Source organism: Natator depressus, chromosome 6 (genome assembly GCF_965152275.1).
Source record: "Natator depressus isolate rNatDep1 chromosome 6, rNatDep2.hap1, whole genome shotgun sequence".
Classification (NCBI taxonomy): domain Eukaryota; kingdom Metazoa; phylum Chordata; order Testudines; family Cheloniidae; genus Natator; species Natator depressus.
Genome location: NC_134239.1, coordinates 47756859 through 47901037, shown reverse-complemented (window position 1 = coordinate 47901037; position 144179 = coordinate 47756859). Strand labels below are relative to the sequence as shown.

Here is a 144179-nt window from a genome sequence, read left to right as displayed (position 1 = left end):
TCTACTGTATATTTATTATGCATAACAAAGAGATTATATCCCTGGTTTAAGTGAAAACCTTAGTTGCGGAGCTGTGTTCTTAGAATTAGTAATAGTAATAATGCAATTGCAATATTTAAATGATCCTGTTGAAACTCTCTTGGATCTTGAAGTTGGGCAGTAAATATTGTGTTCTTGGGCCCCAATTCTGCAAAGATTGACAACTGTGCTTAATTTTGCATGGTATGAGTAGTCCCATTGAAATCAATGGGACCATTCATAGTGTGTAAGGTCAAATGGGTGAGTAAATCTTTGCAGGGTCGGAGCTTGGAGTGTACAGATTAACTCTTGTGACACAATAGGAAGAGGTCCTTTCCTAACTCAGTGTTCTACAGCAGCATATGTAGTCACTTTATTTAATGTTAAGAAATGTGATCTGAGCATTTTCACTTTTTGGCTTTAAATTACATTGATTTTGCCATAAGTGGCAGTCTCCTGGAGGCAAGCAAACACCCCCTATGCCCCAGAGCTCGTGATAGAGGTGGAGTGGCTGGTGGTATCCTGGTAGCCTAGTCTCAGCTCACTCTCACTGAATCAACAGGCCAGAAGTTGCTTTGCCCTAGAAGATGATCACTCAGGTTTCTAGGCAACCGAGCCCATTTTCATTCCACCCCATTGAGAGAGAAGAGCTGACTCCTTGTGCAGAGAGGTGAGGAGGAGGAGATGATGATGATGATGGATTTCAGCAGCCTCTAATTTGAGCTGAAAATTAAACTTAGCCCCTGACTGGAAGGCCAAGTCCGCTTAAACACATAGCGTTGGAAGTGATCAGAAGCAAATTTCTCCTGCTAATTAAGCAGAGGCACGAAGGAGCTGTGATGACAGATGCCCATCTCAGGTGTGCAGAAAAGCGTGTTCCAGTGTTCATGAACCCTGCTGCATGCTCCGTTATGTCCTACTGCAGGTATCAAAGGCAAATTGAAAGGGGAAGTATTCTCCCAATGTTTAATGCTCTGCATTTATATATATATATATATATATATATATATATATATAAAAATAAAAATTGGTAGGATATTTCCCCTAATATATATTAAATGTACCTTAACCACACACAAATAAGACTTTCTCCCTGGAGAAGGTTTTGCTGGTACTTCCACTGTCAGAGTTCATTCTAGACTGGTTTTTCTTTCCTCTGAAATGCTCTGGCTACCACAGGGCTCCCAAAAGCTCCCCTGCTGCTCAATCACTCCATGCCAAGTGAAAACTGCAGATACCGACCCATGACTGTTACAATGTTGCAGAGTGAACTAAAGGTGGATATAAATGCACCTATATCTGTGGGGGCATCGGGTAAAAGTGGCCTGTTCATAGACTAGAGCCAGAGGGACGTGATGCTAGGGAAGGGAACCTGGGAAGTGGCAGCTTTAATTGGAGAACCATGAAGAAGAGTGTGAGCAGTGGAGTGAAAAGTGGTTCAAGCAGCTGGTGGGTTTACTATTTGGACCACCAGACTCAACAGTTTCCCTTTATTAGGGGGATTCCACTGATTTATAGGCAAAATGATAATTAATGATCCTGGAATAGCTGCCAATTTTATTTTAGTGGGCAGGGAAGGGCACTTGAGTAATGGTTAATTTGATGAATAATAATAAGTTTGAATTTCCGTATTCTTGGCCCAGTGCTGAGCACCCTCAGCTCCCATCAGTGAGCTTTTTATGTTTGAAAACTGAGAAGCCGGGAAAGGACTAAAGTTCTCATTCTGTGTTTGTCCTTTGATTATTTGGCCTGATCTGAACTTGTTCCACTTAAACCTTGATTGACCAAATGAAGGAAAACCTGTTTAACAGGGCCCCTCTTCTTATAGAGCAATAGCCTCTTGCTAAATAAATAAATAAATAAAATGAACTAAAACCAGTAGCTACATATATTTAATTAATGTTCTGCATATTTTATAAATCCTCTTAACAGAGAATTATTTTATCTGTGCCAACTGCTGTGTAATACAGCTGCAGTGATGACAGATATTGGCTTGGTGCTAGCAGACAGATTTTAAAGAGCAATGACCTGCAGGGCCACTATGTTGGGATAGCAGATGAGCTGGGTGCCGCAGGTGCTCGAGTGTTCTTGCTGATTTAACTCTTTACAGGCTACTTAAGCCTGCAGATGAAAGAATTTTGATTCCATGCACTTCTGCAATCTGAGAGACAAAGAGCAGTATTGGGGGGGGGGGGAGGTTTTTGTCATTATATCTGGGCTTGTGTTTGTCCTCGTTTATTGACATATTGGTATTCATTTACTGTCTTATAGGCTCTATATTGAGGGTAAGGGGTTAAATGTTGTAGCTGTGTTCCAGTATTCATCACCCTTCTGAGACATACATCCTTGTTTTATTCCTCTGAATCACTTCTAATAAAAAATCCTTTTGTTTATTTACCTTCATTTGAAAATTGTACTTTGGGCGATTTTCCAAATACATGTTTTCTGTTTTGAAACCAAACGAAGAAAAAAATGTAGCCGGGAGTGGAATATAACACTGCGCTGCAGTTGTCATTGATGTGTGGTGTTCATAAGGCTAAGGCATTACAGCTTCCTTCAGATCTGCGCTTAAAGGGATCTACTCATGTAATCTTGTGAACCTGAATGCATACTGACTTTAGTATTGCAGGAAACATGTATACCTTGAGCCTGATTCTACATCATCTTCCATGCACTCACCCACATGCTATCCTTTGTACTTTTCTAAGTAGAGCCAAGAGAAGAGGCTAATTGTCTGTTGATGATCTATAAACAGCGTTTCTGCCAGGGCATTTGGCCATTCTTGTGATATGAGCTTAATGGTAGTGAACCAACCACCCAGATTTTACTATGACTCCAATTTGGACTACATTTCAAGTCCGAGTGATACAAAACTTATATCCGCTAATCAGAGCATTCTTTGTTTGCTCATCAAATATGATATTTGACACAGTTTTCTTCTTTCCTGATATTGGTCTCAGTCTCCTCCTTTTTTTTTCTTTTTTTATGAAATTTGAAAATTGCCTCCTGGGTAATTTTGGCTTTTCAAAGATCACATTGAATTAACAAAGTGAAAAGAAGTGTGCTTGATACAGGAATTGTATTGAAATGAAGCCTTTCTGTTAGCAGAGTTGGGGAATCTAGTCTCTCTTTAAATTACCACAGCAGGGGGTTAGAAAATGGGTTGCGCAGAAGGAAGTAGTAGTCAAAATTGGGCAGTTAGACACTATACATGTGGGAATTGGTTGTTATGTGGTTCTCTGACAAGCTCATATTTTATGCAGTTCAAAAACAGAAAAAAGAAATGCAGTGACCATCAGCATTGTGGTAGTTCAATAATATCTTAAATTCATAAGATCTGACCTGACCTGTTTAAAAAAATAAGTAAAATAGAAAGTCCTGAATAAGGAGTAATGTTCTGTAGGAATATCAAGGTTTTGAGGAGTAAAATGTTGTTGGAAAATATCCTAACAGTATTCTCATTTAAGTGCCCAAAGGATCATCGCTATCAAGAATCTAATTATCTAGAAACATTTAACTAGTTTTATTCCAGTTTAGTGGGGGTTGTATCCCACTTACGCTTTTGTCTCAAGTGTGTGCTGGGCTGCTAATGTTGAATGAACTCAGTGCTTTCTATTGCTATTTTACTAACCTCTATAGTAGGAATGCCCCAAATGTGGCTTTTCAAGTGCCAAAATGCAATTCATGGCCCCCAGTCCTTAAATATGGAGATTCTGATTGCAGGCTACTGTTTCCAGGATCTAGTGCTCCCTCTTGTACCAAGCACAGACTAGTCAGATAAAAGCGGAGCACTGGAAACCAGAACATAATTAGAAAAAAATTTCGACTAAACATTTTGGTCAGAATTTGCTGATTCATCAGGCTACATGTTATGCAGAGAGGAAGTTGCAAGAAAACATGCCAAGTTACCTGCCAGGCTCCTCCGCAGTTTGTCTGGTGAGCTGGCAAGGAGTCAAGAGCCTTAATGCCTCACTTGCTGCTCTTTGGCAGCCTGGGCTACTGTGGCTTCCTGGATTCTCGGCAGCCTGCCTGGTAGATTGATAGGAAGCCAGAAGGCTTGGGAGTCCCAGCTCCCAGGCTCATGCTCCTTGGCAGCCCAGGTGATCAGAATCCATGACACTGGGGCAGCCTGCCAGGTAGACTGCCCTGCAGAAAGGGCTTGATTCCCTTTCAAAGAGAATTGCAAACTTTTTGGTTTTCATTCCAAATTTGGTACAAAACCAGACTTCAAAATATCTAAATTCTCTACAAAACACTCCCCAGCTTTATGTAAAATCCTTGTAGGGCACACCTCCCTATTCAAGATGAGGACTATTGCAGTTTGGTCTTTCATGCTGATCAGGCACAACCCTTGTGATCTTGGCAAGTTGGCAACATGTCTCTGATGCAGGCAAAATTTGTCGTATTAGAAAAATAATAAGCCTGTGTGCAGAAATTTGTACCAGATAAAATATAGCTTTCTTTATTGTAGTCTGACACACTTCTGCAGCATTTGTATCCACATGCCTTAGAGACAAGCACAAGCGAGTGTGAGAGGTAAACTAGATCAGCAGTGATAAGGATAAACTGATATGCTGCTTGATCCCACTAAACAGGTTGAATAATGCAAGAATTGGATACACAGTGATATTCTGTCAGTAATTCAGCAGGTGAAAGTAAATGGCAGGTAGTATTTAAAATGATCATTACATAGTCTATACCAGGAAGGGGGGAAAGCTGTCTATGACCCACACTCTACTGTGCAAGGTCTACACCAGTGGTTCCGAAACTTGTTCCGCTGTTTGTGCAGGGAAAGCCCCTGGCGGGCTGGGCTGGTTTGTTTACCCACCGCGTCCGCAGGTTCGGCCGATCGCGGCTCCCAGTGGCCACGGTTCACTGCTCCAGGCCAATGGGAGCTGCTGGAAGTGGCGCGGGCCGAGGGACATACTGGCCGCCGCTTCTAGCAGCTCCCATTGGCCTGGAGCAGCGAACCGAAGCCACTGGGAGCCGTGATCGGCCGAACCTGCGGACGCGGCGGGTAAACAAACCAGCCCGGCCCTCCAGGAGCTTTCCCTGCACAAGCGGCGGAATAAGTTTGGGAACCACTGGGTTAGACAGTATCTGGCCATTATGTTGTAAAGTCTTTGGGGCATGGCCCATGTACTGTTTATACTGTGAGGTGCCTATAAAATGCTCTTGGGTCCTGAAATTAATCATAAAGAATCTGCAATATTCACCATTACCATGTATTTTTAATATATTGTGACTTGTTAAATAACCAACCCAAGAGCGATAGCCTGCAAACTCCTAATAGAAAGTCACAGTACTCCATTCTACCAGCTGGAAGAGAGGATGTCAGAGCTGCTAGAGGAGGATTGCAACACTATAAGTGGCCTGTCCAGTTAAGGGCCTGGGACCAGCCAGCACTATTAACTAATCTGATCCAGCTGAGAAGGCAACAGATGTTCCCTATAAAGAGCTGCAAGAAGGGGGCTAAGGACTGGAACTGTAGAGAGAGATGCTGCTGGATGGGACAGTCTACTGCACAGTATCTGTGAGGAAGGAAGACTCCACCTGGGAAGCCCTGGGAGTTGTGGCTAGGCAGAAAGCCCCAGCTGGAAGTTTTGCTTTTCTTTTGTGGGAGTATTGGTTATTTGGGCAATAAACTGCCCCAATGCAAGGGTTAAAGACTAATTTGGGTGTGGATAACGATTCCCCAGGCTGGTGAGGAAGGTTGTCAAGGTTACAAGGATGCTGGCAAAACCAAATTAAAAGTCAGGAATTGTACCATTCCAATCCCTCACCTCTCTGCTGACATTGCTAACATGGATAACAGTTAGAGTTGGTTGGTAAACAGAAATATTTTTGAAAATTTCCACACAATTTTTTCATTGATCATCATATTTTACGTGGCAGTGCCCAGGGGCTGACTGAGAATGGGACCCCCCTTGTGCTATTCACAAACCCAGGGTATAGGTAGTCTTTGCCTGAAGAGCTTACAATCTAAATAGACTAGTCGGACACAGGGTGAGGGAAGCAGAGTGAACAATGGAATGGCGGCAATCATCATGTTAGTTCCACACTTTTTCCTCCTTGTGGAGGAGTTTAGTTAGGAGGAGATTAACTAAACAAAATGAACAGGAAAAAGACAGGACGCTGAAGGGAAGAGGCTAGGGGGATCAGGCAGAGCAGGAGGAGGGTAAGAGGTGTTGAGTGAAGCTGAGGTGAAGAGATTGAGGCAAACAGTCAATCAAAGTGAGCCAGAGACAGTCCAGTCTAAACACTAGAAAGCTCCCTGACGCCACCAGTGTCCAAAGATCCCTGCTTTGGCAGCTTCTGTGTTTGCTCCCTCATTTGGTGTCTGTCTGGCTCCTCCTCCCTGCAGTTTCCCCCCAAGGTCATGGGGCAGGTGGAAGGAGACGTGCTTCTGAGTTCTGCTGCCCCCATGGCTGGGGGTCTCCCCTAGACAGTTTTGGGTCTCCAGCATGCTGGAGGAGAGGAGTGGCTCTGGTGGGGCTCTATTTTACCTTTTCCCCCCAGCACAACAGTCCCTGCTAAGGTTGTTTCTACCAGCTGGAGTATTTTTTGTTTAAATTTCTAAGTGTCTGAACTGTCAGTTGAGATGGTGGCTTTTGTGTGTGGACATCTGTTCATTTAGAAATGTATTGAGACCAATTCAGGTAAACTCGCAAATGGCCATTCCATGGTTCCAACTTTTAGACCTTAGCATAGTTTCACACTGACAAGCCAGATATGAAAGGTCCTGTAACCTGTTAACAATTCCCTGTGCCATTAGCATCCTGGAACTCTCATTTGGACATGAAATGCTCCTGTGTTCCTTCATATATTTCTGTACTAGTTTTTACTTCTTGTAAGCATACTTCCCAATTTTTACTGTGCTTTAGTTATTTTCCACCATGAATGATGTAAAAATAAATGTTTCAGTTGAAGCAGGTACAGAGTTAATGTAGATCTGTAGCACCTGTGTTTTACAATACCACTAATAATAACTAAGAGTGAAAAAGAGATTTTCAAAAGTGACTGATTCTGAGTCTCATTTCATGGGCTCTGCACTTCCTGCAAATCAGACTCTTTTTAAGGCATCTCAAGTGGGGTTATCTATTGTGGATACATCGGTTTATAACTAGTCACTTTTGAAAATCTGGCTTGAATATATATATAACATATATATTTTAAAAAAAGTCTAGTAAACGAACACCATGCATCAGCCTCACTTGTATTTATAAACTGGGAAATGTAGATTCTTTTAGTAATTGCTAGGCTCTGGTTGTAATTTGCTTAAAAATTGAAAAATTAATGTACTGGAACAACTTTGAAAGGCCCATAAATAAAGAGCTGAGGACCAAAAGCTTGAAATGTATCTGAGGTTATGTTAATTATGATTAATTACTTCTCCTAAAGGTTTGTTAGAAGCCTGTTTGCAACCATGAACGATAATAGTATAAAATAGCTGATAGTGTAAGGTCCTAGATGCTCTGTAAGCCATTGCAATTTATTTGTATTACAATGGGCAGCCAGGTCTGCTATAGTTAAGGTATAGATCACCTTTCTGTTTAAAGCTTGACTCTAAGTGCTCTAAAATCCACATGGTTACTCAGATTGCCTTGAAATTTGATGTTAAGTTACCTAGTTGTGGTTCTGAGTCAGTTCCTTAATGCATCTGATCTGAAAAAAAAATCAAATGCTGGTGCTAGATATTTTGCCCAAACAATTTAAAACCATTTCTACAGCAGAGTGATATTACAGCAGAATACCAACTCAGGAAAGGGACCTAGGCATCATTGTACACAGCTCCATGAAGTCCTCTGCTCAATGAGCAGCTGTGGTGAAAACCATAAACAAGATGTTAGGATGCATAATGGGATGGTGACTAATATGGTGAATATTATAATGGCTTTATATAAATCAGTGGTGCCAATGAACTTATCTGAAAAACAATGTGCATTACTGATCACTGTGACGCTTCCTGGGGATACCCAGTGTTTACAGGTACCTCTCTTCTGTCTGCCCTTAGCATCAGAAAGCCTTGACTCATGGTAGGTGCAGACCACTCCCCAACTCCTCTGGCCATGGTTAAACAAGCACTCCCCTCTAGGCCTGTGCTGGCCCCGCTCTCTCAATAAGTTAGTGACAGGGACATTTCAACCCTGAAGCTCTCTGAGAGACTCCCTGGCGTGTTTGGCCCCTGTTCTATGGACACTCGCAGTATTCACAGATGTGCAGCTTCCAAACGAGCAGTACGCCTCATCTTACTAGTTACACCTCAAATCACCACTCCGCTTGACACCCAGTGGTGATTTTTGGAAAACAAGTAGACGTTTATTTAACAAAGTATAGAAATTCACGGGATAGCAAGTAGAAATATTGGAAATAAACGATTATACATAAAACAAAATCATAACACACATTCTAGAACCTAGGCTTACTTAACTAGATCTTTTGTGTCGTAGAAGAATGCTCACCAAAGTCCTTCCAGAGTTTGTCAGGCTTGACTGTGATCTTCCAGTCATGAGGCAAGCCACACTGTCAGCTTGCCTCCTTGGTGAAAGATGCCAGTTGTCTCTTGGTACCGTTAGATTTATCAGGATAGGCCTTTGTTCTTTTTCATAACCAGGACACCCCTTGCTGATTTTTTTTCTCTGGCTTTCCTCTCTTGTTGATTTTGCAATCTTTTGATTAGCATCAATATGCAAATAGACCACCAATGTGGAGTGGACAATACACAACGAGATAAGCATCTGTTATCCCCTGCCCAAAAGGAACCTGAGACATGTCACCTCCTGGTTACCTGCCGTAAGAACATAATTTGCAGTACAGTATATACCCAACTCCTTAAATATCATTAGTATATACATTTTGCAATGATTATGATGACCAGTGGGGCAACTGGCTCTAGTTAGAGACCACACATGTCACCCTTTGGTGAATTATTATGGATATGTCTGACCCTGGGGATCCCTCTAAAATTCTATGTACTCCCTGTGCCCCCTGCCAGTTGGCACCAAGAAGTCCCTGGGTCACAATCACCAGTCTCAAAAAGGATATTGCTGACCTAGAGGGGGTTCAGAGAAAGGAGCAAGAATGGTTGGATCTCCCACTATGGCAATTCCTGCGTACCCAAATTAGAACAGAACAGGTACTTCTTTGTGGGTACCTTTTTCTATTAATGTAAAATCACACACTGAGTGTATGAATTTCATGATTAAAACTGGCTGCAACAAATGAGTTCAGGACATTACCTATATACAAATTGCTCACTCATCTCTCTCTCTTTAAGAGCAAAATACTGCAGGAAAAATAGATTTGACAGCTCAGAAAGAAGTAGAAAAAAATTACTTAATGCAAATGAAACCGGAAAATGTGACTTCATGAATAAGAAATAAGCAGAAGCTTTAACTTCCCATAGGCAGTATCATGCACTTTGAAATTAATTGCACTATTCACAGCAACAAAATTACTCCTTTGTCAGGAACATCATGTATAAATATAAAACTTTTCCCTCGATTAATTGGGGTGATGAGGAGAGAGGGGAAACGTTTCAATTTTATTTTGGCTGTATGTTTAAAATGAAGAGTCAGTATTACTTGCAAAGATGCTGTATTCTAAAGAAGCACAGTCACAACGTTTAGGATTACTAGGCCTAGCAGTAAGAATTTAAAAGACAATATGGAATGCACAGTATTATAACAGTTGGCACTTGTAGTGTCATTAGAGGGAGTTTCAGAGTAGCAGCCATATTAGTCTGTATTCGCAAAAAGAAAAGGTGTACTAGTGGCACCTTAGAGACTAACCAATTTATTTGAGCAGAAGCTTTCGTGAGGTACAGCTCACTTCATTGGATGCATCCGATGAAGTGAGCTGTAGCTCATGAAAGCTTATGCTCAAATAAATTAGTTAGTCTCTAAGGTGCCACTAGTACACCTTTTCTTTTTATTAAAGGGAGTGTGTGTAGTATTAAGAGTGGGTAGCTGGGCGTCAGGACTTGTGGTTTCTGTTCTTGGTTCTGCTATAGAATTTGCACAAGTCATTTAACTTCCGTGACTCAAATATACCCATTTGTGAAAATGGGTATATTTATCTGTGTATTTATTACAATTATAGATGCCCGCCCAACATATCTAATCTTCAGATATGTCATGTTACCATGATATGAGTGATATTTTAAATGAAATGACTAGTGTATTCACATATCTCTGTTGGATTGAATCAGAAATAAAGTGTACATCATACCAGAATGAAAATATGTGTGCCATCCTCCTATACTACTAATGGAGATTTTCCTTTTCACACAACTAGTAGATGGCTGTGCTTCAAGAGAGAAGGATCTGAGGTCTATCTATGCTTTTGTCATGAAGGAGCCACATGCCCATGGGGTACAGTATAGTGAGTAATAATTGTGCTACAATACCTCCTCAAAGGGGTATTGTAAGGATGAATGAATAAATGTTAATGAATTACTTTGATATATTGAGATGAAAGGTGCTCTGTAAAAGCAAATTGTGTATATTTGTGTGCAGAAGGCAAATGTTCTGTTCAGATCCCCAGATAACACTGCTGGCATCCTGATGAGAAATGAAGACCTATGTGCCAAACTGTTCAGCTCCCAAAAATCTCCTTTCTGATCATTTTAGTGAAAAAAATATGTAAATTGTCTCAACTGAATCTGGGTCCTATCCTGAAACGTTGAAGTCAATGGCAAAACTCCAGTTTTTGCTTGGAAAATGTTGTGCCTTTGAAAGGCTTATTTTTAGGGGATTATTCTCCCATTCAGATTTGAGGGTGTTCCTAATGTAGCTCCCATTAGTGTTAATGGGACTTATTAACATGGGTCAATGTGAGGCTACAGCGTAAGGCTAGATCCCCTCGTCACTAGTCTGTGATATGATGGGGTTTCTGCCATTTATCGTTAGCTGCAAACACCTATAGTATTTCACAGTCTGTGCACATTGATGCACCAAACAATGACTGCATTGCCCCTTGAGGGGTTTCTAGTTTGGGGGCATAGGAGAAAGCAGATGCAAGTAAAACTTGCATTTTTGGTCCTTATTGGATTAATAGCTGGACTGGAAACATGATTATATTGCACGGTGAGCAGTGATGGTATTACTGACTGGCAGTGCCGTGAGGCAACTTAGACAAATCTAGAGGAGGAGAAGGAAGAGGAATGGGGGAAAAAGAAACCCCTGCAATATCTGAGAACACAAGAGAGAATCTCGGATCACTATCCCACAGACCTTTATTTTTTGCCAATTTAGCACAAATTGCACAATGGTCTAGAATACCGGGGGGATTATTTGATTTTTTTTCCATGTCAACATCATTCACCATGATGCCAAGCTATACTAGAGTTAGTCTGGCAAAAGTAGGAGAGGGGAGAAAGCATATTATAATTGGAATAAAAATTCCTTAAACTGTGTTACAAGCAATGTTATCAACACCTGTGTGTGTGTATGTATATGTACATATATTGTGATAAACTCAGGACAGACAGCTGCAACGGGTGGGGGGTAGAAAACAGTCCCTGAAAGTTAAAAGGCCCTCCTCCCTATCAACTGAGGAGGGGTAACTACAGGGCAATCCGGTTCAGCTGAGAAGGGAGTTACCCGAGATCAGTTAGGATCAAGCTAAGGGCTGCCTGAGACCTTTTTTAAACCCTCCCTTGTTGGGAGAAGGGGTGGGGGAGAAGTCAAGCTGCCAGTAGGTGAGGAGCAGCAAGACTTACCAGGACTGGAGGCTGCATTCCCTCCCATAAGGGAGAAAAACCAACCTCAAAGACTGGCTGAGAGAAGGAGCGGACTGCTCCTGTGCAGACAAGAGGGACTGTTTTACCCTAAGCCCATCTCACCAAGGCCGAAAACAGCCGAGTCTGGTGAGACCAAGTAGGTGCCTTGCCACTATATATATTTTGTTGACTGGTTACAGTCATAGTAGTGTTGCTATGGTGACTGAAAGTGACAGCTGTTGTCTTGTGTTCCCCAGAGGGACTGTATGGTAACAATGGTCATTCCTCTTGAGGGATTGGCTGGTATTAAAAACCTGAAAATAGATGAACAGGTAGTATGTAAAATTCCTTTCTGATTAGCAGTAATTCACCAGGTCTTATAGAATTTTAATGGGAAATGGCCAATTTTGTATGAAAATGTATCCTTGTACACATTGCGTACAAGGGCATTGTAAGTCCCCTCATTCAGAGCTTGGTTCCACATTCTGTGGTCTCTTTGGGGGCCCCTCCGGTCCTCCAGACTGTAGTCACCCCTTGCTTTCTGCTAACTTGCAGGCTATCTTCCTTCTTGTACTGCTGCTACTTCTGGACCCCAGGCAGTCCAAGACTGCTTCCCAGATTGGCTCCTGCCCTGTGTAGACCTAACCTCTCATGCCAGATCCCAAGTGGCTGCTTCCAGCCTTCTTTTCCACCCTTATCCTCCAGCTCTCTTTGAGTTGGATGTATCCCTTCTGCCTTCAGCATGCCACTTCCTTTTCCATTAGGCAAAATGGAGCCCGCTACTGGCTAGCTACTGAAATGGGTAACACAGTGCTCTCTATTTCCTGCCAGATCATTCTAAGGGGGAGGGAGGAATACTTAGTAATGAGCAATCCAACTTAATTACAATATTAAATCTAGGTTGGTAAATAGATTTTTAGATTTAAATCTTCAAATTGGAAATAGGTAGGGTGACCAGACAGTAAATGTGAAAAATCGGGACATGGGTGGGAGGTAATAGGAGCCTACATAAGAAAAAGACCCAAAAATCGGGACTGTCCCTATAAAATTGGGACATCTGGTGACCCTATAAATAGGGGACCTGATCCTGCAAATGCTTGCTACATTGACTTTTGTGTGACTACTCATGAGTAAAGATACTCGGTGTATACGTTTTTGAAGGATCAAGACCATAATACTGATCCTTTAACTTCTTCAATCAAATGTATAGTTGGCGGTGAAGGAAAGATAATGGCTAACCTCAGTTACTGTATGTATCTGTCTTCTGCATACTTGTGTGTGCAGTCTTTCAGCTGTCTCTTACTGGGCTGGGGCTGTTGTGGGGCTGCAAGGTGACATAAAAGTTCAAAGTATCCTTTTCCTCTCTGAGACTTTCTGATTCCTATAGAAGAGTAAAATGAGTAATAGGGATGTTAAGTGACTTGTCCAAGGTCACACAACTAAACAGTGAGATAGTTTTGGGAATAGAGTTCTGAAGTCCTCTCTCCTAATCCCTTGTTTTAATCACTTCACTACATCTCCTTTATATTCGTGATTGATCTAGTTTACTGTAACTGTTTCCCTAATTTCCTTGTATTTATGATCATCTGATATGAAATCTCAGGTAACTGTTCTGTGGGTTTGTCTCTATTTTCCTTTGTTTAGATCCTGAAGCTTTCCAGTCTCTGGGCCATTTGTACCTTTTTCATTTTGCTGCAGTAGAGAACATCATTTTTCATTAGATGTAACTGAAACCTGCACTGTGAATTCTCTCATTTAAAAAGCTGACAAGCAAATGTGGCTATGATTTAATTATCTGTTGAAAGTGTATAAGTAAGAGCTCTGGGGAATCATTTGAAACCAAGAGGGAATTGCTGTAAGTAGGTGCAAACTGAACAATAATCATAGGTAAAAACAATCAAAGGATGTGATCATTGAGGATAGCATTGGAGGGATAATGCTTCACTTTGGTAACAATTTAAACTAATATTCTAAACACAGAATGATACACCAAATTAAAGTCTAGGTAGCTGAATAATGAACCATCGGTTTTAAGTTATCAAAGCATATTTTTTCCTGTTACTGTTGTGAGAATTTTTGAGATCAATTATAGAAGATCCCAAAAAATTAAAATACATTTTTTGCTGTGACTGCAAACATACAGCTTCTAGCCTTCTTAGGAATCTCCACTTCGTTGCAGCTGTAGTTTCTGCCTAAGAAAGTGCTGGCCCTTAGGAGAACTGGGGGCATTATTAGATTATGGTAAACTGAACAGAATCTCTGAGCCATTTGTTAACCTCTTAGTGATTTTGTTCAGGGATTTCACAGATCAGCTAAAAGCTGTCACAATTCTCATTCTTCATAATGTTTAGACAATTGAAACATTTTGTCTGCTTCGTGGTGCCTTTCTCAAATGGTATCTCTGTTCAGACATGATACTATCCTGTAAAGGCTTCTTATCAGATATAAACCAAAACTGATGATAAAGTAGCAGCTGCTGTTCTTTGGTTATTGGAAATGAAATTTGCCATTAAAACTTAGGTCTTTTAAGAATGAAAATTTGTATACTTATTGCAGAGGAATGGTGTACAGTGGATAGCTTTGTCTGAAGCTTTGGGGCTAGAAACTCAGTTGGTGTAAATCAGCATATGTAAATCAAGTTATTTCAATGGAATGACAGTGATTTACATCAGCTGAAATTCTGGTCCCTAAAGTCCGGAATGTGATAGTGCAAGTCCCTACCCCTATCCGGTCGATGTACTTTAACCCTGACCACATGGGATCCTGCATGGGTGAGAGGGACAGTTCAGTCTTGACGTCCATTCTGTTTTTAACATTTAAAATTGGGTTTTTTATAAAGCCCACGCTCCCCTGCAAAATCTCCTAGGGTTCTTCCAAAACAATCACAATACAATACAGCTAAAAGATTAACACAGTAAAAGTTTGTTTGTTTTTTCTCAGTTGATGATGTGGTGGTTGAAAGAGGGGGGGGAAAGAGTAATGGGACCTCTTCTGAGATTCTATGTATGAGCAGCTGCTCACACATCTGAGTAAGGGGTTCACAGTCTGGCTCTCTGAGAATTGTCTATACTCCTTGGGTGAGATTGTGCATTGAGCCTCTAAAAGGCACAGCACAGAACTTTTAGCTCAGAGGGAGGAGGGGTTAAGGTGGCTGTAAGACTGATCCTGGGCTGCTTCAGGGACAGGAGTGATCCCTGGTGTAATTTAGACAGCGCTGGGGAGGTAAATTATGGCAGCCTCCACAGGCTGTTCTGTGGGCTGCAGAGACCCCAAGTCTGCTCCTGGTTTGCCCCTGTTGCTGGGTTTGAAGGTGGGGTCCTCAAAGACAGCCTTATGGCTGTCTTCCTCTGTTCCTGCTCCAGGAGAATGAAAATCCCAACTCTGCTCAGGGAATCAGAGCTCCTTTATGCCACTGCTGCCCTTTTACATGGTGTAAATAGGATGTAAGGGGGGTGATAATCTTACCCATTGTATTTTAGTATTATGCTTCCTGTGCTAACTGGAACCAGAAAGGTTGGTGGAACCTGAAATGAAAATAAATAGTTTACTGTGCTCTTTTTGAACCTCAGGATTTAGGTTTAGTTCATCTCAGCTCAAGGGATGAGTGAAGGTTTATTTGATCAAAACCACACCACCCATAACTAGTTTCATGATGGCTTTCAGAGACTTTATGATATAGAAAGCAGGATTAGAGATTTAAATCTGAACAGGAATTGGTATGCCAAATCCAATTTTCTGTGTAGTAGAAAAATCTAAGGGAAAAGGGAGTTCAGCAGAACTGTCATTTTCTCAGACACATGATATTTAGGCACAACAGCAAGCCATCCACTGTGAAGAAAAGAGAGCCTGTGGCCAATTTGGCTGCATCAGGAGCTCTTTAATGATCTGAAAATCAAAAAGGAATCCTATAAAAAGTGGAAACATGGACAAATTGCTAATGAGGAAAACAGAAGACTAGCAAAAACATAGGGACAAATTTATAAAGGCTAAGACACCAAATGAGTTACATCTATAGCAAGAGACATAAAAGGCAATAAGAAGTTCTATAAATGCATTAGGAACAAGACCATGAATAGGGAAAGTATAGGTCCAGTACTTAGTGGTGAAGGAAAGCTAATAATGGACAACACCAAGAAGGCGAGGTGTTTAATGCTTATTTTGCTTCAGTCTTCATTAAAAAGTTTAATTGTGACCAGATGCTTTACACAATATTGATGACATAGGGCAAGAACAGAAGCTGGAATAGGGAAAGAACAGGAGGAAGAACATTTAGATAAATCAGATGTATTCAGATTGGCAGAGAGTGACAAGGTTACTTAAGGAACTAGTTGAAGCAATCTTGAAACCATAGCAATTATTTTTGAGTACTCCTGGAGGATGCATGAGGTCTCAGGATTGAAAAAGGGAAAATATAGTACCTGTCTTTTAAAAGAAGAACAGAAAGGATCTGGGGAATTATAGACCAGTCAGCCTAACTTCGATTACTTGGAAAGATACTGGAACAAATTATTAAACAATCAGTTTGTAAGCACCTAGAGGATAATAGGGTGATAAATACTATCCAGCATGGATTTATCAAGAACTAAAATCATGCCAAACCAATCTAATTTCCTTCTGTGTTAGGGTTAACTGGCCTAATGGATAAGGGGAAAGCAGGACACGTGATTTATTTTGATTTTAGTACAGCTTGTGACAGTCCCATGTGACAATCTCATAAGCAAACTACGGAAATATGGTGATGAAATTACTATAACATGGGTGCACAGCTGCTTGAAAGATCATACTCAGAGTAGTTACCAATGGTTTGCTCTCAGACTGTGGGAGGACTTATCTATTGGTGACCTACAGGGGTCTGTCCATTATTATTCAATATTTTCATTAATGACTTGGATAATGGGGTGAAGAGCATGCTTATAAAATTTGCAGATGACAGGCTCGGAGGGGTTGCAGACAGTTTTGAGGAGATGATTAGAATTCAAAAGACCTTGATAAATTGGAGATTTGGAACAAAATAAACAATGAAATTCAATAAAGACAATTGAAAAGTAGTGTCAATAGTTGTTATAAAGAGGAGAGTGATCAGTCATTCTCCATGTCCACTAAAGGCAGAACAAGAAGTAATGCGCTTAATCTACAGCAAGTGAGATTTAGGTTATATATTAGGAAAAACTTTCTAAATATAAGGATAGTGAAGCTCTGGAATAGGCTTCCAAGGGAGATTGTGGAATCCCTGTCATTGGAGGTTTTTACCAGCAGGTTGGACAGGTTGGTCCTGCCTCAAGGCAGGAGGATGGACTAGATGACTTCTTGGTGGCTTCTCTGATTCTATGATTATGTAGTAAAGATGGGCTCAAGCGAGAACTCAAATCCATATTGCAGGGTGTTCATATCTTGGGTGTTGGTTCAGTTGTATGGGGAAATAGTTCTGAAAAGCAGTCATGTTCTATGCCAGCATTTCTCAAACTGGGGTTTCTACCCAAAAGGGGGTTGCAAGGCTATTGTAGGGGGTTGAGAAATCACAGAAAATATTCTGGGTGGAAGAGTGGGAGGGGAGATACAGCAGCTGCCTCTCTGTCCACCCAGTTATGAAGGCAGCACCACTGCCAGCAGCAGCACAGAAGTAAGGGTGGCAATACCTATGTACAGAGTAATTTACGATTGCTTTTTGTGGGTGGGTGGGTGGAGTCATCGCAGCCTGAAATATTTTCAAAGGGGAGCCCAACAAAAAAGTTTGAGAACCCCTGTTCTATGCAATTCATTGCTTATCTAGTGCAATGTGATATATAATTTTATATACTCCTGATTATTGAGACAATGGAAATGTGTGTTTGACCTTTGCTTCAGCCTTTCTCTATTTGGTTATCTAAAACTAGCTGCTCTCATATACTTATGTTTCTTTTTGGATTGACTACTGATAACATTTGTTGCACCAGGATCCTATAAAGCATGGAGATTGTCATTTTCACTATTATAAACAGTTGTAACGACCCAGGTACTGTGTGTACTACTCCCTTCCCCTGGATGGAATCAAAATACTCACCTATCTGTCACTGGCCCTAACTGGATAACAGCCAATGGAAATTCTTTTAGTAGGAGTCTATCACATGGTGCGAGGGGAGAGAGGAAGACCCACTGTTATATAAAAGTTTCTAAAGCCATGGTGTATGCAGCGTAGTGACAATGTGAAGTCTTAGTTGGTCATGGATTTGTCTATCTTATCTCTAGGTTTTCATGTTTAGCTTTTTAAAAAAAAGACTGAGATGACATTAGTGTATAAGTACCTTTGTGGGAAGAAAATACCAGGTTTAAAGGGCTCTTTAATCTAATGGAAAAAGGCATAACAAGAACCTATTGCTGGACGATGAAGGGAGACTAATTTTGACTAGAAATTAGACACAAACTTTCAACTATAGAAGCTTAGGACTGGAAGGGACCTCGAGAGGTCATCTAGTTCAGTCCCCTGCACTCATGGCAGGGCTAAGTATTATCTAGAACATCCCTGACAGGTGTTTGTCTAATCTGCTCTTAAAGATGTCCAATGAGGGAGATTCCACAACCTCCCTAGGCAATTTATTCCAGTGCTTAACAGTTAGGAAGTTTTTCCTAATGTCCAGCCTAAACCTGCCTTGCTGCAATTTAAGCTTTTTGCTTCTTGTCCTATCCTCGGAGTTTAAGGAGAACAGTTTTTCTCCCTCCTCTTTGTAACAGCCTTTTATGCACTTGAAAACTGTTGTCATGTTCCCTTTCAGTCATCTCTTCTCCAGACTAAACAAAGTCAGTTTTTTCAATATTCTCTCAGAGGTCATGTCTTCTAGACCTTTAATCATTTTTGTTGCTCTTCTATGGACTTTCTCCAATTTGTCCATATCTTTCCTGAAATGTGGCACTTAGAACTGGACACGCTACTCCAGTTGAGGCCTAATCAGTGCAGAGTAGAGCGGAAGAATTACTTCTCGTGTCTTGCTTACAACACTCCTGCTAATACATCCCAGAATAATGTTAAGGTGAAGCGATTTAACCATTGGAACAAGCTACTAAGGAAAGTGGTGGATTCTTCATCTCTTGATGTCTTCAGGTCACGATTGGATGCCTTTCTGGAAGGTATGTTTTAGCTAAATACAAGTTATCAGGCTCAATATAGGGGTAAGTGAGTAAAATTGAATGACCTGTGATATATAGGAGGTCAGCCTACATGATCCAATGGTCACCTCTTGCCTTAAATGCTATGAATTTATTAATACTGTGCCCATCACCCTGATATTAAGCACTATATTCTAAAGGGGCAATGACTTGCCATAGCTGGAAGCTCACCATTTTTTAGTCTGAGCAGGGACTTCGGGACTTTGCTCACACTTCCATTCTGGACAGACATTTTTTTTCCAGTATCCCTTTCTTTCTGCTACCATTGTTCGTCAGAAACACGACCTTCCCAGAACCATTCCTACCTCCTAGCCTTCTCTTGTTCCTGAGAGATTGAGCAGAACTTCTTGATATGATGATCTTAGTACTCTGGAACCTGAGGAGCAAGAATGCTGTTGAATGGTCAGTGAACTGCTCACATTAAGTCACTGGTTTGACAACATGTAGAAAAATAAGCAGTCTGTATGTTTGCTTGTAAGTGGGATGAGAAATACTTGGGTAAATTGCCTACTAAGGAAAACTATAATTAAATATATGAGAATAAGCAGAATAATTATGCTATATATGTTTATACCAAAATGTGAGTCGGGGGAGGAGTTCTTGACTACTTGTGGGATGCAACTGCTTGCACTTGGTGATGTGCTTTTGATAATTCAGCCACATCCTGACCCTTGTTAATTAAGGCTGTTTGTTTTCTGCTGTTTAAAGTATATTTGTTTAAGTGAGGTGGATGACCTTTAATAATTGTTTAAAGGAATTTTTGATTAATATTTGAAACATTATTTTACAGACAGGCAGCAATGCAGTCTTACTGTGCCTCTTTTTGGGAAGGTAGATGTACAGGTAATATCAGGTACAGAGTCATTTTTTGATTTATGGATCTGGTGCATTTTATAACTGTTAACTGTTGGTGTCATTATGGATGAATGTCTATCAAAGTTTTATTTGCTAGTAAACCTCTATTTTGAAAGGCTGTAAAGTTCCTGGATGAAACCTGCCATATAGGAGCTCTGCTCACAATCCTAGTATCTGTTTCTTCAGTTCGTGATAGTTGCCCAGTTGAGTTTAGACCTCTAAGGCAGTGATTTTTCAAACTTTTTTAACATTTCGGTTGGTGGTGCTGACCCCATAGCAAGATGACCCAGTGCCTTACATGCCATGACCCAGTACTGGGTCGCAATCCATTGTTTGAAAAACAATGATTTAGAGCCATTAGGGCCTGAACCAAAGCTCACTGAAAATAATTGGAGTCTTTCAGTGCACTTCAGTGGGCTTTGGAACAGGCCCGATCTCCAGAAGATGTTCAGCATGGGCAGTGGCAGCTCTCCCCATGCTGGATGTTCAACATGTTTCTCTTCCAAATTAGAGGGTGATAGGGGAGACATGAACCTAAATGTTGTACTTTAACTACATACCAGTGCCCCCTTTAAAACTCTTGTATTATTTTCCCTAAAAATACTTGTAACCTGTTTCACATGCTGATAATTTAAGGTACCAGAGACCGCCCAGTTTAGTGGATAAATGGCCCAATTCAGTGGAAATCTAGGCACATTGTTCTTAAGGCAGAAATCCATTCAGAAGGTAGAGGGATTAAATTGGCCGGAAGCAGCTGTCTGTGAAGGGAAGTGGGGAGCCAGTAGGGTTAGCACAATCAAAGTGTAACCAGCACTGTTTCGTAAAGCAACTTGGTTGAATGATGTGTTGATTTGTTGTGTTGAGCATGATATAGATGTCTGGGTTAGATAGACTGATTCAGCATGGCCTCTTGGCAGTCTCAGCAGTGGGCTGCACTCCTGGTAAACCCTTGGCAGAAGTTAAAGCAGTCTCTCCCCAAGACAAACTGAAGGATATTTTGTAGAAACAGTGCCTGCCTTCCCAAGAGCTGAACCTCTGCTGAAGTGCAGTGGTAGCAGGATGACACAATGAGGTGTCAGTCACGTTTCCTTGCCTTAGCATGAGTGAATCTGGCCAAAAGGAACACACTTACTTCAGAGATGATGAGTTGAAATCCTGATTTTTTATCTTTAATCTAACATTGGCAGTGGGATAGACAAGGTGATCTAATAGATCTTTTCACTGGGCTTCTGTTTTTGTAGGCTACTGTATTTGGATTGAAATTAGAATCTTTCTTTTACTTGTGCATTTGCAAAGTGGTACATAGCCATATAAATCCTGTTACATAAGTAGGAGCAGCGGTGAAAGTAACTTAAAGGACTTACTGGTACACAGGGAGGCCAGGGTCTTGGGCGGGGAGAGGGCGTGGCTCAAGGCCCCCAGAAGGGGTGGGGCCTTGGGTGGAAGGGGTGGGGCTGGGGCCAGACTCCCCCAGCTAGCCCTTTAGTGCTGCCTGGCCCGCACCACCCAGGGCTCCGGCAATGATTTAAAGGGCCCGGGGCTCTGGCCGCTGCTGGGAGCTCTGGCTCCTTTTAAATCGCCAAGCCTCCCCCCCACGCCCCCGCATCAGCAGTTGGCTGTGTAACAGCAGCCACTTTATTACTGGCACGCCATATCAGCTTATTTTCACCTCTGAGTGGGAGCTGCATAGTTAAATCTCATGGCTCTTTGTTGAGAGGTCGATCTTGTTTGAAGTTTTAACTTTAACATATACATGTATGTGAAATCACCTTGTACCCAATGTCACCCCTGTTAAACTTGAAAAGTTTCAGGTGCTCACATCTTCTTTGGTGGGAGAAAAATCTTTTTGAGCAGAAACTTTCCACAGTAGTTCTCAGCCAAAAGAGTGATTTCTTTTTGTGTGTGTGTCTGAGTTAAATTAAATCTGCTATTTTAGAAATATGCAGGAGTGTAGAAAAAAAATTCTTAATTTTTTCCCATTCCTATAACTCTAAAACATCTAAGCTATGAACTTGACATGACCATTTCCTTCACTGAAGGGGGGAAATCAAGCCATATTTGAAGAAAAACAGCATTGTGTTTTTAAAGTTATGAATGATTAAATATTACAGGCTTGAGTATATATACAAAAAGAAATCAGTTCTCTTTAAGGCACCCTAATTTAAAACTCTGGCTCACATTTTAGATTAAGGAACCTCTTCAGTGCTAAATGATTGTGTACTTATTTTTAAAGAATAACAAATAGGGAAATTAAATCAATAGAAAGTGCATTAATGAAACATTAAAGTTGAGAAATTAGACCTGCAGTAGAGAGGAAATTTGAAAGTTAAGATTCCAGCACCAACATTAACTTGGCAATGTTGGACATACACTATGTAGTGCTTTCTATTCCTGTTTTCTTTTTGAATGTGTAGCATGAAATACAAAGTGTGTGCAACATGGTTGAGTTACAGTTGCTGTGGAAACTTATATTTCCAGGTCTTCACTTTTGTGTGACTAATTTCTTATCCTTAATATTAAATGAGTATAATTTTTTGTATATCAGTTGCTATACCTGCATAGATATGTAGTGGTGGGTGTGTGTCTCTATCTGTTTTTAAAATGTGCTCATTAAAGTCCAGGTGTTAAAGGCTGAATGTTGTTGTTTATATTTTATTGGTTTTTAAATGATTAAAAATCTATTGCTGGGAGAAAATAAACTTGGATTCGTACCCCATTTACTGATGTGGTAAGAGCATTCGTTTGGAACTGAATACTTCACCATCCGCTCAGAGAATTATGACTAGGATTTTCAAAGGGCCCTAAGAATGTTGTGCAGTTGTAAAGGATGTTTTTGTTGCTTTCAGAAAATGAGTAAGTGTATTTGTTGGGAATATGCTGACTGGCTGTTATAATAAGATGCCTAATACCCCCTCACTTTCAATAGGAGTTTAGTGCCTGCCTCCCTTAGTACTGCTTGAAGAGTCCAGTCTAAATCTTTTTGACCCTCTTACTGCTGTGCTACAGACACAGTACTAAAATCTATTGCTAGCAAAAGCTGCAATTTCTAGTAAATATATTTAACAACAAAGGGTCTGATCTTGCAAATGCTTATTAGGGAGTGTAGTAGAAGCTTCTACGCCTACGAGTCAGTGTTTGCAGGATCAGTCTCTAACGTTGTTAGGTTTTTTGTTTTTTGTTTGTTCTGTATTTATTGAGGCCCTTCCCCCATTTTTTTTTTTTTTTAAAGAAATCACCCAACTGACTAGGAAATGGACAAAGGATGAGGATGGAGTGCATGAATTAATTAATGATCCTTATAAAGCTGGTAACCAAGAGTGTTGACTTGCTGTAGAGTGGAAGCTGACAGCAGTGTGTCACTGGTGTTTCATTACTCATCTGTTAATTGTGGCAAATAGCAATTTTATAGATCCCATGGTGCTCATTCTATGTAATGTCTACACTTGGAGGAAAAATGGAAGTGTTGATTTTTAATACCTCCTATTCTGAACAGAGAAATAGGTGCAATTCAAGTTTGTTAAAATAAGTCCTTTCCCCGCTTGGTTTAAATGAGTCCTAAATTCTGTTTTCTGTGGTTTTCAGCACCTTACTCCATGATCAGCAATTGTTGTGTGCTCTTTGACCAGGCAGGTGGCAAATGGCACAAAAAATAGGCTGAAATGCTGAACAGAACTGGGCTGGATTATGTTGCTCTAATACAAAGAGAAAGGTTATGGGATTGGTTTTAAAACAACAGGGAGTTATTTTCAAGCAGCATTTGAGATACATATTGTGGGGAGTGGGAACAATGCCTAATTCTTTTTTAATAGAGAGAAAATGTCCACAGGAACCCTGTTTCTATGGTTACAGGATTGTGTCCTCTCGTGGACTGTAATGCTGGTGATAAATGGATAAGATGATCCTGTACTACACCGCAGATGCTTACAAAAACACGAACATTTTCATGTGCTGAAGAAACCTGTCTAGTTTATTGCCTTCTCAGGAGAATATTTATAACTCCTTTGTTACTCAATTATAGTATAATATGAGTTTGTTTTCGTAAATGTTAATGACTAGAAAAAATTGCAAGTAAATATAAAAAGCTAATAATGTGTCCTTTTCCAAAATGTCACATTTTAGGTAATTAGACTAGAAATGAAAAGTTCCCCATTCTGAATGAATAGAAGCTCTGTTTTGTGATTGTTGCTTTGTTTCAGCTCTGGTTTTTGTACCTGAAATGAAAAAACTTCACCAAAGAAATAAAGAAAAATTAAGTCAAAATAAATCTGAAAATATTCTGTGTATGACTCCTACTTCAATTTCATTGCTATTTTAATTGTTAATAATGATTCTGTAACCCTCCAAACACTAATGCATTGGTTACAGTCTAATTAATGACTTTATCAAGTATAGTGGTAACAGAAAGTGTGCAGTTGTAAAGGATGTTTGGCTTGTGTTCAGTGACTGAATGCATCTTATACTAATGTATGGTTCTACTAATTAACGCTGCATAAAATATTACAGTTCATTTTCATGCCTGAAATTCAAATCTTATTCATTAGACTTGCAATTAATGCAACCATGTTGTTGCAGACTGTAGAGGTCACTGCTTGAATATATTCCTTTCCATTTGGCTTGAAATAACGACTGGGCTAGTGTTAAATATTTGCATACTATGTCTCAGATCCTCAGCTGGTTTAAATCAGTGTAGCTTCATTAACATCAGAGTGGAGCATTGCTGTTTTACACCAGCCGAGGATCTGGACCTCTGAACGCATTAGGTTTTACATACAAACGTGTTTGACCTTGGAAGACTCTGTGTAAAGACAATTTGGAAGATTCCACTGTATTGACTAGCCTATGAAAATTTTAGTATGTTAGTGGCTAGTTTGAGAGGATTTGGGTCTATATCAAAAAAACACAGTGCAGTTTAACACCAGTGTCCAGAAGGGTTCTAGTTAGCATTGTGTGTTTCAGGACAGGTTTGAGGAGGTACATCCTTAGAAATGTGTGGAGAGGATGCGTTCTCAGCAAATGGTCATAAAATACCTTATTCAAGCCATTCTATTGTTTTCCCACATTAGAGGAAACCATTCAAAATAAGTCACCAAACACTGCCAATATCATAAAAATATAGATATTTCTTGCAGTCAGCTTAATTGCTTAGCAAGAGGGCAACCACTAGAATCTTTGGGTTGTGATTATTGCTTAGAGCAGTGATTCTCAATCAGGGGTATAAAGAGGTCTTCCGGGGTGGGGGGTAGATCAACTCATCTAGGTAGTTGCCTAGTTTACAGCAGGCTACATGAAAAAGCACTGGCAAAGTCAGTATAAACTAAAATTTCATACAGACAATGACTTGTGAATGCTGCTCTATGTACTATACACTGAAATGTAAGTACAATATTTATATTCCACTTGATTTATTTTGTAATTACATGGCAAAAATGAGAAAGCAAGCAATTTTTCAGTAATAGTGTGCTGCGACACTTTTGTATTTTTATGTCTAATTTTGTAAGCAAGAAGTTTTTACGTGAGGTGTAACTTAGGGATACGCATGATAAATCAGACTCCTGAAAGGGGTACAGTAGTCTGGAAAGGTTGAGAGCCACTGGCATATAGTATTTTATTTCTGTAGTTTATGAAAATAGTAGTTGAAAAAACTTAATTCACTACAAAAAGAAACTTTATTACATAAATTTGAGTTTTGGTAAAGGATCTTTACAGTTGACGCCACTGATAATTTTACTCAACTGCTGGTTTGCGTTCTGGTTTAGTACACTGAATCTGATTACTTGTTAAGTTACTGAAATGTGGTCTATGCTAAAAACAAATTATACTGTATATACATTGCATTTTAAGCCCTAGAATACTGCAGTTAAATCCATTTAATTTTCCCTCTGAACCTCAGTGAAATAAAGATGTGTAGAAAATGGGATCTGTCTTTCTAAGGTGGTTATGCCAACTGAAGATGAATCCTGAACAAAGCTGGGTCAAGGGTAGGAATTACTGCATCTCTGGAAGTGGAAAGTGGTGATGCTCTTTTACTAGAATGAAATATTACAGGGTTACAGTGTTGACAGAGAGCTGACATGATACTACAGAGGTTGATTGGATTATAAAGGGATTAAGTAATAAAGGGATAGGAAGATACTCCTTCAATGAAAAAGCGTCTGTAGAGGATTTTTAAAGGAAGGTTTATAGGGTCGAACAAGTTCAGTGCTGTGGTCATAGTCCTGTCCCTAATCAATTGACTTCAGGGAGGTTTGGCTGTGTCCAGCAGAACACTCAGAAATTTGAAAGTCTGAGAAATAGAATACACAAGTTAAAGCAACATCTAAAGACTACATGATGGGTTGTATAATTACCTTAATAGGCACGTTGTCCTGTGCTGTACATGCTAAGAAAAGTAAGCACAAAAGTAAAAGAAAAGTATGCACAAATGATTGTGCGTGTTTAACTAAGGTAAGGATTATTAGAGACTGTACAAAAAAACCAAGGCGTACTTGTGGCACCTTAGAGACTAACACATTTATTTGGGCATAAGCTTTTGTAGGCTAAAACCCACTTCATCAGATGCATGCAACTGATACATCCAGTGAAGTGGGTTTTAGCCCACGAAAGCTTATGCCCAAATAAATGTGTTAGTCTCTAAGGTGCCACAAGTCCTCCTCTTTTTTCTTTTTTTTTTTCCTGATACAGACTAACACAGCTACCACTCTAGCGACTGTACAGTAGCACATTCTAAAGTGTGTGCATACTAGTATTCTTATTGGTGTTAGTGACTTCATTATTTATAAATACTTATAATGATAAAATACATTATAAAGTGCCCATTACTATGATATGTCTAGACCCAATTTACCTCAGCTTAAAAAAAATGGGAGCACATACCCTGCAACTCTCTGTAGCAGATCAATAAATTTATCCGAAGGGGGGATTATTTCCAAAAGCAAGGGCCTGGCACAGTAAATGCTCTATACATAGCACCCTTGAGCTGTATAATAGTCAAAGCATCCCTTCTGTATCAAGCCAAAGCATCCCTTCTGAACCCATTTGTGTTATGGGACATAGAGGCAGTCTGTTAGACTGGTGAGGTGGTTAATTAAGGGGGTTCCTAGATCATGAACAACCCTTGAATTTCATCCAGAAGTGACTTGGTGGGTGGTGTTAGAGAGTTTGCATCTCCTATGTATGATATACTCTTATGGGTCTATCCTACCAAAAAGAGAGGCTGCTGCTGCTTCCCCGTGGCCTTTGATGGTAAGGTGTGCATCTTGGAGGAATAGTCATAATCTTCTGGCCAGCTGGAGATCAAAGAAGGCATTTCTAAACCTTTCTGCTGTGTGGCCATCCAGGAGCGCAATCAGGCATCCAATAACAACTGGAGAACATGAACCACTTTGACAATTGGTGGGCATATGCCCTCAGCTGAGGGAGCAGTTGTTTTTGCTAGTTCTTCAAAGTACTTCCTTCTTCTGACCAAAATCACTGCTATCTTATATGAGTTGAGTCTGAACCAGATGGCTCTCGTGTGGGTCCTTTCCTCTGTCAAGCACTGGATGAGCAGGAATACATTTCAGTCAGGAGCTGCAAGAAAGGAGATTAGTGATGAGTGAGAGCTGAGTGATGTCAACATGTTGATGACACCGTAGCCTGTTCCTCCTCACAACCTCCATAAGGTTGTCACTTTCTGAACAACTGTTGCCAGAAAAGACAGGTTAGAAGTTGGTCAGTAGCTGGTGACATTGTTGCTCTCCATTGTTACCACACTGTATGTTAAACATTACTGGCCATTTTCCCTCCCTCGGGGTGGTTTTCCAGCTTCTGTTTTCTTTAAGTAATCAAGAATGGTGATAATCTTACAAGTAGTTCACCCCTTGCCTCTGAAACCTCAGATGAAATTCAGACAGTGAAGACAAGGAACCTCTTCTTTCAAGTGTTTCTACTGCTTCTGTGGCTCCAATGAAATTGCTTCAAATTTAATTGATTTTCTACATGAAGTATAATAAGAGCGCCTCACAATGGCAGACCCACCTCACATTTTGGTTGGAGACAGTCTGCGTTAATCAGAATTGCCCACTAGCTAGAAAAATTCTGCTGCCTGGGCCTCCAGTTCACCATATAATAGGACTGCAGCCTCCTCTCTTCCCTCCATGGTTCAGTTGCTTACAGAAGAACCTCAAAAAGAAAAGGAGGACTTGTGGCACCTTAGAGACTGACAAATTTATTTGAGCATAAGCTTTCGTGAGCTCACTTCATCAGATGCATGCAGTGGAAAATACAGTGGGGAGATTTATATACACAGAGAACATGAAACAATGGGTGTTACCATACACACTGTAATGAGAGTGATCAGCTAAGGGGAGCTATTACCAACAGGAGAGAAAAAAAACCCTTTCGTAGTGATAATCAAGGTGGGCCATTTCCAGCAGTTGACAAGAACATGTGAGGAACAGTGGCCGGGGGAGGGGGGAAATAAACATGGGGAAATAGTTTTACTTTGTGTAATGACACATCCACTCCCACTCTTTATTCAAGCCTAAGTTAATGGTGTCCAGTTTGCAAATTAATTCCAATTCAGCAGTCTCTCGTTAGTCTGTTTTGGAAGGTTTTTTTTGTCGAAGAATTGCCACTTTTAGGTCTGTAATGGAGTGACCAGAGAGATTGAAGTGCTCTCTGACTGGTTTTTGAATGTTGTAATTCTTGACGTTTGATTTGTGTCCATTTATTCTTTTACGTAGAGACTGTCCAGTTTGGCCAATGTACATGGCAGAGGGGCATTGCTGGCACATGATGGTATATATCACATTGGTAGATGTGCAGGTGAATGAGCCTCTGATAGTGTGGCTGATGTGATTAGGCCCTATCATGATGTCTCCTGAATAGATGTGTGGACACAGTTGGCAACGGGCTTTGTTGCAAGGATAGGTTCCTGGGTTAGTAGTTCTGTTGTGTGTGGTTGCTGGTGAGTATTTGCTTCAGGTTGGGGGGCTGTCTGTAAGCAAGGACTGGCCTCTGTCCCAAGATCTGTGAGAGTGATGGGTCATCCTTCAGGATAGGTTGTAGATCCTTGATGATGCATTGGAGAGGTTTTAGTTGGGAGCTGAAGGTGATGGCTAGTGGCGTTCTGTTATTTTCTTTGTTTGGCCTGTTCTGTAGTAGGTAACTTCTGGGCACTCTTCTGGCTCTGTCAATCTGTTTCTTTACTTCAGCAGGTGGATATTGTAGTTTTAAGAATGCTTGATAGAGACCTTGTAGGTGTTCGTCTCTGTCTGAGGGGTTGGAGCAAATGCAGTTGTATCGTAGAGCTTGGCTGTAGACAATGGATCGTGTGGTGTGGTCTGGATGAAAGCTGGAGGCATGTAGGTAAGTATAGCGGTCAGTAGGTTTCCGGTATAGGGTGGTGTTTATGTGACCATCGCTTATTAGCACTGTAGTGTCCAGGAAGTGGATCTCTTGTGTGGACTGGTCCAGGCTGAGGTTGATGGTGGGATGGAAATTGTTGAAATCATGGTGGAATACCTCAAGGGCTTCTTTTCCATGGGTCCAGATGATGAAGATGTCATCAATGTAGCGCAAGTAGAGTAGGGGCATTAGGGGATGAGAGCTGAGGAAGCGATGTTCTAAGTCAGCCATAAAAATGTTGGCATACTATGGGGCCATGCGGGTACCCATAGCAGTGCCGCTGATTTGAAGGTATACATGGTCCCCAAATGTGAAATAGTTATGGGTGAGGACAAGGTCACAAAGTTCAGCCACCAGGTTTGCCGTGACATTATCGGGGATACTGTTCCTGACGGCTTGTAGTCCATCTTTGTGTGGAATGTTGGTGTAGAGGGCTTCTACATCCATAGTGGCTAGGATGGCGTTTTCAGGAAGATCACCAATGGATTATAGTTTCCTCAGGAAGTCAGTGGTGTTTCAAAGATAGCTGGGAGTGCTGGTAGCATAGGGCCTGAGGAGGGAGTCTATGTAGCCAGACAAACCTCCTGTCAGGGTGCCAATGCCTGAGATGATGGGATGTCCAGGATTTCTAGGTTTATGGATCTTGGGAAGCAGATAGAATTCTTCAATAAAAAAACTTCCAAAACAGACTCCAATGAGAGACTGCTGAATTGGAATTAATTTGCAAACTGGACACCATTAACAGGCTTGAATAAAGACTGGGAGTGGATGTGTCATTACACAAAGAAAAACTATTTCTCCATGTTTATTTCCACCCCCACCCCCCCGCCACTGTTCCTCACATGTTCTTGTCAACTGCTGGAAATGGCCCACCTTGATTATCACTACAAAAGGTTTTTTTCTCTCCTGCTGGTAATAGCTCACCTAAGCTGATCACTCTCATTACAGTGTGTATGGTAACACCCATTGTTTCATGTTCTCTGTGTATATAAAATCTCCTCACTGTATTTTCCACTGCATGCATCTGATGAAACGAGCTGTAGCTCACGAAAGCTTATGCTCAAATAAATTTGTTAGTCTCTAAGGTGCCACAAGTCCTCCTTTTTTTTCTGCGGATACAGACTAACACGGCTGCTACTCTGAAACCTGTCAGTGGAACCTCAGAGTTATGAACTGACCAGTAAGCCCCACACCTTATTTGGAATTGGAAATATGCAACCAGGCAGCAGCAGCCCAGACCAAAAAAAAAAAAAAAAAAAAGGCAAGTACAGTACTGTGTTAAATGTAAACTACTTAAAAAAGGAAACAAGGTCTGAATGGTAAGGAAACTGATTCTGTACTTGTTTAAATTAAGATGGTTAAAAGCATCGTTTTTCTCATTTTTTCTTCTGCAGAGTAAAATTTCAAAGTTGTATTAAGTCAGTGTTCAGTTGTAAACTTTTCAAAGAACAACTATAATGTTTTGTTCAGAATTACAAACATTTCAGAGTTACGAACAACCTCCATTCCCATGGTGTTCATAAACTCTGAGGTTCTACGGTATATATCCCTGTTGCTTTGTTACCAGAACTTTACAACCCAAGAAACTTGACAAACATAACATAGTTTTTAATAAGATGATCTTCTGCCAAACAGTTTAAGGAATTTTGTCACCACATTAGTCCTACTGGTTTGAACTGATTCATGGATCATTTCCCTTGTGTGAGTCTCTGCGCTCTAGCAAGGGAAATAATTGAAATTATTGCTGTTTTTCCAGGTAATAGATCTTGGGGTCTTAGATGAGAGTAAAATGAACATCTTATATTAATCCCTATCTCTCTAGCTCTGTGGAGAGCACAAACATTTTTTTGTTGTTAACCAATATTCAATTGTGACTTAAAGCATTAATGTAGGAACATAAGAATTGCCATACTGGATCAGACCTCTGGTCCAGTATTCTGTCTTCAGCAGTAACCAGTACCATCTGGCTGAGAGGAGGGAATAAGTTATGGGATAACCTACTTTAGGGAAAATTTCTTTCTACCTCTTTCTCACCCACCCCCACCCCCATTAGTTGCATGTTGGCTTATGCGCTGAAACATGTAGGTTTTATACCTCCCCAAACTCTTTCCCCCCTAATTTTCAGTATTGTAACTGCATATTATGATCCATCTAAAGATCCACTTTGAATCTTGCTAAGCTCTTGATTAAGTGGTATCTTGTGACAATGAGTTCCACAGGCTAATGTGCATTTTATGAAAATGTAGCTGTTTTAACTTCATTATCTGTCAATTTCACACAATTCTTGAAATATGAGAGAGAGCAAATAACAGTGTCCAATCTACCTTCTGTTCCCCATTCATTATTTTGTGTGTCTTCATCATGTCCCTTTTCATTCATTTCCTGTTTTATGTATTCAATTCTATTCTTGCAGGAATATTTAGCCTAATCAGGGCGGTAAGGTGTCATGATGAAGTGTGAAAGTAGAAAATGTCTTAGTCAATGGACGATTTCTTCACCTGTTGGGACCACAGGGTTAAATAGCATTTGTTACTAAAGCATTTGTTTGCAACTAGAGCTGACCAGAGGATGACAATTGTGTTTCACAGAAACTTTCATTGTTTTGAAACTTGTTTGAATGAGAACAAATCCTTTTTGAATATCTTCAGGAAATTGGAATTGTGTTGAAATGTCTGTTTTTAGATCAGACTCTAATCTTTTCCACTGAGGAAGCCTGTTTGGGGGAACTGGTGGGGATGGAGGGCATCAAGGTTCAAGTCTGTGCTCTGTCTGATTCAGAGCAGAGTTTTTCATATCTGATCACTCTGAATCAGGCAGAACAGAGACCGGAACCTCGATATCTCACATCCCCAGGCCAGTACCCTAGCCACCAGGCTTTAGTGTGAGAAATATAGATTCATAGAAATGTAGGGCTGGAAGGGACTTCAAGAGGTCACATAGTCCAGCCCTTCGCTGAGGCAGAGCTAAATATACCTATATACCCTGCCCAGTGTTTGTCTAACCTGTCTTTAAAAACCTCCAGTGATGGGAATTCCACAGCCTCCCTAGATAACCTGTTTCAGTACTTAACTATCCTTAAAGTTAGGTGTTTTTTCCCCTACTATCTCCCCTAAATCTCCCTTGCTGCAGATTAAGCTAATTATTTCTTGTCCTACCAGAGGACATGGAGAATGACTGATAACTGTCCTCTTTAATGACAGGTTTCAGAGTAACAGCCGTGTTAGTCTGTATTCGCAAAAAGAAAAGGAGTACTTGTGGCACCTTAGAGACTAACCAATTTATTTGAGCATAAGCTTTTGGTGAGAATTCCTTTTCTTTTTGTCCTCTTTAAAGCAGCTATTGATATATTTGAAGACTATTATCAGGTCCCCCATCAGGCTTCTGTTCCCAAGACTAAACATACCCAGTTTTTAATCTTTCCTCAGAGGTAAGGATTTCTAAACCTTTTGTCATTCTTTGGACTCTTCCACTCCCTCTCCTCCTTGCAAAATGAAATTTCAAAAATGAAAATGTTCAGCTCCATTCACAACCTGTTTTATACCATGGGCTCATGTTATAATAGAAAAAGTTTCAGGACTCTTCTCCCTTCATTTTGGGACTCCACATCCATCTAAATGTTTAATAAAAAAGGGACGATAGTTTGTTTCCCCTCTCCCCCACCCTGATCTGCTTTTGACACCCTGTGTGTTGCAACCATCAGGTTGATGAACCATCTGCTAAAAAAATACAAATGATCCATGCCTTTTGTGCAGTAACTTTGCTAACATAGGTAAGATCGTGTGGAAAAAATAGTACAGCCTTAAAAAAAAAAAAAGATACTTGTTCAATTATACCATAAATCAAACACTCTTTGGCCAGTGTTTCCTTGTCTTTAAGTGGTCCCTTGGTGGTTTACGGTTTTGTTTCACCTTGGTTTTATAATAAGCTTTTAAACTTTAGCGTTTGCAGCATAGTACAAAATGACACTTAGTTCTTTTTTGGTGTCATGTGTTTTCTTAAAAATCCTTTTTCTGTTCCTGATGAGTTAAATGCTTTCAGGATCACAATTTTGTTATGATTTAGCTAAAAACTTTGAAATACATTTTGTCTTGGTACTAATACCTGATGTGTGGGTAGACAATCAGGAGACATTTGCCACCTTTTTGACAGATTGATGCATGTTTCATATAACCTTTAGGTTGACAGCTTGGAAGTCTAATGAGACTGAATTATTCAGAAGCCGGTTAAGATTAGCTTGATGGTAGTGATATTATGTCCTCCCTTATTGATCTGCGAGTGTATTTTCTGCAATTTTGATCTTCCAAAATAAGACAGACCAAATATTAAACAATTCCTACATGGGCTTTTTACAACAACAAAATGCATTGTGTGTTTGTGTGTGAGCAATGTTGATTGCCTTCTTGCTCAGGTATTTCCGAAATTTCTGTGTTCTTCACTGAAATTTAACCCATTTGCTAAGAAGACTTAGTTGTTTGGGGGAGCGGGGTGTGTGTGTGTGGACTTTCAGTATCAGGGCTTAGTTTATGCTTTGCCAACCATTTCACCTCAAGGCATTTTTGCCAGGAGGGTGCTTGCCCACTCAGCATACTGAACTATTCCACCCCTTTCTCCTGCTCCTTTCTGCAGTTAGCAGCTTTACAGCCTGTAGCATAAAGGGCAAATATCAGCTTGAGTCATATTAGTAGCACTCAGTGAGCTTTGGCTGCTGGAAGGGAAGTGGGAACCATCTGTATGTATCTTTTCCTCCCAAAGCATGGAGATGCCAGCAAGGCCTCAGGAGTGACCCAGTGACAACTCAGGGAACAAATTGCATAACAATTTTCTGATTTTAAATGAAGGAGAAAAGCCTAACGCACCCCACCCCCCTCATCTCTAGGTGTAAATAAAATTAATGAATCTGTTACTGCAGTGGCTAATGATAGAGCATGTCTGACACTATCTTATATCTCTACACAACAAGATGTGTTACATTCAGGCACTTACCAGAGGGTCTTTCAGATCAGATAGACTGTTTATTGAGTTTCCCACTGTGTCATTACAGTTTTAAGGAACTGATTACTCGATACAAGAGGTATAGATGGTAACATGGAATTTACCTCAGTAGAACATAGTGAGAGATGTGGCTGTGTATTGTGGTGGTTCTAAAACGCACAGTGACTGCACCACTGTAACTGCGATTAATGTACTTCACTACCTGACAGAAAAATCCAAGATAGTTCTCCTACAAATTAGTGACAGTGAGAACTGCAAAACTGCAAAAATGGATTTTCAAGTAAGGAAAGTATTTTAAGAAGGCCCAGCCATTAGTTTATAATATTCAAACCCTTAATGAAGGACAATAGTAAAACTGAGTGTTACAAAGGGAATTTTTGAGGCACCACCTGAAACATCCGAAAAGCTGGAGTCATGTGGTTGAAATCCTCTCACTCATCACATTTACAAAAGATTGTTAAATGTTAGAGACCCAAAGAGAGTCTCATTCATATGCAGACACTGTGCTCCCTGGATTAGCATTCCATTCTCAGCACTTCAGCTGCACTAGGATTTCTTTATGGTGGTGTTGCTTTTAGAAGGTAAGTGTAGTTATTTTAAAGTGGTTAGCAGGCGTTCATGCTAATTATATAATCACAGATGCCTTTCCATTAGTTATATTTTATCCTTGTATCATTATCTAGTTCTGAAAATCACAAGCAGTAGTTCTAGCTTTGTGTTCTTGCACATCATCCATATTATGCTTGTGTAAGTTACAAGCTTATGCAAATGTTTTTCATACTACCATTACTCCTAAGGCTGAACATTTAGTTAAGCTTTGGAAATTTTGCTTTGCTATTTTGTGTTGTACATATATGTGTATGCGGGAATTGGCATTTTATTATATACCTGATATATTTGTGCACATAACTAAAAATGGACAAGATGGATAAGATGATGTTTGGGTCTAATAAACAGAGACTTTCCAATATACAAGCTTTTGGGCCAAAAGCTTCTGTATTCTAATTTAAGAAAAAGGTCTTATATTATCCCCGTTGGCCCGTATTTTTCACTGGAACCAATAGGATTACAAACACTGCCTGCATGGATAGAGAGACTGACTGTTGGGAAAGGAGAGATAATACCACTACACCACCTGGGATAAATCCATTGGAGCCAACTCCTATTTGCTTTGAGTCAGTTGGAGTTTTAATTAGGCCCATGGTAGAAGAAACCTGTTATCCCACAAAAATACCCTTGTAGTATGACTAGGTTTAAAAACAAGGTGGCTGCATAATTTTATCTGCAATAGTAACATTTGCGCCCTTGATTTATGGCATGTGCATAAAGCTTTGCAGGATTGTGGCCTAAATTTGGGCATGTCAGGACAAGAGTAATCAAATCTCATGCTGTAGGGAATAAGTTGATGGTTACAGGGCTCATGAAAAAATGCCCTTGCATGTCTTTCCTGTATGCTGCACAATTTTATAATTTTTCCATCTTCTTGTGAAGCATCACATATCAACTTCTACAGGATGTAGGGTACAAGACTTTATAGCGTAATGGTTTGAAACAGAATGCTCTTCTAACGCTATTTTTATATGTTGTGCCATTAAGAAGTAGAAGTGTACAACACCTGTTATGTCCTCCTACTGCAGAATGGGAAATACTGCAGATAGCTCTGTAAATGTGACTGGTGGTGGTGTAATGACAATACCCAGTGTAATGACACCTACATCTATAATGGTATTTATGCATTTTACAAGCAAGTATAAATTTATTATCTGTCTATGTAACTTGGATAAATAAAGTTAGCTTCTGTTAATTAAATTATGAAAGAGCAGAGTTATATTGGACAGTGCAGAAAGGATGCATGCATAGCTTTGGTGACCGTACAGTGAACCATGCTCTTCAGTGATGTGTGTGTTTTACTTAGATTTGCACTGTCAGGGTTCCTTCCCCACTCTGAACTCTGGGGTGTAGATGTGGGGACTCGCATGGAAGACCCCCTAAGCTTATTTTTACCAGCTTAGGTTACAAACTTTCCCAAGGCACAAATTCCACCTTGTCCTTTAACAGTATGCTGCCACCACCAAGTGATTTAGACAAAGAATCAGGGAAAGGACCACTTGGAGTCCTATTTTCCCCAAAATATTCCCCCAAGCCCTACACCCTCTTTCCTGGGGAAGGCTTTAGAATAATATCCTCACCAATTGGTACAGGTGAACACAGACACCCTTGGATCTTAAGAACAATGAAAAATCAATCAGTTTCTTAAAAGAAGAATTTATTTAAAAAAAGATAAAAGAATCACCTCTGTAAAATCAGGATGGAAGATAACTTTACAGGGTAACAAAAAGATTCACAAAACACAGAGGAACCCCCTCTAGCCTTAGTTTCAAAGTTACAACAAAACAGGGATAAATCTCCCTCTAGCAAAGGAAAAATTCACAAGTTGAGAAAACAAAGATAAACTAATACGCCTTGTCTGGCTGAACTTACAATTTCTGTAACATGAGAGACTGGTTCAGAGTGGTTTGGAGGACATGGATTGATGTCTGGTCCCTCTTAGTCCGAAGAGCGAACGAACACAGAAACAAAGAACCCAAAACAAAGCCTCTGTCCGTCCGTCCCCTGTCATAGCCTGGGCTGAATGCCAGTCTTTCCAGTAGGCCACATCACAAGTCATTTATGGCTTTATAGGTCCAACATCTTAAACTGTATCTGGAAGCCAATAATAAGCCAGCGAAGATCATGGAGAACTGGTGTTCTGTGATCATGGCAGTGCCTTCCACCTGATAAGCAGGCCACCACATTCTACACCATCTTCAGTTTCTGAGTTGACTTAAGGTGTAGCCTCACACTTGCATATTGCAGGAGACTGATTTTTGAGGTGACAAAGGTTTGGATCATAGTAGCAAGGCCTGAACATTAAAGAAACAGTTGCATTCCTCTGAGTAGACATAGGTGGAAAAAGTCCATCTTGATCACTGTTGCTGTATGACTGTCTAATAGAATCTGGGAATATAACAGGTTCAGAAGTCTAATAACATATGACAAACACATCTGAAGGGCAGATAGAATTCTTGCTATTTTCTCTGGCTGCCTCCCCTATCCTTACAGCATCACTTCTGTCTTACTCAGGTAGAGCCCTCACTTGAACAACAAGAGTGCCTCTGTACCCATGCTAGATATGGGCCTAACGCCCCACAATCCAAATGTGACTGACTGAATTTCCCCCAGATTTGGGGCTTATTCAGATCTGGGCTTGTTATTCAGCACATTATAGATAGCTATAAACCAGAATTTTAAAAATTTGGATTTGAATTCTTCACCTCCCAGCCACACAAGTTCTGGAGTTCAGATATGAAGATTTGGTTCTGGTCTGTCTCTAGACCAAACTTGATCCAAGAAAATTCAGGTAAAGGAAATAAATATGGAAGCATGGGATCTGATGCTCATACATATGAAATGAGATTTCATCAGTTCCTTGAATATGCCAAGATTTCGTGGCACCTGTAAGTCCATTTCCTGACCATTCAATTAGTTTCCTTCTTTTGCAAAACTTTAGTTAAAATTAGGTAATGGAGGCATACTCTAGCAAGCCCCTTGTTTTAAGGTTCTCATTTTCAGAAGTGCAGAGCACCTGCAACTTCAGATGAAGTCAATGGGAGCCTAACACTTGAGAAAATCTGTCTGATCATTTTCAGTACTCATGCTAGAGCTTCACTGAGCTTGTTTTATTTTAACAACAATTTTTTTTCTGTGAGGAAAATCCTCTAGTCACTGACAATCCCACACCTGTCATTATTGTTGCAGTTGTTAGAACTAGTTAGCCACTTCAGTTCCATTCTCGGCTTTTGCCCTTTTGGAAAATATTTCTTGACCCCTCTTACCTAGGATTTTGTATTGACACTAGAGTGACTGACTAGTTTTGATTGCAATGCAGTTTTCTCCCCCCCCAATTGTGAGCTACAATTTCATGGTAAATTCTCTTTCCCTCCCTTCTCTCCCTCTCTCTTTCTGCCGCTGTAGTCCTTGCAGATGTGGTAAAGTGGACTACCAACCCCCTCTGATGTCCCCTTTGAAACTAAATGGGTCCTGCATACATTTCAGTAACAATGTGTTTCTCACCCTTACCCAAAAATCCAGACTTGGATTTTTTGTTCTTTGTTTTACTAATAAGGGATGTGGAACAAGGATGGTAACTCTGGACTGTTCTAGGTCTGTCAGTTCTATCCTTCTCTCCCTTGTCTATACATCTGAACAGGAGCACTCTAAGTGCGCTGCACTCCAGCTGTCTCCACATGAATAAAATTGAAATAAATCATAAATTCTTTCCTTGAAATTAAACTTCAGAAATAATTTCAGTAACTGGACTGGTTCAATATGGCGCCTGTGTGAAATAGGTTTGTAACCTGATGTGCTTCCTTTTAATATAGAATTAATTCTGTATAGTTCAGAGGGTTGTTTTTTCTTTTTACTGAGCAGTAAGATAATTGCATGTTTGAATCCTGATCTAATCCTGCATAACTTCAGTAGCACTCAAATTCATGTGTCATCTTGTTAACTTCAAGGCCAGCACTTTTATAGTGACATCTATTGCATTTTGTAACCTTCATGATCCCAGTCATCCTCTTTTTAAAATAAGAATTCAATTAAAAAGTTAAAATAAAAGCAACTGTTGTTGTTCCCACTGAACCAAGACATGTTCAAGTTAAAGATTTAAGTGTATCCTTTTGAGATTGGACTCACGTTTCCAGACAGTTTGGCAAATGAGCCAATGCATCCTGATTAACAGAGCATCTGCTGTATAAACTGAGGTGATTTCAGTGCAATAAAAAAGAAACACAGTAGTGGCAAATCCAGTTGTTAACTTTTCCTCCTCTGATTTAATAAAATGTGCTTTATAATGTTGGAGGGAGTCGGCACTTTGCTGAGAGAACACACAAGTCTGGGGACATGCAAGTCTAGCCTGCTAGGCAAGGCTGAGAGCTTCTTAATGAGGCTTTGAATCATAAGCCCTTTAGCACCCATCAACCCTTAACCAGGGGGCGGGGCTACTCAGGAAGACAAGGACTTTAAAAAGACGGCTCCTAAAACAACCAGAGGAGCTAGTGAACAGGAGTGGCTAATGGGGGAGTGTGTGGGTGGGGGCTAGATACACTTAACATTCTTTAAACTTGAAGCCAAAAACATCCCCTGATAAAAACAAAACATCAACAAAGGAATGAGCTGCAGGAGTAAAAAGAGAATGCAGGAGTAAAAAGAGAAGTCCAGCAAGAAAGTGGGGGATATCCAGTTTATTTCACCCAGTGCAGCATGTATAATTACCTGCCCTATGGGCAGGTGGCCTGTGTGATGCGGGGCAAGGAGCTCCTCGTCCTCAGAGACCATTTACGGGCCTTGGAGATCAGAGTGGTGGAACTGGAGGAGCTAAGGGAGACAGAGGTACACAGATTAGACTTCTGGGACAGAGTAGACAGGTCCCACACCTCCTCTATGCTGTTGAGGAGGATGAAAGTCTCAGGGAAGAAAAACATCCAACTGGAGCAGAGGGAAATGATTCCATAGTTGGGACACTCGTTCCAGATGATGATGTGGTGTCTTCTCGCACTGAGGATGCCTCTCCAGAAGAGAGAACTCCAGTTATTAGGAAGAGACAGGTAATAGTTTTGGAGGATTCGATCATTAGAAACATAGATAGCTGGTTTGAAATGACCAGGGGAACCCTATGGTGACTTGCCTGCCTGGTGAGAAGATTGCGGATCTCTTGAGACATCTAGATAGATTTATGTATAGTTCTGGGGAGGAGCCAGTCGTCGTGGCACATGTAGGTACCAACGACACAGGGAAGGATAGGGGAGAGGTCCTGGAAGCCAAATTTAGGCTGCTAGGTAAGAGATTGAAGTCCAGGACCTCCTTGGTAGCATTCTCTGAAATGCTTCCAGTTCCACGCGCAGGGCCAGTGAGACAGGCAGAACTGCAGGGTCTCAATGCGTGGATGAGACAATGGTGTAGGGAGGAAGGGTTTAGATTTATTAGGAACTGGGAAAACTTTTGGGAAAGGAGGAGCCTATACAGGAAGGTTGGGCTCCACCTAAACCAAAATGGAACCAGATTGCTGGCACTTAAAAATAAAAAGGTCATATAGCAGTTTTTAAACTAAGGGCTGGGGGTAAGCCGACAGGTGCAGAGGAGCACATGATTTGAACAGAGGCATCCCTTGGGGAGGATCTATTAATGGAGATTCTCTATGCCCTAGTAAAGGGGAGAGGATGGAAAAGGATAAAATATGGGTAGGATCTAATGAGAAACAGTCACATGAAGAGTTCCGTTCAATTATGTTATGGAATGGCAGACAGATAAAAGGGGCAAGTTTTTAAAGTGCTTATATACCAATGCTAGAAGTCTAAATAATAAGATGGGTGAGCTAGGGTCCCTTGTATTAAATGAGGCTTTTGATTTAATAGGCATCACAGAAACTTGGTGGAATGAGGACAATCAATGGGACACGGTAATACTAGGGTAATAAATATACTGGAAGGACAGAACAGGTTGTGCTGGGTGGGGGAAAGGCACTATAAGTGAAAGAAAGCATAGAATCAAATGAAGTAAAAATCTTAAATGAACTAAACTGTACCATAGAATCTCTATGGATAGTAATTCCATGCTCTAATAATAAGAATATAGCAGTAGGGATATATTATCGACCACCTGACCAGGATGGTAATCGTGACTATGAAATGCTCAGGGAGATTAGAGAGGCTATAAAAAAATAAACTCATTGTGGGATTTCAACTATCCCCATATTGACTGGGTACATGTCACTTCAGGATGGGATGCAGAAATAGTTTTCTGACACCTTAAATGACTGCTTCTTGGAGCAGCTAGTCCTGGAACCCATAAGAGGAGAGGCAATTCTTGATTTAGTCCTAAGTGGAGCATAGGATCTGGTTCAAGAGGTGAATATAGCTGGACCACTTGGTAATAGTGACCATAATATAGTTAAATTTAACATTCCTGTGGCAGAGAAAACACCATAGCAGCCCAACAGTGGAGCATTTAATTTCAGAAAGAGGAACTACACAAAAATGAGGAAGTTAAACAGAAATTAAAAGGTACAGTGCCAAAAGTGAAATCCCTGCAAGCTGCAAAGAAACTTTTTAAAGACACCATAATAGAGGCTCAACTTAAATGCATACCCCTACTTAAAAAACATAGTAAGAGAACTAGAAAAGTGCCACCGCCATTAAACAACAAAGTAAAAGAAGCAGTGAGAGACAAAAAGGCATCCTTTAAAAAGTGGAAGTTAAATCCTAGTGAGGAAAATAGAAAAAAGCATAACTCTCACAAATGAAGTATAAAAATACAATTAGGAAGGCCAGAAAAGAATTTGAAGAACAGTTAGCCAAAGACTCAAAAAGTAATAGCAATTTTTTTTAAGTACATTAGAAGCAGGAAGCCTGCTAAACAACCTGTGGGACCTTTGGATGATTGAGATGCTAAAGGAGCACTCAAGAACGATAAGGCCATTGCGGAAAAACTAAATGAATTCTTTGCATCGGTTGTCACGGCTGAGGATGTGAGGGAAATTCCCAAACTTGAGCCATTTTTTTAGGTGTCAAATCTGAGGAAATGTCACAGATTGAGGTCATTAGAGGAGGTTTTGGAACAAATTAAATTAAACAGTAGTAAGTCACTAGGACCAGATGGTATTCACCCAAGAGTTCTGAAGGAACTCAAATGTGAAATTGCAGAATTACTAACTGTAGTTTGTAACCTATCATTTAAATCAGCTTCTGTACCAAATGACTGGAGGATCGGTAATGTGACACCAGTTTTTAAAAAGGGCTCCAGAGGTGATACCAGCAGTTACAGACCCATAAGTATACTTCAGTACCAGGCAAACTGGTTGAAACTATAGTAAAGAACAAAATTGTCAGACATAGATGAACATAATTTATTGGGGAAGAGTCAATTTATTTTTTGTAAAGGGAAGTCATGCCTCATCAATCTACTAGAATTCTTTGAGGGGTCAACAAGCATGTGGACAAGGGGGATCCAGTGGATATGGTGTGTTTTAGATTTTCAGAAAGCCTTTGACAAGGTCCCTCACCAAAGCTCTTAAGCAAAGTGAGCCATCATGGGATAAGAGGGAAGGTCCTCTCATAGATTCGTAACTGGTTAAAAGATAGGAAACAAAGGATAGGAATAAATGGTCAGTTTTCAGAATGGAGAGAGGTAAATAGTGGTGTCCCCCAGGGGTCTCTACTGGGACCAGTCCTGTTCAACATATTTATAAATGATCTGGAAAAAGGGGTAAACACTGAGGTGGCAAAATTTGCAGATGATTCAAAACTACTCAAGATAGTTAAGTCCCAGGCAGACTGCGAAGAGCTACAAAAGGATCTCACAAAACTGGGTGACTGGGCAACAAAATGACAGATGAAATTCAGTGTTGATAAATGCAAAGTAATGCACATTGGAAAACATAATCCCAACCACACATATAAAATGATGGGGTCTAATCAGCTGTTACCACTCAAGAAAAAGATCTTGGAGTCCTTGTGGATAGTTCTTGGAAAACATCCACTCAATGTGCAGCGGCAGTCAAAAAACAAACCGAATGTTGGGAATCATTAGGAAAGGGTTCGATAATAAGACAGAAAATCACATTGCCTCTATATAAATCCATGGGACGCCCAAATCTTGAATACTGCGTGCAGATGTGATCGCCCCATCTCAAAAAAGATATATTGGAATTGGAACAGGTTCAGAAAAGGGCAACAAAAATGATTAGGGGTATGGAATGGCTTCTGAGGAGAGATTAATAAGACTGTGACTTTTCAGCTTGGAAAAGAGATGACTTGGGGCGGGGAGGCGGGCGATATGACAGGTCTATAAAATCATGAGTGGTGTGGAGAATGTGAATAAGGAAGTGTTATTTACTCCTCATAACACAAGAACTACAGGTCACCAAATGAAATTAATAGGCAGCAGGTTTAAAACAAACAAAAGGAAGTATTTTTCACTTCACTTGCCAGAGGATGTTGTGCAGGCCAAGACTATAACAGGGTTAAAAAAAGAACTAGATAAATTCATGGAGGACAGGTCCATCAATGGCTATTAGCCAGGATGGGCAGGGATGGTGTCCCTAGCCTCTGTTTGCCAGAAGCTGGGAATGAGCAACGGGATGGATCACTGGATGATTACCTGTTCTACCTCTGGGGCACCTGGCATTGGCTACTGTTGGAAGACAGGATACTGGGCTAGATCAACCTTTGGTCTGACCCAGTTTGGCCGTTCTTATGAGTTCCATCTGTAATGAGTTGTTTTCTGGCTGACTTGAAGCCCTTGTCTCCGTCCTGTACTAACAATGAAAGGGACATAGTAAAATAATTCTGGCAACAGATATATCTAGGCCAATAGACCTTGAAGAAACAAAAATCTTAAGAATATTTCCAGATCTTCACTACAGTACAAGACTACTGATAATGTTTAGAAGACTTAAGGCTTGCCTACACTACCACTTAAGTTGATGTAACGTACACAGTTCAAGCGATGTAAATTACATTGACTTAAAGCAACATCCACGCCGCTTTATGTCAGCGGGAAGCATTGTACTGCCGACATAGCTTCCACCTCTCATTGAGGTGGAGTAATTATGCTGATGGGAGAGCACTCTCCCGTCTTCACCAGATGTGCTACAGCAGCACAGCTGCATTGGAAGTGTAGACCTGCTCTTAGTGGGTGAAATCCTGGCCCCTTTGCAGTCAATGGCAAACTTCCATTGACTACAGTGGGGCCATGGTTGAACCCAACATTGTTTTTAATTTATTCTTTCCATAATGAACACTAACCTAAACAACAATATGTTTGAATTCATTGCCCCAGAGAACATGCACATATTATTCAACACCTGCATAAGTTTGGAGGGCAGAAAGGCTTGATTTACTGCCATTTTCTGTTAGAAGTATTTGTAATCTGTTTCTCAGTGGGACTCAGACTTGGACAAGAATAGCTTTAAGTACTTGTCAATTTTGGACTACTTGGATGCATTGTTGAGGATGCAACTTAATGAAAGTGTTATGGTGACTGCAGGCATTTCAGTTCATTTACCACATATTTTTTGCGAAAGCCCTGGGGCTGATTATATTTGAGACCTATTTGAATTGCTTGGTTGTTTGAGGTTTTTGGTTTTTTTTTAAATCTTTCTGTTCCTGTTGATTACAGAGACAACCCATTGCCTCCATGGTAGCACCTCTTAGTGAAAGAAATGTGAAACTGGTGTATGATTGAAATACTTGCCACCTATCTTTCTGTATCTCTGTAGTGGTATAGGTTCCAATTCAGTAAGTTTCTTAGGCTTTAAGAACATGAGTAATCCCAGGGATTTCAGTGAAACTACTCAAGTGTTTCAAATTAGGCATGTGCCTCTGTACCTTGCTGTATTGAGACCTTAGTTGTTGAACAGATTTTTTAAAAATAAATAAATACGTGAGCAGAATGCACATTTTTTTAAAGTTTGCTTTCTTCAGATAAAATATTATGCTGTAATAACTGTAACAGAATGCTAAACTGTGTCATACCGTTCACCCAATGTCTGGGTAAATTACCTTATTTAAGCTAACCTCAGCCGTACCTGGAAGTGCATTAAAGGATCTCAGGATGAGCACATTTGGTGTGTACCAGGCTAAAAAGGAAGCTCTGGAGCTGTTCCATATCTTCTACTGGAACATACATTGAACCGTATTGTCCGTAGCTGTCAACTGGTGTAGCTCTATTGATGTTGCCTCATTTTAACCACTCGAGAAGTCCCATTGAAGCCAGTGGGACTACTCAGCTTCTTAAAGTTAAGTACACATGTAAGAACCTTGTTGGAAAGGGGCTCAAGTCACTAGAGAGGTACAAAAAGACTTAAATGGAGCTATGTTGATTTACACCAGCTGAGGATCTGGTTCGGTCTGTAGAAAATATTTTTCCACATAGTTTTCTATAGCACCTGCTGTCTAAGATAAATCTTTTTGCTATTGTTAGAGCTAAACATTGTTACATCTTTAAAAAAAATTGCAAGATGTGTGACCATAGATAGATATGATAGATAACATCAGTGCCATATGGCTGTGCACACAGGCTGCACTTTGACACAGATGTATAGCTTCACAAATTATTGAGAACGTGGTTTTCTAAGACTTCAGGTTTTTATTGCAGGAGTCGCAATGCAGAAAGGGAAGGATTTTTTAAATTTAATAGAAATACTTTTTCAGCTTCTATTTTTAGGAGCAGAATATAACTCTCTTTTAGCTTCTTAGTCTTTGACCTGATCCTGTGTGGTACTGACTTCTCTCTATATCCATTGAAGTCAGTTAGAGTTAGGGGTGGATACCGAGTACCTCAGAAGATCAGGTTTTTTGTTTGGTGATTTGTGCACAGCATACGTATAAACAGAAAAAGCCTGTGTATGTGGAGTAACCCACTAGCTCTTATATTGAAAAGTATGGGCTTGATGCAAAGAGAAAAGATACAGCATCTTCTCACTAGGACACAGAATCTCTGAATAATCCATTCGGGGAGGGAGGCTTTTGTAGAATGGAATCTGATCAGATTAATTGTGTCAAACTGAGGCGCAATTAGTATTCTTCGTACATGATCCTCAGTTGAACCTCAGTCTTCAGAAATGCCTAATCAGCCATAGTTATTGCTGTATTCTTAGCTTTAGTACTTAGCACCTGACTCGTTGGGTGCAGGTAAATCAAAGATGTGGGCAGTTCTGTACTTCACATGTTAGCTATATTGAGGTTAGTTGTCATGTCATCTGTATTTGGCTATATGTTCTTAATAATTATAATCATTTGAACATCGCTTAAAATTTTACTTTGAGAATTTCCTTCTTGCAAACCCCATTTTATAATTAGTTTATTTGCATTCTCTTTGTCCCTTAATAATAAACCATATTTCAGCAGTTTCAGCCATCTCCTTTGATCACAGTGTCTTGGTAATTTACAAAGTGAGTTTCATTCCCCACTGACATTTAAAATGCAGTGTTGCAGACAAGCACAGATCACTATGGTTTGAAGAATTAGTAATTCTGCTTATTGTAAAATAGCTATGTATTGCTCTCTTTTGCTTACATGTGGATCTTCATCCCTGCACACAGTGTTAGGTGAGGGCCTTGCTTCGTAACTCTTTGTGACCTGACCTCAAGATGGACCTTTGAGAATGGATATAACTGCTATAGCTTCTGTTACCCATTGATTTTAAACCAAAGAAAAAAGACATAACCAAGGAAGAGAAACAAACACTTTAGTTATTTGTTACTGGCAAACTAAATATTGACCAACAGTCCCGTAATGAGGAAAAGAAGGGTGAAGAGGAAAACAAAAGATAATATATAACAAAACTCTTAAGAGCCCAAACACTCTTAGGAAGACGCTTTTGATCACTGTAAAATACTTTGAACTGCACTGAACACTTACTTTCTCTAGGCTTATTTGGTTGACCTCTTGTGGGTAGATTCAACATGTGAATTAACTTGGATTCAGGGCATATCATATTCTAATACAGCTGGCTTGGGCCTGTCTTCTTACCTTAATGCTAATGAGGTGGTACTTATCTCCCCCATTACCTAGGGTCAGATCCTTGGCTGGAGTCAATTGACTTTGTTGGAGCTATGACAGTTTACAGCAGCTGAAGAGCTGCTCCCAAATGACTATGTTCAAGGCTGCAGTCCCGTCCATTTCCTGACAGAGATGCCACTGTTCCTGGCTGAAGCATGCTGTTGCCTCAGCAGAACTAGTGAGCACCAATGAATATTTTCAGTGAAGGGTCTGTTGCTGGCAGGAATAGATTGATTTTTTTCCCCTTGGGATCAAGAAATAGCACCTCTATTTGAGATATTTATACCAACCCACTGTCGCTTATAGTAGTTAAGGCTTGGAAATACTTTAGAGGCTCTTGCTCCTTCACTTATTGGAATATGTTCCATACTTGGTAGGTAATAAACATGCTTTTCTGGTTAAGAACACACATGTTATTGTGGCTCCATGGCACAAGGTGAAGGGTCAGGGATGCTGTGTCCTATTCCCAACTACGCCACTGACTTGCTGTATGCTCTTGGGTATATTGCTTAATCTCTCTCTCCCTTGGTAGTAAAAAGAAAAAATACTTATTGCGCCTAGCTCTCAGGAGTGCTGTGACATTAATTCATGAATATTTGTAACATACTATGAGTCCCATGTTTGGAAAGTATTACAGAAGTGTAAATCTCGGCTTGTTGTTCATTTACTACTGCATTGCATGTGTGAAGGTGAAGTCCTTGATGTAAAAAAAAGGTTCTTTATTCATATGTTAAACATTATGATAAATGCACTGAATTGAAATAAGACAGAGCAAAAGTATGTGAGCTCATCATTGCTCAGTAGTATAAGGAGAGACCAACAGTATGCATTTTGCTGAAAGATTACATTTTTGATCAACAATAGCTTGAGACGACTATGGAGTGAGTGTATACACAACAATAGCTCGCTTTTAATGGTTCATGCAAAAGTTGTCTCCCACAATTACCCAAACCGTAATGTTATCCAATGGCCTGAAAAGCTCTGAATAAAAATGTTTCCCTCATGCAGAGGCAGCATTTCAATGTTTCCACATTTTCCTGTTAGGTTTTGTTCATATATAATGTGGCATACAATTGGAAGAAAGTGCTGTCAAGTGATTGAAACAAAGGACTTAGGAGATGACATTCCAGGGATCTCTTCCTGGTTCTGGCACTGAGTTGCTGTGTGATCTTGGGTGAGTCACATAACCTTTCCTTGTCTTCAGTTTGTTCTTGTAAGTTTGCCTACTTGTAAAAATGGTTCTCATAATACCCCCCACATGCGAATTGTGGGGCTTCATTAGCTGAAATGTTTACATATCTTGAGATCATTGGATGACAGGTGTTGTATATGTGGAAATGCAAATGACTTTCTCTTTTTCGTAGGTAGCTAGGAAGAAAAGAAATACCACAGCTTATTTTAATTTAGTTCAGTGGTTCTCAAATTTTTTTTTTCTGCGGACTACTTGAAAATTGCTGAGTGTCTTAGCGGACCACTTAATGATCTTTCCAAATGTTGTTTGTACCGTTAGCTAACTATTGTAAAGCGCTTTGGATAAAAGCGCTATATATAAAAACACCTTAATAATAAACAACATTTTTTGTTCTACAAATAAAAGCACACAACTCATATTTTAATATCAGTAGTCTTACTTTTCTAATGTGAGGCATGTGCCCTCTCTCCCCTGCCGCGGCAGCCCCTGAGCTGGGGCTGGGAAGGAAGGGGATCTCTCCCTGGCCACAGCAGCTACAGAGCTGAGCCTGGGAAGGAGGGCCACCTCTCCCCAACAGGTGCAGCCCTGGAGCTGGGGAAAGTTGCCTCTTTCTGTGGCCGCTGCAGCCCTGCACATCCCAAATTCCCCCCCCCCCGCTCTTCTCACCCCACTGCCCCCTCCCACCTACCCCCTATTCCTCACAAGGCCACCACCTTACCTTACATGTGCGTCTTCTCCAGGGTCCAGCACCTAGTTAGTGGATCCACATCTGTGTGGCTCCACCAATTAGGTGGGAGGCCCTTCATTCTCTCGTGTGCGGCCGCCCAGGTGCGCACCTTAGAGGGAACTATCCATGGACTACCTGAATGGAGTGGTCCGCGGACCACAGTTTGAGAACCTCTGATCTAGTTGCTTCAGTTTTGCCTACATTTTAAGTGGGTTTGAACAGCCTCATACTGTGTGTCAAAGCCAAAATGAGTAATAGCAGAGCAACCCAAACCTTAAATTTAAATCACTGGAATGATGAATGATCAGTTCATTCTTGCCATTAAACACATTCCCTGTGGGAGGTGCAGCACTTTTGAAATAAACACGTGTTCGTAGAACTGTTACTGAATTCTTGGTGGCTATTTCCATAAAATGTAGTAAGAAATATTCTGTCCCAGAAGCCAAGGAAGCTTGTTTAACTGTGTGCACTGAGAAATTTGCATGTAATTGGAATATTCTTTTCAAACAGTGAAACAAATTTCTATGGTATGTTTTGATTTTGGAATGTAAAATTAAGGAAGATTTCACCATTGTATATCAACTCTGTGTGCTGATTTTGACAGTAGTAGGTTCAGATGCTCTTCAATGGGAATTCAGTAGGATTGCTGTTGTAGTTGGGGATTGGTCCTGCTTTGAGCAGGGGGTTGGACTAGATGACCTCCTGAGGTCTCTTCCAACCCTGATATTCTATGGTTCTGTGGTACTCATTGTGATTAAGAATGACACAATCTGGCTTGCAGCAAGAAAGTGTCCTAGTGTGTGTCACTTGATGAGAAGATGGAAGCAGGTTTCAGTATCTCTTTGATGCCCTGTAGCTTGGGGAGCTCCCCTGCCTTTCTTTCCCCTTACTAGATTTATTTAATTTCTTTATTTAAATATTTTAACACAGGAAAGGGGGAGTGTTTTTCTTCCTCACCTTAATTCAAATCCTAGGTCTGTATTTCTTTGGGAGAATAATCCCATTAGTGTCAATGGTCATTTATGTGCATGTATCAGAGAGAAGAACTGAGCCATTGTGTTGAGCCCGATTACCTCAGTGGTGGTGTCCTAGCACAACTAATCCTGCATCAGATCTGAATTTAGAGGGTACGGAGATCAAGAGGCGCCTATAGTGTTTCCTAGCTTGATCCTCAAAACAGATATCACCTTTGATTACTAGAATGTTAGTTGGACATTATTTGGGGAAACATTAGCTATTTGAATGATAAATTTATTTCAAAATGACACTGAAATACAATTGCACCAGATCTAGACTTTTCTTAAATCAGCGTTTATCGCTTAATTTTCAAGTTGGGGCATAGAATTTGATCCATGCACCTTCCATTAAAGTCAATGGGAACTGCTAACTATATATATATTTAGGAAGCTTTAACAGGTTTGCAGATTTTGGCCATGTAAATATCAGAGACAAAACATTAATCATTACAACTGAGCTTTTGTTTAGAGAAACATTATACAGTAATACAATCATCAGCTCTTTATTGATCAGGGTGTTTCCATATTAGAGTGAGCATCTTTACTCTATTCATGATGTGCTGTTTCTGCTGATTATATTAAATTGAATGAAATCTCTCATTTCACACATTTAACAAGCCAGGCATGTCTATCATGTCTATCAAATTGAACAGGCGTACTGGTTTTTTGCAGATGTGTACTTTGGCTGAGTATTGAATAAACGGTAAACAAATATCTAAGTATGTATTTGTCCTCTGTCTATTTTGCTGGGTAGGTAACTGATTGGTTAATTTTTCACATAACAGCAACCTCCCCTATTTTTGAAGCCATTCCTCTAGGGCTGTGCTATCAGTAGCCGACCAGCTACTTCCAGATGAGAGATTAATTCTTCGTTTCCTTTTGGGTGACTGTTTCCACTAGAAAGCCCCAAGAGGATTACCCAAGGATCATCTGGTAATTAATATCCAACAATTTGTAATATTTGGTTACAAATTGCATCTCGATACACTCTGACTGGACATGTACTCTATAAATGCACAAAATCTCCTGTCTCACTCTACAACTTGAAGTTAAAGATGAATTTTCGACAGGATATTCAGTGATTGCTGGGACACGCTCCCAGTATTCCTGTTGAAACTGTTATACGTAACACTGTACTATTCAATATCAGATATTCCTATAGTGAAGTAATGATAAGCTTCTTTACAACAAGGAGCAGGAGAGAACCATTATTTTCATTATGGCATATAATTGAAGGATTACATTTTTTCCTGGAGTACAATACGGTGGAGATTCTTAAAGGAACAATGGCATTTCAAAGGAATTAAGCACCTAAATGCCTTTTGTGTCTTTAAGAATCTCCCCCTAGAGCAGAAGATAATACAGTGGAGTGGGATTGGGGGGTGGGGGTGGAAGGGGGCGGCTTCATTCACTTCTGTAAGTGGAACTGTAAAGCAGACATGCTCCAATAATAAAAAATAACCTATTAATCATGTAATCTGGCTGGTAAACTACCAAAGATGGTAAAGAGGGAGCATGTAGTATAGTATATGCAGCATGTCCTTACACATGAAACGGTAGGTGCTTAGAGCAGAAACTTATAATTTGTTCAAATTCAGGAATAAGATGACAGGTCTGTACCTGCGTTAACAATCAGAAAGACTTAGAATGCAGAATATGCCAGAAGAAAAGATATATGTTCCTGGGATTTGTAGGGTCCACAGGAACCATTTCCTCAGTGGGTCATTTTCTTTTGTTATTGATCTCTACTGCATGGCACCTGGTGTCCTGTACTACTGCCTGATTCCACAAAACCTTACTCGCTTGAGAAGTCTTATCTGAGTGAGCACTACTCTTGTAAAAGTGTGCAGATTCCACTCCCTGCTGAGACAGGTACTGTATTTTAGTTCAAAAGTATGATTAGTCCTTCTCGTGTTCAGGCAATGGTTAGATGGAACACATTTTGTACCTAAATAAAATGAATTGCATTTCATCTTACAATTTTGATTCAGCAACACTATGACTGTCATAAATATAAAGGGAAGGGTAAACACCTTTAAATCCCTCCTGGCCAGAGGAAAAACCCTTTCACCTGTAAAGGGTTAAGAAGCTAAGACAACCTCACTGGCACCTGATCAAAATGACCAATGAGGAGACAAGATACTTTCAAAGCTGGAGGGGGGTCGGGGGGGGGAGAAACAAAGGTTCTCTCTGTCTGTGTGTTGCTTTTGCCAGGACCAGAGCAGGAATGCCCGTCAGAACTCCTGTAAAGGGTTAATAAGCAATCTAGTTAGATATGTGTTAGATTCTGTTTTGTTTAAATGGCTGATAAAATAAGTTGTGCTGAATGGAATGTATATTCCTGTTTTTGTGTCTTTTTGTAACTTAAGGTTTTGCCTAGAGGGATTCTCTGTGTTTTGAATCTGATTACCCTGTAAGGTATTTACTGTCCTGATTTTACAGAGGTGTTTCTTTTACTTTTTCTTCAATTAAAATTCTTCTTTTAAGAACCTGATTGCTTTTTCATTGTTCTTAAGATCCAAGGGTTTGGGTCTGTGTTCACCTATGCAAATTGGTGAGGATTTTTTTATCAAGCCTTCTCCAGGAAAGGGGGTGTAGGACTTGGGGGGATTTTGGGGGGAAAGATGTTTCCAAGGGGGGTCTTTCCCTGTTATATTTGTTAGACGCTTGGTGGTGGCAGCAATAAAGTCCAGGGGCAAAAGGTAAAATAGTTTATACCTTGGGGAAGTTTTAACCTAAGCTGGTAAAAATAAGCTTAGTGGGTTTTTCATGCAGGTCCCCACATCTGTACCCTAGAGTTCAGAGTGGGGAAGGAACCTTGACAATAGCATCATAATAGTTGGCATCGAAGGCAGGCCCAAATGAAAATCCTGCATCTAAACTCCACAGATATGAAAGCTTGAATCTAGAACAAAATTTGATGGCTCATTCTCTACCTAGCATTTTTATATAGTGTTTTTATCTTCAAAACCGTTTCCAAGCATTAATTAATTAGATCTCAACACTCCTGTGCGATGTATGGCTACAGACAGGCAGGGAACCAGAGGACAAAATTCGAGGCCACCAACAAAAACCTTCTGAAGGTATTTGCAGAAAGTAGTACAGCTGGTGTATTTTCCTGTGAATTAGCACTGAAGCAATGACACAGCTTGGTGCTAGATATTGCTGTGCTTCTTAAAGTGTCATATTTCAGATGAAACAGAAAACTAATAAGCTCACTTGAGCTTTAGTGACTATAAATGACTATGGCCCCTATATGGTCCTTTTCACAAGAGAGGTCAATCTCAAATTCCAGACAGGAAGGACTGGTTAATTCTGATATGGATTAACTCCTAAAGTATGCTTTTTTGGATCTCATGGGCTGGTTAGAAAGCAAGTAGAAATAGAGATATGAGAGAGAGATTTCAAGGCATTCTAGGTTTAATATATTCCTCCTGAGGGCATTCTGCACCAAAAAATTAAAAATTGTGCACAAGGTATTTTAAAATTATGCTAAATTCTGCAATTTTTGTTTGTCAAATAAATGTGGAGCCTCCAGCATGGTATTGCGGAGCACAGGCCACTGACTGCACAGAGGTGGGAGATCACTGTGTAGCCCCCCACTCCCTCCTCCAGGACACAGACTTAGCGGTGACCAGGCTGACACAGTGCCAGGGTGACACAGTGCAAGAAACACCCCAGGGCCCTGCCCGTCAATGCCAGAGCACCAGGTGTGGGCAGGCAGACTCAGCAAGGCAGGATCCAAGTGTGGAGGGGCTTAGTGTGGGGGGATCCAGGTGTGGGTTGAGAGGGTTCTGCGTGGGGCAATCTGGGTGTGGGCGGCTCAGTGGGGGATCCGGGTGTGGGGGGGATCTGAATGCACAGGGGCTTGTAGGGGGTTCTGAGTGCAATGGGTAATAGGATTCTCTGGGGGGTCCAGGTGAAGGTGGTTGGAGCTCACCAGCGGGTCTGGGTGTGGGGGGGGATAGAGCTCAGCAGGGGGGTCTAGGTGTGGGGGGTTCAGATGCTGGGGGAATGGGGCTCACTGCAGTGGGGATTCATTTGCAGCTGGTTGGGGCTTGGTAGGGTGGGGAACGAGGTGTGGGTGGCTCATTTGGGGGGATGTAGGGGGAGAGGGGCTTGTTAGGGTGTTCTGTGTATGAGGAGGTCTGGATGCATGGGGGCTAAGCGGATGGGGGATCAGCTCCCTATACAGTGATCCATCCCCCTGCAGCTGAGGAGCGATGGGTGCAGGAAGTGCCGGCGGGGGTAGTTTGCAGAGCTTCCTGCAGTTGGGGGAGAAATCTAGGGATGGGTCTGATCTGGCCCTGGATGCCATGCAGGGGAAGAGGAAGTCCCATCCTCCCCAGCCGGAACTAGCAGCTGAGCCTGGCGCAGGATAAGAGCCACCAGCTGGGTCTTTCCCAGTCCTGTGCCCTGCCCCACAGTGATTTACATCGCTGCCCTGGGCACCCAAAAACATACTGCTGGAGTGGGTCGTATGATCGCTCTAATGGCTTCCCTTGGCTTCCCCATCAGAAAGTCATTTTTCTGTGGGGAAGCAAAGAAATCTGTGGAGGACACAAATTCTGCGCATGCGCAGTGGTGCAGAATTCCCCCAGAAGTAATATGTTGTCCCTCAAGGATAATAAATTTAAAGAATCACATTTTTGTATTTATTTAGATTTAAATCTAAAAGAAACTTCACACCGAAGAGCATTCATTTAAATCTCCAGGTGTCCTTGATTTATATGTAGAAACACAGCAGGAAAGCTGTTACAGAATGTAAATTCTGTAAAGCAGCAGCATTTCTCCTTCCTCACATCTCACCACATATGACTTAATCACTAGTCATGTGATCTGTGCAATTGAAAACTCCATCACACAGAAATTCCACTCTCAACTGCCACAGCCTCCAATATTTGTGCTTTAAATTGTCCCCAGGAGGTCAACTCATATGGGCTATTTCAGATTTTGTTGGGGCAAGGTAAGTATTCCAAAGGCAAGGGGCCCTTGCAGAGAATGCTTTGCCAGTATATTCCTTTTTATAAAGAGAGGGATCAAACTTACATATGTGATGGTGAGTCTCTTTAAAGCTACAATACAGGTATAATTTCAAAACCCTAATGCTGCTAGTAGGATCAGTAAGTAGTTCATGAACTAGTGCATGAAGCCAGTTATTAGAGCTCTTCCAAAATAGTGTTGGATCTATTTCTGTGGTTCCGTGTCTGGATTTACTTGCCACAAGGCTATACAATGTACGTAGGATAATAACAATAATACCAATTTCTTATATAGCACTTTTCACTGTGAAGCACTACCAATCTTTAATGTATCTATCAACACCACTGGAGGCAGGATTTCCCATTTTAGAGATTGAGAAGTGAGGCACAGAGAGGCTAAGTGATTTTCTCAAGGTCATGGAGGAAGTGTGTGGCAAAGCAGGGAAATGAAAGTAGGTCTCCTAATTCCTGAACTAGTTAGTGCCTTAAACGATTGGATCACATTCAGTTAAATTCCAATGGTAATTGTGTGGCTTAATACTTTGTATCTGGAATGTATTTTGTGTGACTGTTGTTGGATTTTAAAAATAAATTAGATGTTTCTGACCTATGAAAAATTGCAATTATCATACCTGATTAAGTTAATTAACAGGCTGCTGCTACTACACTTACTCATGTCGAGTAATACTTACTCCTTGCCTGAGGAGGTTGTGAAGGCTAGGACTAAAACAGAGTTTAAAAGAGAACTAGATAAATTCATGGAGGTTAAGTCCATTAATGGATATTAGCCAGGATGGGTAAGGAATGGTGTCCCTAGCCTCTGTTTGTCAGAGGGTGGAGATGGATGGCAGGAGAGAGATCACTTGATCATTACCTGTTAGGTTCACTCCCTCTGGGGCACCTGGCATTGGCCACTGTCGGCAGACAGGATACTGGGCTGGATGGACTTTTGGTCTGACCCAGTATGGCCATTATCATGTTCTTACTCACATAAGTAGTCCCAAAATCAGTGGGACTACTAATGTAAGTAAAAGCCACCCAACTGTGAGTAAGGATTGTGAATGTGGAAGGTGTTAAAGGAGCTCTAGCTATAAAAGGATGCTGGTATTGTTGCTATAAATACTGCTGCTTTGTAACTGACCTGTTGAGGACTATGTGGGGAGACAACTAAGACATTCAGGACACACACATTTACGGTGTACATTGACTCTGTCCCCACTGTTCTGATCAAGATGCAGTTTCTTAATTCCAAGTTTATTTCCACTTGGATGGTTGTGATGATTTGAGCTGTCTTCATTTATCATGAATCAGGGGTAGGTTAGATTCTTCAGCCTTTTCTCTTTCCTTTTACCATCACCTCTTTGGCTCTTTACCTCCCCTCTCTTCCTCAATGCGGGAGACTCCTCCTCAGAACATCCTTTGTCCTTTGGACTGACAGGGCTACTGGGTCAATCCTGCAAGCCCCCCAAATCCTGTACACCCATGGAAGGACTTTCAGGATAGAGTCTTGAGAAAGATCTTGTGAAATTATACCGGGGGAGAGGAGGATGTACACGGATTCGGCTTTTCTTTGAGAAGCAATCAATTTTAGGTAATGTAATCCTCCCCCCTGCAAACAAACTACTCCCCCATTTTAATTCAGGTAAAATCTGTGTGAAGTAATCCATTTAATTTTTGTGTACACATCCAACCTCTTATCTTTCTTTATTTTCCCTCTAATGAGTCCCCTCCTCCTCAAGAAAGAACAGGGATGAAGATTACGGGCCTGATTCAACACCCATTGACATCAATGGAATTGGAATAGGAATTGTCCTACTGAATCAGACCCATTGTCCATTTAGACCAGGATCCTATCCCCAATACTGGTCAACACCAGCCACTTCAGAGGAAGATGCAAAAAATTCTGCAATAGGCAGATTTGGGATGATCTGCCTCCATGGAAGCCTGCCTCCTTGCTCCTAAATCCTAATAATTAGAGATTTGTTTAAACCCCTAAAGAATGAGGATTTTAATTCCATCTAAACCTTGTTGCTGTTTTGGATCAGGCCCTATTTTCTTAATTTCAATTTATTCTCAGTGATGCTTTTGTGATTAGCTTCAGCACCTGTACTGGCTCATGCTTCCTTTTTTTTTTTAACAAATGATTTAGTCAGTTTAATCTCACATTGGGGATCATCAGTATTCTAAAGTTCTGGTCAATTTGCCTAATACACACTGGATTAAATTCTTACAGCACAGTGCAGGGTTGGCTGGAAAGCTTTCTTATGGTCTTAGCCTATTAGTCTATATCCCTTTAATAACCACGCTTTTGTGGGAAACCAACAAAAGTGAAATACTAAGTACAAGGAAAATGTCATAATTACTGGATTTTGTTTATATTTAAGATCTACAATCTGTTTATTACTTTATTTTTTGTTAAATACAAAACTAGACAGCAATGGCTAGAATTAGGCATTCTGTCAGTTATTTAAAATGACAGTCCATTTGGAAGAATAACTGCTCAGTGACTTATCAAAAACCCCACGTTAAAGGAATCAGCCATCCAATAATTCAAAATTAAAAGTACAACCAGGTGCCTATAGACCCTTGTGCTGTCTGTACTCTCAGCCTTCCCCAAGTGGCTTAGCAAATAGATGGGCTTTTCAGCATACCCTGCAGGTTAGTTTTCAGACCAGGGTAGAAGGCAAGTTCTAGAAGCCTCCTGGAGAGTGCCCTGAGAATAATCCCCTCTCTTTTAATCTGAGGTGAATCTAATTTGAGCACCTTCACTGATCACAACTGCAGCAGTATTGCCTGGTGAGAGAAGTGCTGCAGCCTCACATGGAGCACACTACCTTAGTTACATCTTGTGATGACAAAGGTGGTGATCACAGGATCAAGGTGCTCATCCATCTCAGTGGATCTCTGATTCATGATTCATTTTATTTTCGTAGGGCCCAATTCCATAAAGGGGTATGAGCCAATTCACTAAGAAATTCTTGATGATGTCTTTAAAAAAAAAAAGAAATTATATGAATCTGTAAGGTAAAAGTAACCTAGCCTTGGTCCTGAGTCAGCACAGAGGGCTGGTCTAGATGTCTCCCGAAGTCCCTTCAAGCCCTACATTCTATAAATCTATGAAGTCAGGGCCCAGAATGATTCCCATAACTTCCAAGAGCAGAGGGGATTGAGATCCAGTAGATCTCTCCTGAGCGACAGGGACAGGAAACATGGGTCTTGGAATCCAGTGAATCCTTCTGGGAATACTTCTGTGAAATATGGATTGTGAGGGAATAGATATTCTGGCTCATTTCCTATTGCGCAGCACCAGCCCTTGCTCAGCACTGAAATTTTCAAGCATCACTACCTCCTGCAGGGCCCCTCCACTGGATCTACTGAGCAGTCTCAGGGAGGTCCAGTGACCACAATGGCACTTGTAACCCTGCTGACAGAAAAGAGTCAGAGCAGAAGCACAAAAGAGCTCACTCAGATGGCTCCTGCTTCTGCAGAGCTGATTAATCCCTTACCTGATCAGCTCCTAGATAGGTAGTGTTGGAATGCCCCTCCCACTGTTAGTCAACCTGCCCCCTCACCTCAAACCCTTTCATATTGTGCTGAAACCACAGCAAGGCAAACATCATGGGATTTTCAGTTCTCTCTAGCCTGTGTTTGTCTATGGGAAGGAGTGATCTGGCCCAAGGTAATGTATCATTTCAATATGTATAGAGAAAAGGAGTACTTGTGGCACCTTAGAGACTAATTTGTTAGTCTCTAAGGGTGCCACAAGTACTCCTTTTCTTTTTACAGATACAGACTAACATGGCTGCTACTCTGAAACTATACGTATAGAGTGCATTCTGCTTGGGCTACAATGACAGACAGGGAAGGATTTCATGTAATGAGATAAATGAAATAAATAAGAACCAAATTCCCAGGAATAAAAATGCCTTGCTTCTACTGTTCTAAAAGATCTTTCTTAAATACATAAAAGAACAACCTTCCTGGATCTATTATCATGTCCTCGAAGGAGGACTATTTATTAGTTTCCACGTAGTACATAGTGTGGAAGAGGCCAAGTTTACGAAAGTCCAGTACTCAAAAGAATGCAGTAAGTAGGTGTTTACAGAAAAATTGGTGGTAATATTATCATTCATGTGTTATGTGTACATTTAAATTAGGTATATCCAAAATGGCAATATTGCATCATAATTTGCTATTGGGTGCTCTGTATTAAAATATGCCAAACTTCCTAAACAAATGGACAGTACGAGAGTTTAGAAATGCTGAACATAAAAGAAAGAGGATCAAATCTGTTTTACGCAGAGACATTGGTTTCTGTTGGCTGAGATAGATATTAAATGAGACATCATATTAAACTACATTACACATTTTAGAAAATGTTTATCAATGAAAAGCTTGATTTTAAAGATTCATAGGCACAAACAGAGGGTTGCTACATAGGGAACTACCCATGGCCCTTACAATTGTGTAGTTACAGAGCCACCGGTGACAAGTCACCAGCTTTATGCTGATCTAAACACCTGTTTAAAATATAGTTCAACTAAAAATAGGATTTGACTGTGAAATGCACTTCCAGAAATGAGGCTAATGTAGTATTTGACTGCCTTTTAGAGCTTGCGGCAAGACCCTAGTTTCATTTATAATGGAAACACTTTATTAAAGGAGGACATAAAAGATGGAGGTGAGAATCCATCCAAGCCTGGCTTGGACAACAACTCTGGAAGAAACTCTTGTGCTAGATGTGAAGAAATACCTATATTAAGATAGTCTGGACATTTCCCTGTGAGGGGAAGCGAACCCCCAAGTCTTTTGCATTCAAGGTTATTTAATTCGTTTGGAGGTAATGCAATTTGAAAACCCATGTAATTTTTTTTTTAACATTCTTGTATGTTGCCAGTTTGTTCCCTGTACAATTCCTATCCAGTTTTAGGTTTCCTGAGGTACTTTACTGCAAAAGCAACATATTCTAGGATTTAGAGATAAGGTGGGTGAGGTAATATCTTTTATCGGACCAACTTCTGTTGGTGGGAGAGTCAGACTTTTGAGCTACACAGAACTCTTGTTCAGGACTGGGGAAGGTACTGAATGTCACAGCGAAAAACAAGATTGAACAGATAGTTTAGCATAAGTGGTTAGCACATATTGTAAGGAGCCATTCAAGGTGAAGTGGCCCATTAACATCCTTGTACGGCCATAGGACGAAAAGGGGGGTTAATGGGTTACAGATTGTTGTAATCCATAAATTCAGTGTTCTTATTATGATCGTGATTTTTAGTCTCACTCATCTTGTCTCTAATATCCTGGGACTGATGTGGTTACAACAATACTGCATATTCTGGGAGTAACAGTTATGGAATAACAGCCAGTGTCTAATTTACAATGGTCTGTCTGGTTACTGTTTGCCCTTCTGGTGGTATACGTAAGTTGTTTAGCAGTACACACAGTGCTGTACATATTTTTTATGAGAGGAAGTGAACAGGCATATCAATTGAAACAGAAAAATGGACTGATGTAGGCTGTATGCAGTTACCCAAATTACCTGGATTAGACAAGATAGCAGAGTTAACAAAAAGTGGAAAAATAGTTGCATGGCAGTGACCTCAACTGATTGAGACCCAGTTCCATGCTTTGATTACATTGAGTCTGGGTTATTCCAACACACGCTTCCTCAGGCTGACCTTGAAGGCCATGTGGAAACTGGTTCAACATACAGTGGCTGTTCCACTAATTGGAGCACATTGTCAGGAGCACAACATCCTGATTCCACACAAGATAGCTTCTTATCTAATATCAGCTCTCTTTTCGATTAATCTGATTAATCTCTTTGCCACCTTAAATAGTCAAGGACCTGAAAGACCTCCTCTTCCTGCCATCCCACCAAAGCAGCTGTATTCAACAGGGATGCTAAGTTCCAACTTGCTGGGAACAGGTCTTTCTCAGTGAAGTGCCCTTGTCTCTGGCATGCACTACCACTGAACATCAGGCTGAGCATCTGTCTTGGGGTTGTAGGAGTGCTATGCAGGACTCCTCTTTCACCGCAACCCTTTTCTTATGGAAATGCCAGTTGGTAGTCATACCCAAGAGCATGATCTAGGAGGTATGTAACCTGGAGTTGACTCCTCTTAATCAGAGGTTTAAAACTGCATGGGTTAGGAGGTCAGAGAGTCCTCTCATTTGAGGAATATATTATTGTTTCTAAATGTATGTAATGAACACGAGATACTATGGTAAAGAGTGGCTTCAAATGGATGTATAATTATCAATTGCATATTTTACAAAAGATGGGACTTCCAGCAAGACAGTGCTTTCTATCACTATTCTGGGATATTCATTTGCTACTGGTTTAGTGGGAAGCATTCCATCTGCTTCATCGGAAACAATACCTTCAGGTCTTTCCAGATCCCATCCAAATACTGACCCAGCCTACTCCTAGATCTGATAAGAACTGCAGGTCATAGCCAGTAGCAAGCTCCAAACCATGTTATCAAGAATTACAACATTCATATTGTCTGCTTAATTTCTGATGGGAATGAGGTAGGTCTCTCTTACCCTCTCACTTTGGTGTCTCACCTCTGACAGTGAACTATAACAATACTGTTTCCTAACTAACCAAATAAAATAAATAAAAATAATTGCTAATTTCCTCCATAGATGTATAGTTCAGTCCATGCATTCTTGTTTGTTGTTTTCCAAAAATTAGAAATCAGTGAAAATAGGAATTAATGAACACCAATTGGTTACAAAAAAATAAGATAAGTAGACATCTTGTTAAAATAGCAACCACAAAAGCAATAGGCTGTGTGAGAATCTTTCACATTTCAAATTCCAAGCATTAAGGCATTCAGAGCAGTAAATTATATTCCAGTAATCTGCTTCACCAAAATATATATTTTAAATTTAGTTTAGACTGACAGCTTGTGACAAGCTATACTCCTAAATATACGTCTGATCCATATTTGATTGCTAGTCTTGATTCCCGTGATGTTTAGTGCCAATTAAACAGTTCTATCTTCCACTAATTTTGTATTTGATTATTCATACCCTTTGCTACTTAGATTCACACTGCAGCTTCCCTGCATTCAAAATCTCAGAGTTTTTCTCATCTCACAACCCTAGCAAAATCTGTTTAGACTCAATGTAGTATTATTAGACCCTTTTCTTTGTCTGAAAAAGCAAGTGGGGAGAGGGTTTGTCTCTTGTATTCATCTGGTAAATTATTAATGAAGCTGCTAAATGGAACCCACATGGTCAGACTGGGTGGGTGGAGTTAGCTTTAGAGGATGATGCACACAGGGGAAGTTGGGGAGCCTTAGGCAGTTGATGCAAAGAGTACAGATGGTAGGGATGCACAGCTAAGTGATCTCAGGATTTGCCCAAGTTGATTTTTTGCCCGAGGACAGGACGAAAGGGTGCTTTCCACCAGCAAAACAAGAAATAAAACAGATGGGTTGAACGTAGGAGAGGAGTGTGTGGCACTGAGAGTTCACAGTTGATAGTCATTGAAAATTCAGGGTTTTTCTTCTACCTTCTCTGATTCAGTTCCCAGAAAATTGATCAAGGTATTATTTGGAATGCCTGTTTACTGAGTTAGCAAATTGGAAGGGAATAGGAAAATGCACAGCACACTTAATTATGTTTGTATACTGTTCAACTGGCTGTGTAATTTATTTTGTTGGTAGATAACATCATATACAGGATTCATGAATACTGTTGAGGTAATCCGGAGACGGATCTCTTTCCACCCAAAAGACATATACACAACCGTTGGCAAAATTTTCAGCTTCCTCATTTGCTACAAAACCCTTGAGGAATCCTGTATATGCATCAAATGCAGCTGCAACAAACTACCAAGCACTCTCCAGATTTTTTGAGAGTATGGATGAATGTGCTTCCTGAATTATTCAGTGTTACAGATTTTACGAGATTATACTTTTTTTCTTTTTCTTTTTGGTGAGCTGTAACAACTCAAGTGCATAAACTGTCAGAATGTTAGAGGATTGTCAGTCCCAAAGCAGTATGGTTCAACGTGCGATTCCCTGGGGCAACAATAATATAAATAGAGGAATTTCCTTTCTAACCATTCTTGTAGGAGATAACATAGAATCACTAGTCACATGCTTATTTGGCTATAGTGTATGAGAAGGAGCAAAATAGCCAGGGGTAAGTGGTGGCGAAGAGGGTTAAACCTCAGGTTTGAATTATTTATACTCCGTGAAACAGTAGCTGCAAATGCCGGGAGGCTTGACTTAGCCCTTCAGCCTTACAAGGTATATTTGAGTACCATAGATCCTTACAGCAGATTATTCTAAGGTGTTCTCAGAGATGTTAAAAATAAGGTTCTGTTTGTTCACCATGGATATTAAAGATCTCCTGGCATGTTTTGCAAGAACAGGATTATGCACTGGAGACATTAGAAATTTTTTTCCAGATCCATGTCTGTTGGGCTGAGAGCCTCTCTCCACCCCAGCAGTGGCTGCATTTCAATGGTGCCATATACATTTAGGGCTCTGTTTCACCCTTTTGTAGTAAAAACCCATAGGAAGGAGACTGGGAACTCTGTGAGCTGAACTTTGTGGAGTTTTGTACAAATGCTTCCTTTTGGGGGAGAGGGTCAGAGTAGAGATGGGATTCACTCTACAAACCCCTAGGAAGTACTAATTCAAGGGAGGGGTTGTCTCCTTGTAGCAATGTCTGCCCTTCTGGGAGAATGGCTCCTGAAGGAGATCCAGAATGGAAATCTCAAACCAAAAGATCTTTCTTTGTAGAATGAACTGATAAACAAAAATCTATCCTGTTATCTCTATCATATACTCATTGACAATTATTTCAGTGATGGTCATGGTTGTAAGCATGTTTAGAGCTGTGTGTAAACAGTGGGGTCAATGCTCACTAGCTTGAGGAGGGTACCATCCAGAACAGAGAGGAAAATATAGTTCAGCCAAGCCTAATAAACTGGATGAAGAGGCCCATATTGTTGAGGGATTGGGGTGTTTGGTTTTGTCATGTCTTCTCAGCATGAATTGTAGAGGTCTGTGGATGCCTCCCTGGACAGGCATGTCTAACTCAACAGAAGCAACTGAGAGAGGAGCAACACACCTCACGCTTTTTCAATATTGATTCTCATCTCTCCTACACTTTCTTCATCTCTCTAACTGGAATATATCTTTCCCAATAAAACATGCAATCAAAACTGCCATGTGTTGAAGGAGCCTTTTCGTGGGATATCTCATTTTAAAAAAAAGACTGGTTCTGGGACCAAAAAATGACATTTTTGTATTAATGCCAAGCTTTGGTTGGCCTTTACTGTGGTGCTTTTTAGGGAATTGTGATGGTTTTGTTTTGGATCGTTTTTTTTCCTCCTTCCAATCTTACTGAACAGAAGGACTTGATGTCCTTTGTATACATTGTCTGCTTATCCAAGTGAAGAAATGAGAGCTAAATCATGTGGGTAACAGCAGCTGTAACACTGGTCTTCTGTTAATCTCAGGCCCAATGATGGGCTCATGAGTATCACCAATTTACCATGTAAAAATAACTAAAATGTATCACTAAATGGGTATTTGGCCGTAGAAAGGAAGATATAATCATTAGCTTAGTTCCAAAGCAACAAAACTCTGGCTAGAGAAATTGCTTAAAGCTTAGAAATGTCTAGGTGTGTATTCCAGTTGTCTGTTTGGCAGGGGCATTTTCTATGTGAATCACAGAGAACAGTACTGTTAAAAGGAGGCTAGTATTGTTCCTCACACTGATTTTCTCATGAATGGCTTAGAAAAGCATAAACTGCCCTCTACTGGGTTTTGCAGGAAATGCCCACAGGTCTAAGGAAATTGCTAAAGGGAAAGCTCAGTTAATGACTTGCTAGTGAATTGCATACCCAACTTTAAACCAATGTTGCAAAACTACCCTGAAAATCTACCAACCTAGGCTCAAGTCTGCTCTCCTGTGCTTTACCATGGTGATAATTACATTTAAAAATTTCTATTTTACAGACTTATCTAAAACAAGCAAACAAAACTATTCACTCTGGGCAGTGTTCAATCAGAATTTTACAAAGTTGTTTGAAACCCATTAAAATGGCTTCAGATGGTTTCATTTTTGAGTACAGGGCTTTAGGGTAAGACAAATTAAGGATCCAAAATAATTGATTCCTTTTTTCTGTTCTTTAATATTATCTCAAATGTTTAAGCACCACCTCACCATTTTATTGCTTTGTTACAAAGGTTCTAATGCCAAATCTGCATCATCTTGTCTGGTCAGTAGCCTAATAATTTATTCTTCTGTCATGTTTCCATGTTGTTTTTCTTTCTCTATCTTTTTATATTTCTTCTGTTACTGATTCTCTCCTCAAAAATATGGGTTAAATTGTCATTGTATATGAGTTGAAAAGGTCAGTGAAAGTATCATTGGGTGGTGAGTTTGTAAAGTGCTCTGGAATTCTTTAGAATGAAAGGTCATAGATGATGATGATACATTGAAAATAGTGAAAAATCTACACAAATTTATGCAGTCCAAAAACATTCAGTAACACTATTTCTCCTTTTAGCCTCAAAGAATGGATAGCCACTATGCAGATCTTTTGCTCTCAGAGAGTTGTTTGCTTGGGAAGTCGTTTGTGTTCAATTTTGTATGCAGCTTGTGGATCTGGTTAGAGCCATTGAATCTAAACAGAGAAATTTAGGAAGTAGCTAAAAGAGGAATCCTGGTCCAGAATTTGGGTAGAAAATATTCATTTTCAGAAAAAGAACCATGAGTAGCTTACACCACTGTGCTGTTAGACTTCCCCTTTCCTACAGATATTGTAATCTATAACACCCATCTCAGTGCTAGTGTTTGTGGGAGACTGGAGTCCCTGCAGTGATGGTTGATGGTATCTCAGGGCTTTTGAAAATAGGTATATCTATCATTTTCTGGCCAGTCTGTGCCACATATCTGAGCTCATTAATGAACCAGCATCTAGAAGCCAGCTTTTAATGTCAGAACCAAGAAATAGCTCAATAGATGATCCATGCAGCTAACCACACGATCTCCATGGTGGAATCCTAAAACCATTAATGATCTTTGGATTCAGCAGTAGGACAGTCCTGTGATAGGGAAATTGACTACTCTCCTTTAGGATAAGACAGACAAATATGACCAGCAATGATCATTTAAAATTAAATGATTTGAAAATCTAGGAAGGGGATGATCACTCCTAGTCTAAAGAGAGAAGCGGGGGCTGCTAGTGGGAGTGGTAATCAATATTGCGTGTCCAGAACCATTTGTACCAATGTGAAGTAGGACTATGCCAGCTTTATTCTATAACCTTAAAATATGGCCTAGCAACAGTAGAATAGATCAAGTTCAACGAAACCTGTCCCATTTATGATAGCATAACCCATATATTCTCCGTCAAGTACAATAGCTCATAAACAGAGACAAAGTGTCTGTCATCTTAGCCTCTCTGGCAGCAGGGACAAACTTAGGAACCTGTGTTAACTGTTCGTTTACTAATGCCTGCCCCATTTAACTTTACAATGAAATAACTAAAAACATCCACATCCATTTATTGTACTTCTCAGCCTTTTGCGAAAGCATTTGGTGTTAATTTAACATTGATGAACAATCTAAACCTGTAAAATAATATAAACCCGAGAAATCAACCCAGGGCTCAATCCTGCAAGGTGCTGACTATCCGGGCCCCAGTCTATCAAAACATGGAAGTACTCACAAGTTGAAAGTTAAGCATTTGCTTAAATGCTTTGGTAAGTTGGGGCTGAAGTGCCTCAGCGCCTTGCAGAACGGAACCTTAACTGTGAAATATCAAAACTGTGAGCTGTATAGGAATCCCAGCGTCAGGTTTTGGGTGATTGAAGGTTCATGAGTAGTAGCCACCTGCTTCTCACTGAAGTCAGTTATAACCGGTCTCTGTTTGTGGTGATGTTGTTCGGTTGAATCTTACAGCCTACAGTGTATCTCACAAAAATGAGCTGCAATAGATCTTTTAAATGACACTTTTATGAAATCCCAGCAGCTGCTACTAAACATTTACTAAACATACTAACACGGCTGTTACTCTGAAAACTAAACATTTTGTTGTTGTTGCTGTCCCATATTGCTCTTTTAGAACTAAAAACAAAAGTCAAAAACATTGCATCTGATTTGTATCCATGGCCAGCCATCTGATTTGGGGGGGTGAAATCCCAACTAGTGTGGAGAGTTCTCTAAAAACATCCACTCAATGTGCAGCAGCCATCAAAAAAGCTAACATCGTTCTTCAAGTAGTGTCCCTAAGGATGCTCCACTTGAAGTGCACACGTGCCTCTTGAGCCCTTGATCAGACTTTTTTTTTTTCTGCGAGCAGTGCCTGTTTGGCCCATACATGCATGTTGTGTCTTCTTGTGCCAGACCCCAAGGCTATATAGGGATGTGCAGGTGAACAGACCTCATTTTCTTTGCTACCCCTTCAGCCTGAGATGGCACTGTAGTGTGCCTCCTTGAGTGTGCCTCAGCTATTTTGTGGTCTTCTATCTGTTTGTTACTATAATTAGTTTTTAGTAGTAGTTATAGTTAGTAAGTCTTAGTGAGTGAATAGAGGGGTTTTATTCCTCTTTTTTGGTGGGGAGCCTTTTCTTCTTGGCAGGGCTCACCAGGCTTCAAACACTGCTTCTCCTGATGAGAGGCTATATCTGTGAGCCACCCACTCTGTGTGTCTATTGTTTGGGGGAGTCCCACATCTGTCAGAAGTGCAATTTCTGCCTCACCCTCAAGGTGAGGACAAGGAAGAACAGGGGGAATAAACTCAGACTGTTAATGATGGAGTGCTCATTTTGACCAGCATTTAAGTGAGGTCAGGAGACCCTTCCTATACATCTGTCTCTGGACAGATCCAGCACCCTTCCACTTGGACTCAGGCTTCCTGTAAGAAGAGGAGGTCTTTTGAGAGGGCTCTCAAAAAGAGGAGTATGGACTTTCGGAGCAGTCGCCTTCAGATGAGAAAGTCCAAGTCCCCTACAATCTCCAAAGCCTTGACCTCTCAGCATGGTACCATTGAGTCAAAGGACTCCTCCTCTGGTACTGGCAGTTGTGAACCTGTCTAAGGGAAATTAGGCTCTGGCTGTCGATGAGTCCAAAAGAAGCCCCTATAAACTGTATCTTCTTTACAGGGGTGTCCTTACAATCTATTGGAGCTCAGGGCTGTCAGGAATGCCTGCTTCCATTTCCTGCCTCTCATTGGGGCAAATCAATCAGTCATGATGGACAACATGTCTTGCATGTTCTGTGTCAAACAGGGAGGACAAGATCCCCCTTGCTCTGCATTGAAGCCATGAAGCTGTGGAACTGGTTCATAGCTCATCACATCCAAATTTCAGCTGGCTACCTCCCAGGCATTCAGAGCACCACAGCTGATGTTCTCAGCAGTCACTTCTTACAGGCCTATGAATGGGAGCTAGACTCTCAAGTCCTCCACAACACATTCCAAAGATGGGGTCTGCAAGGGATAGATCTTTGTCACCTCTAGGAACGAGAAGTGTCCTCTTTTCTGCTCAAGGGAAGGCTGTGCCATCACTGTTTGGGGGATGTCCTGGAAGAAGGCTTTCTTCTGTCCTGGAAGAAGGCTCTGCTCTATGCATTTTCTCCAACACCACTGATACTGAGTGTGATGAACAGAATCAGACAGGACAGGGCTGGAGCTATCCTTTATGGTACCAACCTGTCAAGCTGGGTGCCCTTATTTGCTTCATTTGTGCATCCATCTATCACTCAAGCTCCTGACTACTCATAATGTCCTCTCATATGATGCAAGTTCCGTGCTTCACCCCAGGATAGGGGGTTCCCTTACTTTGGGTGTGGTTCCTTAATGGTTCTCAGTGTTAGACTCTTCCTGCTCTGAGGAAGTGCAACAGGTGTTACTGAGTAGTAGAAAGAAGTCAACCCATACTACTTACCTACAGAAATGGAAGAAATTCTCCCATTGGTGCTGTCATTACCACTTCCTGCCTGGATCTGTGTCTCTTTCAATCACCCTGGTTTATTTGCTGGATCTGAAGAAATCAGGATTATCAGTTTGTTCAGTTAAGATCCATTTGGCCACAGTATCAGCCTTTCATCTGACGATAGAGGGTTTTTTTCATATTTTCTCATTCTGTATTGTCTATTGGAGAATTCCTATCCCCAGACTAGAGATCCCGCTCTGATCTGGGTCCTGAACCTAGTACTCAATTACCTTATGAAACATCCACGTAAACCTGTGGCAACCTGTTCTCTACTCCATTTATCTATGAAGGCAGCCTTTTTAGTCATCATCACATCAGCCCATAGAGTTGGGGAGATTGGTGCCTTGGTGGCAGATCTGCCCTTTATGGTGTTTTTCAAGGATAAGATTTCTTTATGCCCAAATCCTAAATTCTTATCTAAGGTTCTCTTGGAGTTCCACCTTAACCATTCCATTCATCTACCATTATTTTTCCTGAAGCCACATAACTCTGTGGCGGAGTCCTGTTTTCCTATTCTGGATGTTAGAATGGCTCTGGCCTTCTACTTGGATAAGACCAAGCAATTTTGAAGGTCACCCAGGCCATTCATCTCCTTCATGGGTAAATCCAAGGGAGCCATAATTTCTGTTCAGACTATTGAGAAAGATATCTGTATTGTCAATTGTTGCGAGATTGCAGACATTCATCCTCCTAAAAGGGTGATAGCACATCATACCAGATCACAAGCAACATCCACAGCATTGCTTAAGAGTGCACTGGTGTCTCAGAGATGTAGAACTGTTACGTGGGCTTCAGTACATACATTTTTTGAAGCACTATGCTTTTTAATCTATGCTGTCAGATATGATGTGGCTCTGGGTACTGCAGTGTTATCTTCAGTTCTGAAGCTCCCTCCTCCCTCTGTGGAAACTGCTTGGAAGCCAACTGACGCGGAGCACCCATAGAGATGCCACTTGAAGAAGAGGTTACTCACCTAACTGCATTTCTTCAAGATGTGTCCCCCTATTGGTGCTCCACTACCCATCCTTCCTTTCCCCTTCGCTTTGGACTGTTCTCAGTAGAGGCAGGCATTTGGGTAGAGCAGGAATGGAGAGCAGTTTGCCCGCACCTCCCTATATAGTCTTGGTGTCTGGCATGAGGAGGCACAGGGCATATGCCTACACCATACAGGCACCGTTAGCAGAAAAATCTCAGATCAAGGACTTGAGGCCCATGCACACCTGAATTGGAGCACCTATAGAGGGATGGACACATCTCAAATAACTGCTGTTACTGCACAAGGTGAATAACTTCTTCTCAGGGACCATTAGGAAAAGAATAGATAATAAAACAGAAAATATTTTAATGTTGAAATATAAATCCTTGGTACACCCACAACTTGAATATGCCATGCAGTTTTGGTCACCTCCTCTCACAAAAGATATATTAGATTGGAAAAGGTAAAAAGAAGGGCAAAAAAAATGATTGAGAGTAAGTAACAGCTTCTGTATGAGGCGAGATTAAAAAGACTGAGACTGCTTAGCTTAGAAAAGAGACAGCTAAAGTGAGACTATGATAGAAATCTGTCAAATCATGAATGGCATGAAGAAAGTGCATTAGGGAAGTGTTATTTACCTTTTCTCATAACACAAGAACTAAGGCTTACCCGATGAAATTAATAGGCAGTAGGTTGAAAACAAACATAGGTAGTACTTCTTCACACAACGCACAATCAACATGTTGAATTCATTGCCAGGGGATGTTATGAGGGCCAGAAGTATTACTGGGTTAAAAAAAAATTAGATAAGTTCATGGAGGATAGGTTCATTAGTGACTATTAGCCAAACGATCAGTGGGCACAACCCCATGCCCTGGGTGTCACTAAACCTCCAACTACCAGAAGCTTGGACTGGATGAATGGATGGATCCCTTCAGATAGCCTTGTTCTGTTCAATGCCTCTGAAGCATCTTTCACTAGCCACTGTCGGCCCTGGTCTACACTAGGACTTTAGGTCGAATTTAGCAGCATTAAATCGATGTAAACCTGCACCCGTCCACACGATGAAGCCCTTTATTTCGACTTAAAGGGCTCTTAAAATCGATTTCCTTACTCCACCCCTGACAAGCGGATTAGCGCTTAAATCGGCCTTGCCGGGTCGAATTTGGGGTACTGTGGACACAATTCGACGGTATTGGCCTCCGGGAGCTATCCCAGAGTGCTCCATTTTGACCGCTCTGGACAGCACTCTCAACTCAGATGCACTGGCCAGGTAGACAGGAAAAGAACCGCGAACTTTTGAATCTCATTTCCTGTTTGGCCAGCGTGGCAAGCTGCAGGTGACCATGCAGAGCTCATCAGCAGAGGTGACCATGATGGAGTCTCAGAATCGCAAAAGAGCTCCAGCATGGACCGAACGGGAGGTACGGGATCTGATCGCTGTATGGGGAGAGGAATCCGTGCTATCAGAACTCCGTTCCAGTTTTCGAAATGCCAAAACCTTTGTCAAGATCTCCCAGGGCATGAAGGACAGAGGCCATAACAGGGACCCGAAGCAGTGCCGCGTGAAACTGAAGGAGCTGAGGCAAGCCTACCAGAAAACCAGAGAGGCGAACGGCCGCTCCGGGTCAGAGCCCCAAACATGCCGCTTCTATGATGAGCTGCATGCCATTTTAGGGGGTTCAGCCACCACTACCCCAGCCGTGTTGTTTGACTCCTTCAATGGAGATGGAGGCAATACGGAAGCAGGTTTTGGGGACGAAGAAGATGATGATGAGGAGGAGGTTGTAGATAGCTCACAGCAAGCAAGCGGAGAAACCGGTTTTCCCGACAGCCAGGAACTGTTTCTCACCCTGGACCTGGAGCCAGTACCCCCTGAACCCACCCAAGGCTGCCTCCTGGACCCAGCAGGCGGAGAAGGGACCTCCGGTGAGTGTACCTTTTAAAATACTATACATGGTTTAAAAGCAAGCATGTGAAAGGATTACTCTGCCCTGGCATTCGCGGCTCTCCTGGATATACTCCCAAAGCCTTTGCAAAAGGTTTCTGGGGAGGGCAGACTTATTGCGTCCTTCATGGTAGGACACTATACCACTCCAGGCCAGTAACACGTACTCGGGAATCATTGTACAACAAAGCATTGCAGTGTATGTTTGCTGGCGTTCAAGCAACATCCGTTCATGTGTTATCCTCAGGAGAGTGAGATATAATCCATGGTCACCTGGTTGAAATAGGGTGCTTTTCTTCAGAGGACACTCAGAGGAGCCCATTCCTGCTGGGCTGTTTGCCTGCGGCTGAACAGAAATGTTCCCCGCTGTTAGCCACAGGGAGGGGGGAGGGTTGAGGGGGTAGCCACGCGGTGGGGGGAGGCAAAATGCGACCTTGTAACGAAAGCACATGTGCTATGTATGTAATGTTAACAGCAAGGTTTACCCTGAAAGAGTGTAGCCAGTGTTTTATAAAATGTGTCTTTTTAAATACCGCTGTCCCTTTTCTTTTCTCCACCAGCTGCATGTGTTTCAATGATCACAGGATCTTCTCCTTCCCAGAGGCTAGTGAAGATTAGAAAGAAAAAAAAACGCACTCGAGATGAAATGTTCTCCGAGCTCATGCTGTCCTCCCACACTGACAGAGCACAGACGAATGCGTGGAGGCAAATAATGTCAGACTGCAAGAAAGCACAAAATGACCAGGAGGAGAGGTGGCGGGCTGAAGAGAGTAAGTGGCGGGCTGAAGAGAGTAAGTGGCGGGCTGAAGAGAGGGCTGAAGCTCGAATGTGGCGACAGCGTGATGAGAGGAGGCAGGATTCAATGCTGAGGCTGCTGGAGGACCAAACCAGTATGCTCCAGTGTATGGTTGAGCTGCAGCAAAGGCAGCTGGAGCACAGACTGCCACTACAGCCCCTGTGTAACCAACCGCCCTCCTCCCCAAGTTCCATAGCCTCCACACCCAGACGCCCAAGAACGCGGTGGGGGGGCCACCGGCCAACCAGCCACTCCACCACAGAGGATTGCCCCAAAAAAAGAAGGCTGTCATTCAATAAATTTTAAAGTTGTAAACTTTTAAAGTGCTGTGTGGCATTTTCCTTCCCTCCTCCACCACCCCTCCTGGGCTACCTTGGTAGTCATCCCCCTATTTGTGTGATGAATGAATAAAGAATGCATGAATGTGAAGCAACAATGACTTTATTGCCTCTGCAAGAGGTGATCAAAGGGAGGAGGGGAGGTTGGTTAGCTTACAAGGAAGTAGAGTGAACCAAGGGGCGGGGGGTTTCATCAAGGAGAAACAAACAGAACTTTCACACCGTAGCCTGGCCAGTCATGAAAGTGGTTTTCAAAGCCTCTCTGATGCGTACCGCACCCTCCTGTGCTCTTCTAACCGCCCTGGTGTCTGGCTGCGCATAACCAGCAGCCAGGCGATTTGCCTCAACCTCCCACCCCGCCATAAACGTCTCCCCCTTACTCTCACAGATATTGTGGAGCACACAGCAAGCAGTAATAACAGTGGGAATATTGGTTTCGCTGAGGTCTAACCGAGTCAGTAAACTGCGCCAGCGCGCCTTTAAACGTCCAAATGCACATTCTACCACCATTCTGCACTTGCTCAGCCTGTAGTTGAACAGCTCCTGACTGCTGTCCAGGCTGCCTGTGTACGGCTTCATGAGCCATGGCATTAAGGGGTAGGCTGGGTCCCCAAGGATACATATAGGCATTTCAACATCACCAACAGTTATTTTCTGGTCTGGGAATAAAGTCCCTTCTTGAAGCTTTTGAAACAGACCAGAGTTCCTGAAGATGCGAGCGTCATGTACCTTTCCCGGCCATCCCACGTTGATGTTGGTGAAACGTCCCTTGTGATCCACCAGAGCTTGCAGCACTATTGAAAAGTACCCCTTGCGGTTTATGTACTCGCCGGCTTGGTGCTCCGGTGCCAAGATAGGGATATGGGTTCCGTCTATGGCCCCACCACAGTTAGGGAATCCCATTGCAGCAAAGCCATCCACTATGACCTGCACATTTCCCAAGGTCACTACCCTTGATATCAGCAGATCTTTGATTGCGTGGGCTACTTGCATCACAGCAGCCCCCACAGTAGATTTGCCCACTCCAAATTGATTCCCAACTGACCGGTAGCTGTCTGGCGTTGCAAGCTTCCACAGGGCTATCGCCACTCGTTTCTCAACTGTGAGGGCTGCTCTCATCTTGGTATTCATGCGCTTCAGGGCAGGGGAAAGCAAGTCACAAAGTTCCATGAAAGTGCCCTTACGCATGCGAAAGTTTCGCAGCCACTGGGAATCGTCCCAGACCTGCAACACTATGCGGTCCCACCAGTCTGTGCTTGTTTCCCGAGCCCAGAATCGGCGTTCCACAGCATGAACCTGCCCCATTAGCACCATTATGCATGCATTGGCAGGGCCCATGCTTTCAGAGAAATCTGTGTCCATGTCCTGATCACTCACGTGACCGCGCTGACGTCGCCTCCTCGCCCGGTAGCGCTTTGCCAGGTTCTGGTGCTGCATATACTGCTGGATAATGCGTGTGGTGTTTAATGTGCTCCTAATTGCCAAAGTGAGCTGAGCGGACTCCATGCTTGCCTTGGTATGGCGTCCGCACAGAAAAAAGGCGCGGAATGATTGTCTGCCGTTGCTCTGACGGAGGGAGGGGCGACTGACGACACGGCTTACAGGGTTGGCTTCAGGAGGCTAAAATCCACAAAGGGGGTGGCTTTACATCAAGGAGTAGTTCAGGCAGGACTTCACGGAGGGTTCCAATAAGAAATGGTGCACCTAAGTTATTGTTCTTATTGGAACAAGGAGGTTAGCCTGGCCTCTGATTGATACATGGCTAGATCTACCTCGCAGCACCTTCTCTGTGAGTGACTGCAGTGTGACCTAGAGGAATGAGTCCCCTAGACAGGGCAGGAGGCAAATGAGTACAAAACAAATCTGGTCTATTTCTTGTTTTGATCCACTCCATCTATCTTTTACATCTTTGGCTGGCAGCAGACGGTGCAGAAGGACTGCAAGCCATCCACATCTCATGGCTGCTCGGCAGAAGATGGCACAGTACGACTGCTAGCCATCCTCATCTCTTGCCTGCCTGGCAGAAGATGGCACAGTACGATTGCTAGCCATCGTCATCTCTTGCCTGCCCGGCAGAAGATGGTACAATACGATTGCTAGCCATCGTCATCTCTTGCCTGCCCGGCAGAAGATGGTACAATACGACTGCTAGCAATCCGTATTGCCTGCCTGCTCACCATTAGACGGTTCAATACGACTGACTGCAGGACTAAAGAGAATGACCTGGTCAAGTCACCAAAAATTTAGTCCCTGCGCCCATGTCTGCCCAGGCGCTCCCAGCCGACGTGGCCAGGAGCACCTCGGACATGACGAGGACGGGTACCAGTCATACTGCACCGTCTGCTGCCAGAAGGCAATGGGTTGCTGCTACTGTGTAGCAATGCCGTACCGCGTCTGCCAGCACCCAGGAGACATACGGTGACGGTTACCTGAGCGGGCTCCATGCTTGCGGTGGTATGGCGTCCGCACAGGTAACTCAGGAAAAAAGGCGCGAAACAATTGTCTGCCCTTGCCTTCACGGAGGGAGGGAGGGAACGGGGGCCGGACAATATGTACCCAGAACCACCCGTGACAATGTTTTAGCCCAATCAGAGTGCTCCATTGGGCTGCTCTGGACAGCACTCTCAACTCAGATGCACGATTGTTTGCCGTTGCTCTGACGCAGGGAGGGGCGACTGAGGACACGGCTTACAAGGGTAGAGTTCACGGAGGGTTCCAATAAGAAATGGTGCACCTAAGTTATTGTTCTTATTGGAACAAGGAGGTTAGCCTGGCCTCTGATTGATACATGGCTAGATCTACCTCGCTGCACCTTCTCTGTGCGTGACTGCAGTGTGACCTAGAGGAATGAGTCCCCTAGACAGGGGAGAAGGCAAATGAGTACAAAACAAATCTGGTCTATTTCTTGTTTTGATCCACTCCATCTATCTTTTACATCTTTGGCTAGCAGCAGACGGTGCAGAAGGACTGCATGCCATCCACATCTCATGGCTGCTCGGCAGAAGACGGTGCAATAGGACTGCTAGCAATCCATATTGCCTGCCTGCTCACCATAAGACGGTTCAATAGGACTGACTGCCGGACTAAAAAAAATGACCTGGTCAAGTCACTAAAAATTTAGTCCCTGCGCCCATGTCTGCCCAGGCGCTCCTGATCACACAGGCGACCAGGAGTACCTCGGACATGACGAGGACGGCTACCAGTCGTATTGTACCGTCTGCTGCCACAAGGCAATGGGTTGCTGCTACTGTGTAGCAATGCCGTGCCGCGTCTGCCAGCACCCAGGAGACATACGGTGACGGTTACCTGAGCGGGCTCCATGCTTGCGGTGGTATGGCGTCCGCACAGGTAACTCAGGAAAAAAGGCGCGAAACAATTGTCTGCCCTTGCTTTCACGGAGGGAGGGAGGGAAGGGGGGGACTGACGATATGTACCCAGAACCACCCGCGACAATGTTTCAGCCCCATCAGGCATTGGGATCTCAACCCAGAATTCCAATGGGCAGCGGAGACTGCGGGAACTGTGGGATAGCTACCCACAGTGCAACGCTCCAGAAGTCGACTCTAGCCTCGGTACTGTGGAAGCACTCCGCCGAGTTAATGCACTTAATGCACTTCTGTGGGGACACACACACTCGAATATATAAAACCGATTTCTAAAACACCGACTTCTATAAATTCGACCTTATTCCATAGTGTAGACATACCCTCAGAGACAGGGCTAGATGAACCATTGATCTGACCCAATATGGCCGTTCTTATGTTCTTACGTTTTTATGATTTATGTTACTATATGTAAGACTATGACCAAAGACAAGCAGAAATAAGAGCTTTACTTCATGGATAATTACTTAATCTCATATCCTTTCTGAATAGTATTCTCTAGTATTTAATGCTTCCGGTTAAAGCATTCTTGATAAGAAATCTTCTTGTAGCTTTTTGAAACTATGACAGGTTTCAGAGTAGCAGCCGTGTTAAGTCTGTATTCGCAAAAAGAAAAGGAGTACTTGTGGCACCTTAGAGACTAACCAATTTATTTGAGCATAAGCTTCCGTGAGCTACAGCTCACTTCATCGGATGCATTCAGTCACTTCACTGAACGTATCCAATGAAGTGAGCTGTAGCTCACGAAAGCTTATGCTCAAATAAATTTGTTAGCCTCTAAGGTGCCAAAAGTACTCCTGTTCTTTTTTTGAAACTAGTGATTCATGACACCCTCCACCTTCCATTTAGGAAAAAGTGTATGCATACTTTATGTGCAAATACAGATCCTGACTCTGCACTTGCATCCACAAAGTTGAATCCCTTTGCCTACATAAACACCCCCCCATTAAGTTGTAAGACTGGGACCTTATAGCTAGAAGCTCCACAGAATAGATACAGTATTGGGTAGTGACAACGCAGGTTTTTCCTGTGTGTACCTCTAAAGTGACTGCATTAGTGAGTCCAGGAGTTCCTTCCACCAGTTCTGTGCTACTCTCTGAGGAAAAAGTTTAACTCACTGCGAATCATGCTTTTACATGGAATGGTCTGAGTGGAACATGTCAGAAGTGCAGGTGTCTGTCTGGAACCCTGTACAAGCCCAACCTACAGGGTTAAGACTGACAGATGCTTTAGACCAGAAAAGGGGGGCATGGAGGGAAGAAATGTTTTTTTTTCTGTCTTTATTATAAAAAAAAAAAGGGGGCAGTAGAACCCTCCCACATGCCCCCAGCACATTGTTATTCTATGTCTCCTTCTCTGGTGGACACAGTGGAAAAAATCAGTGTCCTTGCCCCAGTAGACAAAGATGTATGTCACTTTTCCAAGTGAGCTGTAGCTCACGAAAGCTTATGCTCAAATAAATTGGTTAGTCTCTAAGGTGCCACAAGTACTCCTTTTCTTTTTGCGAATACAGACTAACACGGCTGCTACTCTGAAACTTTTCCTTCAATTTACTCTAACTATAGTTTGTTTCAGAGGTAGAGACAAGACTGAAGGGTCCTGCCAAGGAAACGCACTGTAGTTACATAGTACTTATATTTTTATAAAAATAAAAAATAAGTATTTTTTCTTTAGTAGAAGATACATCTCCGTATTCTACTGTACTTTCTGTTACCTGTCCAGTCAATAAAGGTAAGCCTTATGGAACCAGTAGGTGGCAGTAGAGAACACACTGCAAAGCTATAAGATTGCCAAAAGGATATTTCCTGTGCTTTCTCTGCTCACTGCAGAAGTGCATGTTACTATTGTGTAGTGAGTGCTCCTTTTTCCCCCTAAGATTTGTTTCCAGAATCTCAGCCTTTTACAAACATTAATCGGATGCCAGCACTAGAATTCAGCTTCCAGGACAAAAGGAGGCCCTGCTTTCATTTAGTGTGACCTCCGTGAAGAGTTGTAGCAGGGAGGCTCCTTCTTGAATTATCAACCCTGCAATAATTCCAACCCTGATGAGGACCCCATCCAGTACACTCAACAAAGGGGTTACATCTGCTCTGCTCTTTTGAGGTTGTTTAATCAAGCACATTCTGTGTTAGTTCCTTGTTACATCTCTCCCACATATCTGAATGGTGGTTCAGCTGTCTGTTCTCTTTCATCTGACTGTGGGAGAATGCAAAGTTTGAGCCTGTACTGTGGCAGAAAATCCAAAGAAGGGAGGGGAAAATCTCTTGACCCATGTATATTGCTAATCAGGTGCAGCTGTTGTGGGATCTACCTGCATCTCCTGTTCAGGACACAAATCAGCCTCTCCTTGGGTGTGACACAAAGTAGCCACAGTTAGGCTCTTAGTTACTGTCACCATCACAGCAACAATAAAGTGCTCTGCTTTCCTATTCGTAGTTTGAGGCTTACTGGCAATGAACCAAGTCACAACAGCTGTCTAGGAAACAGCAGGCTTAAATGTCTTGGGAAGGCCTTAAATTTGGAAATGATCTGTTGTGTGGGGCGTGCATGGGTGTACCACCAAGAAAAGAAAGAAAATACAGTCCTGCTTGGTCTCTTTTAATGAGAAGGTCAAATTTGGGACAGTGTGCAGGAGGGTACTAGTGCATTATGTAACAGAGTTTCAGATGGGGACTTAGCCGCGTTGGGGCTAGTTTTTTAAAGATAAAGATTGTGTCTTTGCTAGTTAGTTCTCAAGCACCTAAGTTTATAGTTTCAGAGTAGCAGCCATGTTAGTCTGTATCTGCAAAAAGAAAAGGAGTACTTGTGGCACCTTAGAGACTAACCAATTTATTTGAGCATGAGCTTTCGTGAGCTACAGCTCGCTTCATCGGATGCATGCAGTGGAAAATACAGTAGGTGGATTTTGTATACACAGAGAACATGAAACAATGGGTGTTACCATGCACACTGTAACGAGAGCAGGGGTCGGCAACCTTTCAGAAGTGGTGTGCCGAGTCTTCATTTATTCACTCTAATTTAAGGTTTCGCGTGCCAGTAATACCCATTAAAGTTTTTAGAAGGTCTTTCTCTATAAGTCTATATTATGTAACTAAACTATTGTTGTATATAAAGTAAACAAGGTTTTAAAAATGTTTAAGAAGCTTCATTTAAAATTAAATTAAAATGCAGATCTTAATCAGTTTAGTGCAGTGGTTCTTAACCTGGCTTGCATGCACCCCGTGGGGGTGCAAGATGCCCTTTCTGAGGGTGCGAGATATGCAATATTTTTTTTTGAAGGTAGATCATCGAAAACACAAATTAAGCACAGGCACATAAGTACAACTACTTTGTTTCATCAAACCTATGTATTTATTTACAGTATACATTTTTAATGATTACTGTAATATACAAAGTTTTTAAGTTTTCAAGTTTTTAAGATAATTGTAGTGTAATTTTTGATAAGGGGTGAGAGAACATATTTTAAGAACTCCAGACCGTCAGCAGGCTGAGCGAGGCTGGATGTAGTGTATTAAATTGCTCCCCTTAGGAATGTGCTACTTATGGTGTACTACTTACGGCTGCCAATCCTGATGCTCTGAGCGGCATGGTAAGGGGACGGGGAACAGGGGTGGTTGGATAGGCGTGGGAGTCCCGGGGGGCCTGTCAGGGGTCGGGGGTGTGGATAGGGGTCGGGGGAGCAGGGGGGCTTGGATGGGGGGGTGAGGTCCCAGGGGGGTGGATGGGGCAGTGGGGTCCTGGGAGGGGACGGTCAGGAGACAAGGAGTATAGGGGGGGTTGGATGGGTGTAGGGTTCTTAGGGGGGCAGTCAGGGGGCAGGCGGTCCCGGGAGGGGGTGGTCAGGGGACAAGGAGCGGGGGGGGGGCAGTCAGGGGGCGGGAAGTGGCTGTTTGGGGAGGCTCCCTGGTGTGGAGTATTACATTTCTCCCCGTAGGAATGTGCTACTTACGGTGTACTACTTACGGCTGCCAGTCCTGGTGCTCCTATGGGGACATTAGCACATTCCTATGGGGAGAAATTTAATACACTACACCAGTGGGCAGAACCCTAGACCTATGGCGGGCTGAGTCACTCAGCCCGCCGCCAGTCTGGGGTTTTGTCCGCTGGCTTCTGCCAGCCGGGGCCCCGCTCAGCCCACTGACAGCCTGGGGTTCCGTTCATCCAGGCCAGCAGCAGGCTGAGCAGGGGCTACGGCCGGGACCCCGGCTGGCAGCAGCATGCCAGTAAAAAATCTGCTAGCATGCTGCCTTTGGCACGCGTGCTGCAGGTTGCCGACTCCTGGACTAGTTCTTTGTATTGCAAAGAACAATGAGATTTGAATTCATATCCTGCATTCTGCCAAGCATTGTGGGATGCCATTGTTCTGTGCTTCCCAAATTTGGCTGCTATGGGCAGTGATTTTATTTTATATTGAGAATGTAGCTTTTGATCAAATTAGAGTGCAGGTCGCACAAGTTCTTTTACTCAAGCGGCTACATCCAAAACATTATTGTTTGGGATTGGAGACATACACTCTCATAGAAATGTGAAAAGTTTACTTAAGATCTAAGCCAATCCAAATGCAAACAATAATGCACAGTAAATGATACAAAGAATAAAGCAATCCCTAGAGTTGACATACAACATTATGAAGGTTGATGAAACAATGACGGAAGTAAATAGTCAGTGAGACCATCAGAAGTGGAAATGACGTCTGAGCTACCACCGTCATTCCTATGATCTGACTCATGAATATTCATACATCGGTTTTTATACCCCTTCTTTTCATACACCTATATATCCTTGTCTGTATTTCATTAGGTTTTAGACCCCTGTCCATATGTGGCTTTCTGAGGATCCATAATTGGGGTTCTGATTGTTGAGATAGCTATTTGCAGCGATATATTTGTCAATATGTCCAACACTCAATGTGGTTAGCCTCAATGGAACATATATCCAATCCCCCACCCCCAAAATTCCATTAGCTTTGTTCTTTTGCATTTAACTTGTCTAGTACAAAGAAATTATTGCTAAATCTTATTACAGTAGGTCAAATACTTATGCTAACATAACTACAAAACAGGCCTTATTAGGCCTTAGGTTATTGTCAAGCCTATCTTAATGTTAATATACTTTTATGTATATTCTCCTACTTGAATTTCAGATGTATTGGCTTTACTCATAACTACTAAAAAAAATGTACACACAGTATATGAATTAAGCTAGCCTAACAACTGGATTAGGTTAGTGGTCACAAGTCAACAAGAACAATTACTGTGACTCACAAGTGCAAGATACACTCCCAGTCCTTTCACCCAGCAGTAAGAAGCCTGGATGGACAGAGTTTTTTGTCGTTTTTCAGTTTGTTTGCACCTTGATCCAGGCAACTTGAGATGTTTTAGAGCTGTGCACAAAGTGGAGGCTTCCAAAGGGTACCTGCCAGCTTCTTGGATTTCAAGCTGCTGTTTCAAAAGCTTTTCTTGGATTGGTCTTTTCAGGTGATCGCAGATGATCTGTGAATTGGGAGTTGCATCACCCTGTTAAAAGTTCCATCTGGAGAGCGTTGTCTATCCTGTTTTGTTTGTTTTTCCTTCCTATAGTTAATTGAGCTTGTCACTTGAAATTTGACAGTCCTGGCAGTCTTTTCATCTGGATCCTGACATCTTGGGACAACACCTCTGTTTTTAAGGCAAGATTTCAGATTTTGTGTTCCTTTAAAAAGAGGAACATTTAAGCTGACAGTGTCTGTACGAGTCTGTTCCTGACTTAACAGAAATAAGAACCATAAGGTTCGAGTAATTATTTCCAGGTATATTAGAGTTTTGTATTCTTGAACCTTATAAGGTTTGAGAAGAAGTAGGTGAATGCTCACATCTCCTGGAACTGTCAGGCCATTCTACCTGGTGCTTGCAGTAGCAGTAGGGTTCTAGAAAAGTACTAAAAGTAAAATAGTGGCTCCATTGAATTCAGTGGTAAAGCTGCATTGATTTCAGTGCAGCCAGGATTTCACCCCAGTAGTTGAATCTTCTGAGGTAAAGGAGGGCATGGAAGGGAAGGAGGATTAGTTCCATGACATAATCTATCCCCCACCCATGTTCCCCATGATCCCACGGAAGACCTTCTACCCAGTCAGGGTTCTATGGCCATACAGGGGGTAGCAGGGTATCGTTGCTCCTTTGGACATCTGTGTGGATGTCAGCAGCATTTTCTTCTGTGGCCTCCTGGCCAAGTTATTGAAACAGTTCACTGCAATTGACGCTCATTGGCCTGAAGGGTTGCTAGAGAACTGTCATCAGGCACTCTTCCTTTAGTGAGGATGCTCCCTTCCCTCCTCCTTGCTTCTGACTGCCTGTATGGGAGAGCTCTTAGCCATCCTTTGATTACTTCCTTGTTTCCTTACATACTCTTGTTTGTGTGATTGCTGATCTAAACTAGTGAGAATATTTTTCTGACATACATTTTACTCCTTGCTGCATCTCCTGCCTTTTAAACTGCTTTTGAAAATGCTATCAAAATTATCAACATTTTCCTATACCAAAATGCTGGTTTTCAGTAATGTTTTTGCTACTATTTTTGCTAATGTTTTTGACCAAAGATTTGATACGTATTTTGATGAAAAATGTTGCAAAAATTATCTGAAAACTAAAACATTTCAAAACAGTCAAGTTCTTTTGTGCAAATTTCAAGTAAGGCAAATGCCATTTTTTGTTGGAGAAAATCTTGGTTCGAAACATGTTAAGCTGCTCCAGTTCTTAGACTCTTTGCTAAACAGCCTACAGGTTCATCGAAACCACAGCTCAGCTGGAACAGCGCTTTCCAAGTAAACATGAGGCCCTGTGTAAGAAGCCAGTCTAGATTGAAGCCAGAGCCTGCTGCTTAGATCCTCTTCCGTGCTTTAAGGCCCTAATCCTGTAAACACTTATGACTACGAGTCTCCTTGAAATCAGTGAAACTACTCGTGGCAGTTAAGCATGTGCCTAAGCATTAAGAGGCTCAAGACCTAAATGACCAGTTCCATGTAAGAGGAGGGAAACCAAAATGGCTGTTTGGAATAATCTTATGTACAAACCTTTTAGCTTTGAAATTACATTTCTTTTTGTTTTTGGGGTAGTTGTAACAACATGTTAATGCAAGTCTCAAGAACATTAGTATTTGGGATGTGTGTGATACAATATAATCCACATGTATTCAACCAATCATAGGACTAGTATATGTTATGACAAACATTTCAATAATCAAAAAACCTGCTTTTTCCTCTAAACTCCCTCTCCCTACAAACTATGTATGAAGGCATGTTGCCACCTAATGGGATTCAGTAATAACAGCAGGAAAACGTGCTCTCTCTCTTTTTGGTTTTCTTTATGTGTTCTCATTTACATCCTGTATTCATATGTCTGAAAGAGATAATCCAGGCAGGGACTTCTGTGAATGTTTTACTGCCAGATGCCGTTCCCAGGGGCCAATTCATAATGCAGACTTTATGGCAATTTAAATGCTTTGCAAGTAAAGGTAAGGATTGCATGTAATCTGGGATATCCTCTAAATCCCCCTCCTTCATAACACCTCCCTCTCTCCCATGATGCTCGGAAGAGGCTCCTTAAAACCAGTTTATAAGGGAATACTAATGTGTATTAAGGGTATCAGCCACAGTTGGGTAACTTTTCATTTTATCTGGGAAGAGTCAACTGTACAAGAAAGCAAGGGAAAGAACTATTGGAGGCTTAAATTTTTTATTTGAATTATGGATAGAACATTTTTTAACTTTTCTGATGCAAATAGTAGGCTAAAGTTATGACCAGAATTTCCACCCAGCCTTTCTATATCCTGTTTTACTGGCAAATGAACTGAGGGATATCAGCCCTCTGATGTTAGTTTACTGGGAGGAGAATTAATGGGACACAACATCGAACGCTACTGAATTATATTCATACATTATCAGTTTCCTCTCCTGAAGGAAATTTGGTGGTGGTTAGAAAAGCAATTTTTATGTATGTATTTTTCACTTTGTACAGATGTTTTCTGCTAACACAATAGAGATAAACAAGGTATGTGCTCAGTCAACTTCAGATTACAGCAGCAAAAAATTAATAAACACAAGAGAATTGAATACATCCAAATACCGGATCAGGCCCCCATTTTTAAAAAAAACCATCAGTTTGGTGGAGGGGAGGGGATGAATGGAGGAAGAGAGCATTGAGAATTTCCCTGATGTGGTCATATTTTTGTTTTATCTTTCCTTGTTATCTATAGTCTTGTCATCAGAAGGCGACTGTCAGTATTTGTTGTCTTACAGATTCTAGCAAAGAAGAAACATTCTGAGCATACAGCTTGACACGGGCCATGGCCAATGCATGAATCTCCTCCCCTAATGTAAGGCCGGTGTATGTAAATATATACAACATCCTGCAAAAACTTAAGTACATACATAACTTTGCAGATATAAGTAATCCTGTTGCGTTTCATGGGACAGCTCATGTCTGCATAGTTATGCACATACTTAAGCATTTTTGGCACTGGAGCCATAGCGTACACAGAGAATACTGATATACAATCACCTCTGGGAGAGAAGAGTGGCAGCCAAGGGAAGAAATGAAACTATGGCCTAGGCCAGCAGGGCAAACCCCTACTCCTATAAATAATAATGTTTACATTTAATGTCCAAAAAGAGCGAGCAAGACTCCCTTTTCTTAGGGTCCCTTCTGAAAGATACCACCTCCCTGCCCCCCCTCCCCCACATAGTAAACTGTTTGTGGAATTCAATTTATCTGAGTTGGAAAGATGAAGAGCAAGTTGGCCATGCCAAGATTTAAACCTGTAGAACCAGGAAGGATTTTATTCTAGATGACTCACCACTAAGCCCTCCATTCTGGCTAAACAATCTTCTCCCGGGAAGGATGTGCTAGTGTAAATGTTTTATTACTGTACATGGTATATTTTTCATTATGAGCAAGTGAATATATTTGGTAAGCATTGCATTCTCAAGAGTTTGGGTGATGGGTGCTTAGAGATAATCCTGCCTTACACTTGAAGTATAACTGTAGTTTAGACAGTTTTTGTTTCTGAATTAATTTGTGATGCTAGAGTGTACTTTCCCCAAAGATGCACAAAAGTTAGTTGACCATTTTGCTATGTATTTCCAAAGCAATGGGAAGAAAAGACAAAGGATTTTCAATGCTTCGACATTATTTTTGCCTTACTACTCTATATTATCCTTGGATGCATAGTCCCCCTTCCATATGTGTGCAAATCTCCCACCATTGCAAATGGGCGTTGTGTGTGTATGGAGGAGATCAGACTCCCCCTTAGTGTTCATGAATTAAAGTACTACAGATGCTTCAAGATGAAATCCTTTGTATGTCCCCATGCATGTTTAATTATCCATAAAGCGTAGCCATTACTGCAGCTTCTGTATTAATACTTCGGAAGGGATGATTTGGGTTCATTAGCCCTTTTTGTGTTAGCTCTTTAAACAGGGCTTTACAGAAGGCTGAGATTTCTACTAAGCTCTTAGGAAAATCATACTTCAACATGATTGTTACCTCTGTGGTGGCTTCACTGGCTCTAAACTGAGCATATCTGCAGCCCTGGTGGCTTGGATGGAAGTGAATTGTGGCACGCTCATGTTGAAGATAAGGTCAGAATTTAACTAATGTGGACTGATCAGGACTTTGGGGAGAGGAGAGAGATGCAGTGATGTGGAGATGTGGAGAGAAGATAGAGCTCTTGGTTTCTTGAAGAAAGGGGAAGCTCGTATCATTATGGAGAAGCTCCTCCAGTGGCTGCCATGGATTCTGACTTGCATTAGTAGCTTTGAATTCTTGAAGAAACTGTTTGCCCTTTTGACTTCAGAATAAATTAAGCTTTTAACATGAAGTGTGAGGACAGCTTTGAGCTTTTGGCTGCATCTGCAGAGCAGTTTGGTATTGCATACTAGTCTCCCTGACATCGCTGAGTTTTATGTTACAGTCAATTGCAGGCTATATGGAAGAGATCGATAGTGGGAATGAATCCAAGAGCAGAATTTTCCCTTTTTTGGGTGAAATTCTCACTCCATTGTAGTTCATGGGAGTTTTGCCATTGACTTAAGTGAGGCCAGGATTTTACCCTACCTGTGCATCAGTGGATGGCTAAACAAACTGGCATTAAATGATGGCTCACGAGGGAATGGAATTTCACATCCTCACGGAGATTGGCTACAGGTAAGAGGAGTATGAGAGAATGGGTAAGGAGAGCCCACATTTGTATGAGTGCCTCTTGGCCATTCTTCCACAGAAACAGGAGCTAAAACAAATCATGCTGGTGGTGTAGTGTCATTTAATACTTGGATAAGGCAACAGGAAGATTAGGATTCCTGGATTCTGTGAATTCTCATTTTAGACACTTGGGCGAGGCATTTAGGGTAAATTTTCAAACATGAGTACCTAAAGTTAGAGACCAATGTCTATATTTAGGCACCTTAATATGTGAACTGATTTTCAGAAAGGCTGAGCTCCAACTGCCTCCTTTAGCCCTTCTCCCCAGCCCACCAACTGCCTCTCTTTCCTGAAAAACCAGACGTGGTGACCTGTGAAATAAAATTTTGTGCCTGCCACAAATAGCAAAGAAATATACCAAGAAATGTTTGTTAATGTACAGCACTTTGAACCTAAAATAAAGCACTATGTAATTATGACTGTTACTATTTATTTATAAACTTATTTTATTGGTCTGTCTATGAAATTTCCAGAAATCTGCCATTTTAGCCTAAGAACTTAGAATCCTGTTGGACGATTAAAATACAGCATTGTATAGCAAGGAATCAGCCCCTCTGTGTATTGTACATTATTTTCACTAACAAAGGTCAGGTTCCCTTTCTATTAAATATGATCTCCATCAGATTTGAATTTGGTGACTTTCCAAACTGTGACTCTCTGATTATCCATTGGTTTAAGCTGCTTTTAATTGCTGTGCCCAGCTAAAATGCTAATTCACTCTCATTCCTCATACAGCCCTGGACCTTGTTTCGATAGATATTGCCAATTAACTTGATTTGCGGGTTTTTCTTTTTATAAAAAATGATTCCAGTGCACATAGGGCCAGGGGACTTCATAAACTTAGTTAGGCCACAAGCCAAATGAATACATAGATGTGTTCATCCATTATGTCACCAAACTAGATGTTCCATGGATCTTACCCTAGCCACCTTCCCCAAAAAGGCAGGGTCTGATAGAGCAGTTGTAAGGTCAAGTTTCATTGCTGTATAGAGTAAGACTGCTTTCCTCGTTGCATCATTTTGGAAACTAAAATGTAGTAATTTGTCATAGTCACTTTTTAAATGTGAACTTTTTTTAATTGCAGAGATTCACAATAATTGCCACTAATTATTTCAGAATGATAACACAGCCCAGCATAGCCAGCTGTCAGTTAAACAGATGTCGCTGTGTAGATGCCCTTAAATAGTTCTGTTCTTCAATTAGAAATTGTAATGGAGATGTAAGGGCAGTTACGAGCCACATCTGTTAAATTTAAACATGGCTATAACAAACCAGAACTGTGACTATTCTCTGGCAGGGCTTAGTTCAAACAGTAGCATGCTAGCAAATTTGAAGGATTCAAGCTGATAAATAGGTCATTTGGATTCAGAAAGAATCTGTAGCAAAATAAATTGTTAAAATTTAGGATTACAAAGCAACCCATAATGAAAAGGCTGAATTAGGTTCTGTTGAAGTTATTTGTGGGACAACAATGAGGCCCTCCAATTACATAATTGTTTAGTGTGAATGTAAAATAACAATAGTCATTTTACTATTCTGGAACAGTGGCTACTATTCTATAATTATATTGCAGCTGAGTTTCCATGAGAATTCTGATGTTTGGCTCCCTCTAAGGAATATCAACTTTCCACATTGAAGATGGTTTGGGGCTTAGATTGATTTATTTTTTTCTACCAAAATTCAAGTGAATTGGTCAAGGAGTTAGTTAATTAGATCACACTAAAAATACTCATCTCCACCAGAGTCCAAAAAGTCTCCTAATTAGACCTGGTTGAAAAATGTTAATTTTTCACAAATAGCTTTGAATTTTTTTCAGAAGTTTCTACAAAATGTTTGTGTTAAATTAAAACTGTCCCCCCCCCATTTTATCCCCCTTTCGCCTCTCTTTTGAAATAAGAAAGATGAACTAAAAAGGAGAAATGGGGAGAGAAAGGGGAGGGGGTAAAAAAAATTAAAGAAACTTTTTTTTTTGTTGGGGTGTGTTGAGGTGGCTATTTATTTATTTTTTTGGTCAAATGGTTTTTAACAAAAAAATGTTGGCAATCTGTCCTAATAGTTTATGCTCCTCTGTAGCAGGACATTAGAAAGGATGCGACTTATCTGTGAATTGTCATGGACTCATCTAGTCCAGTTTGAGTGCCCAGGAGCAAAGTTTAGTCAGTCAAGGGGCTAAGCATGATTTTAAATAGGTTCTCCAGAAAGGCATGTCTGGCAACCCAATTCACCTGCAGTTCTGGAACTAGTCTACAGAATAGAGGAAGGTGGCTTGGGAAAGTGGATTCTTTATTGCCTTGGACTCTGGCAGCAATTGGAAGCAGCTGGGGTGAGCAAGAGAAATAGTCTTCATATGTTGGGTCTTGTGCAGAGGCAGAGAAATGCCATGCTGCTGTGCTAGCTTCCATCTCCCTACCCAGAACCTCCTAAGGTATAAGAATGATGTTCCCCACCTGGCAACCATTGGAGATATGCAGAAGTGGAGTTTCCTTCTGAAGACCTCTCTACTCCCCACAAAAATCCCTGCTTCTCACTCTATGACCACTACTGAAGCCCAGCCTACGTGATTGCTATGCTGTGCCCCCTGCCACCTTCAATGTGAGGCCTTTGTTGGCTTCACCCTCTACTTCCTCCCACTCCTGTGTTGCAAAGGAACTGCTACAGAATGTTACTTGTGGATGTGATGTGGCCCCCTGTGTGAGCTATTCTCATCTTTCCATTGTGTGATGAGGGGAGTACTTTTGTTCTTGCAGCTTTAAGAGTTTGTAGATGAAATTCTGACTCCATTAAAGCCAATGGCAAAACTCCCATTGACTTCAATAGGGCCAGGATGTCACCTGTGTCCTCCAGGGGAAGGGAAAGATTTCCCCCAGGAGGTATGCTATCAGCTTCTCAGTCCTGATTTGTTGTTCTCATCTCTTCATCAGAGGCTAGCTGTGCCAAATGAATTGGATGATTTTGTGGTATGGACAAAAACCTACCACAAACCAGGCTGAGATTGTTATGCTCACGTCACTTGCAACTGAACAAAACTGGCATTGAAACTCTGACTCTGTAGGTAGGAGGCTAATGGGTGAACACGCTGTGCTGCTAACCTTCCCTGTTACCCAGTTGAGTATATAAATTCAGAGACTTCTGAACTTTTATTACATTTTCCTTTTATTCATGCATGCAGCTGATGTGTTGGCTTTCTGCAGCAATTGATTTTAATGCCTACAGCGTTGAGAACTTTTAAAAGCTGTTGTATATGAATATATAAATATGGTGTCATATCCTTTCTATTTTCATGGAATCATAGATACTGAGCAGGGAAAACAAAGTGTTTTGGCATGTCTCTCTCCCTGCAAATAATAATGCAGGAACATTCTTTAACATGCAAATAAACATCCTGAAACACGTCTGTGCGACCTCTTTGTTATAAATATACATTGATATTTTAGTCACTCGGATCCTGCCGCTTGCCTGTTGCTGCAGGGTATAATTTGTAATTTGCTGACAACAGGGGGCAGAGCAAGTTTACGTTTTAAAGGGGGAGGCTGACTTTCAGAGATGAGTCAATGATCTATTCAAATGAAAGCCTCCTCTCATTGAGAGAGATAATAGCAAATACTTTTCTGTATACATCTCCTATGTTTAGTATAACTTGTGGTGCTCTAATCATTGCAGGGCCTCAATTTCTATCTCAGAGAGTCTTTTATAAAACAGATAAAACAGTTAGTCAATAAGTTTGTATTCATTTTGGTTGACTCGAAATCTTTTTATTAACTGTTTATTTAATTTTAGTCACCCAATATGGCTCTGGCAAGCTCTCAGCATACTTCTGGCTGCCTTGACTGTCTAAAGAGACTTTTGGCAGGGTCCTAGGTCTGGGATTTGCACGCTTTTTCCATCCTAACAAGCATGCTTGAGGCGCCGAACCATACTTAGAAAATAAAAAAGGAACAAACTTTACTTAACCATGAAAGGAGTAGGAAGGGAATCTGTTGCTTCCATTATTACCTCCATGAGCCTTAATCTAATTTGGATTCTGATATTAAAGAAGAAATGGCCCCCAGCTCCTACTGAACACAAAGAAAAGCACAAAAATATCACCAAGTATCACTGTTTTATATTTTTAAAATATAAGCCATAATTTGGGGGGGAGGAAGAGGGGACAAAGGAGGGAAAGCCATAATGATTTTAAGAACATCTTCACATTTATCTAAGTAGATACCACATCGCTGTTGGGAAAGGCAAATTTGCATTTTATTTGATCCTTTTCTAAAACAATCCATCAGCTCAGGGCTCATAAGGCACTATTGGCCTGATGCTTTTATTGACCCCGAGGCCTCCTTATACACATGAATAAAGACTTTATCCCCAAATAAGCATTTGCAGGGGCAGGCTCCTTTTATGTTAAGTGTCAAAACTGGCATTAATAGCCTACAAATAATCCCAAATATATAAACTTGAATTTTAGGATTTTTTTTTAATGGCTGTTTAGCAAACAAGTTATTTGCATTATCTGGTTTCTGTACTGTGGTCATATTGTTTTGTACTGAACTGAGCTGTGTCATTACAGTGACATTCTTAGTGGATAAGGATAATCTTAATTTAGAATAAGACTTTGAAAATTATATAACATAAAATTTTCTTTATATGGAAATGTTTATACAATATAAACGTTTGCTTAGTAAAGCAGCTCTTTTTCATCTGGACAGTCTCTCTCTGTACAGTACATCATGCCAGACAATAGACAAAGTGTTTTAGTGGTGGCAGCAGTAGATAAATGGAACACGGCTTCATTTCCCTCCTGCTACAGGAGATATGATCACACACTTAGCACCAAACTGCTGAGTTTAACTCCTACTGATAAATGCACCGTATCTCATTCTTGCCAAATGAAGAAACGATGGGTGGTAAATACAGTTCACAGGTTATGGTGGAGCAATCCATTTATTCCTTGCCATTTATAATTAGGAGTTATTGATCTTGTCAGCTGCAGCAGAAGGTATCAGGAAATCACTGGTGATAGTATCTTAAGTCATTATTTAAATTAAAATAATAACACTAATAAAGGCATCCTGAAGGTGATGCTAATCCGTTGTATAAAATTCCATGGAGCCTTCATGTAGTTGCAGCAATTTGTTTCCTAAAATTAGCCTAATCGTTTTTTTCAAGGATTCCAAAAAAATTATTATAAATAGTACTGCTATCTGTGCTTACAGAGTTGTGACCACTCAATCTATACAAACTTGAAGTGCTTTTGGTTTGAAGGGGAGGCTGAAGACAGCACAATGGAATGCTGTTTCTGTAATATTTATAATTGCTGTATAAATATTTCTGTCTAGATTATATTCCAATATTTCCTTCTCAGCTTATTCATACTTTAAAATAAAAATGAAAATATCACCCCCTCCAAACACAGTATCTCTGACTGTGGACTCTTCTCTATTCCTGTTGTATGTTGTTCCAAGTCAATGTTGTGTATCCTCAGGAGGCTCTCACCTTCTTGAGCTGGAGGCTTAAGGGTATCTGGGATGGTTCATTCTCTGCTACATTTTTATGTCAAATGCTTTTCGGTGCTACATCTAAAAGGCCAAGATCTGGCCATTCTGCATTCATGTGACAATCGAAGACCAGGTTGGGAATCACAAAGAACAATTATTTGCGCCCTGCTTCTGGCTTCCTCAAAACCTGCAGGGTAAACTCTTCAGAGCTGTTCTCTGTTGCATTGTAGCACAGGGCTTAGGACTCAAGGGACATGGTGTGTGTGCTTAAGCATGGGTTCAGGGTGTGTGATTTGTGCAGTTAAGCATGGACTTTCCTGATGGGCTTGTGAAGCCTTCCTTGGTGATGGCACAAACAGCTATGAGATCTGCCCTGCAAAGTATTACATGCCCTTAGCTCCTGTTGTCTTATAATGAAAATTCAGTATTATTCTTAATAAAAAAAAACACCTACCAATATTGCATGCTATGGAAGAGCTATATATGGTATTTTTGAAAGACTTATGTCACCATAGTGTCTACGGGTATGTCTGCACTGCAATAAAAGTCCCTCAGCTGGTCTGTGGCAGCTGACTCTGGCTGCCGGGCTATAAAATTGCCATGTAGATGTTCTGGTTTGGGCTGAAACCTGGGACTTGGGACCCTGTGAGGGGGTAGGATACCAGAGCCTGGGCGCCCACCCAAAATGGAATGTCTACACTGTAATTTATAGCCCCGAGCCCGAGTCAGTTAAGGCAGGCCAGCTGGGGGTGCTGCATTGCAGTGTAGGCATATTCTGTGTGCCTTAAAGGCTTTACACAGGAAAGCACTTAAACACATGTCTAAGTTGTGCCATTAAAATCAATAGGAAACTTACCATTGACTTAAATGTCATCTTGACCAGCCCTGACGGCCCAAGTTCAGGAAAGCCCTTCAGCTTGTGTTTGACTTTAATGGCACAACTTAGACATGTGTTTAAGTGCTTTCCTGAATAGCAATACTTTCCTGAATCAGGACCTAAGTGACCATCTACATGACCAGTGAACCTATGTTACATAGCTTAAGTGATGATAGTGGTGCTGATCTTGGAGTTCCTTGGCGGATAAAATGCAGAGTCAGTAGATGATACATTTTGCACATTTAAATCTGCCCAGGAAATGTTTTGGACAAACATAGAGGCTTAGCTCACTAAGTGAATTTGTACAAATGGGCATTTAAAGTTGAAGGGCTTTAATCACAAGCCTATATATCAGTATATTTTAAAAACTCCACTATTGTGGCACATATAAAGGCATCAGCACATTCCTTGCAGACTGGAGAATCAAAATAACCTTTACGTTACGCAGCTGTACTCAGGTTGGCTTGTTAACGTTTTGACTTCTCAGGTTCTGCAGCTGGTATGTATGTAGATACAGAAATAAGCCCTGGTGTGACACTGGATGTACATCATGCTTCCTGGGGGTACCTATGCTTGCAAGTCACCTTGCTACTACCTGCTGTTAGCATGAGGAAGCCTTGTCTGTACCTGATGGGTCAGCTCGCCAATTCCAATGGCCATTGGCAACATATGCACTGCCCTCCAGGCCTATGCAGGCCCTGTTCTCTCTACAGGTTACCGATACATACACTCAAACCATTGAGCCCTTTGAGCATGCCCCTGGAATTATCAGCCCCTGGTCCAGGAGACATTCACAGATTCACTGCTTACAAAGTGACAGGTTTCAGAGAAGCAGCCGTGTTAGTCTGTATTCACAAAAAGAAAAGGAGTACTTGTGGCACCTTAGAGACTAACAAATTTATTTGAGCATAAGCTTTCATGAGCTGGAGCTCACGAAAGCTTATGCTCAAATAAATTTGTTAGTCTCTAAGGTGCCACAAGTACTTCTTTTCTTCTTACTGCTTACAAAGGAACAGTACGCACCTGTTTTTTTGTTTGCTTGTTTGTTTTTGTTTTTCAGATCAGTGCTCTGCTTAACACTCAGTACTGAAACTTTTATTTGTTTTCACTAAAATATAGTTATTTAACGAAGTATAGAGATTCAAGAAGTAGCAAGCTAAAGTATTGGAAACAAATGATTATATGTAAAATAAAATCATGACACACCTTCTAGATCCTAGACTTAATTAACAAGATGCTGTCTTCTAATGAATTTAGCTCACCCAAAATTTTGGCAGCACTTTCCAGCCACGTTGTCTGTGACCCTCCTTTTATAATACAGAACATGCTGACAGTTAATCTCCTTGGGGAATGATCCTGGGAGTACTCCAGGACCTCCAGATATACCCTCCAAATCCATTCTTTACTCTATACAGGATGGTCCCTTGCTGTTTTTTTTTTGTTTTTTAACTGCAGATCTTTTCTCATTAATTCACAATTTCTTTATTAGCATCAGGCTTAGGAATGCAAATAGGTGTTCTGTGTGTCTTACAATGTAAAATGACCAGCCAGATATGTGTGTCTACTACCCCCTTCCTGAACAGAACCTGTTTATCACTGTCTGGCAACCTCTCTTAACTCCCATATCTTAAGAATGTAGTTTTCAGTATGGATTCATAACTCCTTAAATATTATCTGTACATAGATCTTGCAATGATTAGGATAACCAGTGTGTTACTGGCTGCCACTCTTTGGCATGCTCTTATGTAGACATCAGATCCTGGGGATCCCTGTAAACCACTATGTGGTTTACGCCGTCTGCCAGTTGGCACCAAGGAGGTCACATCTGTGTACTTGCATGCTGGAAAGATTTGCTATTTGGAATTATTATCCACTCCATTCCCAGTGGGTCCCTCCCACAGATAAAGAGCTTCAGTTGCAACATCAAGCCTAAATAGGTCCATTGCAAAGTCTCCTCCGGGTGACTGTCTAGGTTTGGCCACACACAAAGGATAAAGTTTACAATATTTCTCACCACTTCATTGGTGGAGGCAGTGTCAGCTTGGAATGAAGTGAGGGACAAAAAACGTTGAATGTTCATGAATTCCGAGAAGCCCAGTTAAGGGATTAGCAGCAAATCTCCAGAATGGTTCCTGACTGGCCAATGCAATACAACCAATTTTAATGCTAAATGCACCATTAACATGCTGTAGATGAAATTGTGCCCACGTAACAGAGAGAGGTTTTCTGAGTTACAGGGTGACTGGAGGGAAGCCAATGGGAAAAATGAGGGATTGACAGAAGGAAGGTGAAAATTGGCCAAGTGAGAACTGTTATGCGTGGGGCCACATTGTATTACTTTCATGAGCAACATTGATCATGCTTCATGATAGCCTCTTAGATATCTTATCACTCCAGAAAAGAGTGGTGCTGATGAAGTTTCAAAGGAAGGGGACTCAGTTTTCCCTTCCTACCCAACACACATGGAAGCACCTTTTGTGCAGTTTTAATGCATTCATTGGCAAGTGTCTTGATACCAATGTCATTAGAACTTTGGGAATTACTAAACAAATATGAAACCCAGACCTTAAAGTTATTTGAATGGACTAACTTAAGCGGGTACAACCAAGAAAACTCTAATTCATGGTGGTGATTTCCTTTTCAATCCTTTGTCTGTACTGCTGCACCTCTAGTACAGAAGAACACCCAATTGTGTGAGATTCCTCCAGGAACTAAAGATAAAGGGCTGAGTGATGGACAGAGTTGCATCCTTTAGTATGTATTTCCTTGCATTTTTCAGATTAGTCATGTTTTAGTGTCATTTTCTACGTAATTCTCTGTAAGTGGCGGAGGTTAATTGTCTCTCTGTTCTTGCTTGCAGCAGTGCCAAAATAGGACTCCTTTGCAGATCTTAGTTTAAATGCACATTGTTGTTTACTGATGAGATTAGATTTGACATTGATAAACTATTAACCATTTTTGAAGTCAGAGGGAAAACAATAGGTGGTTGTTGCTTATCATGTTCAATCCAGAACAATGGCAGAAAGATGGCCAAACAACCCAGCAGGTGGAAAACGGAGAGCACACAATATAAGTATTCCAGTTTGCACTACTTCTTTTTGTGCAACTTCCATTTCCAAGTTCAGCTGCAGCAACAAATTAGTTGTCCTGTTCGAAAGACACTCTATATTACATCTATAAATGCACAGTATTTGGAAAACAAAGAAGTAATCTCAACAGGACTAGCTCGTCTTCCAATACTCTTGAGTTTTAAATCATTACAACTAGGCAAGCATGCAAACCACCATGGTGTAAAACAATGCTAAATTAAAAGTACTCCACCATCCATAGATCTTTCTCTCCTGCATCATTGGACGGGACTTGGGCCTGCTCATAGAGGATGCTAAACATGCTCAGTTCCTGTTGACCTAGAAAGATCAGGCCCTTGTCAGAAAGGATGATAGAAAATTCAGATTACATATGAGATTTTCAGATGGCAGAAGATCTGTGCAGGTACTTAGGCCAACTTGGGTGCCTAAAAGTTAGGTACCTAAATCCTTGTTTAGTCACCAAAATAAGTGGCTTGGTTTCCAAAGGGGTTGAACATCTGTTGCTCCCCTTGATTTCTTTTAAGGTGGGATGATGTAAATGTAGGTGTCACACTATGTGGAGTGGTCCATGACCAACAGTGCCAACCTCAAACTGGTGGTATGTTCTATAATGACATTTTACTAACCCAGTTAGAAAGGTGAACTCCCAGAGTACTACATTAGTCTTATAATGGAGTCACAGACCATCCCCTTAGACATTTGGCCTCTCAGGCAAGCTGTACTTATTGATAAATGGTCACTTACACCAAAGATCACAAAATATTCAGTTTGCTTCCATTCTGAAGAGGCCAGTTGCTTATCCCAGATTAATTTGTACCTTAGATCTCACACCAGAAAGAATGCTGGTAGCCAATCCTGTAATAAACTAAAGGTTTATTAATTAGGAAAAAGAAATGAGTTATTTACAGGTTAAAGCAGGCAATAAATACACACAAGTGAGTTCAGTCTATGGTTTCAACAGGTGACAAATGTAGTAATCTGTCAGCATTGAATGTCTTTTCAGGGCTAACCCATGCCAAGCAGCATGGGGATCTCTACGCTTACATTTAGGAATCCTTGCCCTTGGAATCCAGACAGGATAAAAGAGCCCCAGTTTCTCCATCAGGGATTTTTATCCCCTCCACCCCAGAGTCCAAAATTGATGGGATGAGCTCATTCATAAATTTCTCATACCTGGAGGGAGTTAGAAATGCAATTAACAGGGTCTCTGTCCTTTGATGCTACACAATACCTCAGTTGCTTCCAATGGGCCATTCTTGTATTCAGAGTGAGCACTTGACCTTAATCAATGTTTCTTTTTCCTGTTTGTTGAGTTACACAATTACAGAGGTTTATAGTGCAAATACTCAATATAACTTTATACCATAGGCTATAGAGGTTATAAATGAGATTAATACATGCAGCATCCTACTAGCATTTTATAAAGTCTAAACACATTCTTATCAACTTAACATCTAATATTTATTTTGATGATGCTAACACACAGGTAAGCAAGACTGGTTTCCAGCTGTGCAATTGTAAGTGTTCAGTGTGGCTTGGGGCCTTGGCATGAGCTGGCACCTGGTCTGCCAGCATCACAATAGGGTTCTAACAAAAATAACCTACAGGCTCTTAATATTCTTGTCGTTAAACTGTTGACTTATTCAGTGCATGAGATTTAGTAAAGAAATCGAAGCTCATGAATAGTGGGGAGAGACCCTGGTGTGTGAATGGGTTTGTTTACTGTGCATCTCAAAGAAAGCTGCATGTCTTGTTTATTTTGACCTTCCTGGCACTGGAAGAGAGGCAAATAGGCACTGGAAGAGAAGCAAATACTTAAGGGCAGCTCACAGCAATGGGCCCACTGCCAAGTGGAGACCAGCTTCCTTTGGAGCTCTACCAGGCTTGAATGTATATGGCAATGCCTGTGTAGCACAGAAAGAAAAAATGCATTTTCTTTGCCAGATCTCCTGCTGTAACCAAATGAATATTTCCCGCCCTCTATGTGTTGCTCCATGTTCTATCTTTTTAACAGCTTCATTTCCTTTCTTTTCAACATATCTACAAACAAAATGCTTTCCATCATTTCAGACTATTTTTATCCTCTTATCATAGTTATTTCCTTCAGTAAATAGTTTCCTGGCATTGCCGCTGGAGCATACTGCTGGGACCTGGAATGCACATTAGGGTACAATAGGTGCTGCGTGTGTGGGAGGTGTGAACCAGAGCAATAGCAGTGTTTTTCTTTTTGGCTGCTTTGTAGAGAACAGTTCCCACATCTGCATGATGATGCTAATTTTAATTTTAAAATTACAACCTTTAAGAAAGCGAAAGATATTTATAAAGTCAAAGGTGACAAAGCTAATAGTTCCAGGGTGCCAAAATAGCTTTGATATCAGCCTTTGTTTTATTTTTCAGAGGTTTCTTTTATGGAGAGTGCCCCCCCCCAATCACTTGGTCGGGGGGACTACACAACATAGAACCATGATTAAAATACAAGTCTGTAAATATGATTTAACAAATAAAACCAATATGGGGGGGTCCGGTCACAAAAAAGTGGAAAAAGAAAATGGGGAATGAATATGCAAACTATAGTGACTATAGATCTGGCGCTCCTTTAGCAAGTGGGACTTTATATGCCAGTTTAACTCTGCATAATATAATTTGTTATATTAAATGTACAGTTTAACTTAGTCTTTTCGGTGGAACCAGATCCGTGTTTCTCTATGCCATCCCATGCATGAAAAAAATAGTAATTTTCACACATCCCCTTGTTGAGATTATTCCAAGGGAGTTCAGGGAAGAGAAAGTTCTGCTTTCTCACTTAGACATAAGGGATTTATGAGCATAACTCCCATTACCTTTAATGGGAGTGTGTGGGGAGGGAGTTACCTCAATAACTCCCACGCGTCACTGGAATTATTGATCCCCCTAGTCTTGTTTAGCAAGATTGTGCTATAAAATATGTGTGACCCTTGTCCTGGCCTATATACTAGCTCAATAAATTAAGTTTTAACAGAGCAAATATTGATTTAATGAATGTATATTATATATAACACTCATTTGTGGGGAAGGAGGGTGTAGGAGCAGTTTCTAAATTGACCACTTCAAAGAAGCTCGCTTAGATTATTAGAAGGTAAATTTTATAAATATTTATTAACTTACGTGACTTTCTGACTCAGGATGTTGATATAATCACTGTTACTTAGTACTATAGTCCATTCTGCCAGCCACTACTGCTCCTCAACCATTTTTATGCAGCTGATCTTAAAATACAAAATTAGTGTTGACTCTTCGATTTATTTATTTATTTATTTCCCCACCCTGGTTTCTGGCCCAGAGGGTGAGCAAGGATTTCATTTTAGACCCCCAAATTCAGTGCTGATGAATAACGCCAGATTTGTAGCACTAGGGACTGAAGATCTGTCCATACAATAGGTACGTAAGAGCGGTGGCTCTGTCAGCTTCCCATCCAATGCTCTGCTAGTGTACCTCAACCTTGCTACAGAGGGACCCTCTCTAGATAGTACATTAGTGTACAGTAGCTCATTTGCTATGCCCATTCAATGCTTGGCCTCTGAGTCTGATCTTTTTTTTTTTTTTTTTAATAAATCACAGGGCATCTATCCACTAGGAGATGGAATGAGACGACCAACTGGTTCTATAAAACTGGGCCATATTCAAACTAAGAAACCTACTGAGGGAAAAGTTCCATCTTACAGTATCAGCCTCTCTTGCTATTTTCTTAAAGCCTTGCTTATTGCATCAGAATCTCAGCTTTCATTTAAAGAAAAAAGTAAATTTCTAACCCTCATGGTTGCAGAGAAAAGATTGACAGGAAGAAAGGAGTTTTGACCCAAAAGCTTTAGGCTAATAAAAGAGCCTATGTATTAACATAATGTATTAACATGGTATTTGGGGACTGGATGCATATTTTTGAACATTTGGGGTTGTTTCCATGTCCAGTCAAACATAGAGGGCCCATTGCAAATGGGATAAAAATGATTCAGAATGACTTCTTTTTGGGAGAACCTGATTCAATTGAAAGATCTACCACCACACTTAACATAGGATTTGGAAAACCTTTTTAAAAAAAATATAATCCCTAAAATAATATTACTCCCAGGGCAATTTCTTGGTTCAGTAGCAAAACATAGTGGCACTCGCATTTTAGAAAGCACTGTATGTGACGCAAAATGCACTGCTTCTCCTCCTAGTTAGTGTTCAGCATTCTTTGAATTTTTCTGAACTCTTCAGCCCATTTCTTTTCCTAACTTACAACAGGCTGCTGCCTTGATAGATGCCGTGTCTTCCACCTATCCAAATGTCAGTAGGGAGCTGTTTAGTGTTGCTGATGCACTCTGTCTCTGCCGCTTTGGAGCTCAGCCTTTGCTATTATCCTAGTGCCAACTTGCATTGCTCCGTGAACTTCAGTGCTACACTCTTTTCATTTTGTGTGTCTGTTATTTATGCTTCCTCCCTATTCATGCCTTATTGCATTGTGTCTCTCTCCTAGCATAAAAAGTTAAGGGTTAAAATCTCATTTTTGTCTGATCATAGCAGATTCTGGTGCCCACACTATTCTGTTTCTTCATTTTTACCTCTGCTTGATTTTTAAACTTGGTTTTTGGTGTTGAAACGGTGTTAAATTCCTCTAAGTGTAAATGCATGTGTTGTTAATCCTGGCTTTTAAAAAAAGAGGATGATGGTAAATTCAAGATGATACTTCGATGGAACGGTCTGGAATCCAGCTTTACTGCCATTCGCCTCATTACCTTCCTCTTTAGTTTTTAGAATTCCTCTGCTTGCAGTGCATTATGTTAAATATACAAGCCTTAATATTGTCCTGACATTTTCACTTACAACACAGTAGCGGCTTTGATGGATCATGTTTTGCAAAATACTGCTCTATTATAATTGGCAGTTTCTAATAGATAATTGTGAGTACGGGTACTAAGGGGGGGCATTTTATCCCATCATGTGCTATTCAGAAAATCTTAGCAGGTGGGCTAGAGTCAAGTCCCTGTCCTTTTCTATTGATCTTTCTCTTATGTAAGCAAGTACAGCTTAAGTAAAACAAAGACCCAGCTGGCTTGTGTTAGTGAAGTTGCCCCTTTGGCTTTAGTTTCCCTCTCGTGGCTCCTGCTTTTGGAACTTAAAATATAGACTCTAGCTCCAATAGCAACTCATTATAATTTATTAATCACATGTGCAGAGTATTATAGATCTATGAAGAAGTGTATGATGCCATTAGGATTTGACATGGGCCATAACTGATATTCAGACTCCTTTGAATTCTCATGAAATAAATGGACCCAAAAGTGCACAAAAAAATCTCCAGACAAAAATACAATTCTTAAGATTAACACCATTTATAGAAATTCTATTGATATCATTGATATTGAAAAGAATTGGCCTGTTGATGGAAAAATTAGTCTTTTACAAAATATCAATTTTTAGTACGCATAAACATCACCAGCACATAGGAGCCTGTTTGGAATTTTGATTCCAGAGCTTTGTATGAAATGAGACGGGGGCTGAACTGGGGATGGGATGGAACCTTGGCTCTGAGGTCTATAGAACTTTGCTGAAGTTTGCTCTCAGAGAGAGAGAGAGAGAGAGAGAGCTGAACTCCACAGCTTGGGCCTCTCTGTATAATGGAGCTATTCTGAGCTCTCTGGACCTGAACTTCCTGAATCTTCGGCAAAGTTCTGATCCAGATCCGGTTCTGCATCTGAACTTCATGACTTGGGTTCATCCTGACAGATGAATCCGAGAACTTGAACTTGCAGTTGTGATGGAGACAAAGCTTCCATTGACATCAGTATACAACGATGCCAATGAGAGTTTGGCTCTGTGTGGTGTCTGCGGGGTGGGGACGCGGAATATGTTCTTAAAAAATAAAACAAAAAAACCCCAGCAGCAGCTTTGGAAAACTCAGGCAGCACAACATGTTGTACTTGTTTTCATGCGGTGCCCTAATGGAACACACCCTTTTTCAAAAACACTAGAGTTAGATTAGTTTAATTATCATTACATCTAACTAAATAGGTTTTGCCACAGATATTACAGATCCCAACGGTGGTTTGAAAACTATTTGCAACAGCATTTTGGAAACTGTACTTTAAATATGCCTGCCCACCCCCAAACAGCATCTCTTTCATTTGCAAATTTAAATTAGAGAATGTTGGCACGTTTATCTGCCCTCTAATGGGATTCTCTTCCCAAAGAGATCTGCCTGCCAGACTCAATCATCATTTTAAAATCCAAATTGAGGACCTTTCCTCTCAATGTATGGTTTATAGCTTTTTGCTGTGTTTCAGTGGTCTTTTAATGTTGTGGAACAGCGATGCTTTACATTATTGAATGCTGTTATGTGGATTGTGGACCAAATTCTGCCACCATCACTCTCTGTCAGTAATACCACACTTCTTCAATAGTCCAATTGATTTAAAAGTAAAGTATTGGTCATGGTGAGTAAGGGTGGCAGAATCTAGCCTTAAATAAATGTTACAGCAAAGGTGGTAAATAAAAGATTTCAAAGAAAATCCATTATGGGATCAGAATAGGCTAATGTATCAAGATGATAGCCCTTTTAGTCCAGTATTTTGTCTCTAGCAGTAGCCAATACCAGATTTTCAGAGAAAGGTGGCAGGGATTAGGCATACCAGGTTATACCTCCTGGGCAAGAGAAACTGAAAAGCAGGCCTCAACGGATTAATTTCCTTTCCCAAAGAAAAGAAGCAAAGGGTTCAGGGATTCTCTTTAGACTTCAAGCAGGTCGCATGAATGTCCGTGGGCCCACATGAGAATCTTCAGTATAACAGCGAGTCTTTCATGATGGGCTACTATAAAGAGAGACCAAAGCATCCCAGATACCATATCACATGAGCATAGAACTGAATTCAATGTCAAACAGTTTGAGCAATTTTTACATTCAAATGTCCTCCTCTAACACATCCAAACAGCAGGGAAATCAATATACTTGTAACTACTTTTTGAAAATCAAATCCATTATTCTCATGCTGGAGGACTAAAAGAAACAAAGAAATTTACTTAATCTGTTTCACTGTCCGAAAAGAAAAATACTACCTGAATTTGAGTATATTAGTGGTTGTAAAGTGCAGAGGATCAGAAGATTAATCTGTGGCCTAGATAGTAAGGCTTGGTCTTTGTTACTTCCATTATACTGTTGCTAAAATATTTGGAAATTGCCAAACATGCTGGTTTTGTACAATGATACAATGGACTATGTCTAAGAATGGGCGTGGGGAACTGACTTAAGAGAAGAGTTCAGCTCTGAAAAAAGTGACACATTTAAGAGTGCCAAATAGACCGGTAGGTTTCAAGGTAAGAAGGGACCATTTTGATGATCTAGTCTGCCCAAATACTTGGGATTAGCTGGATAGTCTTTCCCTTGTGGGTTTTCATCAGAATAAAGTGCCCAAAACTCAACCTGAAGGCCAAATGCAACCTATGGGAGCTCTAAAATGTGGTGCACCTTTGCTTGCAGCCTCTTGAGGAAGAAAATGCTGCTAGCCTGCAGATGTTTGTTTGTTGTTTGATTTACACAGCAATCTGTTTCCTTTCATGTCTGAAAGAAACTACAAATTCAGGCGATTGTGGTGAATTTAGTTTTGCTAAAAATATACATGAATTGTGTGATCCTTGAACTTCTTGCTGCTTTCCCAAGGATCCATTCATAGTATGAAGCATTGGCTTGATTTAAGCCAGTAAATTCAGATTGCATGTTATAATTCTTGCTTACTTCCCGATTTGCTAATCTGCTTCTAGCTGATCCTAATTTAAAAACTCGAGCCATATAGATAATAATTCTTAACTGACCGAACCATCTAGAATGTCTCATTTTTAATGAGCTTTTGTTAGCATTTAATTGTACTCTATTGCTATGATAATTACTGAGTCCAGAAACAATCATCGACTGTGTTGTGAAAATGAATCTTTAGTAGTGGAAAGGCTGAAATCAAATAAAGCAGTGCCTGCTAAATAGTACTTGGCATTTCTCTAAGGCTTGTAGCTGCAGTGACCTCCTGACCAAAAGATAAGGTACTGCAATCATAGAGATTGCTTTAGAGGGGGATAAAAGGACTATTTTAAAAGTCTGGGTAAGTAGGAAACTGACTTCATCATATAGTAGGTGAATCAGTCTGATAAGAGAAGGTGTTGCAGAAAGGTAGTGGATATTTCAGAGATAAGAATGGGGAAAGACTCTTGGGCTGGTATACTGATTGGTATCTTAGGGCCTCTTACACCTCTTCAGCAGTGCAAAGCAGCTTTAAACCCAGTTTGAACTGGCCATGGAATAATTTTCCCTCCATGGGGCCTCCGTGGATATCACAGAGCCTGTAATTCACGCTGGCGCTTGAACAACCCAAGATTGGGGGAAACACACAGCTGGTTTTGAGCCACCTTTGCGTGGACCTTTAATCCTCCCACACACCCAGCCACACTGAGTGCTCCTCAGCCACATCTGCGGAACTGTCCCTTAATCTTTAATTGTTCCAGTCTCAGAGGGATTTATTTCAGATGACTGACAGCAGTATTCACAGTCTCTCTCTTCCAAAGAATCTGTTTGTCATCTCAAATATCTAGGTATCTTGTGATGTAATCTGGTGCATATGCTGTGCAAGACACACAATTTTTGTATCTGAGATTGGGTGTTAAATGTTTCTATACTGAGTTATTACTTTTGTAAAACTCCAACCAGAAATGCATTCTGCTTCAAAGTATGGCCACTCATTTCCACATGGTGAAAAGACTTCAAGCTAAAGAGCTGTAAGAGTCAAATTAATTAGCAAAACTACAGTGAATCTGCATATTTGTTTTTTTCATCTTAGTTTCATCATTAATCCCACTTTTAAACTCTTAATTGCTCAAATGGTTGTAGCTTGGGACCTAACAGTTACAGTATTTCTCATTGTTGTTATACAGTTCTCTTATCTTTGGTATTATATGAAAATGACATTTATTCAAAAGGATGTTGATATTAGTTGTACCATCAAGAATTGCGATCACATTGTTTGAAATTATATTTTAAAACTATATTCATCAGGGAGATTGTACAGTAAAACCTTTGACGTCTTCTTTAGCTGCAGTATACCATTTTTTTCATTTTCCAACAGTTTGGTGATCTTATATGTTCTGAGATAAACTTATTTGATTGGAAGTTACATATTTGGATGTAAATTACTTTTTAAAAGTGTCAAAGTAATAGATTTTGAGGCCAGAAGTGACCACTGGATCATCTAGTCTGACCTCCTGTATAATACAGGCCACTTGATTTAACTCCGTTACGCTTGTATTGAGCCCAATAACTTGTGTTTAACTAAAACATATCTTCCAGGATGGCATCCAGTCTTCAAGATTTCAAGAGTTGGAGAATCCACCATTTACCTTGGTAGTTTGTTCCGAAGGTTAATCACCCTTATTATTAAAAAATGTGCCTTATTTTTCATTTGAATTTGTCTGGCTTTAACTTCCAGCCATTGAAGTTCTTATTCTCTGCTAGACAAAAGAGGCTTTTAGTACCCAGTATTTTCTCCCTGTGAAGGTTCTTATACAGTGCAGTCAAGTTGCACCAATTTGGAGCTGATCTACTGTGCAAAAGGAGTCTATCTTCACTAAGGCCCACTCCAACTTCCAGCGAAGTCAAACCCTTGAGTGACATAAGTTTTATGCCGACATAAGCCATAGTGTAGACCTAGCCTTAGTTATCTAGGGGCTGGAAAGGATGAGCCTTACTGGAATAGGCAGCATGGTCAGTCAGAAAGAGGGTGTTTCAAAGGCCAAAGTTCCCCTGGCAATAAGCTGCTGAAAGTGACTACATAAGTATTGTTGCCAAAGCAGCTATACTGTTCTTTTAATTCACACCCATAACACTGCAGACAATGACATCCTTACTGCTCCTGGCAGCAGACTCTGATTAACAGGAGGCTTTCAGCAGGGCCTTGAACAAGTCTCTTCATGTTACCTTTCTTTGTGTGGTGGCCTGAACAGCTGCAAAGGTTGCTTTTCCTCTTCTCTTTGGGCTCCTTTGGGTTTAGGTGCCAGCCTGTCAGAATTGCCATCTGCTATGTCAGTGAACTGGTTTCATGTTTGGCTGTGCGAGCTGGGTTGTAAAGCATTCCTAAGTTGTAGTCACATTCCAGTCCCACTTTCACTAACACCTGTTTTAGGCCCTAATTTTTGCAGGATCAAGACCTTATTTTGCCTCACTGAATCCTAATTTTGATGTTCACCCTTGACAGTGTCTAAGTTTGAGCTGCACCCATTTGCACTTGCATTTCTGAATTTGGCCCATTACCTGTAGATGTTCTTGCAACACATTAGCACCAGAAATGTTCAGTGTGGTCATTCACTTCATTATTAGATTTTGAGTTTGTTTAAATTGACACTTACTGGAACTAGGTTGCCCTGGTTAATGTAAGAGATTACTGGTAAAGAGTTATACTTGGGGGGAGGGTGTTCTACCATTATGACTTTATGGGGTGCAATCCAGACCAGTGAAGGGCTGTTATCCCTGCTCTGCTCCCTGGAGTGCCTTTCAATGCTTTACTGCTATAGCTCCCAACCTGCACTCTTCACAAACAGCCAAACAGCAGGCAGGTCATGCCCTGAGAGATTCAGCAACTCTGACCCCAGCAGCCTGTCAGCACTCTGGCTTCTAGCAGCCTTGGTTACTACTGGCAGGGTGACCCCATCACCCTCCCACTTCTGGATTTCCCCCCCAAAATGTGTGTCTTACGCTATCCAGCCCTCTCCTTGATAGTTCAGATATATTAGATCTGTTGCCCCTCTAAGGGGATCAACACACAACAGTCTGCTAGTTTAAATGGAGTTACCCAAACAATTCTCAACACTGGATTACTTTTGATTAACGAATAAAACAAGTTTATTCACTTATAAAAAGAGAGATTTTAAATCAACACAAGTAATGAAGCATTCAAGTCAGAAATGGTTACAAGAAAAGTAAAGATAAAACACGTTCTAAACTTAACAAACTAGACTTGGTTAAGGTGAAGTCCCTTAACACATGTTTCAGGACAATGCTGACCAAACTCTCAGACCAGAGACCAATAGCTGTCATCTTTTTTGTCGTCTTAGGTGAAAAAAGAGAGATGAATACAGAAAGAGAACTCGGGGTGTTTTTGACCCTCACCTTTATAGTTCAGTCACCCTTTGAAGTGCATTTTCCTGAGAGTGACCCATAGGCAAAATTCTTTCCAGCTGAGAGCAAGGAGACACTGAGTTGGGTGGGGGAGAGGTTTCATGCTAAGATGCAGATCTGTTTGTTCTGCCCCCTTTTCTTGCCAAAGAATGGCCACTTTATAAGTGATGGCCCATCAGCTTTGATGACTCCTAGCTAGAGATGTCAACTTGTCCTTTGTCTTTGAAAAACAGGTTTACCCACTCCCCACACTTGTCTGGTAAACACGCTTCAGTCATTGTTTTACCTTAATTTCATAGCTTTACATATAAAGTTGCTACATACATTTCACTATGATATTATTGACCAGCAAGTTGTTAGTTTTCAAATGATACAAGGCATATTTTGTACAAAGATTACTACAATAGTCTGTAGGCTGTAAATACATGCCTTTCGTCACAACCCTCACAGCAGGTGTTTGAGACTAGATTAGGGAAGAAGTGTATGGGAGTCTCAGAATCATAGAAATATGGGGCTGGAAGGGAGCTCAAGAGGTCTTCTAGTCCATCCCCGTGCACTGAGGCAAGACTAAGTATACCTGAATCATCCCTTACCGGTGTTTTGTCTAACCTATTCTTAAAAACCATCCGAAGACTGGGATTCCACACTCTCCTTCAGAAGCTTATTAACTATCCTTATAGTTAGAACATTTTTCCTACTATTTAATTAAATCTCTTTTTTTGCAGATTAAGCCAATAATGTCTTGTCCTCCTTCAGTGGACGTGGAGAACAGTTGGTCGCTGCCCTCTTTATAACTGTTTACTTGACATATTTGAAGACTGTTAACAGACCCACCCTAGTCTTTTTTTCTCATGACTAAACATGCCAAGGGCTTTGGGTTTTTTTTAACCTTTCCTCATAGGTCGGGTTTTCTAAACCTTTTATCATTTTTGTTGCTCTCCTCTGGATTCTTTCCAATTTGTTCACAACTTTTTAAAAATGTAGTGCCCAGAACTGAACACAGTATTCCAGCTGAGGCCTCACCAGTGCCTAGTAGAATTGGACAATTATCTCCTATATCTTACAGTTGACACACCTGTTAATACATCCCAGAATATTAACATGTTTAGCAACTTCATCACATTTTTGCTCATATTCAATTTGTGATCCACTATAACCGTCAGATCCTTTTCAGCAAAACTACTACCCAGCCAGTTATTCCCCATTTTGTAGTTGTGCATTTGACTTTTGACTGCCTAAGTGTAGTACTTTACATTTGTCTTTATAGAATTTCATCTTGTTGATTTCAGACCAGTTCTCCAATTTGTCAAGGTCATTTTGAATTCCAACCCCTCCCAGCTTGGTGTCATCCACAGATTTTATAAGCATACTCTCCACTCCATTATCCAAGTCATTAGTGAAAATATTGAATCCAGGACTGATCCCTCCAAGACCCCCCCTCTCCCCCCGACACATCCTGCCAATTTGACATGGCTTCATAGCTACTGTTGGATTACTCTTTCAGCCAAGTGATAGGGTAAAAATGCAGAGGTGATTAAGCTGGTCTTTTCCACTGCTACTATGTGCAATTCCTTTTTTCTCACCGTCAGACAATTTGTTGAGTATTCTCCCAAAATGTGAAAGCACAGCAATTGATTAAAACATCAACTTTATATCATTTCATGTCTAAAAATCATTCTGAATGTTTGTGACTGCTCTGAATTCAGAATGTGTAAGAATTGCTCTGTCAGCAAAGAACAGCTTTGTACAATGTATTCATTAGTTCTAGCACCTAGACTTGCAATCATTACTCACATGAAGGGTGCCAATAGGTTTTAATGGGACTACTGGCATGACTAATGGTGGCAGGACTGGTCTCTCAACTTCCACTTAAAGGCTGAGGTTTTAACAGAACTCTTCAGTTCATTTGTTAATAACATGAAATCCCATTACCAGTGGGGAAGTGGATGCTCTTGAAACATTTTTGTGGATCAAGACCATTTCTTGTAACAGAAACTCGGAGAAATGCCGCCACAGAGGAAGTGGTTTATGCCACTATCTAAGCTTATATATGCTATTTAGCATTAGTAATAGCCAAAGATATCTAAAAATCAAGGTCATTTTGTCTATTACAGGCTATCAACTTTTACACCCTGCTATCTTTAAATTCTATTGGTTGTTGATTTTGTAAATTGATTTCTGTAGTTCTTAAACTGTGATACTTTTGCTGGGTATCTTTTGCCTCAGTTTAGTGTAATGAATCAGGTGTAATGAAAAGCCAGACTCGCAATAATTTTGATTCTGTTTTGAAAGTGAACTGTGAAACTTATTAGGACCTAAGTGGTCTGGCAGAAGGTAAAACAAATTTAGGTTGCTCCGGTTGTGATTGAATGGTTTTAAAAAATCCTTTAAAAAATACAAAATGCTAAATTGAGAGCATTAAGGTAATAAAAAGGTTAATCACTCAAATGTCAGGAAATGTCACCAATAAGATTTCACAGTTGAACAGATTGGGCCTTCAGTTCTCAGCTCTGCTTCCTTGTTTGTGTCTGATTACCAGTGTAACGCTAGGCTGGAGGGAGACTCCTAGCTCTGCTTGGGATTCACTGCTGTGTATCCTCTCCGGGAGTTGGGCAGCTAAGCCAGGTCAGCCCTTTCTCACAAAGAACAAGAAAGAGGTTGTGATGCTGCCTCCTTCTTTAAACCCAATAGCAAGTGATTTGAGGATGTGGGAAAGCCAGTTTCAAATTCCCATTCTGCCTGAATCCAGGTCTCCCATCTGCCAAGTTGGCCATAACCACTGGGCTATGGGGTGGGTGTCTCTCCTGTTGAAGTTGTTGCACTTTGTATAAAATATTTAAACATTCATTGGAGCAGGGACTGGAACCTGGGTCTCCAAGGTAAAGGTCCTGATCATTAGCTTATAGAGTCACTCACTCTCTGTCTGGCCCAGTAAATATTTAAGTATTTCATACAAAGTGGAACAGTTTCAGCAGGCACTACTGAGAGAGACTCACCTTATAATACTTTATAGCCCAGTGGTTCTCAACCTGCGGCCCATGGGCCAATTGGGGCCCAATCAGCACACAGCTATGGCCCATGTGACATCCTCAGGGCCAGACAAGTAGTATATATATTATGTGAATGTGGCCCACATAACACATAGAGAGCTGCAGATGCAGCACACAATGGTAAATAAGTTGAGAACCACTGCTATAGCTCACTGATCATGGCACTCACCTGGGAGCTGGGAGACCTGAGATCATTGCTCCAAATAAGGCAGTGTGTGTCTCCTGTCTGGGAGCATGTGAGCTGCTTGCACACACTAGCGTGATCAGGGACAGCTGCTGGTGACCCTGGTGCCTGCCCCAGTGGGCAGGGCTGGGGGCAGTACAGCCATGTCGGAAGAGCTGCCCAAACTGCATGATAGCTCATGTGAGCGGCAGTCTGACATGCTGCTGCTTTTGCTGCTACTGTTCCTGGCCCGGTCGCTGGCCATGTCCCTGCTGATCTCACTTGTTGTCACTAGAGTCCTGCAAGTCTGCAGATATCTGCTTTATATCTGTGGATATCTGCATCCCTGGATATATATTGTGCATCCACACAGGGATGTACGGCTCAATGCAGTCAGGACTTATGTGGTTTTGCACATGTCCACTGGCAGAAATGTAGGCACCTACAGGGTTAGGCAGCAGCTGACCGGGGGATGGGGAGGGGTGCAGGGTTGAGTATGTACAGTTTGGACCTAGGCACTTAAAGTAGTAGTTAGGTGCCTAAATCTCTATAGATCTAGCAGAGTCTCCTTACAATGGCCTGAGAAGACCTTGCTCTAGTTTTTAAAAGCTTTGGGTTCTGTCCTTCCCACGATGAGTACAAGTTACTCTCATTAAAGTTAATCAATCAGCACTTAATAAAAAAGTGCTTTGACCATTAATGGAAGTAATGTGCGTGCATAGAGAGGAGGATGAAGTGGCATGTGTAGTGACAGCATACAGAATATAAGAATTGAAGGAGTAAAGTGGGTTGCTTGGTGTGCTTGTTTGTACCCTAGATATTTTTCGTGGTCCTTCGGCATGGCTGAGCTTTGGGAAAGACTGACAGATTTAGAGCTTCTGGTGAGTGGAGTGTTGCTGTCAGTGCTGTGCTGTGCATACCAGGAAATGGAAACAGAACAAGCTTTAAAAGAATCGGTGAAAATTACATTGGGGAGGGGGGAGGAATGTCTTATTTTAAAAGAAGTATAATACACACTTTTCCTTCCTTTCTTGACCTGCAGTGCAAGTTTGTTTTTAAAAAGGCCTCCATTTGTACAGAGCACATCCATGTAGTCACCAGCCGTACCATATATAGGCACATTTCCAGAATATTCCACCTGAGATATTCTGAGATATTTGATAGTCTCTAACAATTTATATTGTTTTGGGGGATAGAGCCAGAGACCTTCACCTCCGAAGCATAAGACTTTCCACACCTTCATATAAGGAGAGGGCTGCGTTAGTGGGTAATACTATGCTCTTTATTCTTTGTGTACCTTCACTAGGAGGACCTGAAACACTTAGCTATAGGACCCAATGAAATGCCCATAAATGATCCTCTGAGGTCAAGTGGAATTCCCTGTAATCACTAATCACTATAGAGGAAAAAGCTAAGGAGGCTTTAACTCACTTGCTCTCCCTTTAGCTTAGAAATACCTCTCCATTAATGAATTCAAGGAGCATGTGGTGAGCATCAAGCATGGTCACATATGACCCCACTATTCTGGCAGTGTTCAGCACTGCAATAGACACTGACATTTGCCACAGCCTCTTTGGCGGCTACATTGTGGCACAGAGGCTGTACAAGTTGTGAACCTCTGCTTTGCTTTGTTCAGTTGCCGGTGTTAGTTTCAGCCAAAAGAAATAGTAATTAATTAAAAAAAATTTTTTTTTTGGCAAATTGAAGTGTAAGATAAAAATTAAAGGTATGGGGAAGTGTATATACAGTCAGTACATGGCCCGACATTGCACAGTGTGCCAGGCAGAAAATAGCAGGCCTGAGACAGATGTGGCCAAGAACATACAATGACATACATGGTCACATTCAGGAGTGATTTGCAAGGAGAAATAAGTGACATATCAGTATATGAGAGTGAGGGCATCTAACGTAGGGTGACCAGATAGAAAGTGTGAAAGTCAGGGCAGGGGATGAGGGGTAATAGGTGCTTATATAAGAAAAAAGCCCCGAATATCGGGACTGTCCCTACAAAATTGGGACATCTGGTCACCCTAATCTAACAGAGAGTAAGGGAGTGTAAGTTGGTGATTTAAGTGTCAGCATGCTAGAGGAATGGCTTGATTCTCATCACTCACACCAGCTTTACCCTGGTGTAACTCCATTGACTTCAATAGAGCTAACACACTGATGTAGGTGACAGGAGATTCAAGTCCATAAGAAGGAGTTGGCTAACTTTGCTTGCTCCCTTATGCACCTTGTTAGCTGTTAGCCTGCCATATTCTTCTCTTTGAAATCTGTCTGTGTGCATAATGCATCAGTTTAGCCTCCCTCAGATTCAGTTTGACTCAGTGGGCCAATTCAGATTTTATATGAAAAAAGCAAAAAGTTACGTATAAGCAAGAGGGTGTAAGTCTATGAATGTCTAATTTGATGTCATTTACATGCTTAGGGTTTGAAGAAGGAGCAAGTTGCATTGTTACTGTAGATACCCAGGGATTCACCTCTGAGTTTGGCCCATCATGGCACAATTTCTTTAGTCAGGATTCATTAATTGAAATTTCTTAGAAAATATCAGTTTGTATGTATATGTACAAGTACATGTTATGTATTCAATTTTCCAGCAAAGTCAGTGGAGCTGTACCTTCTACACCAAAGCTGTACCTTCTACATCAAGCCCATAGTTAATTATGAGTTGATGAAGCTGTAATTGTAAGCAGGCAAATGAAAAAGGTATCAATATTCACACAGCGATGGCTTTATGTTTGCAGTACTTATCATGGCATCCAAGCAAATCCATATAGTTTTGTTTGTAGCTGCAAGTGTTTCACTTTGTGACGAAATTTTTTTACGATATAATAAACTTGGAGGTGAAGGACTTTTTTCGGAGGCTGAGATTTTTCTTGCTGTTTTTAAATTTAAAACTAATTTATTCCCAGAAAATGAATTCCTACTAAATGTGTACTAAATGTTGTTTTTCTGAGTTTGAGCAACTTCTTTTCAATATACCATATTTTGTCTTTGGAAAGAAATTTAAAGGATAGGGGCACATCTTTTGATTTTTATCCTTTTCTAGTAGATGACTTACAGCAAATTTATTTTTAGAAACTATTTGTTTCCCAATAAAAATAATAAAGATGACATTGGGCATAATTTTATTAACTTATTATTTCATTCCAAAGTGGAATTTTATGAATTAATTCAGTTGACCAGGTGAATTGCAGAGTCTTTCCTTCGTTGTGTAACTTAATAACTCTGCACTCAGGATAGAGAGGAATTTCCTGTGAAGATCTTTTTAACTGATGCTAAGTTGAAATAGCATATGAATTTTGAGTCATTTTTTATACTAAGGAAACACTAGTGCATTGTCTCACTTCTATAGTTTTAGTTCTGTGCTGTCTTGAATTATGCATGAGTGACTTAAACAGAAATCTCAAGCACGACAAATATCTGTTGCAGGAACTATAAAGAAGCCCTTATAATCTCAGAAAGCAAAATCTTAGAATGGGATATATGAGCAGTCACTGATTGCAGGCTAAGGTTGACAGTGGTGCCAGCTATCCTTTAATTACTCCCTGCAGTACAGGTTTTTGATAACTCCCAATTTGTTTCTTTTTGGTTCAGAAAAAACTACAGATGCTGCTCTTTTGTAGAGCTGGTTACCAATTTTCTGATGGAACATATTTCTGTTGGAAAATGCTGATTTGTCAAAAGTGAAAGATTTTGCAGAAATGTGTCAATTTCAATGAAAAATCAATTTAGAAAAAAATTGAGATGGCTTGTTTTAATAATTGTAATCTGTTTTGAAATTTTTGGAACATAATGTTTTGATTTTTTCATTTCAAAAGAAAGTTCAGAATGAATAGTCACTTTATATTTTAAACATTTAAAATGTCAGTTGGATCAAAGCATTTCAATTTTATCAAAATTAAATGATTTTTCTCCATTCATTCTATGGGAAATTTTGAATTTTTTTGGTTTTTGGTCCATTTTGGAATAGAAAAGAAGTTCAAACTCACAGAATTTTCCTCTAAATGGAAAATCTGCTTACTGGCTAGTTCTACCTGTAAGGCTCTTGGGGTTCATTAAATAACAAAGCAGTGAATGAGAGAGGAATAAATCTTTAATAAAACAAACTGTAAAACTACTGTGGTGAACTGCCGCACACAGCAATGCGGTGTCCCCCTTCCCCTTCCCCTTCCCCCCCCCCCCCACCCGCTCTAGGGCACATCAAATTCCCACACTCACAACTCTCTTATGAGGGATCATCTCCAAATCATAATCTTTTATAAACATACCTCTCCATTACACTTTTGACTTTAAAATGTTATTGAAATTGCCAGGATATTTTGTGGGCTCTCGTGAGCATTTTGTACACTAAACCATATTCCTAGGACCCCCATCTGGGAGACCCAGGTTCCAGTCCCTGCTCCAGTGAATATTTATATATAGACCAAGTAACATCATTAAAACTGTTCATGTCACCTCAGATCCTTTCATCGGTGATATTCCAGACTGATGATTTACCTGCTTCTTCATGTGCAGGGAAGTAATGATTTTCATCAGGATAAATGTTTTACCTCTTTTTGGCTGAACCTTGGCTTATACCTTGCCTTCTGGATGGAATAAGAAAAGAAATCCCTCTTTGCTTTCACTGACACCCACAGTATAGCATTACATAATTGGCCAAATGCATTACAGGTGTCTCTTGTATGCTTTTTAAAAATGGATATGCATATAATCCATTGTTCAAGTACAGTTCATGTGTACAGGGTGTCCCCCAGTGTGCAAAAGCAGTGAGACATGTATCATATACCAGTTTCATTCTGTGATTTAAGAAATCTTAGAGAACAGGTTAAACCAATCATTACAAGTTGTGGTCCATGGACCACAGGTGGCCCAGCAAGCACTTATTGGAGATCTGACTGGTTATACTGGGTTTCATTCTGTAAGGTGTTGAACACTCTGGCCCTGATCCAGCATAGTATTTATGCACATGAGTAGTCCCACTGATGGCCTATATTCCCTGTATGTATTTGCCACAAGGATGTGTCACAAGCACAAGTTGAAGTGTCACCATGAGACCATCTCTGTATTACGATGTGGTTCATACTAGGAAAAAGGTTACAGTCATAGAATTTAAGGCCAGAAAAGGCCACCAGATCATCTAATCTGACCTACTGTATATCATGGGCCATCAACAACCCACAGTTCCCACACACTAAATCTAACAACCAAAATTAGACCATAATATTATAGCCCACAAGCAACTAGACTGTTATGTGTCCCAGGCAGAGAATAGGAGGGACTGAGGTGCACCAATGCCTGAGACCCCGCAATAGCAGGAAAATGATTAAGTGAGATATCCCCAGCTAACCCTGGCACCCACACTCTGCAGCAGAAGGCAGAAACCCCCAAGGTCACTTCAGTCTGACCTTGAGGAAAATTCCTTCCTGACCCACATATGGCAATCCCATTCTAAACATGTGCGCAAGAATGAGCCAGACAAGCCCTTGAGAGAGAGAATGCCTCCTCAGAGTACTTGCCCACTGGTCAAGGGCCCTTGTTACAAATGTTAGTCACATCTTTGAGTTAGTTCTTCCCTTTTTCCTCCAGTTTTGTTCAACTTTGGAAGTATGTTGATTCCTCAGCTTCCATAAACCTGGCAATGTTCCATGTGAAGCCCTAGAATTTATAAGGGAAATATCCTTCCTTTTATGCCACTAAACAGAGAAGAAGAGGGAAAAGAGAGAGAGAAAGCATGAGAGGGAGAAGAATTGAGAGTTTGCAATTGATGTAGAAAACAATGGAAACTGCCATCAAAATTTCATTACCTCTTTTTCCTTGATTACTGCAAAAAGTTCACCTTTGAAATCTTACCATCTAATTTGATAGATGTAGCATTGGTTGTGAAAACAGCATGTGCTCAAATTTATACAATGGTTTCTCTTCTCCCTTCTGTTTTTTTTTTTTAATGCAATTTGTTGCGTGAGAGCATAGGAACATTGCATAGTATTTTATGGATTACAGCTTCATGGAACAATAAGATAATACAGGAATCACTGCAAAAGAATAGTAATGTTTAAACCATCTGTGAAGGACATCTTAATTCCATTTAGTTATTTCCAAATACTATACTGTAACATTGGAGAAACAGAAATGTTGAATTTTTGTGATCCCAAAATACTGCAAGCTTCATTTCACCTGTTAAATAAAGTTGTCTTTGATTATATTAAAAACAGTCCTTTTCTGCTTTCCAATTAGAGAATTGGGCAGTTAATAGGAGAATGCATAAAATAATTGTGGGTTTGGAGACCTAATTCTGAGAAGTACTTAACAACAGGCTGATCTCAATGGAAGTTTTTTATTTTTAGTTTATGATTATTAAATATTTGTATTGTGGCAATGCCTATAAGCCTTAAAAAGGGATTGGGGCCCCAGCATATCAGGCATATACATGTTACAAATAGAGAACACATTATCTCAGGATGTGAATGTTTCCAAGCCATAAGCAATATTCAACATTATTTTTTTAAAAAATTTTGTTTAAAAAAAATGAAGGCACTGACCTGGGGGTATAACATTCAATTTAACACTATGATTTTTCCAAGCTATAAATCAAAGCTTGAGTTTTCATTATGGCAACCTTCAATTGTTTAAAAAAAAAACAAACCACACACAAACCAGGGAAATGTTCTAACCTGGAGGCTTTATTGTTTACAGTACCCTAATGGCCTGGGTGCTGCTTCCAATCTATTGATACATTGTAGACCTCATCTTGTTAAGTCATCATGCTGACTCACCTAATGGGGAAGTTGTTTTCCTGATGCACTGATGCAGCACCCACATGTAATAAATACATTCACATCCCTTTGATTCAATTTCTCTGTGGTCAAGGGGTGGCTTTGCTGATAAAGGTTTGAAATCTATTATAGAGGGGTTGTGCTGATGAAGACTTACGAGCAAATTAAATTCTCATGGAAATAATGAAATGGCCACTTAGCAATGGAAGCAGCTTCTCTCTCTCTTTATTTTCAGTATTTTGGCCAGGTGCAGTTAAAAATAGCTGTGATAGATTTCTCTTTCCAAATGGTATACTAGTACATGTTGACTAGAGTAGCACTATCAAGATATTATGTACTACTCACAGAGCTTTTTGAGGAAGCTCTCATTCTTGCTTGCTTGTTTGTACTGGCCCAGAGAAGGATTCTTTTGTTGTTTGTTTATAAGTCTCGTTAAGGATTTCCAGTCTCCTGAAGGAACGATCTCAGTCCTCAACTTATTACAGCAAAGAAACAAACAAACAAAGCGTTTACATCCTACAATTGCTGATTTATGTTCTTTGTTTTTTAACTAAGCACATTGCTAAAATATGATAAAGTATTGCATTAAACTATAACATATAGTTACAAGAAGAACCCAGGATATAATGACAGGTTTCAGAGTAACAGCCGTGTTAGTCTGTATTCGCAAAAAGAAAAGGAGGACTTGTGGCACCTTAGAGACTAACCAATTTATTTGAGCATGAGCTTTCGTGAGCTACAGCTCACTTCATCGGATGCATACTGTGGAAATTGCAGAAGACATTATATACACAGACACCATGAAACCATACCTCCTCCCACCCCACTCTCCTGCTGGTAATAGCTTATCTAAAGTGATCATCAAGTTGGGCCATTTCCAGCACAAATCCAGGTTTTCTCACCCTCCGCCCCCCCACAGACAAACTCACTCTCTTGCTGGTAATAGCCCATCCAAAGTGACTACTCTCTTCACAATGTGTATGATAATCAAGGTGGGCCATTTCCTGCAGAAATCCAGGTTCTCTCACCCCCTCACCCCCCTCCAAAAACCACACACACAAACTCACTCTCCTGCTGGTAATAGCCTATCCAAAGTGACCACTCTCCTTACAACCTGCATGAAAATCAAGGTGGGCCATTTCCAGCACAAATACAGGTTTTCTCACTCCCCCACCCCCATACACACACAAACTCACTCCTCCTGCTGGTAATAGCTCATCCAAAGTGACCACTCTCCCTACAATGTGCATGATAATCAAGGTGCAAGATAATCAACTTGATGATCACTTTAGATAAGCTATTACCAGCAGGAGAGTGGGGTGGGAGGAGGTATTGTTTCATGGTGTCTGTGTATATAATGTCTTCTGCAATTTCCACAGTATGCATCCGATGAAGTGAGCTGTAGCTCACGAAATCTCATGCTCAAATAAATTGGTTAGTCTCTAAGGTGCCACAAGTCCTCCTTTTTTCTTTTTTCCAGGATATAATGAAAGGAAAGAAAAAAGAACAAACAAACGTACACTGCTTAATACTGTTCATGCAACAGTTAGCTATCTCTCATTTTTTATACTGCGTTTGTCACCATAATATCTGAGGACCTCAAGTAAGAGTCACCTCAGTAGAAAAGGGTGTTCTTCCATGATAATCCTTTTCACCTCTTGTTTAGACCTGTTCATCCTTTTCTGTCAGTATTTTTAGTCTGAAGCCTTAGTCTAATCATATCAAGTTCAGGGAAGTTCAACGGGCAGGATAGAAGAGAGTCAGGGTAATTTCCATGTTTATGATTATCAGTTCCAGTAATAACAGCAACTGTTACAAGAAATGGAGATGCAGTTTTTACTCATGGGACTAAAATCTGGCAGGAGAGCAGGGTCAGACTGCTCTGTACCCTGAAAGAGGCTGGTTGTGCTTTTTCTGGCTTCTCCATTCTGTCACAGGCTCAGTGATTAAGACACCGAGTAAGTTCGTTTTTACAGTGTGAATAGCAAGTGTTTCTCAACACTAGTAACCACACAGAGGTTCTGAAAACAGTTTTGCGCTGTATGCCATCACCTCTGTCTGCCAGAATGACAAAGCATTCCAATCAGCAAGTTAAGACTCCCTGCATCTGCTCATACATCTTCCACAGAGTGGTAATGCCCACCAGTTGGCTGGGTGCCACTGACAGATGAAAGGGAAAGGTTTATTACCAGAGGTACCTAAGGTGAATCTTGTGAACATCTGAATGTGGCTATGCCTACACTATCACTTATGTCGGTGTAACTTACGTCTCTCCGGGGTGTGAATAAGCCACCACCCTATGTGACCGTCTCCAAGGAAGCTGCCTTCTCCTTCACTTAGACTTGTTACTTATAAGCTGTCTACAAGCACAGCATAATAGCATTTTCATTCACATCACAATTGTTTAAGTTTGTGTCAGCTGCTTGATGTATAATGGAAATCTGGCAGAAAATAACTGGATTAATTGAAATTGCTATTATAAAAGGTAGCCAATAAAAAATGTGCTTTTATCACTCTGCGTGTTTGGCATCCTTGTGTGGTGTTTGTATTTTACAGTTATCGCTTCCAGAACAGCACAATAGATGAGAGCAGTTAGTGGCATACTGTTTTTACAGTTTATGTTTGCATTAACTGTATGTTGCATTGAAATTCGGAAACATGTCTGTCTCCTTGATATGTCATGTCACAGTAATACATCAGCTTGTAAAAGCTTCATTTAATGCTATATTTTTTACAAATAAATTTGAAAAGTACTGATGTATAAGCATCAGGGTGCAATTCCCCTGCCACACAAAAAAACCCCTGTGATTTGACACACACATTTACAAGTCATTGTCTTATAAGCTTTGTTACATTAGGGTTGTGATGGGTTCCCCCCAGGGTGCCACCCGGAACTGGGGTACTACTGAGCCCCCGACCCACCAGCCTTGGCTCCCTCTAACACTGTACTGCTGTGACAATCTGCAAAGCCCTCCAGCCTGCACTTTCACCAGCATTCATACAGGTAGGGACACACCCAGCTGCAGTTACATGCAGGCTCTCTGACCAGCCCTACATAGGAAGGCTACACCCAAGGCAACTCCCAGCTTCCCAGGCACATACCCACTCTGGAGTATAAACGCAAAATTATACCATCTTGTGCTGCACCGGGAACTACACAAGGTAAGCTCATAAAGTTCACCCCCTCCCTCAATGTGGACAGGAATATGCCCCTTGAGCTGTGATTCCCATACACTTCACTCCAGCTCACTGGTTTAGATAAAGCAAAAACAAGTTTATGAACTACAAAAGATAGATTTTAAGGGATTCTACATGATAGCAAACTGATCAAAGCAGATTACATAGCAAATAAACAAGAAATGCAAACTAAGCTTAATATATTAAACTGATTGGAAATGAATTGGCAGATACTTAAGGGGCAAGCGTTTATATCTTGGAATCCCCAGGTGTTTCATTCACAGGCTAGAAATCCCTTTAGCCTGGGTCCAGCACTTCCCCCAGTTCAGTCTTTGTTCCTCAGGTGTTTCCAGGAGTCGTCTTGGGAGGGGAGTGAAGAAGCCAGATTATGTCACTCCCTACCTCATTTAGTTTTTGCATATGGTGGGAACCCTTTGTTCCAAAACTTGATTCCCAGACCAGTCTGTGGAAAAACACTAATGTCCCAAATTGGAGTCCAGCATCATGTGGCCTGGTCACATGTCCTTATAGAGTCATAGCAACCATTCCTTACAGACTGTTTGGAGCGTTCTCAGGAAGGCTCACCAGGTGGGAGATAAGCTTTTCCTAAGGCTTATTGTTCTTTCTAATGGCTCATTGCCCTGAATAGGCCCTTCCCAACCAGCTATCTAGACTGAAAGCATCGTGTCTAGTGGGCGTTACCCAGGTGTAACTACATTTGAGGTACAGATACATAGTCAGTATTTATAACTGCACATAAAAAATGATACATGCATACAGATAGGATAATCATATTCAGCAAATCATAACTTTTTCAATGACACCTCACATGACTTACCTTGTACAAAATGCATCATAATTATGTCATAATCATATCATAATATCACTGTGAAGAATATGTCACAAGGGTTACTCACATAACTGATTGGATTTAATGATGGAGAAACTGAGGACTCTGCATGGCATGCTTGGCAATTCCACGAGGATTCTCGCAATTGAGTAAGAAGCCTATCTGTTGGCTAATCATAGTATTCAGCGCATATAACCTTTCCTGTCAGAGGAAGTGCTCTGAGGCATTACAATAACCTAGGACATGTAGTAATGTTGCCACTTAAAACAAACTACAGAGACATTACTAGTGACGTGAACAGTTTGTCCTCACATTTTACTGTTGTAAAATATTCATGGCTGAAACTAAGGATTGTGAGCAAGTTCCAGTTTCAAGAATTACTAAACAGCAAGTGTTTATCCCCAATTAAGCTCTTATGATACAAAGACCATCTGTGATGTCCCTGTGTGTGTGTGTGTGTGTGTGTGTGTACACACCTTGTCTGAGAATTTGGTCCTGTGTATGAATATTCTACATCTATGCTTCACACAGAACCAAATTCTCAGGCGTTATATACATACAATATTAAATGTGCATATTTTTATTCTAATCCTGATATTTGAATATAGCTTCTTGTCAGCAAATGGAGACGTTGTGAGGGACATAATTTCCCTGTATAATTTTGTCTTCATAGTTCAGAGTCCCTAGTTTCTTTGGTCACCGATGTTTATTTTTTATTACTACACAACTGTCATCAACTCCTCCGCATATATGTATATAGGCACACATGCAGAAAGGACAAAGTTGACACAATGTGTACACTGAAGCACTCAGTCCACAAAATCTGAGGCTCTCCCAAACTCTTCCTTCCCCTTTAACACAGGGTTTGCACTATGTGCTGAAGGCCAACAAATTAAGGCTCCTTTGTACTACATTGGAGAGTAAGCTCCAGAGTCAAAGAACTTTCATTGAGAATATCCTGTCCCTTCACACATTTAGAAGTCTAGAAGTCTAGCCTTTTCCTGGGCAAGAGTTCTCAGATCTTCACTGCTAAACATCTATATGAAAATCATAGGACATCTAGACACGTTTGACAAAAACTGTGGATTGGGCATGGGAACTCTGTCTGATGCAGTCTTTGGTAGGAAAGTTGCACAGTTTTCCCCCAGATAATTCTGTACTATTTTGGGAAATGCCAAGTGTCTGAACTATGTTATATACAGTGTGGCTGTAGGATACTAAAGAGACAAGGTGGGTAAAGTGATATCTTTTATTGGACCAACTCCCCTTGGCAAGAGAGAGAAGCTTATGAGCCACACAGAGCTTTTCTTCAGGTCTGGGAAAGGAACTGCCAGTGTCATAGTAAAATGCAAGGTGGAACAGATTGTTAAGCATAAGTAGTTAGCACATATTGTAAGGGACTGTTAAAGGAAGAGTGGCCCGGTAACACCTCTGGAGTCATAGGACAAAAAAGGGGGTTACAGATTGTTGTAATAAGCCACAAACCCAGTGTGTCTGTTCAGTCTGTGGTTTTTAGTATGTAGCAGAGTAACAAATTTAAGTTCCCAGGCTCGTCTTTTGAAAGTGTTGTGCATGTTTCCTTTGAGGAGAGGACTGATAGGTCAGGTATAGAGTGATCACTCTGTGAAGTGTTTACCCACAGGTGATAGGATGCTTTTGTCTTTTATCGTTTCCCTCTGTGAGCTCATTTCCCTGTGTGCATTCGATGAAGTGGGCTGTAGCTCATGAAAGCTTATGCTCAGATAAATTTGTTAGTCTCTAAGGTGCCACAAGTACTCCTTTTCTTCATTTGAGAGTGTAGTGATCGTCTGGTTTCACCCACACAGTTGTTATTGGGACAGTTAGTGCACTGGATGAGGTACACCACATGTTGTGATATGGAATGTGTAGGATCCATGCATCTTGAAAGGTGTGTTGTGGGGGGTGTTGATCATTGTAGCAGCAGAGATGTGTCTTCAGGTTTTGCATCTGTTGTTCTGGCAGGGTCTGGTGCCACTTTGAGTTGCTGTGTCCCACTAACCCTCTCTCTTTGTCCTATGACTGCCACTCTACCTTGAGTGGTTCCTTACAGTATGTGCTAACTATCTGTGCTTAATCAGCTGTTCCACCTTATAATTTGCTGTGACACTGGAAGATCCTTTCCCAGACCTAAAAAAACCCGAGGAGTACTTATGGCACCTTGGAGACTAACAAATTTATTTGGGCATAAGCTTTCGTGGGCTAAAACCCACTTCATCGGATACATGCAGTGGAAAATACAGTAGGAAGATATATATACACACAGAGAACATGGAAAAAATGGGTGTTGCCATCCCAACTGAAACGAGACTAATCAATTAAGGTGGGCTATTATCAGCAGGAGGAAAAAAAACTTTTGTAGTGGTAATGAGGGTGGCCCATTTCAAACAGTTGACAAGAAGGTGTGAGTAACAGCAGGGGAAAAACATTAGCATGGGGAAATAGTTTTTACTTTGTGTAATGACCCATCCACTCCCAGTCTTTATTCAAGCCTAATTTAATGGTGTCCAGTTTGCAAATTAATTCCAATTCTGCAGTTTCTCATTGGAGTCTGTTTTTGAAGTTTTTTTAGTTGGAGAATTGCGACTTTTAGGTCTGAAACTGAGTGACCAGGGAGGTTGAAGTGTTCTCCAACTGTTTTTTGAATATTATAATTCTTGATGTCCTGATTATCACTACAAAAGTTTTTTTTCTCCTGCTGATAATAGCTCACCTTAATTGATTAGTCTCGTTACAGTTGGGATTTTTTCATGTTCTCTGTGTACATATATCTTCCTACTGTATTTTCCACTGCATGCATCCGATGAAGTGGGTTTTAGCCCACAAAAGCTTATGCCCAAATAAATTTGTTAGTCTCTAAGGTGCCACAAGTATTCCTCGTTTTTTTTGCTGATACAGACTAACACAGCTACCAGACTGAAACCTGTTTCCCAGACCTGAAGAAGAGTTCTGTGTGGCTTGAAAACTGGTCTTGCTCACCAACAGAAGTTGTTCCAACAGAAGATTTTACCTCACCCACCTTGTCTTGACTCTGTGTCTGGACTAGCATACAAAAACCACGAGAGTGGTATAATTCTTTTTTATGGGCTTTTGTTTTATACCAAATCAGACACCCACCTTTATCCTTAGTCAAGAAATTACCATATAAGGGAGTGTTTGATGTATAGTTTGTGGTTGCTTTGCAAGCCTCATTGTAGGATTCTGGCCTGATAAGCCTATTTTGTACAGACAGCATTCGTGCTACATTATTTTTTCTATGACTAACCTCACCTAGGGGCTGAAGGGAACATAATGCACCTCTCTGACACCTCCTTCCATGCCAGGTTGACACAGCGGGGCGAGGTGGCACCCACAGAAACAGAACACCTTTCTTATAATCTCTTATCCCTCCAGATGGACCCTCCCCACCAGGCAGTGGGGTTGGGGTATGGACATGAGTGTTCAGACAAACAGACTGTAATGTAAAATACATGTGGGTAATAGATATTCAGCTACATAGCTGAGGTATCGCAAGACACCTTGCCAAATGTAATTTTATTAGGTTATATTTATAGTTGAGATATTGAATTTGACTTTGGAAACCAGCCTCCCATTTTCAACCCACAAATAACTGTGGTCACAATCACAGGCACAAATGTTGGTAGGTATATATCTACGTACCTCTATTTAAGCACACTTAGGAAGTTTAATGCCTAATGGCCTTCCTTGGCACCTTAGGACCTAAATAGAACTTTATTCATGAAGAGGCCTTGTGCTGGACCCTAGGTCCACTGTGCAGTGATACATTTCACCATTACTAAATAATATATGCCTTTCTGGGACACTTTCCAATACATCCTTGATAAGCAGTTGCTATAGTTTTTTCTCTCTCTGCTGTGATTTTCCTCCCATTTATGCTTAACTAAAAATAGATTTTGATGTCATTACTTACCTCAAACTGAGCAATTCTTTACAAGGTTTGGCCCTTTAAAAGATCTGGTAAATACTTTGACCTGCACTCTATGTAGTAGATATTTGTAAGCTGCTTTTTCAAATATCACATTAAGGTGCAGGGTGGGCTGGTATATTGTTGGTTTCTTTTCTCTCCTCACTATTTTGTGCCCTCCCTCCCGATTCCATTCTCATAATCAGTAATTAATTCATGGAATGAGGGTGGTTGCTCCAATGTGAATATAGTGCCTGGGGAACAAAAGAATGAAGTAGACTTTGAAAAGAAACCAGATAGTGAAAAATGATTACAGCTTTCGTAATCATAGGTTTTCACAGCAGCAGGTTTCGTTTTGCACTACTTCAAAATCTAAAAACAAGACAGTAAAAAGAAATCTGCAGTACATTTTATTTATTTATTTATATATAAAAGGGAAGAAAGAAGTAAATGGAAAAAACCTGGGAATTTTTTTACTGTATCTGGAAAAGCTTAGTCTTGAGCATAATTTAAATCACTACATCATTTTATAAAAAGAAAACAAATATCCACTCAAACTACAACAAACATGATTCACCGTTTCCACCCAGCTGTTTGATCAGGATTCTGGTTTCTGATCCTGCTTCTATTCGTCATGTCCTTGACTTCAGTGGGAACAGTTCAGGCCCAGGGTGAGGAAGATTTTGTGGGACTGATTTGCTTTTACTTCCAAAACCCCCTGTTCCAGTTGAAACAGAACATTTCCCTCATTCAGGGCTGAGGGTTGGGTGGCAAAAGTTTGCCCTGAGCACCCTTTTTGAGAGGGCCCCCAAACTGAGTGGACCAGGTGCACAGGGTCACAACATCACTCAGGTTTGGCTTGCCTACCTCTTGTCTCCATCTATGTAAGGGGAACACTTGCCATCTGCTGGGGATTCTTCCAGTATCTGCTAGTACCAAAGGGGTGCAGAGCCCGCATGCCAACTCCTGCATTTCCCTGGAGCATAGATAATGTGGGGGAATTGCTAGAGTGCTTTGGCACTGGTTATTCCCAGCTGGTGGATGGTTCTTTAGGAACTATTGCTAGCTCACGCAACTTAGAACAACTCCAGAGATACTCACCTGCTCTGCTGCTGGGAGCCTGAGGCAGAGAATCAGGGAGCCATATCTGGTTGCTTTCCCTCTTTTCTGTTGTCCTGGGCTGCCTTCAGTAGCTGTATAAGAGAGAAGGAATCATTCTTTTCTAGACACTATCCTAGGCTCAGGCAGAACCACTTGACCAGGGATTCTCAAACTGGGGGTCGGGACCCCTCAGGGCGTCATGAGGTTATTACATGGGGGGGGGGGTCGTGAACTGTCAGCCTCCACCCCAAACCCCGCTTTGCCTCCAGCATTTATAATGGTGTTAAATATATTAAAAAGTGTTTTTAATGTATAAGGGAGGGGTGCACTCAGAGGCTTTCTGTGTGAAAGCGGTCACCAGTACAAAAATTTGAGAACCACTGCACTTGAGCTTCTGTCCTCTTCTCTTTGGGGTTTCTACACTGTGAGTAGTTGCTGTCCCTTCTCGGTTGCAGCTGCTCAGTAGCTCCCAGCTCCTACCTCCTCCCCATAAAAATGGGGCTGATTCAAGCACTTCCCTTTTAAAATCACAGGTGGAGCAGGGAACACATTTTCAATTGATCAAAATAAATTTTTCTTAACGTAGTCACCCTTGTGGGTTACAATGTAGAGGTCTTGAAGTTGTTCTCAGGCCACATACTGACCAACAATTACCTAAACCTTTTATACGGCCACCTTGTCAGGGGAATTTATTTTTCTGGTTAAGAAAACTCTCGTCCAATGTAATGTTCCTAGTTCCACTCTGTTCAATCAGGGCAAATTGGGCTGATCTTCACTAATCTTCCTGATCCAGGTGTGAGACTCCTAATTTTCTTGTGGCGCCCTAGTCTCTTACCTGATTGTGCACATTCCCTTCTTCAAAAATTGCAGTTTTACTAACAGGTTGACAGACTTTTATTCACACTCTCCCTAATGATACAGGGTGCTGCATGGGTGCATATCCCAGTTGTACATCTTACAGATCTTGGCAAGTATGTGCTTTTCATAGAATAGAAAAGGCACACGTGAGTAATTTAAACATATCCTTATTCCGGTCACTGTAGTCATAGAAATCACAAAAATGAAGGTCTGGAAGGGACCTCAAGAGGTCCACGAGTCCATCAGCCTGTGCTGGGGTAGGACCAAGTATACTTAGGCTATCCCTGACAGGTGTTTGTCCAACCTGTTCATAAAAACCTCCAATGGCAGGGATTCCACAACCTCCCTTGGAAGCCTATTGCAGAGATTAACTAGCCTTATAGTTAGAAAGTTTTTTCTAATATGTAACCTAAATCTCCCTTGCTGCAGATTAAGCTCATTAGTTCTTGTCTTACCTTCAGTGAACATGGAGAACAATTGATCACCGTCCTATTTAGAACAGCCCTTACGGTAGCTTGAAGACTGTTATCAGGTCCCTCCTCAGTTTTCTGTTTCTTGACTAAACATACCTAGGTTTTTTAAACTTTCCTCACTAGTCAGGTTTTCTATACCGTTATCATTTTTGTTGCTCTCCTTTGGACTCTCTCTAATTTGTCTACATCCTTCCTAAAGTGTGGCACCCAAACCTGGACTCAGTACTCCAGTTGAGGCCTCACTAGTGCTGAGTAGAGCAGGACAATTATCTTCTGTATCTTCATATGACACTTCTGTTAATATATCGCAGAATGATGTTTGCCTTTATAGCAACTGCATTATATTGTTGGCTCATATTCAGTTTTGATCCACTATAACTCTCAGATACTGTACTGCAGTATTATCTAGACAGTTATTCCCCATTTGTACTGTGCATTTGATGTGCATTTGATTTTTTCCTAAGAACAGTACTATATGCTTTGCTGAATTTCATCTGGTTGATTTCAGACTAATTCTTCAATTTGTCATGGTTCTTTCAAATTCTAATCCTGTCCTCCAAAGTGATAGCAACCCCTCCCAGCTTGCTGGTATTCACAAAGTTTAGAAGCATACTTTCCATCCCATTATCCAAGTCATTATGCAAATATTGAATAATACCCAACCGAGGACACACACCTGTCAGACTTGATGAGATATGTTCTCCCATGTTGACAACAAACCATTGAAAACTACTCAGTGCATAATATGTGCCGGGAGTTGCCAGGGCTGAGCCCTGGTACCTCTAGGCTTGGCAGTTCATAGCCCCGACATCTCTGGGCTTGCCGCATCAAAGTAAAAAAATTGCTTGATCTCCAACACCTCTTTGATTACAAATTAAGCATTGAAGCTATTCTGAGTACATTCTTTTCCAACCATCTTTTAGAAATGGTACATTTTTCAGTATTAGAATTCAGCAGCTGGAATGGGCCATTTTCACGGAGACTGATCTCTGAGCACAGGCAGGGTGTTTAGGGGGAAAGCTGGGCTCCTTAAATTACTGGGACTCAGCCTAGTCATCATTCAATTGTTGGTTTAGCAGGATCCTGTGTTTGCCAATAGCTGAATGCTCAGGTTAGACTCATGACATTAAATCTTTTATTCAAAGAAACAGGATAGTTGGACTAACAGCCAAATCTGCTGAGTGTTGTCAAAAGCTGTATTTTTCACTGTGTTGTTTTATACCGTGTAATGTGCTCTGATATGAATCATGCAGACAGGTGTCATTTTATATTAATTACACAACTGCTGCTTCTAAAATACCATTGTAATGTTCACTGATTTTGTGGTACAGCATACCGAGTATATGTGAGGTGTGTGTTAAGTCCCCAGTTTATTGCAAAAAGTGACTGAAATTTGATGAATTGAGAGGAGCTGTGATTTTTTAAAAATCAGACTGTTTAAACCACTTTTGTATATAGTGGCATTGTAGCCATGTCCATTCCAAGTCTCTCTCACCAACAGACATTGGTCCAATAAAAGATATTACTTCACCTTCCCTTGTCTGTCTCAAACACTTTTGGGTCTTTGGCTGTTTTTGCTAACCATCATTTAACACAAACGGCTGCATCAACAGTGGGGAAAAACTCTTTGCTAAACATTCAACCCTGCCCTAGCTCTTCAATGAGATACTGAGGAGGCTCACTCATAATCCTCATCTAAGACCTCCAGCACGTGCCCTAGAAAAAACAATATTAGACTTGACATTCCTGATATTTACAAAGTAAAGAAGAAATAAGAGAGGGGGAAATCTCCCCTCCACATCTTTTAAAAACCAACCAACCAACCAACCAAAAACCATTTCAGATTCTTTTCTTTATACATCACAAAGAAACAAATAAAATAAATATAAAATAAAAATCGCACAGCCCTCCTCCCTTTATATTTAAAATGTGCAGATCACCTTTAACACAAAATCCAAAGGGGCAAGCAAGTTAATTAGTTTTAAGAGTGAGTTGGACACATTTATAGTGTGATTGTATGATGGGGTTGCTTGTGATGGTAGGCAGCAGGGCTCAGCAGCCCTCAGGCTCACTTCTAGTTTGTCTTATGTTTCTAAAAGCTCATGCTTCAGGGCTTCAGCTGGCCACTGGCAGGGGTTAGGAAAGGATTTCCTCCTTCCCCTCTCCATGTACTCTGGAAGGATATTTGAAAAAAATTCTTTCCTCTGAAGCATTAGGGATGGCCATAGCTAGAGATGGAACATTGGAAGGGCCTGGACTCTGAGATGGTACCAAGCATTCTCTCTTGCAGGTGCCTGTCTAGCTGCTTCCTGCTAACATGCTTAGCATTTGATTGATTACCATGTATGGCAGGGGTGGCCAACCTGTGGCTCCGGAGCCATGTGCGGCTCTTCAGAAGTTAATATGCAGTTCCTTGCATAGGCACCGACTCTGGGGCTGGAGCTCCAGGCACCAACTTTCCAATGTGCCGTGGGGTGCTCACTCCTCAACCCCTGGCTCTGCCACAGGCCCTGCCCCCACTCCACCCTTTCCCACCCCCTCCCCTCAGCCTGCCGTGCCCCCGCTTCTCCCCCTGCTCCCCAGAGCCTCCTGCATGCCACAAAACAGCTGATCGGGAAGTACATGGGAGGGAGGGGGAGGCACTGATCAGCAGGGCTGCCGGTGGGTGGGAGGTGCTGGGAGCGGGGTCGGGGAGCTGATGGGGGGGTTGCTGATGTATTACTATGGCTCTTTGGCAATGTACATTGGTAAATTCTGGCTCCTTCTCAGGCTCAGGTTGGCCACCCCAATCTAAGGCGTTGGGAAAGAATTTTCCCTAAGTCAGATTGGCAGTGATCTTGGGGTTGTTTTTCTTTTTTTGCCTTCCTCTGCAATGTGTGGGTGCACATCACTTATCAGGATTATCTGGGTATATCTCACTTAACATTTCTCTGCCATTGCAGGGACCTCTGGCACTGATGCACCTCAGTCCCTCCTGTTCTCTGCCCGTGGCCCTTCCTATGTGACCCTAGTCACATATGAGCTGTAATAGTGTGGTCTACTTTAGTTCCTTGGGTTTAGCGTGTGGGTGCTGAGTGGTGCTGGTGGCCTGTGTTATACAGGAGGTCAGACTAGATGATCTGTTGGTCTCTTCTGGCCTTACACTCCATGACTCTGACATTCTTAACTCCTATCTCTGCATCCAGGTACCTGCTTCAGCTAGTGCAATAATTGTACATAAGTTTTATGTAGCAGAGCCCTTTGTTCACCTTGCGTCAAATATGCAAAGTTTCTATTGGTTTGTAAGGTGCAAATCACTATTGTGCCTAGGTACTTATAGTAGTATCAACATGGAAGTTTTATTTTACAAATGTACCAGTATAATTGCAAGAGGGGGGGAAAAACTTAATAAATAAAAATTTGTATTCAACCAACCAAATTTGTATTCAAAATACCCAAATTTGTTTGGATAAGTCAATATTTTAGCAAAACATAGCTTGGCTGACAAAGGTGCTTAAAAATGAAAGTAAGAACATGGAATCTGTAATTACCTTATGAAAAACTAAAAAAAAACCCATTATCCCCCTCCCCCCCCCAACCAAAACACAGCATAATGCAGTTATTGCAGTCACTGTCTGACCTTCCAAGTTGCACGCATAGCCACATGCATTGCAAATTCAGGGCCTGATCCAAAACCCAATGAAGTCCATAGAAAAACCCATTAGCTGCAGTGGGCTTTGGACCAGGCCAGCATGAAAACCTTGCACAGCATTGAGGTGAGAATTCTGGCTTCTCTGTGAGATAGGGTTTGAGGAGGCCACAGGTGGAGAGCAGGGAAGGACTAGGTTAGGGGAACAGTGGTGCTGGAGGATAGGAAAGATTGTCTGTTGGTTAGGATTTTAGCCTGGGACTTGCGAGACCTAGGTTTAATTCCCCCGCTCTCCTTCAGTCTTCCGATGTAACCCTAGATAAGTCATTTATCTCTTTCTCAGTTCCCCATTTGTAAAATGAAGATAACTTCCCTACCTCACAGGGTTGTTGAGGATAAATGCTTTAAAGATTGTGTGGTGCTCAGGTAAGATAGACAGATTTCCTACTTCTGCTTTTGCCCACCCTCTCAGGCTGGTTGCTGGAGTGAGGGTTTACTCCTCATGAACCAATGTACAGATAGGTGTACATGTAGGTTGTCACTTGCTGCTCCCCCCTAACCCCCCATTATATAATGTCCTAGCTTTTCTCCCCCAGCCTTCCAGGCCCTCATGTTCACAATTGGGGCCTCCCTCTTCTCTAGCAACATACAGCCCCAAAGGGCTGTCACTTTCAAAATTCCAGGAGAAATGTTATTCTGGAAAGGGGTAGGTTGGCAAGGGGAATTTTGATGGCACATGGTAATAAATGTCAGTTTCCCACACTGAACTTCAACCTCTAAGAACTTAAAACCCTCATGCTGACAACATCAGTAAAAGCAGGAGTTAGACAAAGAATATAAATTCTGCTCTCATTCATGTCATGGAAATTGGGAGGGATTCCACTTTCAGTGGTGTGAATTAGATAGTAACTGTGAATAGAACATGGTCTTGCCTCTCTGCCACTGGCATCTTCCTATGAAAAGCCTAGAAAACATTTATAAAATGTGATGCTTTGTTTCTTACTGCAGTACAAAGGCCAGTGTTTATGTTCAGTGCTATGGTATTCTGCAAGCTTACCCTTTTTTGATGGCATCTAGTCAGATCTCAACAAGCTTAGGTCACTGTGCCTGCATTGCCAGAAGGGCTGGTTCTTATGTACATCTCTGTGTGGGGGACGTAAGTGTCAGAAAGCTGAGTGAAGCTTTATTTGAACTGACATGTTTTCTTAAAAAATGACTCTGGAGCTTTAAAGCAAAACATTGTGTCCCTTAAGAGAGCCATAAGAGTTGTTTTCTCATGAGGGAGGTGCCTCTATTTAGGGGTGGATACAGACTGCTTACACAAAAGGGGGACAAGAGCTGATAAATAATCCAACCTGGAAGTGTGTGCTTGGCAGGCTCCGTACTACCTGTCCCTCCACGAGGCTGATTACCATGTCATGCCAACTCATAGTATTTGGCCCCATGCTTATTTTCCCACACTGTAGTCCTTTGTGGCTTGGGAGCATGTTTGTCTGTTTGCATGACTTTGCAATTACAAGCACAAAAGTGGTATGAATAAAGGTAAATGCAAAAATGCTTCTTGAATTGAGCATAAATTGGACTAAGAGCTCTCAAAATACCCATCATTCACTTACCTACATTTCTGCGATAAGCCTAAATATCATGCTGGCAGATTCAAACTACTGAGCCCTCCTCCCATGCTTAAAAATAGTCTGGCATGTATATAAGGCCTTTCGCTGTAAAAGTTCTGAAAAGCACCATGCAACCTATGGGCCTAATCCGGAGATCTGAATCTTATTTGGTCCTTACTCAGGCAAAGTCCCTTTGATGTCAGTGGCTGTTTCCCTCAATAAGGACTGAGTGAGAATATCAGGCTTTTGCTCTGAATGTACATGGGAATTTTCTCTGGTCTCGGAGGGCAGCAACAAGGTCCCCCAGGAAGAGTGCATCACATCCTGTAACAGTGGGGAGAAGAGGCAGACAAGGCCATTTGGGAAAACTTGAGCTATTGTGAAAGGAGCTGTGGGATCTTTGCCATTCATACAGAGTGCACAGGCCCTTGGTTTTTAAGGTCTCATCTGAAAGACACACCACCACAGAAATTGTGTGGAACATGATTGAATGATGTGGGTAGAGTGGACCTTGCCAGATTTGAATGACTGAAGAGAAATAATCTACGCTTTTTAAACCTGGTGTTTAGACCCACTGTCCAGAACAATAATACACAAGAAAAGAAACACACCTTAAAGAACAAAACTCACAATATTAAGTTCTCCTCGTAGTTACAGTGTTACACCAGCTTAACTGAGAGGAGAATTTAGCCCTCTACAGCTTAAGGGAGCCAGTCTTGAATGAGCCACTGTTCCTCCCTTTATGTTTTGTAATAACAGCCTGAGCTGCTGCATTTGAGGGTCATTGGGAAGGTGGTGTTCTTAATGTATTTGAAGCATCAGTTCTCAATGACTTTACGCTAAATGATAGATAGCCCTGAAGCCCATTGCTGACCTTAGGCTGAGCTGGTCTACTGGGCACACGTTGGGCTGTAAACATTATGGAGATTCACTGTGTCTTAAATAATTTTGTTTTTACAACTGGTTGCAAAGTGCCTCTGTTTGTACTTAATTATTTGTATGTAATTCTCTGTTTAGGTGTCTGCATTCAATGCAAGACAAAAGTGGAGTGAAATATGCTACCTATGTAAATAGGGAGAGATGTTTTGATAGGGCTGAGTACAAGGGGCCACGCTGGTTCCTGGTGTAACTCCACTGAGTTGAAGGGATTTGTCGCAGTATGGTTATCACAAGATGAACTTGTGTAACTGTGTTTATTGTCGATGAACAGATTTATATGTTGTAAACGTATCAGTATCTAACGGAGCACAAACATAGACTTTTAACAGAGGGGTTCTTTCAGTGGGAGAAAAAGGATGAATCCATTCACTGTGGACAAACTTGCTGTGCATTGTAATGGACAGGAGTACATCGATAGTTTAGGGAACAGTGCCATTCCTGTACCTCCAATCCATTTGACATAATCCTCCCTTACCTTAGTAACTACTTGATCCATAGGTATAAGGGTAGGCATAATGGAGCTATTTGTCAAAATTGTCATGCATAGCTGAACTGAGGGGGAAAAGATGTGTTTTGTCAGATTTGTGACCAGTGGAAAATGTGGTTTTATTGCCTCTGTGACTGTCCGTCCCCTTTTGCTGGAGAAACCATTCAAAATGCACAGCCAGAAGAAAATTGTTTTAAAAATTATCTGGAGAGGAGACCATGCCACTCCCATGTCCTACATTGTGATTTTGGAGGTCCCCCCGCTAATGAGAGTCTAATGAGATGTCCCCTAGCCTCCTTCCGGTTGTTAGCCTGTCAAGAATGAAGATAAATTACAATGAACTACCTCTCCCAACAGGCACACGCAGTACCGTCTGCATTCTCAATACATTTTCAAAATGCTTAAAAGGACAGGAATGAAAAAAAAATAGTGATTTGTGACAGCGTGATTAGTAGAGTTAGCCTTAGTCTACGATTTCAGAACCCTGGAGGCTTCAGTCCTTTTATGTTAATTATTTTAATTAAATGGACTTATAACTTTTAAAAATAGATCCTAATTGCATTGTGAGCATCTCCTTTGAGTGTAGGGCTGGGGCATTTCACTGAAAGACAAGCTGTGCTTTCAGCATTTGAATTAGTGTGGTGCTGCCAGTGTCTTTCATTGTTGGCTTTCCCTCAATGACAGTCATAAGGTGATTTCAGAGTTCCGGTGAATGCATTAAATGGTTTGGAGAGCTGCCTGCCTCTCTTTATATCTTTTTTTTTCCTTTTGAGCATGACATTTAAGAATATAACTCCTCCCTCTCTTTCTCCCCTAGTCTGAAAAAGGCCTCTTTGCTCAAACTTTGCCTCTTACAATGTGTTCTCCTTCTAACGTTTGTTTTATTAACCCGCTTCTTTCTCTGGCAGCTCACACAATGACGTAGCACCCAGGGCACCTTTCCAGGCTATGAAATTTTACAAGCAATACACAGTGGAAACATTTACAAATCAGTTCCAAGACACACATACACTGTGTATATATACTCAATTGTAGATGTTCAGAGCTGTTCCTTAGGATTTCTATTTGTTAGCTTGTTAAGAGTTTCTTTTCATGTGTCCACTGGGGAACTTTTCATTCTGCAGGCCAAGTGACAGCAGGTTCCTCTGAGAAATGAAATGACCAGTACAAAACTTGATGTCTCTCAAAGCAATACGAGAATCCTTGAGCACCAGATTGCTGTATGTTGACAAGGAGAGAATTTGCAGTGTGACCTAGTCCTGCATTGCTGGATTGTCCTTGCTATAAAATAATCCGTTAAAGTGATTGGCTGCTGCAGGTTTAAGGTGCTGACTGGGCACTCAGCCCTATTCAATCTCTTAATGAGATTGTTTTCTATTGCTTCGGTGAATCAGAACTTTTGCTGAAGAGACAAGACTTTCTTGAAGTTCAATATTTGCTGAATTAAAAGATCTTGCACTTTTAGACTCTTCGGAGCAGGAGAGACTGGAGGCCCTGTGCCAGCAAGGGGAATGGATGTAATTACTATAAAAAGTAACACTCTACCCTCCACAAGGGGAAAATGACACTGTTTGGTTTTTAAGAGGTCAGAGTAATTTTAATAGTTTGAAATTTGATTTTATTGTGTGTGTTACGTGGACTTTTTAAAAACTTGCAATTAAGGTATTGGTTCAAATTAGGCAGAATCCCTTTGGTTTGGGGGCAGATGATCAGATTCTCTTTAGAAAGATCATCAGAGATAGGTTTAAATCAAAACTGCATATCTGGAAAAGCAAACATTTTGCAGAAGGTCCATTCCAGATTCGGATCTGACTTTTGCAGGTGGGCTTATTTTTTCTAATGGACTGAACCCAACAACCTGCATCGAAAACTGCTTGAATTTTTTAGATGACCAGGTCCTGAGCTAAATGTTCTTGTTTGAGCCCCTCTCTGGGGTTTACTGTGGGAAACTGTTCTGTACCTGGAGTACCTTTTTAAGAACCCCTGGGATTTTACTCATCTAGTCAAGTGCCAGTGAACAGTATGTTCCTTTTTTGAGAACTATAACTGGCAGTTGTTCAGGATCCCATATGTCAAATGGCAATGAATACAGAAGTGGAGAAGCTAAACCAACTTTTTTGGCACAAGATTGCTCCCAAGCTAATTTGAATCCATCAGAGGTAAAGCAATAAATGTAGCAGCATGTAAATACATCCTTCTTTATTGTCATATTGCAGTAACCCAAGTCAGCTTGCTCCTCTGTAGCTTTACCAGGAAGGCTGTGATTTAATTCCAAAATAAATGCAAAATAAGGGAAGCGTCGTCAGAATGGGAAATAATATTAGGAAAGCTTGGAATAGTTGCAGTAATATATATTTTTAAATTCACAAACATTGCTGTTATTTTGAAGGCTGAATTCCAGGCATGTTGTAGGATTTATGTTTTTACGTTGGCAACTAATGGGCTGTTGCCCAGTTCTGCATACAGAAGTCTGTTAGGGAATCTTGAAATAAGAAAGATTAACCACCTAGAGTCAGACACAGAGAGCCCTTAATTATAAGCTCTTTGGGATTTGGCAGGGGCCATCTTTTTCTTTTATTTTTGTATGGTACCTAGCACCATGGGGTCCATGACTAAGGTTCCTAAGTGTTAGTGTAATACTAGTAATAAGCCATTTGCAGCTCTTAACCACCCAGGAATATATTGTGCTTTAGAATGATTTACACCAACCTACAACAGTGGTGATATCTTACAGTAGTTCACAAGTACTCTGTGATACCTTTCTATTCAGACTATTCTGGTCCGGTTTAAGACCATATTGCATGCTACTGCTGAAATACTGACCTACTGGTGTCATGGAAAAGCAAGGCACAGCCAAGGCATAGCCAAGTTTTCCTTTAATTGCCAGATCAGCAGCATCTGCGAATAATATGAAGTCCGCATGCTGGGGTCTTGCTTCAGCACAGCACTTAAACATGGGCTTTAAGTCCCATTGATTTCAATCTGATATATGCACTTGCTTAAAGATAAGCACATGCTTAAGTGGTTTGTTGAATCATGGCCCCAGGCTTGTAGTAGGAAGGGAAAACAGTGGTTTTCCTGTTAAGAGTGCCCTCTGATCATCAAAGAATTGGTTTGACTAACATGAGTAATATTCAGCTCTCTTGGCTGGGAGTGAAGGTGAATCATGAAAGACTTTCTTATAAAGAAAAAATAAATATGTAGGTTCCAATTTTCAGTTGACCTCCAAATTTTGCAGGCAGTCCAGATGGAATGCACAAAGTACAGATAATTACCCATTTTGGCACTTATGGACACAGTTAAACCTGAAGAAAAATAGTCCCCAACTGCCAGATATTTAGACTGGTAGCAAAACGCATTTGATTAAGGCTGCCATTGCATTTTTTATTTTCTGGTTGTGCCTAGGTTTTAGAATACATGTGTTACAGTGGGCTCACCCAAACACAGAAGTCCATATGTGCTGCAAGACATCTAATGAAACAGAATCTTCTCAGTACACCACAATGTTGAAAAATGTTTACATTATTTATGCTGTATCCATCTGCACACAAGTTGCACAGCAATCTTGCCTCTTATCTTATTGTTTTACTAAATTCAAATGATGCCTGTGCATACCTATAATCTTTTACTGCAAGTATGTGTAAAGGAAGACATTGCCTGCAAAAAAAATCTAGGGGACCCCGCCCAGCAAGGGCTCAAAGTGTGACCCAATCAATTTAGACACCCCCACCCTTTCCCTTCTGAGGGTTCAAGGTGTAAGGCACCTATCCTTACCCACGGGACTCAGGAAGAAACCTGGTCAATGTAAGTACTCGTCCTTTCCTTTGGGGCTCCGGGCTTTACGGGTCTGCAGAACCTTGTCCCAGTGAGAGAGCCTTACACAGCTGTGCTCTAAACATCTATTTATTAGCAACACACACAGAATACATATACCAAGCAAATCTCTTATGCTCGCCACTCCCAATATGCAGACAAAATTCACCCGATGGCCAGTCAGGATCTTCTCGTCTGGGGGTTCCGGCGATGCCTCTGCATGTCACGGTCAGCTTAATGTTAAATTCCAGTCCGGAGATGGTTCCCAAAGAGCATTGTTTATTTGTTACGTTATATAGGTAAAACTAGCTACCTCCTTTAACTTCTCTAAACCCATCACATTATTCAGTACCCCTAGGTAACATTGGTAAAATGTGACCAATCATATAATGGCACCTATGTTTTCTCCTTCCTGCTCAACTCTTTTTACATTTTATCTCTCATGCCTAAATTGTAACTTATTTATGTCCTTTGTTTGTGCAGATGGTCAGCATAAATTCACTGGTCAGAGCTTCTCTTATCTATCTTACCAATTCTTGGGGTCTTTCTGTTTCCTCCCTAAACTTCCCGGCGCCTGGGTGTCTCTACTTTACAACCCATGGTGTTATAACTCTTGTTGGGGGCATTTCTGACGTGGGGGCACCTTAGCAGCAGTGGAGCATTTTTTGCCTTAATTTTACTGGTGAAATCCCTGAGCTTCACCCAAGGTTGGTTTCTTATGAGGTGAGTTAAATCTCAGGCCTACACACAGGACACGATTAGAAGGAAATAACTAACAGGCTGCAAATTTATAGAAACAGATCGGGTTACAAAATAAACAAAAGCCAACAGATCTTATGGCAATGGAGAGTCACAGTTGCAGAAACCTGATGGTCCCAAGACCGCTAATATGGTCCCAGGACTATTTGGCTGTCATCCTCCCCGAGTCTGGCCATTTAAACTAGATAATTGTGTACTCTTGTGGAAAGTATTGGAGTAGCTACTAAGTTAACTGGAGGTTTTTTTCAAACCCTTGAGGTTTGAGATCCAGAACCAGGTTGGGAGGCACCTCTCCAATTTCAAGTTAAATTATGGCTAATAATTTAACTCTCCTGCATGGCTACTGCCTTTTTCCAGATAACACAAGTTGCAAAAAAGTTTCATACCAACAAGTAGAACCAAAGGAGAGAACTACTGACATCCACACAGTGAATTCACATTCCCGATATAAAAACAAAAAAAACATACTGTGGTTTAGTACAACAAATAATAAATTAACTACGATGTGACACAGTAATATAGTCCAAATATGGTAAATAATACAAACATACCATACATATAGATTAAGTGTTTCGTTGACTTCTCCAAAGCATCCTACCCTATGACCATATTTAGAGTATATTGGCATGTGTGGGGATTCCAAAGCATCTCACTGAACTCATAACAAGCCTCTGCTGTCAACAACAGATCATGGTACAAATAGCAGTGGGTGCCAGTGATGGTTTTTTCCACTGGGCAGGGTGCGAGACAAGGGTGCATTATGTCCCCAGTTCTTTTCAACATGACCACAATTTGTTGTCAGACAAGCATGGGAAGGTTTTAATGAAGTGGAAGGAGCTGGGATTTCCAGTGGCAGGCACCTTCTAAAAGATCTGAGATATGTTCATATGGTTCTCTTTGCTGTGACCATCAATGCCATGCAAAGAATATTGGAGTCTGTAAAAACAGTTAATGAGGGATATGGACTATACCTGAATGTGGTGAAAACAATATGGATGTATGTGGACATGATCAATAATAGCAGGTGTGACGGGGGGCCCTGTTTGTGGAGCCAGGCCGCCTCTGTTGTCCCAGTTTGAGGTTGATATACTCTATCACCCAGGTGTCGGGATTCCCTGTTAGATCAGGTAATTGCAGCAAGGTGAGCTCCAGACCCCCTGGGTGGGGCCGAGCAAACAAACAATCTATGGCCCCTAAACCTCTGGGCTGGGGCAGGCAGGAGCAATTGGGGTTCTGGCCCTCTAGGCAGGGCAGAACAACAATCAGTCTATAGCCCATGGGTGGGGCAGGACAAACAGTCTATGGTCCCTGAGCCTCCGGGATGGGGCCAAGAGCAAACAGCAGCCACACCTAGTGGCCTGTGGGGTGTGGTAGGGGAATCCGGCCCCGCCCGCTCCACTGGGGTCTGACCCAGGGCCCTATGAAGTCAGGGACTTCCCCATTAAAGGTTTAGGCATCGGCTTCTACTACATCCTGTGGGCCACTTCCTACCACAAGTTGCATCCCAGGCATTTCCTTGGCTGGCGGCAGCTTGGCATCCTCATCTGTCTCCAGAGTTGGAGAGTCATCTGCAGCATACTTCGGGTCCACGGGCTCTACTACCTGGAGTGTCTCCAGTATCTCTGCAGAAGCCTACAGTACACGTCCCTCCTCCTCCTCAGCCAGCCCCGACTGAGCTGGGCTGCTTACTTTTATCTGGCTCTTACATCTGGAGTATGCACAGCAGGGGAAAGGGGGGCGTGGCCTCCTGGGCCCACAGTGATTGGTCTGTCCCTGTTGGCCCTGTGCGGGGTTGGTACATCCCATCACAACAGGATACAATCCAACGTCATGGACAGTGGTCAAAGTGTAGAGGTAGTAGACGCAGTTAATTATCTGGGATCATGCAACCCAATCAAGGAGGCTGCTCCAGAGAAATCAGAGGATGATTAGGGATGGCTTGCTCAGCCATGACCTACCATACTAAAATGTAGAAAAACTATAGCATCTTGAAATGTACAAAAATTTGACTTGTGGAAAGCTTAATTTTGTCCATTTCCATAGCAACTCATGGATGTGAATCTTGGGAAACTAATGCTGCTAACAAGAGGAAAATTGAAGACTTTGAGATGTGGTGCTGATAAAGATTCTTGTATCTCCTGGGTGTAAAAGAAAATAAAAGCTCCTATTAGAAATATTATTAGAGAGAAGTGGACTGCTTTTGGAAATCAACAAGTGCAAACTTATATACTTTGGGCACAATAGCATAGAGATGGAAATAACCTCGACAAAGTTATCATATAAGGAATGGGGAGGGGGGCGAGGCATTGTAGTATGGTGTGATCAGCAAGGAAATGGATACATGGTATACGACAGATCAGTTGGGAGGTCATCTGCTGCGTGCCTGAAGGTAAAGATGGATCAAGAAGGCTTCAGAATATTCTACTATGATGTCACCAGCATTCAGACATGAATAAATGGACTTCCGTATTCCTAACTAACACTATTCCACTCTAGGGTAGGCAAGCTTGCTCAAAGGTGGGATAAAGGAAAATGGCTTGGTGTTTGGCAGCCCTGCTCATGTACAGAATCTGTCTCTGAGCCAGCCAGCCGATCAATTGCTGTTGCCCTTCAGGATAAGTAATAGGGAAACCAAGTGGCTTGACTTTAAAATCAGTGACAGTGATTAGTTAGCTGGCCAGGAACCTATTGGATTACTTGTGCTGACTTCTCCGTCCATGACAATCCCAATAATACAGCCGTGCCTTCCAGGATAGGCAGGACAATTTAGCACCTCATACATTTCCTTGTTTGTTTGTAGGTTTCGGAGTAGCAGCCGTGTTAGTCTGTATCCGCAAAAAGAAAAGGAGTACTTGTGGCATCTTAGAGACGAACAAATTTATTTGAGCATAAGCTTTCATGAGCAACAGCTCACTACATCGGATGAAGTGAGCTGTAGCTCATGAAAGCTTATGCTCAAATAAATTTGTTCGTCTCTAAGGTGCCACAAGTACTCCTTTTCTTTTTGTTTATTTATATGTTGCTATGTAGGCCAAATAGGGTTATGCTGCTCTTTCCAAAACTTAGTTTTTCTTTTAATTGACAATAATTTATTGAATTTTAAATATAGTTAGCAACACAAGAAATGAGATCTCATTTGAGGCCAAGACAGTATAACAAATAACAGAGCATTCATTGTATCAGTCAGTGACAGATAACTGAAGATATGCGCATGTAATTGCAAACAAAAATATGCCTAATAAAATAAAAACAGAAATTGAACTCTCTCAGCTAATCCACGTGCTCCATAAACCCATCTATTCAAAAGAAACCGGTTGCCCCTGTTAATAGTTTCTGGTTCAAATAGATTCTTCATTTGAACTGTGCATAGGTACAATGCTCTTTGCTGCTGCCTAGTTGTAGGGATAGGCTTTGGAGACTTCTAACAGGTAATAATAGCCTTTAAGCAGCAACTAACAAATAGGGTAGGAGCGTTTTTGATGTTAGGGAGCAGATGAAGTTTTCACAAACAAAGCCAGCAAAGCCAAAAGGGTTCGCATCCCACATTCTGACTTGAAACATAGTTCAGAGTCTTTAAACTATATCCTTATTTTTGCAATGACGGGTGGCCTGAATAATCCTGGGAGCTAATTCTCTGGGGTGATGGGTTATGTTTTCGAAGTCAGAGAAAGGAGGAGGTCTGTGTCCTGAACCCAGGATTTGTGTAACCCAAATATTATGGGGACTGTTCACTGCCAAACTTTGCAAAGTATTCGCTTCAATTCAGGATTCAGAGGGGAATCCAAACTGATCTGCAGATGGGAAGGCCATCTTCTTCACTTTCCCTGGAGCTGTGATTGATGAGGATGACGATAAAGCCAAAAATAAAAACATTGTTAAAAAAGAAAGTTCAGTTGCTAAGTGACGACAATATAATTCCTTAGCACATCATTTACAAAACCAAAGCACTTAAAGGTCAGGAAAGCAGTAGATAAGGACAACATAAGATCTACTTTGCCAGCATGGTAAAGGAAATATTCTTATCGCATATAAAGAAAGGCTAGTAAAGGCTGCTCTGGGGCCCTCTTCAGTTAATGCACGTCTTACAAAATGTGGCAGGTAAGTGTTAGACCCAACCTCAGAACACAACTTACTTGGTTCTATAGCCAGTATTGAAACCACTGGGTTGCTGTACCTCACTGCCATGGCACTCAATTTTTCTGTGCCTTAGTTAGCCCATCTAAAAACATGTAGCTAATACTTTTGCAGTTTCCTGGTAGCTCTCTGGCTGGGCCCTTTACTCAGATAGGTTAGCAGTATTATCCCCATGGTACAGGTGTCCTAAGCACAGAGACTGGAGCTAGCTTCTATAAGGGGCATTGTAGATAAACAATGATAAACAGGTTCTGTGCTCATCTCAGCCGCAAGTTTAACCATTGGCAAACCATTTAAACTGTGTTCCTCAGTTATCCTGCTATGAAATGGACCTTTGCACATCCTCTCTAGCAGAGGTGGCATTTAACTAAAGAATGCAAGAGGAAGAGACATTTTACCAGATCTTGGAGCTTCACGTTCCTTTTAAAAAGTAACTCCAGCCTGCCCAGAGGGGACACTGTAATATTTTGCATTTCTGTAGCATTTTGTCTCTGAGCTGCCTGAAGTTCTACAGCAGTACAGTGCTTCACATATGTTAATGGATTAAGCCATTTGTATTCCTATGAGATATGTAAATATTATTATCCCCATTATATGGAAGGGAAACTGATTTTCTCAATGTATAGCAAGTGAGCCGTCATGGAACCCAGGAGTCTTGGATCCCTATTCTAACCACTAGGTGGCACTTTTTCCCTATAACTACCCAGATGGTTGGTCTGAAAATTCATCAGAACATTACCATGTGATCTGTCAGTAAAACCACTTGGATATAGATAGTTTTTCAGCATGGCATACTGAAGACAAAGGTTGTCATGGACCACAGTCTTCCTTACTTTAAAAACAGCAAGAATATGATTAGATTCTAAATGTACATCATTCTAAATGAACATCATTCACTCATTACATCAAGGTATGGAGGCAACTGTAGTGTCTGAAAACAAAGAATCAGATGCCTTTGATATCAACACTAGGGTGTCATAGCCCCTGTGCTTTTTGACATCTACTTTTCATTCCTGCTTCTTCACACAGTTACGGACAGCAGTGATGGCATTTATCTCCAAACCAGACTAGATGGAGGCTTGTGCAACATCGCAAGGTTGCAAGTGAAAAGCAAGGTGAAGGATAGTTCTGAGAGATTTCCAGATTGCAGATGATGTGGTCTTGGTTGCCCACAGTGAATCTTCTCTGCAAAAGCTCTTGGGCAGTTTTTCTGCGTCATGCAAGAGCTTTGTGTTGACAATTAGTTTCAAGAAGACTGCGATCATGTTCTCGGGGGTGGAAGAACCAGGGCCAGCTCTACAGTTTTTGCCACCCCAAGCAGTGAAAAAAACTGCCACCGGGGACGGCAGAAGGGAGAAGCTGCCGCCGTGGCCAGCAGGACAGAGAAGCTGCCAGCAAATTGGCACCGCCGCGGAAACACTGCCGCCCCTTTCTAACTGCCGCCCCAAGCATCTGCTTGGAATGCTAGCGCCTGGAGCCGGCCTGGGAAGAACCAATGCCTGACGTTCTGGAAGGTAAAT

At 41.2% G+C, this 144179-nt stretch overlaps 1 protein-coding gene across 1 annotated transcript; it reads left to right on the top strand.

Moving 5' to 3' along the window:
• The first annotated feature begins 70863 nt into the window (after positions 1-70863).
• LOC141988367 (uncharacterized) lies at positions 70864-143813 on the top strand. The gene is made up of 3 exons (XM_074954147.1): positions 70864-71508; positions 72088-72297; positions 143689-143813. Exons 1-3 carry the CDS (start codon positions 70926-70928, stop codon positions 143811-143813), a joined length of 918 nt encoding a protein of 305 aa, XP_074810248.1. The 5' UTR covers positions 70864-70925.
• The last annotated feature ends 366 nt before the right edge of the window (positions 143814-144179 follow it).

Bases quoted from the DNA above. Each gene is read 5' to 3' on its own strand.
- LOC141988367 (XM_074954147.1), top strand. From the start codon at position 70,926: ATGCAGAGCTCATCAGCAGAGGTGACCATGATGGAGTCTCAGAATCGC. The intron at 71,509-72,087 runs GTGAGTGTACCT...TTTCTCCACCAG, and splicing joins AGGCGGAGAAGGGACCTCCG to CTGCATGTGTTTCAATGATC. The intron at 72,298-143,688 runs GTAAGTGGCGGG...TTCTTCACACAG, and splicing joins GAGGTGGCGGGCTGAAGAGA to TTACGGACAGCAGTGATGGC.